Source organism: Perca fluviatilis, chromosome 20, assembly GCF_010015445.1.
Source record: "Perca fluviatilis chromosome 20, GENO_Pfluv_1.0, whole genome shotgun sequence".
In the NCBI taxonomy this organism is placed as follows: Eukaryota; Metazoa; Chordata; class Actinopteri; order Perciformes; family Percidae; genus Perca; species Perca fluviatilis.
The window spans coordinates 12,018,230-12,162,408 of record NC_053131.1 but is presented as its reverse complement, the minus strand read 5'-3'; the positions used below and the strand labels follow the sequence as shown (position 1 = coordinate 12,162,408).

Sequence of the window (144,179 nt, the reverse complement as noted above, 5' to 3'; positions counted from 1 at the left end):
ACGAGGTGTGTTGGTGTGTGTAGGGTGGTGTCCATCGTCGTCATGGAGACCCCTATGTGTGGGAAGCAGTCCAAACATGACGGGGCTGAGTTTACTGACTCAAGGTGACTGGGCTGAGGGCACAACAGCACACAAGGGGGTGGGGAGACAATGGCCGCTCCATTAGTGCTAATGGGGGCACATGTAACAGGATTAGTGTGGAGAACACCTGGGGGACCACATGGGGAGATGGTATACCCGTCCCACCCCCTCAACCCCTCCCTGTCCTGTCCCACTCCATCAAACTTGCACAAAACCACGAGTCTGCTTAGAGGGCCGGGTGGCTGCCCACCATGATGTTTGCCATCATAGCCTGCTGAATGTGTGTGTCGACAACTGCAGCAGGACATTTAAATCACTAGCATTTAATTTTTTGGGGGGGGGGGGTTTTAATGATGAGATGAGACATTTCTGCTTTCGGATTTATGAAACTTCTTCAAAACTGGTTAGTTAAGTTAATGAATAAATAATAAATAAATAAATAAAGTTAATGGAAATCCAGCCCAAAACAAAGTTTTCCCCGCATATATAGTAGTAATGCCATCAGAGTTACTGCAAATAGAAATCAAGAAACATCTGGCCCAGTAACCGTTCTGAAATGAAAATGGGCTGAGTCATTTTTGGAAACAGTTTCTTCAGTTACCCAGAATAAGCAGAATAACTTAAAAGTCATAAAAAAAGAGAAAGTTTCAACTCTTTATAGCAGAACAGCTACATCTCCACAACTCATGCCTTCCTTAGCAGCAATGTAAATCAAACGGAAATAAATCTGCGACAGAGCTCAATGAATCTCCAATGGTGGACTGTGAATCTTCCCCGGGTCGTCCCGCCCCTCCATCCCTCCCAGCTCATCCCTCATCCCCAGTTTTCCGTCTCCCCCTTCTGCAAATTCCTGCACTCTGCCCAAGACGCCCAGTCAATTAATAAGACATTGTCTCCTCCCCTTGGAGCCCGTGCACAAGAGGCCACCCAGGAGCCAGCAGGCCTTCCCTCTAAAGCTGCTTCACTGGTGGCCCCCAGGAATGCCAGTCGCTTTGGGAACAGGCAGAACAGGGTAGGATGGAGGGGGATGCTGGGAAGCTGGATAATAGAAACAGCCCCATCATGCTCATGTGCTGGGGCAGACCAGTCAAAAATTGGAGGGCAACAAAAGGAAATGCGTTCCACTCCCAAGGATCGGAGGCACTTCACCCCTCTACAGTCCTAAACCCCACCCTCTGACACACACACACACACACACACACACAGACACACACACACACACACACACACACACACACACACACACACACTTTGCCATACTTGAGAGAACATCGCATTGGCTTACGTTCACTTCCTGCTGGCTTACCATAAACTTAGCCCCAGTACTAATCTTAACCAGTGAGCCAAAATCCACGATGAGACCTGGTTCAAAACATCTGCACAGGACTAGAGGGGTGTCAAGAGTGAGTCCCGTCAAGTAGCCTATAGCTAAACTAGACCGCCAGACACACACCAGCTCAGAGCTCTAACTCCTCCATCATGTCCTGTCCCATTACGTATTCATCGCTCAGCTCCCCCATTTGAGGAAATGTCCTTTGGGACTGCATGGACAACTTGTTTTCAGCTCATGGAATTCTTTGCACTTCAATGTAGCCTATATTATTGTTTTTAGCTTATCTACATCCATGGTACTTCGTTTAACTTTCTATACTGAATGTTGTCCTGTCTGTCCAGCAATCAATGTCTTGCAAACAGCAAAACTATCTGCCTAGGTACTAGCTAGAGCCCCAAATGAAAAACTTCCATTTTTACTTGTAAAAAGAAGAGGTTATTTCCTCTGTCAGAAGTTACATAAGGTAGTTTTTACAGTATATAAATGTTATTTTAGACAATAGTGTGCTTCCAACTTTGTGGTAATAGTTTGGGGGAGGCTCTTTTTCCTGTTTCAAACTGATAATGCCAAACTATTAAGTGAGTTCCTTAAAGAAATCGTTGTTGGACTTTGGTGTGGAAGAACTGCAGAGAACCATGACTTCAACCCAGGGAAGGGAAGAGTACTAGAATAATTTACTCAAGTGGAAGTAAAATGATTTGTGTAAAAATTAGGGCTGCACAGTTAATCACAATTTTATCGAAATCGCAATATGGACTAGTGCAATATCCAAAAAGCAGAGGGGCACAATATTTGTTAAAGACAAAATATGTGTCAAACCATTCTGAATGAAGTATTGTGGTGCTAGAGAGACGTCCCGGCCTACAAATCCTATCCTACAGACTACAGAAAACATCTCTGTTTGCTACAGATCCTCGCAAAAATCAAACTATAATCATTTTAATTTTTTAAGATTCAATATTAGTCAATGAAAATGAGAATAATGATACAAACATGATCATTCCCTTCAATATCGTGAATCATATTGCAATCGCAATATCAGTCAAAATAATCCCAATTAGATATTTTCCTCATATCATAGCAATATGATGATAATGCTACATGATAGTACTATAGAATTACAAACACATTTAGGCTGCAAAATGAAGTAGTTTAACATGTCAACATACAGTGGAACATCACACCACAGAACCTGTACGTCCAAACCAACAATAACTTCCATTTCTATAGATGGACATTCAACTGATCATCAGCAATAAACAAAACGAGTTCTTTTTAAGCCACATGAATTAAATAACCTGACACTTTAACAGCAGAATAAAACATCACCAGAATAAAACATCACCAAGGCAGACAACACAGAGACGACAATATAGATAATATAAACTCCACAGCAGCTGCAGCCACAAACACACACATTAAAGCAAAAGAGCTGCAAAGTTTGAGTTACACCATCAATGTGTGTTGTAGGTACTCACCTGTCTGTGAGTCTGCAGCCCTCCTCCATCTGCTAGATTCAACTTCTTTTAGAGTTCATTCTCCATGCAAAGTATAACCAGTCCACTCAGCCTCTCTGGTCCCAGTATAACCAGTGACCTCAGCCTCTCTGGTCCCAGTATAACCAGTGACCTCAGCCTCTCTGTCCCAGTATAACCAGTCCACTCAGCCTCTCTGGTCCCAGTATAACCAGTGACCTCAGCCTCTCTGTCCCAGTATAACCAGTCCACTCAGCCTCTCTGGTCCCAGTATAACCAGTGACCTCAGCCTCTCTGTCCCAGTATAACCAGTCCACTCAGCCTCTCTGGTCCCAGTATAACCAGTGACCTCAGCCTCTCTGTCCCAGTATAACCAGTCCACTCAGCCTCTCTGGTTCCAGTATAACCAGTCCACCTCTCTGGTCCCAGTATAACCAGTGACCTCAGCCTCTCTGGTCCCAGTATAACCAGTCCACTCAGCCTTTCTGGTCCCAGTATAACCAGTGACCTTAGCCTCTCTGCTCCCAGTATAACCAGTCCACCTCTCTGGTCCCAGTATAAGCAGTGACCTCAGCCTCTCTGGTCCCAGTATAACCAGTCCACTCAGCTTTTCTGGTCCCAGTATAACCAGTGACCTTAGCCTCTCTGGTCCCAGTATAACCAGTCCACCCAGCCTCTCAGCAGTCACAGCAGGGATTATTGTCACAAACAGCAGAACACCGGCACACACCTCACTGAAGGTAGAAGTTGTTAAGTGGAAGCAGAAGTCTCTGATGGAGGGTCCACCTGTGAGCATTTTAGCAGTTAGCTGGTTTAATGCCAACTTCACGGCCATACAATGGAAAATCAGTGTGGATTTTAGGCCTGAGAGAAGACTTTTAAGGCCTTATTTTTAGAATATTGAATTTAAGACTTGTATGACCCCGCGGGTATTGTTCCTTGAGCACGTGGGTGAGTTTGATTTGGGTCATTTAGCCTGGCCCAGGTGCGACCGCCGTCTCACAGCCCCCGCCCCGCCCCGCACCCATGGCCGCACGTGCGGCCACGAGCCGGACCAAGACCCGCCCTACGAAGCAGCTCGATTGGTTGGGGTTAGGATAGCCGATTGGTCAGGGGATATGACCTGTACAGATGGGGTTACGTTACCTTGCGTAAGCATGGACGCCTGGCCAATAAATGCTATTGAAGGGCGGGTCTTGGCGTGACCATAGTGGGATTCGGATTTTTTCATGTCTCCTTTGTTTCTACTCTAACGGACTGATAATGTTGCGAATAAACAATAGGCTACTTGGGCGCCTGGGTAGCTCTCCTGGTGGAGCAGGCGCCCATAAATAGATTTAGTCCTCAACGCCGCGGCCGCAGGTTCGGCTCCGACCTGCGGCCCTTTGCTGCATGTTATTCCCCCTCTCTCTCCCCTTTCATTTCTTCAGCTGTCGTGTATAAATAAAAGCCTAAAAAATAATCTTTAAAAAACAAACAAAAAAACAAGAGGCTACTTGCGAATCCTTGGCAGCAGCTCGGGTTCGAATCCAATTTCTTATTCAAGTGCTTTAAACAAACAGTTTACAACAATGTACTTCAATACAACTGTAAGGTACTTTTAATTGAGTAGGCCTATTTTCATTTTCTCCTACTTGCCTATTGTACGTTTTACATATCTATTTTTATAGCTTTAGTTACTTTGCATATCCATATTAATTTTACAAAATATTATGAATAATCTATAATATTAGTATTAAAGTGGATAAAGAGGAGACTTTATTGATCCGGTGATGAAATTCACAAGCTAGCTGCCAAGTCAAACTTCTGCTGTTATTTTGGCGAAAGTAACTCAAAAGTAATGCAAAAGTAGTGTAACGCATTACAATTCAGAGACAGTAATATTGTAATATAACTACTCTCAAATGACAGTAACTAGTAATCTATAATGTATTACATTTTGGAAGTAACTTGCCCAACACTGGTTACTTCCATCCCTTTTAGATCCGTCTATGGTATAGGCTATATGTTGATTTGACTGAAGTCATCAGTTGTTTTTGGCTCTTATAACTTATATGAATATGTTTTGGTAGAGGAGTTCCTCTTATTTCCAAGGTTTCTTCTCCATGTTACACTTTTTGAGTGCTGTAATGACAAGTTGGCCACTTCCAGCACCAAATAGGAGGCTATAATAAAATCAACAAACAGAAATTTTACTGACAGATGAGGAGAGTCTTTTGGAAATAAAGGCTAGTTGACAACAATAGGCTACATGTTGACATGAATAAAGGAAAATTGCTTAGGTTGTTTAAAGAGTGCTTTGAAGGTGTACAAAAAGGGTTTTGCATTAATAGCTTAGGCCAAATTATGCAGAATTATGCTTCATAGCACAACAAACAAAGATTCACATTGTCTTGTCTGTCTACTATTATTGCTTGAAAAATTGTTGTCTTCTCTACAAAACTGCATCAGCACTCACTCACAATGTACCAAGTAAAAAATTGAGTCTACTGTGTAATTAGGCACACAAAAGGAAAACAAAATCAACTGACCACATCTTATGCTTATAGGCTTCCTTTCGAGTCTGTGGTAAAGGGGTTTTGAAATGTTGGTCTTTTTGGGTGTATTAGCTGATCATCTCCCTCAAAAAATCTCAATGATGGATTTTAGAGTGCAGACCTTCCATCTGAATACTTGCCCACAGTATACAACACATGTTTAGTAATGGATAGTATTTTAGTGCAGAGAGGTTTCAAAGAAAATAGATGTATACACACACACACACACACACACACACACACACACACACACACACACAGAGGACACACTGTGTAATGAGTTTCTCCTGCTCAACGTCCATATTGACATCCGCATTGCAAAATTAGCCAGGTAAAAGTGCTCTATGAGTGCACCTGTCTGCACGTCTGTATTGTTGCATGTAGTAGCAAGTGGGGTGAAACCGCAATAATTGGATTGAAAGCCATGCATAAAAAAACTGCTTTGCTTTATTTAATATTGTGCAGAAGTACTGTATCAAGCTGATTGTGTCCTGCAGAAGCCACAATACACTTGGAAACATGACCTGCCCACCAACTGTTGAAGTGACATTAGATTTGATGATGGAGAAGCAGAAATAAAACACAGAGAAGGGAAATGCATAACTTAAAACCCTACAAACAAAACATGAATACTCAATACATTCATATATATATATATATATATATATATATATATATATATATATATATATATATATATATAGAGAGAGAGAGAGAGAGAGAGAGAGAGAGAGGCTATTTCTTTGAGCAACTGTGCACACAGATGACCTGTGACCTTTTTAATGCATTGATTGAGACCCTCTATGGTGACAAATTACTGATTTGGTTTGGACTATAATGATTTTGGTAACCCTAGTGGAGTTTCTCTCTTGTGTGTGTGTACACCAAAAACTCAAGGTTCACTTATTGATATGTAACTTTTTCCTTTTGGAGGAGGAGCAGTCCAGCTGATTGAGAGCCAGAGAGCATCCTCTCCTGTCAGTATATGGTAGTACACAACAGCAAAGACTGTGTAGCTTCATTCTCTGTGGAGAAAAGAGCTGCAATTAGTCTATTCATTGATTAGTATATTCACAGAAAAGTAATCAGCAACTACGTTAAAAATCATTGAATCTTTTTTAAATAAATCATTTTCAGCAAAAATGCCAACGATTCACTGGTTTTAGCTTCTCAAATGTGAATATTTGCTGGTTTTCTTTTTTAGTAAAATGAATATCTTTGGGTTTCTGGCAGACAAAACAAGCAATATGAATAAGTCTGTTTTGGCTTTGAGAATATGTGATTCCACAATGTTCTGATATTTTATCGATCAAACAACTAATCAATTAATAACTGATGATGAAAGTAATAAGTTGCAGCCCTAGTGGAGAAGATGTGTAATATTAGATTTTTTTATTGCAACATGTGACAAACAGTTCCATATTTTCTTTTAAGGATTCAAAGACCATAAAGCCCTTAACTTCTCAAATAAACATTTCTTCACAGATATGACACTAAACAGATAATAACACTAAACAGGCAAACTCTGCAAACACAAACAATTCTCATTCATCATTACTTTACACATGATAAACAAGTCCCTTATCATCCATATCAAATCTTTTTTTTAAGTCTCACGCTTTGTCATATAATATCTAATATGGGTGCATCCAGGGTCCATAATTAGCACCATCTACCAGCCAAATGCTGGTAAAATATGCAAGTGGCTGGTAGATTTGCTTCACTCACCAGCCAAAAAAACAATGGTAATCTATTGAGTGGCTGGTAGAATTTGAACATTCACTAGCCATTTGCCTGCTGGACAAAAAAAGTAAATTTTGGACCCTGGGTGCATCTTATAATCACATTTGTGACCGGAAACATTTTGTCAGATCCACTGCATATAACTTTTTTTAAACAGAGCACAAAAATAATATAACTAGACATTTACGGTACTTACAGTTCACTTTGGAACACACAACTCTTAATTTGGTTATAAATATGCATTTAATCGACCTGGTACATAGACATAAATCTCTAGTCCTGCTAGACAACATGAAAAATTATGTTTTAGTTTTGAAGCATATTTAACACAATGTTATATTTGACTCGTCTATGAATAAATTGTAAAGGCTGAATGGAGTTCATGCTGCACAGGAAACTGTTCTCTGAGCGGGACTTATTAAACACTGCCATCTAGAGGCTGCCCGCTGAAATACAGTTCCCATGTCTCCTAACATGCCTTTTAAATTGGATTTCCATTTTTTTAAATATAAAAACGATTTGTACCTAATTTAAGATCAATAAATGAACACAAGTTTGTACATTTATTGTTCTTCTGACAACTAGTACACACAAATCCTGGCATTACAAAATCTCTTCAGTAATACGCTCGAAAATACAATGAAGCTAAAGGTCCTTTTAAAGACTGGTATCAAGTTATTGAATGTACAGATGTATTCAGCCACTAAGTAAAGCATTTATTGAAGCAAATCAAGATTTTTTTCCTCATATCAATGACTTGACTTGAATAATAATGTTCACAGTGCCCTAAAAAAGAAGGTATGCACATGGTGTATCCTTGCAGTAAAAGTACTATTCGGTGTTGAGGTTTATATTATAGTACTGTCTCAGAAATGTTGGCCAAAAGCCAGAAACAGACCAATGAATAAGTTGAACATCTGAACCTGCACAAAATCAAAGAGGACATTTTTTTCTTTTTTTACAATAAAAAAATTGATAAAAATAACATACAAGTGCAAAGTTTGGCCTTTAAAGCTTGATTGCGTGTTTTGAAACAGTTTAATATTGACCAATCTCAAAGGGAATAACTGCTACAGTACTGTTTGTCATGCTTCAGTAACGATATGACAAGGATTTGACAAGAATCAATGAAAACTGAGAAATACTGTCAGGAATCAAGAAGTTGCTCATGCATGATGGTGACAAAGAGGATGATGATGATGATGATGATGATGACAATGCCTAAAGTGGCAAGTTGGCATGAGTACTGATTCACATCTCCTAAAACTTGTGTATGCAAAATGTTTTCTTCATTAGAAAAAACACTAAAACCTTTTCATGTAGCATTAATCTCTGTCAACAATACAGCAACACTGGGCTGAGTAAACCTAATAAATTCAAAAACACATGTTCAGATCCCAGGGTTGCTGCTGAAGGGTCTTTGAGCAAGACAACAGTGCCAGTCTGTAGCTGATCATGTGGAAGGGGTAAGAGAAAAATGATTTCCCCAACATGGATCATTAAAGGATGGATCACCCCTATGTTAAATTCCCATAGAGGCAGCCAGATTTTTATTTTTAAAGGCCAGATATTTCATGGATCCAGGATACTATGCATCCTGATAAAGTTCCCTTGGCCTTTGGAATTAAAATAGCCCCACATCATCACATAGCCTTCACCATACCTAGAGATTGGCATGGGGTACTTTCCATAAAATCATCTCTCAGTGCAAATCAAACCAGCTATTAGGCTAACTGACATAAAACCATGCCAATCTCTAGGTATGGTGAAGGCTATGTGGTGATGTGGGGCTATTTTAATTCCAAAGTCCAAGGGAAATTTATCAGGATGCATAGTATCCATAGTATCCTGGATAACTGGCCTTTACAAATAAAAATCAGCCTGCCTCTATGGGAATCTAACATAGGGGTGTACTGACTTTTGTTGCCAGCGGTTTAGACATTAATGGCTGTGTGTTGACTTATTTTGAGGGGACAGCACATTTACACTGTTCTACAACAAACAAACAAACAAACAAACAAACAAACAATTGTTTGTTTGTTTGTCTGTTTGTTTCTTTCTTTCTTTTGTTTGTAAAGCGTCTTTGAGTTCCATGTAAAGCGCTATATAAAACTTATGTATTATTATTATTATTATTATTACAAGCTGTACACTTAATACTTTACATTGTAGCAAAGTGTCATTTCTTCAGTGTTGTCCCATTAAAAGATATAATGAAATATTTACTAAAATGTGAGGGGTGTACTCACTTTTGTGTATGTATGTATGTATGTATGTATGTATGTATACACACACACACACACACACACACACACACACACACACACACACACACACACACACACACACACACACACACACACACACACACACAGCTCTAAAGGGTCAGTTCCCCTCAAATTATAAAAACAAACAAAACCCCCAAACAATTTCTCTGGGAGAAGGTAGTTTCAATGAAAAATGTTCATAAGAACGCATATACAGGAACACTATTAATTATAGATCATGTGGGTGGCTGTGGCTCACAGGTAGAGTGGGTCGGCCCTTAACCACAAGATTCACGGTGCGATCCCTGGCTCCACCGGCCACATGTCTAAGTGTCCTTAAACAAGAAGACACTGAACCCTAAGTTGCTTCCTGGACGCTGTATGTGGCTGTCGCTTAGGATGGGTTAAACGCAGAAATTGAATTTCACTGTACGGTTGTATGTGACAAAATAATAATAAAGTTTCTTCTAATTTATATCATTTCTGGTCTGGTAAGCTAACTTCTTTCTAACACCACACTGGAGCCATAAAAGACTTAATACCACTTTTTAAATCACATATGCAGTAGTACTCCCTATCCTGTAAACAGACTTTGATATGTACAATCCGTGGGGTTCCCCTTTAAGATTAACCTCATACCAGTTTGTAATCCTACTGGTGCATTTCTTTCTCCTTAGCAATAATTCCTAGTTTTTAAAATGATCCAGGTACCCCCCGGTAAGTACTCCTGGTTGGGAATCACTGCTTTGAAGGATCACATTGTTACGAGTCATTGTGGAAAGCCACTTGTATTTGCAGCACCACCAGAGGTTTGGTCATTTCAGCACCGCAGACAGCTCCATATGATCCCATAATAAAAGCTGACCAAAAAACACTCACACTAGTGACAGCATCTGTCTAAAAAATATCAGTTTCACAGACAATTCATGCACATAAGCACCAAAATGAGAAGCCGTGCTTTCAGTGCAAGACGACACTTCCAGCTTTGGCACCTACATCTGTCTCTTAGCACATACACAACTCCACTGACAGAAGCACACAGGAATATCCAAAGCCCAATCCTTTGACTCCAAAACGCACATTAACAGTCATTGATTTTTTACAAAACACTTCAAACTACCAGCCCTCTAATTAATGTTGCAATAAGGTAAAAAGGTTCTTATCAGAACCTTAACCGAGGGAACACTTTTCCTCCACTTGAGCTATTAATACACCCAAACAAAAGAAAAGAGGCTTAATGAGGCAGCAACGGGGAACTCATGCGAACTAAGTTAGACAAGAGCTTTGTAGTGTTCAGCTTCAAGGATTCCAGCTTTTCATACAGGAAATGCATTCCACTTTGCCATTTCCATTGTGGCTGATGCTCTTAGGGTAAAAGTACAGTAAATGTACATCATGCTACGCCCTTTTTAAGCATTATGTCTGGACCAATTTAGCGAGGTCTCTTTGAAATGGCAAAAGCAACATAACAGCGAAAAGAGATGCATAGTTTTAAGCATGATAATGTGCTGGGTATGAATATTTTAGATCCTATAAAGAATCTCTGAAGAAACACACTGACTGTATGCTGTTACAAAATGATCTGTGATAGAAACATCGAACATATTTCACCAGTTGGACAAAACAATCATAAACCGTGATATATGTGAAGCATTTGTTTGCATATTTGCATGAAAGGAAACATCTCATGCAGCTTAGAGCAGCTAGCTTGAGATTAAAGCTTTGGTTCAGTTCATTAAAATGGAAGAAGATGAGGAATTGTATTTAAATGCACACAGTAGTCCAACTTGGAATTTCTATCCTGATTGAGCAGGAGAAACTGGTTCTAGGCAGCTTCACATATAGTACTGAACACAAATACCCATTACATTTACTTGCCAAACTATCCTGGCTAACACCAGTATTGTAACATTGGGGCAAAACTTCAAAGTCCCGAATTAAATCGGGGATATTGAAATAAGCAAGTAAACAAACTCACAATAAATAAAGTAAGAATCTGCCAAAAAAAAAAAAAGCCCAGAAAACAAAACAAAAAAATAAAGTTTCAGATAACATCATGCACTTAACACTAACCAGATATCTGCCTCAAAGTGAGAGCTGTCACACAGTGCAAAGATCACCATTTCAGTCATGCAGTACAACATGGTAAATAGAGCAAGGGATGGTGTCATAATAGAAGGAGTGTTTGTTTGAGGTCTGTCCTCATGGACTGTTTTCATTAAGGGTAGATGTTTTGCAGTGGTTGTAAGACTTTGGGCAGTGACACAAGGGGCAACTATATTGCCTTAAAATATCCTAATGTCTCACCACCCTTAACTCATAGACTCAAACCTGTCCATTACCTGATTTAATTGCATTTTTTGGCACATAAACCTTTTCATTTTCTTTCATCTGTAAAGGAAGCTACTTGAAGCTGCCCTTTGGCGTCTTGGATCTCAAAAAAACTCAACCTAAATTCCTTGACGCATTCACCTCACACTAAGCTGATTGGAATTTTCCATTAGGGATATTCTGTTCAATCCAATTGGTTGTAGTGATAATGAGGCAATTAAGTCCTATACCACACAAGGCAAATCTGCTGGGCTTATGCTGACATGAATGATCAGACTATGAAGAACAGCAGTGGTCATACTCCCACACTGGAGGCAAAAATAAGTCTAAATATAGCTCTTGTAGGGTCACATCCCCTCGGGCAGCTGTACTCCCCATAGAACAATAAAACCCCAGATTTGGCTGAACATAGTACATCCACATTTGGTTGCTTTTAAAAAAAAAAAAAAATGTTTACACTTTTGCTTCTTTAAACAAGGAAATTACTTTTTTTGACAACTGGACACAGCAGCAGTTCAATCTCAAAATTCACCAGCCACCATAAATTTGACATCCATTAACCAGTAGCGAATGGTGTTAATCTCTTCTTGCCTATAATAGTCTTACAATGTCTACATAACTGTGTCTCTAACCTACTTCAAGCATTCATGTCTAAGATGATTACAAAGATGAATTAACAACCATCTGACTACATGGAAACAGTCTTTAGAGCTGATAGGAAAACACACACATACACAAAATGTCTTTTTTTTTTCTGAAGACTCACTATATTCACTATTTATTTTTAGATCAGTCTGAACCATAAATAAGTTAACAATATAGCTTATCATAAATAAATCTCAGTTGTAAAATTCACATATAAATACCCTGCTCCATCTTGCAGAGACTTCCCAGAAAAGGACCCACGTTACGCAGCAGCCCGTTGCATTTCTGCTCTCCCTTTGACAAAAAAATACAAAGCATCCATGGTGTAAACACTACAACGTTCCCTTTTAAAACCTCTGGAGGCATGGACAGAGACAGGTAAATGGAGCGGACAGAGCGAGAGCTGCGATTCTATGAAGAGACTGAAGATGGCTCTCCATTGTTTGTCTGGACCTGGGGCAGTAGGGCAGCCCTTTTCATTTTGGACACTGGTGACAACTTCTTCCTGGTCCAGTCCCTGATTGACACAGTCCGTCTTTGAAAGTGAAAGAGAAAGAAAAGGGATAGGCTATTGCTAGTGATGATTGATTGATTGATTGATTGATAGATACTGAGGTGACGGTTGCTGCTCCTGCTGCATGCTTGGTTTTGGAGACGTGCGGACGTCCATGCAATCAAGCCAGAGGCAGAGAGCTGCCGGGGACAGAGAGAAGAAGAAGAGAGCGGTCTCCACAATGTTCCAAGCCGTCCTGTGGGTCATGAAGCTGTCTGAATCTCCCTTTTTCCTCTCGCTGTCTCACTGTTCTTCTGAGAAGTGAAAGGCTGGATGCATTGGTTGGTGCTCAGAGTCTGTCCCCAGGGCCGCGGGTGTGTTGGCGGGCACGATGAGAGGGGTGCTGTTAGAGGGCTGCAGCTTGGTGTTGTCCTCTGGAAAAGTCTTCTCCTGAGACTGGGAGGAGGAGGACGAGGAATGGGTGCTCTCACTGGAACTGCTGCGGGTCTCTGTGCTGGTACTTGTCTTTTTCATCTTCCTCCTCTTGGCTAGTGGCGCTTTGTCCACCGTCTGCAGGCGGAAGCCTTCCCGCTTACATTTGTTAAATGCCTGGGACAAAAAAAAGGGGATTGGTGAGCCAGTTGTTTTCTCTGAATGATTATTTTTCCAAGGGATGCACCAATCCTACTCTTCCGGTCTCTCTGTGCTGATTCGGATTCCTCAACTGCTGATATTGAGTACTAATCCTTTTACAGGTGCTTAAATAGAGTCAGCATCAGGGCTGATACCAATTCAGCATATCTGACAGGTTTTGGACTAGTTGCAACAATATTGCTTTATCAAGTGTGGGTTTACCAATGAAAATACATTTTTCATGCATGAAATACAGATCTACAACATCTGTTTAGAATAGGGCTGCAACAACTATTGATTTATCTGCCAATATTTTCTCTTTTAAACCATTTTATCTAAATTTCACAGTAAATTGTGATCCTGTTTTACTTTGGAGAATTAACCTCATAATACACTTAAAATAATGTTAATCTCCATCTTCAGGTCAATTGGTAAGTGTTTAAGAGTGGATTCAGTACAGTTCAAGTGCAGCAGCAGCAGCAGCAGCAGCATGGAAGCAATTGTTCAATACAACCCACATTTTACAACCGGAAGCCCAGAGTTCCTGACCTGACCTACAGAATTCCTGGCCTACATTTAAAATTAGCATGCACTGCTGGTCATTTCTTACATGAAAGGTAGCTTTGACGTAAGTGTGGACAGAGGCAGTAGAGGAGCCAAGAATGTCCGGGGTCATGAGTGGGTTGGAGGACAGCTGGCTGTCGTCCTGGAGCCAGGCATTGTAACGTAGGCCACACATCTTAATCCTCTTGTTTGGGTCCACGGTCAGCAGCTCTGCAAGAACAAGACACAGATTTACCATTAGCGCTCTAAATACACGAGTAAGGAGGTGAGCTACAAAGAGGAAGGGATTTCCTCTTCAGGTAGCTGAGTCACTCTGAGCTACTTTGTGGGTTTAAAGTTCAATCTGTGATTAAATTAAACAAATGGGTAGTCCTGCTAAAAACATCCAATATTTTCAGATATGTTGTCACTTCAAAACTGGGTGACAGGACTTTTAAAACAGATAACAACTCTATATACCACAACTAAATCTAAGTTTGTAACATTTTCTAATGCTGTAAGGATTCGTTCACATCTAAAATTGGAGTAAAAGAGGCCTGTATTTTCAATTATGATTAGCTGAATAAACACAGTCCCATTATTAATCATAAGCTAGCTAATAAGTGAGATAACACCTGTACTTGTATGGTTGTATAATTTAAATAAGGGAGAGGGCATGGGACAATGTTCTTGTGGTCTCATAATTTCTTGCAATTACAGTATTTTAGCCAATTTACATTAAAAGCACACTATAGGGAAACAATTTCCTAATTATTTCACTAATACACTAGGCAGGCATAACAGGCATAACATCTGAGCTTTCACTTTATGAGAATAAACTTCTAGCATACAGTAGTTCACACAAATCATTAGATTGAAGAACAAGCCACAAGTTCCATCCTGACCTTGTATCAGGTCCTTGGCCTGCTGGGACACATTTCTCCAGGCCTCGCCTTCAAAAGAGAAGTCCCCCTGTTTGATTTTCTTCATAATTTCCTCAGCACTGGTGTGAGTCAGGCTCTTCTCCTGACACTGAAAAGGCACCTGGCCAGACAGCATGGTGTACTGCAAACAGAGCAAAACCACAAAATCTGCTGTCAAAACACCATCAATGCAGTTTCGAGGTTTAAATATCTGCACTGTCAATGAAATCTAAACATTTTGTGTGGCACAGGAAATGCTACATGTTTGTTTTTTATATTAATCATGTTGCCTGAAATGAGCTGACAAAGTAACTGGGCATTAATGTTAGAACAAATCTGCTGTTAAAATAACCACTTTAAAAGCGCTCTTGACCGATCACGACTGTCCACATTATTCCATTGTTATGCTGCATGTTGTTGACCGTGGTTGAACCAGCACTAAACAGAAGAGTCTGTGCTTAGCTGAACGTACAGGATACTCTCACCTTGGCCTGCTTACATCTGCCCGCAGATTTCTCATTAAAATGGCAGTAGTTGGGAACAGGCCTTTCGGCAGTGGAGGATTTGTCCTGATCTCTCCCTCTTTCTCCCTCCCTCTCTGTGTCTGCTCACTTTGCTTCCAGGGCATTGTGCACACAGCTTGTCAGTAGCCATTTCATCAGAGCTCCATGAGGCACTCTACTCCCATATCCCCCCAGGGGGCGTCGGTGTGAAACAACACTTGCACAGAGAGCCCAGACTTTGTACGGATGACTGGCCAGGTCTAGAACCCCTCTCCCATGTGCCCTCTCCTTCTCTTCTCTACCTCTCCTTTTAATTTCTCTCCTCTACAAGGAAAAAGGTTGAATTAGGATGACATTTCCGCTACTGGGAAGCAACGTCTCGTTTAAGTGCAGCATTAACCAGCTCTGAGAGCCTGGCTGGTTGCTCTCCATTCCGTGGTGAGAATTAAACTGTGTCAGCTCACCACAGGATGCTGACGGTTGTAGCGCTGAACAAGAGAGGGAGATGAATATCATGCAAATAAGATTAAACAGAACATGCACACACATGCATGCACATGCGCATTCATACACACAAACACCGACCCCCTACACACACAAACACTGACCACACACATACAGTGCCTTGCGAAAGTATTCGGCCCCCTTGAACTTTTCGACCTTTTGCCACATTTCAGGCCTCAAACATAAAGATATAAAACTGTAATTTTTTGTGAAGAATCAACAACAAGTGGGACACAATCATGAAGTGGAACGAAATTCATTGGATATTTCAAACCTTTTAAACAAATAAAAAACTGAAATATTGGGCGTGCAAAATTATTCAGCCCCCTTAAGTTAATACTTTGTAGCGCCACCTTTTGCGCGTGATACAGCTGTAAGTCGCTTGGGGTATGTCTCTATCAGTTTTGCACATCGAGAGACTGACATTTTGCCCATTCCTCCTTGCAAAACAGCTCGAGCTCAGTGAGGTTGGATGGAGAGCGTTTGTGAACAGCAGTTTTCAGTTCTTTCCACAGATTCTCGATTGGATTCAGGTCTGGACTTTGACTTGGCCATTCTAACACCTGGATATGTTTATTTGTGAACCATTCCATTGTAGATTTTGCTTTATGTTTTGGATCATTGTCTTGTTGGAAGACAAATCTCCGTCCCAGTCTCAGGTCTTTTGCAGACTCCATCAGGTTTTCTTCCAGAATGGTCCTGTATTTGGCTCCATCCATCTTCCCATCAATTTTAACCATCTTCCCTGTCCCTGCTGAAGAAAAGCAGGCCCAAACCATGATGCTGCCACCACCATGTTTGACAGTGGGGATGGTGCGCGTTCAGGGTGATGAGCTGTGTTGCTTTTACGCCAAACATAACGTTTTGCATTGTTGCCAAAAGTTCGATTTTGGTTTCAGCTGACCACAGCACCTTCTTCCACATGTTTGGTGTGTCTCCCAGGTGGCTTTTGGCAAACTTTAAACGACACTTTTATGGATATCTTTAAGAAATGGCTTTCTTCTTGCCACTCTTCCATAAAGGCCAGATTTGTGCAGTATACGACTGATTGTTGTCCTATGGACAGAGTCTCCCACCTCAGCTGTAGATCTCTGCAGTTCATCCAGAGTGATCATGGGCCTCTTGACTGCATCTCTGATCAGTCTTCTCATTGTATGAGCTGAAAGTTTAGAGGGACGGCCGGGTCTTCGTAGATTTGTAGTGGTCTGATACTCCTTCCATTTCAATACTATCGCTTGCACAGTGCTCCTTGGGATGTTTAAAGCTTGGGAAATCTTTTTGTATCCAAATCCGGCTTTAAACTTCTCCACAACAGTATCTCGGACCTGCCTGGTGTGTTCCTTGTTCTTCATGATGCTCTCTGCGCTTTAAACGGACCTCTGAGACTATCACAGAGCAGGTGCATTTATACGGAGACTTGATTACACACAGCTGGATTCTATTTATCATCATTAGTCATTTAGGTCAACATTGGATCATTCAGAGATCCTCACTGAACTTCTGGAGAGAGTTTGCTGCACTGAAAGTAAAGGGGCTGAATAATTTTGCACGCCCACTTTTTCAGTTTTTTATTTGTTAAAAAAGTTTGAAATAGCCAATGAATTTCGTTCCACTTCATAATTGGGACCCACTTGTTGTTGATTCTTCACAAAAAATTACAGTTTTATATCTTTATGTTTGAGGCCTGAAATGTGGCAAAAGGTCGAAACGTTCAAGGGGGCCGAATACTTTCGCAAGGCACTGTACATGCGCACGCACGCTGAACGCTTGATTTTGATGTGGAGTATAATTATCCTCAGTAACTTTTAACCTGATCATATCAAATATTAAATATTATAAATTCTAAAATATGAATACCATTCTCTCTGCATACAGTTTTGCAGAATCGTTTGTCAAACAAATCAACATCAGTGACCATTAACCATCATTTGGATTAATGCTGCCACTAATGAATATTTTCTTTTATTGATTAAAGTATTTCTTCCATTAATTGAGTAATCATTACATCAGTTTAAAAAATAAGGCCCATCAGAAATTAGCAGATCCCAAGGGGATCTTCTAAAATTGCTTTCACAATCCGATAAATAGTCGAACAACTCAAAGTTAAGCAAAGAAAATATAAAAATTTTAAAAGCCATAACCAGCAGTTGTTTGGCATTTTCTTCACTTGATAAATAACCTATATTAATCAGTTATCAAAATTGTCAGACAGATTTTGAACTAACCAATTGACCACTTGTTTCAGCACTAAGTTAGATGTTGTATTTTCTTACGTTAGGTTTACAATTTCTGTTCAAATTGCTGTAAAATAAAATACTGCTGAGTGGTGATATGTTTCTTTCCCATCAGGATAATATGGAGTTGAATAATAAATGATTCTCCATCAGTTTAAATTTGGTTTTAACCTGAGCACGTCGTCCCACACCCACTCACCAGAATAACTCCCAGACTCCACAGGTCACAGGACTCGTCGTAGCCGTCATACTTGAGTATCTCTGGTGCTGCGTAGTGCAGGGTGAAGCAGGGAGTCTTCAGGAGCTGATTGTCTGGTGGTTTGAGGCGAGCAAAGCCAAAGTCTATGATTTTGATCTCAGAGTTCTCACTCTCGTCTGTGAAGAGCAGGTTCTACGAAGCAATTGGGAGACACGGACAGCAATAATTTTTTTTCTGCTCAGCAAAACTGTTCCACTTAAGAGCTTACCAAATTGGACATCAAGACTTGTCTGACCAGGTATTTTTGACCCATGTTAGGGTCGAACAATTCTACTCTTGTTTTGTGGAAGACTGCAGATGATAATGCGACAGATCATACAAAGTTCAGAAAAAAATAGTAATTCTGTTTTAAAAGCTTTTGATCCAGTATTTCTGTATTCATTACAAAGACACAAACCATGCTCAGACAGAAAAGAATTCCGAGCTACAGTCCTGCTGTGTATGTCCAATACCTCTGGTTTAAGGTCCCTATGCACCACTCCTACGTCGTGCATGTGACTGACGGCCGACACCAGTTTTCGCATGATGCGGCTGGCCTCGGTTTCGCTGAAATGTTGCTTTCTGCGGATCCTCTCCAGCAGCTCCCCTCCACCAAGAAGCTCCAGAACCAGGTATGTGTGGAGCTACAGAAAACACGCGCACAGAATATATTTACACTTCTCACCGACCTCTGTTACACCCAATTCCAACCTTTATTCTTTGACATGCTCTGGAATAGCACAGCAGGTGCAAAGTGTGCATTTTGTAATGTATTTTCAATCTTGCAATCAGCTCCAACTGCTAGCTGAAAACAGCTGAATCTTAATGTGTGAAATTGTAGATGAGAATGTTTCTGTTGCATAATAAATTTAGCAAAAAAACAGCCCATCCTTGATCCCATGATGTTGAGATCAAACCATAATGGTATTGAGTAAAAGTAAAAAGGGGCCAAACAAAATGGGAAGGGAATAATGTGTCTGGGCAGCAGGGTAGAATTTCTCATTAGTGCTGGGTCTGGGGAACAAAGGCAGGACTGGGTTGAGGCGAGGCGAGGCAGCGCTGCTTTGATCTGGGTCACAGGCCTCTGAGGTACAGTAATAACCCTACTGAGCTCATCAGGACTAAAGTGGTGCTCCTGGGCTTGAAGAGCCGGGACTAATGAACCTGTACACAGCCACACAGACACACCTTCGAAATAACTGAGGTAAGCTACAGTCGGAACACATGCACACTTAGTTTGGTTTGAGTGCACAGCTCAATTATTAACACAAGTAAATCTAGGTTGTTTCAATTCACTGCTATGAAATGGATGTTTGTACAGCTGCAGTTTAAAAATACATTTGGTGTGAAATATTGTGCGCATGGAGAGATGTTATAGGACAATACATTAAGAGATAAAGAAAGACCTTGAGGGCTCCCAGCAACCCCATTAATCTGCCTTGTTCCAGTTCCAGGACTTAATAAGGCTGCAGTCCCCACAGGCTCCACAGAGAGCCATGTAAAACAGAATTTATGGTCGCAAATGTATCCACTGCGAATAACCTTACCTGGTCGTGGTAAATTTCATGTAACTTGACAATGTTAGGGTGGCCATCGCAGAGCTTCAGGGCTGCTACTTCCCGCTGAGTCTGTGCCTCCATCCTACAGCAAACACAAGCAGGAAGCCAGATAACTGTCAGGAAATACAACATAAATACACACACATACACAGCAGAGTGAGAAAGTGACATTTTAGAGGGCAGTTTTTGTATCCTTTAACAGGTTTTCAATTGATATTTTGGTCTAATCTGGGCAATTTTTGTGGAAAAATGCAGTAATTTAGTAACGTTACATTACATATTAGCAAATAATCAAGTCAGTATAATATATCAAGAGAAGACAAGGCAGGGTTTATATGACATTTGTACAATATAACCTTTTGACCGTGGGTTGTATGGGGTTGACATTTTCTTCTGCTTGGTTATTTCACACAATTCACCTATTGTAAGGTAGCTCATATGGTTTGGTTCTCAAATTCTCACATTTTTTTCATCCATTTTTAAGTGCAGTTTGCTCTGCTGATTTTCTTTACCCTGACACAGACAAATTCCAACTAACTCACAGTTAGAAGAAACACGTGTTTGTGTCATGCGGATTGCCCAGTGAGGCTCACTATTATTAGAGCCATAATATTTGGTGCCACACTGTCAATGAAGTGTAGAAGTATAGTGTAGGACTGCAGTCAACACACATGATCAAAGCTTGTTTTGTAGCAGTTGCCAGCAAAAACAAGGGTTTGTAAGCAGATATGTATTTACATTTAGTTAACCCACACAGCGCAACCTTTAACAGAGTAATAGGGCAAATAAAATTAGAGGGCAGTAAGATAACATACTAATTCTGCCAGGGAAAGGAAGGAGGATGGCCGACTGATCACACAGCCAAAAGCATCTGGGTTGACAAACACATCTGAGCAAGCAGGATGTGAGTTTGTACCTCTTGCTGACAATCTTGACTGCGTATTTCTGTCCGGTCTTCTTGTGTGTGCACCGTCTGCAGATGGAAAAGCTACCCTCTCCTAAAGCACTGTCCTTCAGGTCCATCTCATAACTCATATAGAAAGGTGAGTCCTGCAGAGGGGGGACAGTGGACCAAAACAAGTTTTTATAGAGAGGCATCAGTAAAGGGTCTAATAATGACTTAAATTAAAGAATCACCTCAATGTTGTTAGGTCTTCAATAAAAATAGAGGTAAACTGTATTAAATATTTAAATATATTACACTAATTACTTTAGTGTACGTTGATTACAATAAGTAAAGGTTTCATACACTCCTGCTTTCCTGGTGCTAATGTGCAGATCAAATTAATTTGCTATTTATTTGAATATGATCACAGCTCTATGCTTGCTATTCTTTTCTATAGAGTATGCTGTAACTACTGTACATGTCTTCTTTTATGTCTTCTGAAATGGAAGTCTGATCTAGAAGTCTTATATACAGCATTTATATTAAATATACAACCTTTTTTAATAACCACAGCATGAAACCTGAAGTCTCTTAACCGCTCCGTCTTTCCTTTTTTTGTGTTTCAAATATTGCTTCTATGCGATTATAAAATTAAAACTCGTTGTTTTGTGATCATTAAACATTTATTACCACACATAGTGAGTGCAGCAGTCCATGAAAACCATTTTAGTATGAACCCAGCAAACTTCTCTTGTGCATGCAAAAAAGAAACGCAGAAGAGGCAAACAAAATACTGAAGAACACTACTAGACATAACAAGAAACTTCCTTGTTTGTGACAGAAAATGGGGTAAAAACCTGTAGAGCACAGTGAGCTGAGGCTTGGAATTGTGAGTATATTTAAAGCATATTGTTGCCTGACTGCTCGGCTGAAACTTTCCCTTTCAAATGTGTGTAAGCACTAAAAAGGGTAGAATGCTATGACAAGCATACTTGCAAGCCAAAATGCTGATTTTCTTTTTTATGAAAATTCAATCTACTATTCCAGCGTTTTGTTGATTAATTAAACATCGCTAAAAGGTTTTTGGTCTAGAATGAAAATGATTCATTACAATCCCTATCGCAAATATAAAAAATGACAATAAATCTTGGAAACAGCTAGGTTTGCAGCAGGTACCCAGGATGCTGATGAGAAAGCTTGAAACCCAATGATCCAACAAAAGGCAATGCACCGCTCCCTTCTCAAAAAGCATTATGTTATACAGATACACAAGTGCATTCATGAACAAACATTATTAAATAAACAGGCTCATGTCTGAAAACTGAATCGGAGTATAAGTGAGTAAAACAAGTACAGTATGAAAAAAAAGGTTCTTGTGGAATGGAGGAGGGGGGGGGGAAAGCTCATCTGTCTTTTTTGCAGCAGCCATTAGCTTAAGTGTGTTTGTGCAGGAGGATCCAAGTCCATTCATCTTACCTTTATCATGGCGCTGCGGGCCACCGCAGCAGAGCCCGGCCTCTCAGAGCCCCCACACAGCTGGACAGAGTCGTCCATCACCACATTCCTCTTGAACAGGATAGAGGGGGCCATGAAAGAGTAGCCCTGCACACAGAAACACATAAACTCTAGGTATTTACATTTTAAAGTGAGCGTTGGATTATAAGGACAGAGGGAAAGGAAACATCCATTGCTGCAGTTTACAGCCTCAGAAATAGCCTGGACTATCCATCCTCCTGATTACACTTTATTATATATAGTGGAGACATTTATAGACACTTACATATTTCCATATTTATCTGTGAAACTTAAAATTGTTGACATTATTTTTTCAAATTTTTGTACGTCAAGCAAGCCTGTCAGCTCCACAATACACCCAATTCTGTTAATTTGTGAGTGACAGTAGCTGTCCAGCTGTTCTTATTGTTAGACCTGTCACTGTGGAGCGCTGCCTGCTGAATTCCAACTGTGGGGAGCCCAAAGCTTTGAGCTGGCATTAATCTCTCTCTCCCTTTTTCACCGACACACACACACACACACACACACACACACACACACACACACACACACACACACACACACACACACACACACACACACACACACACACACACACACACACACACACACACACACAGCTGTGTGGTATGTAGTGACAGCCATGGATGGACGGAAGGATGGGTGGTGAATGAATGAGATGCCCTAAATTGCTGGGCTTGAATATTTGATTGCTCTGCTGTGAAATTACATTTTGGCGCTCTTAATGCAATTTTAATTTTGCTCTGTGAGGCACCGTGGGGGAGCAAGTGCATGGTTTAAAATTGGGATTGCTGTCGTTATCTCAGAGATTGCTAGGCTCGCAAATTATAAAGACCACAAAATTTCAGACTATGTGAATGGCAGCTGAGAGCGAAAAAAGCCAAGATGAAGTTGGCAATCAAAGACTGAAGGCGTAACCGAGACAGACGTGGTGATGCTCTCAAAGTGTAACCTTTTATTCCATGAGAGAAGCCCGTTAATGGATCTATTGATCTACCGAGCTCAAGGATCCAGAAGGCAATCAAAGTTGAAATTTCATGCAATACATCAGACAGCCATCAGCTGGCACAGAGTTGTGGGCCATATTATGGTTCAAAGCTAGATCAAAAATAGTCATTCACATCTGTTACTTCAATAAGAGCTGCATATGGCAGCAATTGCTTCAATAAAAGACTCTTTAGTCAATTTGAATACCAGTGCACACAGACAGACTCATGTTGACTTACAGCAACCTTTTGATGACATTCAAAACTTCACTTGATTACTTCAATTGCTGTGGAGTATGACAAATATAGTCACAGACAAAAAAAGTGGATAATGTATAATGCAATTTTTCATCCGTGTCAACATTTCACACTGACTGCAACCAAAGTGTTGTCCTATGCAATGACCTGCAAGGAGCACAATGAACGTTCCTGTATGTAAACAACAAAACAATGAGTCAGTCACAAAAAAAAATAAAAATAAAAAATAGTCTGGTTCCTTAACACTCTCCCACCTGGAAGATGCGGTCACAATTCTGAGGCAGAGCTGCCGGAGAGTAGGTGGGGTCCATCTCTGTGAACTCTTCTGCAAAGTTGCTGACATCCAGCTCATCCCGAATCACCGGCTTGAATGGGGCAGGCACCTTCTTAGCTGCCAAGTCCTCCCAGTTTATTTTCTAACATTAGTTTAGAAAAAGAAAAACATTGTGGTTCATCCCCATCCTTATTAACATAGCTTATACAAACACTCCATTTTCCCTAATGCTACTCACTCAAAGCAGCCCCATTATGTGGAGTAACAGTCCACCCTGCCATTTGGTTTTTCTAAATATTGTGAAATATTCAAGACAAGTAATGAGATCCACCTGGTAAAATGGGTGTTTTTTCACATTCTCTGCTCCATTAGGACCTGAGCCCAATCTCTTCTTTGGATCTTTGATGAGGAGTCGCTGGATGAGGTCTTTGGCCAGAGGTCCCATATCTTTGGGGAAAGGAGGATCCTTTTTTGAAATCCTCCTGTGATGCGTGAGACAAATATGGTCAGTGTTGTAGAGTGATTATAACTGAAGGCTAGCTGAAATCTGTGGTGATCTAATGATCAGGGAGAATCCATACTTGGCAATGTCTGTGTGCGAGTTCTCATCTCCATCAACAGTGAAGGGCGATCCGCCAGTCAAAAGCTCGTACATCAACACGCCGAGGCTCCACCAGTCCACCGCCTGGAATGCATGCAAGCAACCACCCGTGACTTTGGCTTAACAGACTAAAAGAAAAATCTCAATGGAGAGCTCATACATACAGGAATATAGAAAGAAGAGTCTGGGCTGCTTGATTTGATCAAACATAAAAACGTAAAACTATAAATTACCTTGTCATGTCCAGACTCTCCTCCTTCCACAATTTCTGGAGCCATATATTCAATGGTGCCACAAACAGAAAACGCCCTTTCCACCTGTTTTAACAAATGCACAAATCAATAGACACATTTTAGATTCCAAATCTAGAATCTTAGCCTTGTCTGTGCCTGTAAGTGGGCAGGACTGTGAGAGAATGGTTCAAGATTAAAGCCCCTAAAACCTTGGTTTCAAATCTTAAAAGGACAATTCCGGCGCAAAATGAACCTAGGGGTTAATAACATATGTGTACCGAGTCGATCGTTCTCTAGGACATGTTTTCATGCTAATCAAAAGGTTTCTCTAGCTTGAAGCAAGCTACCGCAAACCGGTGATTAGCTGCTAACGCTAGCTTTCGGGGCAGAGGGTAAATCACTATTTTATACCACTAAAAAGGCTCAAAATAGCACCACACTTCAACGGTAGCATAATGAGGGTCCCTACATGCAAACCGAAGCATTGAGAACTTTGTAAGTGTACAGACAGTTTATTAAAAAGATACATTATAAAGACAGTAGCGTTCATGTTTACATGCGGGCGCCATCTTGGAAAACAGTCATGACCAGTCGAACTACCAACGCTTAGTTTGAGCTATGTTACTGGTTGCACGGCGTTCGTCATTCGACGTCACTATTTTGAGCCTTGTTAGTGGTATAAAATAGAGATTGACCCTCTGCCCCGAAAGCTAGCATTAGCAGCTAACCACCAGTTTGTGGTAGCTTGTTTCAAGCTAGAGAAACATTTGATTAGCATGAAAACAGATCCCAGAGAACGGTCGACTCGGTACACATATGTTATTAACCCCTAGGTTCATTTTGTGCCGAAATTGTCCTTTAAGTATTTAATATACAAGACAAATTAACGTTGACAATGTATTATGAGGAAGGACATGGATTCATCACGATTGTTAGACCTCAAGGATACAAACAATATGTTTTGTTGAGAAACGCTGAAAATAAACAAGAAAACTCCCCAGGGAACCTTTAACATTTATAACTTAATGAGCAAAAATGTATGTTCAAGTGTGAAAAAAGATCTTTCATTTATTTATTAGGAGTTCATCAGGAGTGAGTGGGTCATCAGTTGAAGGATTGAGAGGTTTGAACACATACTGAGACATACTGTACCTGATCAAATTCTTTACTGAGACCAAAGTCTGTGAGAACTATATGACCACTCGAATCCAGCAGAATATTCTCAAGTTTCAGATCCCGGTAGACAATCCCAAGCTGCAACAAGAAAGTGACAGAGGAGCAAGTTAATGCATGTAAACATCAATAGATAACTTCTGAACAGACAAGAGGCCTTGGTTGCGATGAATCTCAGGGTTACCTCATGTAGATGTTCTAGTGCCAACACAATCTCTCCACTGTACAAGGCGACTTCTTGTTCCTTAAATCGCACCCTCTGCACCAAATGTGTGAAGAGCTCCCCACCATTTACATAATCTATAATTAATAGATATCATGCATGTCATGTTTCATCCAAAATAATATAAGTAGGTTTGTTTTTCAACAGGGAAGGGCAAATATTTTTTTTGCAATTTCTGTTATACTTATTCATTCAGCTGGTGCATTTCTTTCACTGGGTTAAAGAAAATCATTAACCTTTTATTTTTCTTGTATAAACATAAAAGAGAAGGCATTTTGCTATCAAATATCCTAACCGAGAATCAGGTGCAGCTTGGTATCCGTCTGGAAGGCATAGTGAAGTGTGACGAGGAACGGAGACTGGCGGATGTGCTCCAGCACTTGACGCTCTGACCGCGTGTGTTCGGCAGTCTTTGCCTTTTGTACAATAGTGGCCTTCTTCAAAACCTTCATGGCATACAGCTTTCCTGCATCGTGACCACTCACTTTCCTCACCAGGAACACCTTGCCATAAGCTGGTTGTTATTATAAATAAAGACAGAGGGCAAAAGTTCAGTGCAGAGCAAAGGCTTTATCATTCCAAAAACACACAATATCGGATTCCAGACTGGCATGCAAACTGTCATCTAAATATCACAATCTGTTCAACACAGGGAGAGACTAGTTTAAAGGTTCACTCACCTCCTGTGCCCAGCACCTTTAATAGCTCAAAGTTTTCAATGCCCACCCTCTCCACATGGCCCGTCAGGTTGGCTGAAGTCAGAGCAGAAATAAAATATATTACAAGAGAATCAGATAAACGTTCATCTAACAAAAAGTGGCTTGAATGATAAAATACTAAGGAAAAGGAAATAACCAACATCATGTGATCAGTAGAGTAGATGTATTCCAAGTAGGTGAGTCACGATTCTCCAAATCCACGATTCCATTTGACTTTCAATTTTAAGGTCTCGATTCTATTCAATTTTTGATTTGAACATTTTTTTGCCACAATAAGAGCCACTAGATGGCAAAAGGGAACTTGGCAACAACAGTTTGAGTTTCTTTGAGTTTTTTTCAGAGGCGCATGACTGCACCATTAGTTTAACGAGATATACCTGAATACACCATGGAGTCCTCACGGAGCCCACATGCTTAACCTTCATTGTTTGTTTACATAACTCACTCATGAGGAAGGCAACTATGGGCTGAAATATGTGCCACCAGATTTGAATTGCTAAACTTGAATTATTGCATTGAAAAACTTAATTTGAATCATATAATTTGAAATTGTATTGTTTAATTTGAATCATTGCATTGAAAAACTGAATCTGAATAGTATAATTTGAAATTGAATTTATTCGTTTGTAACTGAAGTCCAATAAAATTTGATCATCACTGAAAATTCAACTCTCTATATATCTTCACATTCAGTTCTCACAATTCAGATTCAGTTCTCAAAATTCAATTTCAAGTTACTGTGACAGACATCCGGGTAGTTGGAGGATGAAGGAAGAGCAATCGAGCGCAGATCGATAGGTAGCGTTCAGTGGCGCAGGATTAGCACTAAAGATGCCAGACCGTTGTGCTGTTTATGGATGATGCCGACTACAGGCACAGGTAAGCTAACGTTACCCTGTGTCTTCTGCTGCATGCTACCAGTCGGTAAGCTACGCTGTGTCTGTTGTTGTTTTTTCGGACGTGTACAAGTAGGCAGCTGTGAAGAGAGAAAGAAATACTGCCGAAATCAACGATCCTGCTTCTGGTTTCGAAATCAAAAGCTCATTTCGATAAATTTTCTATTTAAAATCAAAATCGTGACACCCCAATTCCAAGGGTCATTCACTTTCAGAAGATTATGTGTGAGAGTATATTTTGTCCTCTGTATTCTGAACAAAAAACACAATTGTGAGTAGCTAAGAATAGCAAAGAGTATTTTTCTACATTAGGTATTCTTTTACCTGAGGCTTATCTGGAACACGGGAAAAATGTTTATATTCACTTCACTGACAGCCCTGCTGTTTGCAACTGCAATTGCTGTTTGCAGTTGGATTATAAATCTCCCACCTCCGTGATTGGTGCCATATTAAGAATTAGCACCTAAAAGCCATTCACTAATATGTACTAAAAGCAAGACATTAAAGATATGATTATAGTTACAAGTTGTGAACGCAGATTGGAGTATAAAAGTGCAGGGTCTGGTTCAGTAAAAAAACTGTACCATAGCCTAAGTCTTTAGACCACCTTTAATCCCAGTCCTTCTCTACAGTATAGCTCTTTCTGCTCCTAAATGATAAAAAGGTGAAAAGATGCTTAGTTACCAAGGAAAGCTAAAGAGATGAAGTTTCAGTGATAAAATGACCAGCCTTGGGCCAAAAATCAGTGAAGACGTTCTCATTGAATAATATCGAATACTGTTGATACAGCCATTATACATTTCAAACAAATCAGCTGTTTTGCTGTTGCCAAAAGCAGGGACACCAGAAGGCACATTTACATTACTATACAGTCCTGTATACTTTTTGTTTGGTAACTCTTACCCATGTTATAAATAATGTATTCTTGCATTTCATTTTAATACAAAGAGACTCTTAGCCATGATGCTTTGAGGCGAATGAAGTCAAACTCTACTAAGCTAAAAGATTGCAGAAGTGGGCTTTAAATTGGAGGATCAGCGATTTAAAACCCTGGACAAGTTAGGAACGTCTGGGTGGTGGTTAAATGACTGCATTGCATAGCTAACAGAAGCAGACTGGGCTTGTTGCACAGGTGAATGTTTCATTGTAAAAATGTGCAACAGTGCATATTGCAGACAGAAAACCTGCATAATCAGTAAGCTTCCTTCATGTAAACAAATAACTAAAACATAGTATGAGATCATCTGCAGCGCACGGGCTACATTAACAAGCAAAAGGTCACAATCTTCCATCAGGGATCTTCAGTGAATTCAGCACACACCATCAGTGACTCCTCGTGTCTTTCTAAATCACGGTCTCCCAGTACAGCTGACTGAGCATAGCATGCTCTCAGACACGCATGTCCATTGTAGTGAACACATTCCTTCTGTCTGACAATCTAAAAACAGGCTACTGAGCAATTAAAGTGGCTGATTTAATCTTTTCCGCTGCTTTCTTCCGAGTCGCACGAGAAGAAATGCTGCAACTATTAGACACTTCACGTGCATACTGTATCATTTCAACACTGTCCTTCAAGTCTGAGGTCAGGGATTCAGGTTGCATAACACCCTTGTCAAACTCATCTGCCAAGGCCAAGTTTGATTTGACTGCTAAACAAGAGGAAACTTTAGTCTACAGTAGAGAAATGCCAATGTTCCTCAAAATAAAAAGCTTACCTTAATAGTGTATTTTGGTTGGTTTGCTGAGCGATAAGACTTAAAAACTAAATTTCAACAAACCGTTCATTCGGAAAATTAGATATTCTGTCTTTTTATTATGCAAAGAATCAACACAACTATGGCTAAGATTATTAAACTATAGCAATTATGTCCCCTGTAGCACATTTTTACAATTTTCCACACAAAACTTCTTGATTTATAGCAGGAAGATTAAGACAAATGAATGGGCTTAGTACTGTAGGTGTGTATATCCTTTACTTTTGCTATATTGTCTCCACTAGGTCAAATGCTACAGCAGGGGTCCAAAGCAGGGTTAAGTTGATACAGCGGCTAAAATGTGTTAACTTTTATTCACAAAAAAACGAGTGCCAGTGACAACTGGAATGACTGCATATTTAGGGCAGGGCAGTATGGGTGTGCAGCATAGTCATGTTGCAGCCTGAACAGCAGCACTGTCATTAAAAACCAGTTGCAGCTGAATCAGTGTGCAACTTCATTTAGCAGCCCTCTGCATTCAATCAGTAGACATGCCACTCTACTCAAAACAACCACCGTTACCGAAGTCTCAATCTGTTACAATAACTCTAACTGTATTCTTTGTTGATTTGGAGAGTTTTGAGATGCTACTTGTACATGTCACCACTACTTCACTTTGTACTATCATACAGTAACGTTGTCTCAGCAAAAAGACAAAAAGACAAGCCAGTAGGATTCAGCACCACCGTCACAGTTGTATCTTGAGGATGATGTTGATGAACAGTGTAAAGTTAATAAGGGAAGAAGACATTACCGGTGAACCACTATTACACGAACCAACAGCCCTGTATACTGTGCAAAATGAAACCAAGCTGTTTACTCTTGAGACTTGACAGCACTGCAGCTGTGTCTGCTCTTCGTTGGCTAAGGAGAAGTTAGCTGTAAGTGCTAATAACAGACCAGGCAATGACTGGAAAATCAACTCATAGTGATTACCGTTAAGTTAAGGCGGTGACAGTGGCATAAACTTGCTGAAAATCTCTGTCGATGGTCTGATTTAGCGTAGTTACACGTTAACTACTAAGCTAATGGTATTGCCTGGGTTGACCACCGTTATTAAGCAGTTAGCTAACGTTAGTTAAATGGTTAGGTAGCTAACGTTAGTTTGCGTGAGACAGCAGAACGAGTAATAAGGACAGTCAGCTAACGTTAGCCTTCCTCTGCCATTTTTTGACTTGAGTAACGTTAACGGTAGCGCTCACTACATATGCCCATTGACAGTGACAGTTGGCTCTTCCAAGCTAGCCCACTAACTAACTAACGTTACGTATCTCCTAAAGATAAATGAAAAATGAGAAAGACTGCATTAAAAGTGTATCCCAGTTTGCAGCTAACTTACCATTTTTCAGCTCATGTTTCACGGTAAAGAGGTCACCTTCTCTGGAAGATCCCTCCATCGGGGATGGCATCGTAATTTCGTGTTCCAATTATGTTAAAAGATGCTTTTCAGACAAGGTTACGTTCACCTCGCCAGCTAATTTGCAATATTAACATGCAGAAAAAATATTATTAGGCAAGATAGTTTAACGCTTGTTAGTTACGCGCCAAACTTAACAGATATATGGGCAGAACGTTGCTACTAAACGTAGCAGCAAGCAAGCCCAAAGGAAACACTTGCTTCTTCCAGCACACCACACTACCACTACCTTCGCAACCAGACAGTCCCTCTTCACTGATTGGGGTTGCTACGTGAAAATCTGACCTCTGATTGGATCTTTTCTTGTTAGCGATATATGATCCCGCCTTCCTCAAAAGAGTAGTGCTGCCTTCACTCCCTCGTACACGCCATGTCAAAGGTCAGCAATCAATTGCGCATTTAAAGAATATTTCCAAGTCCAAGTTGGGAATTGTCAGTGTAGACATACTAGGATCTTTTACCTAAGTACAAGTGGCAAGACGATAGTGTAAAAATTCTCTGTTACAAGTAGGCTATAAGTCCTGAATTAAAATAGTTTTCATGTAAATATATAGGCATAGCATCAGCATATAAACCTATAGTTCCAAAAAGCAACCGTTTCAATAATATACATTATATCAACGTCACTGGATTATAATTATGAATGCATTAATGTGTACTTGTTTCAGCTGGTAAAGGTCATAATTTATTGGTTGATTTTATATTCTGTATGTATTATTAATTTAAATCTGCAAAGTGACTAACTAAAGGTATCAAATAAATGTAGTGGAGTAAAAGGTACAATGTTGCCTTCAAAATGTGGAGTAGAAGTATAATCCTTAAATACATATACTTAGTTATATTTCACTACTGGGAATATTATTGTAAATATATATATATATATTTTTACTTTTGTAGGTTTTTATTTTTTTCAGGAAAATATGTTGTAATAGCCTACTAGCACAGTAGTGGAGAGTAACTAGTACTTTACTAAAGTACTGTATTTATATATATATATATATATAATGAAGTATTTTGTACTCCATTATATATTATTCTACTCCACAACATGTATCTCAAAGATAGTTAGTTTAAAGAACAGAATTAAACAATCAAAATACTGATGCATTACACAGTACTGTACCAGTAATAATCTGATACTATAACAGTAAAACACTTGCTACTCCTACTTAAGTAAAGGATAACAGTACCTCTACCACCACCATGTTAGCACTATTGTTGTTGTACATGTAAGCACCAATAGCACTATTCAGTTAAGGGGACAACTTGACCATTAACCTGGGGGCACGCGCCTAATAAAATGTAATGACCTTTGTGAAATTTAAATTTTCAAACAGCAATTTACAGCATCGTGTTTTCTTACATGTGAAAAGTTGATAGTGGAAAGAAACAGTAAATTATTGTGCAAGAAACAACATAGGCTATCAGGAAAATGATCAGTTCCTGTTAGTTGAGGTAAAAACATCTGAAGTAGCAGATATTAGGTTGTGATTAAATCCTAAATTAAAGTTATTTTACTTTTATATTTTCATTTTATTGTTTTCGTTTGAGGCCACATTGAGATTTGTTTATTTTACATGGAGTCTTATAAGCTTTAGCTTTGACCTGCTAGAAAATGCAAAATAATGCAAAGTGCTGCTGGTGATGAATCGCGGCATGAATAAAGGGACTGGAGCTTTATCATCTATCTATAATTATCCCGGGCCACCCTAAAATCTGGACTAAACTTCAGGGATATTTAGCATTAAATGAGTCACAGTGCACCCTGTATAAACTAGAACTATTTCTCAAAAAGAGGTCAATGTAATGTAGTTCACCAATTTGTACACAGGGTGTCACCTTTGTGCTGTGATCGGTAAACGATATAGGAAGAAACTTTCATATTTTCCAGACTTTCCTTATGTGTTTTTCTGTTTTTGTGAAATATTAGATTACCTCTTTGCGGCACAAACTGAATTTTAGAGGGGAAATGTCTTTTTGGCAGAACTGCTATCAATTATATCTGAATCGTGAAATGTTCTATTTGAGGTAGGTTCTTTACTCCCAGCAAATGCTAACTTTGTAGACTGGGTGATATAATGATCTTTCAATGTTTTAAAATGTTGTGCAGTCAATCTGCTTGTATTGACATTTGATTGCTTTTGTATGTAAAGGAAATTGCGTTGAATTCAAACTGTGAAGGCTATTGCAAAAATGTGCAGAATTAATATCAATAGTTTTGAGAAACAACTTTCAAGTTAGAACTTAAACAGAATAAATTTGTACAAAATGCCACACAAATTACTTAATAAACGTTTTTCCTTGTGCTTTGTTGTTGAATGTTCAGGAATACAGTAAAAATGTATTAAGAAACAGTTCAACACACCTAGAGGTAAATGCATAGGCTTTTGTTTGAGTAACTTTGATTCGTTTGTGTACACAGTAAATGCCCTGAAGGATAGTAAGGGACATCTTTCTAAAAAAATAGTAGCTAAAGGCTATTTAAACGTTGTTTTGATTTTATTTACAGTTTAAATATTTCTCTAACTGGTTTGTGCCTCCGCCTTGCGGCAGCATGCTGTGATTACTTTCATTTAGTCTAATACATTTTTTTTTTTACATTCCAGGTTTGCCTTATGCTCATATTTGCAACGACTACCTTTTTCATATTTTTCCTAAAAAATATTAAAACATAATTTGAATGACAAAGTTAATTTAAAACAAATAATTTGTAATCATCAGCGTTCAGATGTTTCATTTCAGGCTTGGGAACTGGCAGGGTTAAGAGGCGTTTTGTAGTCCTTGAACATCCAATGAGATGCGAGTTTCACAGAGTCAGCCAATGGCATACGTGTATTTTCACTGAATACCAATCAGCTCCTGATCTGATTCAGTAGGCTATTTACTTTGACAGCGAGCAGCTAACTAGCTTCACTTCATCCCACTGCTGAGCTGACTGACCCCGCTCCCAAGATGGCTTGTGTTCGAGCCTTTGGTGTTCTTTCCAGATTCACATCAAGGAGATACGCTCTCTGCACAGGTAGAAACGGAATGCATTTAGTATTTAAAAGTATAAATTTAAACCAGCGCAGAGACGGATACTAAAACTACGGGACCTGCGATGTGTCGTAAAGTTAGATGGGTAGCTAATCAGCTTGCTAGACTTTAGCTAGCTATTAGCTCCGAAGAATGTTAAGCAGAAATGTGTGGTAACGTTAGTGCTTATACAGCAGGAACGTTTTGTGTTTTCAGCAAACATAAAGTTATATCTCAATGAAAGATTGATCAGAGTTTTTATTCACATTATTTTGTTTAAGCGAGAAAACCTAGTGTAACCTTGCTATGTGTGCTAGCTAGCTGTCTGCTACGGAATCGAGTAAGTTAGCTAGTCTCTGGTTCAAAACTAAAGTTTTAAATCAGACTGTTTGCTTCTACTATTGACTCTAAGACATCCGTGTCGTGGCAGTTCAGGCAGAGATCTTAAGACTTCTGCCATTGATTCTTCTCTGTGTTGGCTACTGTTGCCACTTTCTGTCTGAATGGCAGGGGAAGAATGTAGGTGAAGGGTCATTTCTCCACACAGTACAGCATGGCTGAGACCGGCTGAGGTCATAGCAATATTATGTGAATGTCTCCTATACGGGGGGGGGGGGTAAGAAATATGTAAACAGAATAGGAAATAAGTAAACAAAAATATAAGTAATCAAGTAATATGTATGTAAAAATGAAATAAAGTGTGTGCGTTATACTAAAAGTGATAGGCACATGACTGTAATAAAATGTTTTGCTTACGAATATTTCCCTTTTTACAGGGGGTACTTTTCGCACCTTCTCAGTAGCTCCTGCAATGCTAGGTAATTCCAAAATTTCACATTTATACAATATATGGGTAAATAGGTTACCCTGTCCAGTGACACAATTATTTCTCCCTGTACATTATCTCCCTTCTCTATTTTTAGCCCGAACCCATGTGAACTATGAAGTCAAGGACGATGTTGCTGTCATACGGATCAACGACCCAAACTCCAAGGTATGTGCTCATTACAAATTCATTAGTTTTCATTTCCAAGTTGTGCTGGTGTAGTGTGAACCTAATTATCATTTCTCCCTCCAGGTTAACACACTGTCAATCCAAATGCAAAAGGAGATGGGAGAAGTAATGAATGAAGTGTGGGCCAACGATGCTGTTAAAAGTGCTGTCCTCATCTCTTCAAAGCCGGGATGCTTCATTGCAGGAGCTGATATTAAGTAAGAGAAATCGCATCATTGCTTATCAAAGTTTGAAATCTGTTTGTGGAACTGTAGTTATGCCTACTTATGTCATTAATTGTACAGTATATTGTTGCTGTAACACAACACAAATAAGTATTAAGCATCCTCAGCATTAAGACCTTTCTCTTATTTGAATGAATTGTCAAAGTGGCCATGCCTTGGATTGTCTGGAATTCTTTTGATATACTTCACTATCTGTTACAGTATGATCCAGGCCTGCAACAGTGAAGAAGAGGTCACCAAACTTTCTCAGGATGGGCAAAAGATGTTCGAGCTGATTGAAAAATCTCCTAAACCCATTGTTGCTGCCATCAATGGCTCTTGCTTAGGTGGAGGCTTAGAGGTAAACAAAAACTATTTCAGCAACCAACTATATTGGAAATATTTGACTACTAGGACAATATAATAATATTAATGTGTTCTGTAATGGGCTCCTGTCCATTTCAGTTTGCCATCGCCTGCCAGTACAGAATTGCAACAAAGAGCAAGAAAACAGTTCTTGGCACTCCTGAAGTAATGCTGGGTCTTCTGCCTGGAGCTGGTGGTACCCAGAGACTCCCCAAAATGGTGAGTACTGGAATCATATTCCCTAAATTTCCTGTTTGAATTACTTGACTTTCAGTTAAAAAACAATACAGTATGCAGGATGATGCAGATCATAGTATGTGGAAGTGTCCTATAATACGTAGTTATATCATAGTAAACATGCCAATGTCAGGGCAAGACCTGAAATGGCTAAACTGTAAAGCAAAATAATCAGGTTAATGCTCATAATTGGTTTAAGATGTTTACGTGTCCTTTGGAGATCCTGCCAACAGATTATTCCTCCTGCCCATCATGTCTATTATTCAACTACCCTGTCCTTTTTTAAAAGTCCCGGATTACAATATAACCTCTGTTCATAACATGAGAGTTCACGTGTTCATTTATTACCTGTAGGTTGGTCTACCCAATGCCTTTGACATGATGCTGACAGGAAGAAATATCCGAGCAGATAAAGCCAAGAAGATGGGGCTTGTCAACCAACTTGTAGATCCCCTAGGTAAGCAATCATGACTCCCATATAATTAAAAGAAACATTGCGCTGCTTTAAATGGGTAGTTTAAAAAAAAATTACCACCTGTAGAAATCTTAATATTTGTTATTAATTCAAGAGTAATTCAATTATATATAATTGTACAATAATTGTTAAAATGGATCTTGTCATGATTCTTCTGCTATTTCTGCTGGTATTATAGGACCTGGGCTGAAGAGTCCAGAAGAAAGAACAATAGACTACCTTGAGGAAGTTGCCATTGAATATGCCAAAGGGATCGTCAATAAGAAGATCCCTCTCCACAAAGCGAAAGGAAGGATGGAGAGTAAGTTGTGCTGCAGTTATTGGTCATTTGACTCTTTGTGGTCACTTCAGGTGGTTTCATCATGAGAATAAAAAATACTACATTAAAGAGTTAATGTTCTTTCTCCATAGAAATTCAAGACTACGTTATGAGCTTCGAGTTTGTGCGGAATCAGATTTACAAAACTGTCTACAGTAAAGTTATGAAGCAGAGCAAGGGACTTTATCCAGCACCCCTGAAAATAATCGAAGTAAGTAAAAACTTCTCCTAAGCAGTGACTCTCCACAATATTTTTTTTTTAAAAATCTGGATAGTATTGGGGGAAATTTAAGAAATTAGCCTGTCTTAAAATTCTTGGCCATGCAGAGTAAAAGGAGTTCCAATCGGAGCGAAACTGGATTATTATTATTATTTATTTATTTTTTTTAAATGAGACTACCAGTCTATTTTGCCTTCTCTGCTTTGTTAATCATTGTAGAATATTTTTTAGAAAGTCGGTCTAATATTTAACCTGACTTGATTTTTCCCTTCACAGTGTGCAAAGGCTGGACTAGAACAAGGCCCTGTTGCTGGATACTTAGCTGAGTCTCAGGTAAGGTCTGTTGGCCTCCAACATTGGAAATTTCAGTATTTACAGTAGCACATTGTGTCAGTGAACATCACCAATTTCCATGTTTGTCGTAGAATTTTGGTCAGTTGGCGAGAACCTCAGAATCGGCAGCCCTGATTGGTCTCTACCATGGTCAAGTTGCGTGCAAGAAGAACCGCTTTGGAGTTCCTGAAAGAGAAGTGAAGTAAGTGTATATTACCTTCACATACTGAACTTGTGTGTGATGTGGAACAATTAATGGACACTCAACCGGCATTTGACATTTCAGACCAGTTTGTTGTTGACACATTTACAATGATGGCAAACGGGAGGCTATCCCAAGTCATGCTTTAGTTTAAAAGAAGTACAAGTATCTTCCGATCATCTACTCTCCTCTTTGGCTTTTTTAAGTGGTAGATGCATTGTCTGTTTTTGTTGTTTACCACTAGGACTCTTGCCATCTTGGGAGCAGGTTTGATGGGAGCAGGCATCGCCCAGGTGACTGTGGACAAAGGTGTGCACACAATCCTGAAGGACACCACAGTGCCTGGACTGGCCAGGGGAGAACAGCAGGTTTACAAAGGGTGGGTTTATGATCTTTATTGATGTTTTTTTTTTTTTACATAGCAGTTCAAGTATTTAATTCACATACTGACTGTAACTTTGTGTAGATATAGTTCCAGTCCAATGCCAGAATAACATTTCAAATCAGCCATGAAAAACTGTATATTTGAAAGTAGTTGTACATTTTTATAGCTGGAACCTAAAATGTGTGTCTTATTTTAAACAAGGCTCAATGACAAAACTAGAAAGAGGAACATCACGTCATTTGAGAGAGACTCCATACTGTCCAACTTGACTGGCCAGCTGGATTACAGCGGCTTTGAAAAGGCCGACATGGTTATTGAAGCTGTGTTTGAAGACATTAACATCAAGCATGCAGTCCTGAAAGAAGTGGAGGCTGTAAGTGTGACTGGAAAGAGTCCTCTGTTACAAAAAAAAATGCACTCACTTGGTTGTAAATATCAGTCCATGGTATTTCCATTCTGCGGGATTAAATCCAGGACAATATTGTCGTGACTATTAGTTTAGCTGCGACTTTGAGCTGCAATCTAACAAACCTTTGTCTGCAGGTGGTTTCCCCTCACTGCATATTTGCCAGCAACACATCTGCTCTGCCCATCAAGGATATTGCTGCTGCCAGCAAGAGACCAGACAAGGTTTGGACCTGGAAGCCTTTTAGTTTAAAAGTGCTTCTAAATAAATAAATGGAAAAACTATTTTGCTGAGTATTTTCTATGTATCCTTAGGTGATTGGGATGCACTACTTCTCTCCAGTGGACAAGATGCAGCTCCTGGAGATTATAACCACCGATCAGACGTCAAAGGACACCACAGCCTCCGCTGTGGCAGTCGGCCTGAAGCAGGGCAAAGTCATCATAGTTGTTGGGGTGAGGTTTAGCGTCCTGTTTGTTTCCTATTTCCCTGTGTGTTTACTAACCAATGAATAATTATTAAACTAATAATTAAAGTTTAATAGTTTATTATAAGGGACTTACTGGGGTCCAAAACGACTTTAAATCAGACAATGGTAAAACAGACAATATTGAACATTTCATGACACATGCAGGAAAAGAAACTCAAGTATAAAACAAAATAACAAGGAAACAACCAAAGAGAGAAAAAATTATCTAAAAAACATAATTACATTACGCTATATTACACATTATGATACATGGGGTTTAGAGTCACCATCTAGCTAGCTCACAAAGAAAGAACAAGTATTCATTATAGCAAAAGAAAATAAGATGTAAAACCTCAAGATAAAAAGGTGAAGGTGAGATTTAAGTTTCTTTTTAAAACTTGCCTTTTCTTTGATAAAACGTATATTACTTGGGAGGTTATTCCATTAAAAGTTGTTGAAGGTATGGCCGGGTTGGCTCAGTGGGTAGAGCAGGCGCACATAAACGTAGAGGTTTATGCCTTGATGCAGAGGTCCAGGGTTCAAATCCGACCTGTGACAATTTCCTGCCTGTCTTCCCCCTGTCTCTCCCCTTTCTCACCTAGCCGTCCTATCCATTAAAGGTGGAAAAGCCCCAAAAAAAAAAAAAAAAAAAGGTGGTTGAAGCACTGCACTTCAGTAAAATATTACACACATTTCTTTGCAGGATGGACCTGGGTTCTACACGACTAGGTGTCTGGCTCCCATGTTGGCTGAAGCAGTAAGAGTACTTCAGGTTAGTAGTATTACTACAGTCGAAAATGCAGCTGTAAACATGGTATTCGTTATGTAATGAAGTAGTAAGATTTAGGGCCTAAGATGGACCGAATTAGTTCACTTGAATGAAGCATATTTATTATTTCAGGATAGCAGTTCTACATATGCTTTAATTTATCAATTTGCACTGACAGGAAGGAGTTGACCCCAAAAAGTTAGATGCACTCACCACAGGCTTTGGGTTCCCTGTGGGTGCAGCCACACTGGCTGATGAAGTTGGTATCGACGTTGCCGCGCACGTGGCCGAGGACCTCGGCAAAGCTTTTGGTTCTCGCTTTGGTGGTGGAAATGTGGAGGTTCTGAAGTCCATGGTGGACCTGGGATTCAAGGGTGCGTATGAGTTGTCACATTGAAGGATTGTGCCTGGTTTTAGTTGGATAAAGTACTTGAGTTTGAATTTATGTGTACATGTTTTGTTAAGATGTAATAATCCTTGCTTTTTCTTTTTTTTTTTTTTCTCAAGGCCGCAAATCAGGAAAAGGTTGCTACGTCTACCAGGCTGGACTCAAGACCAAAGAAGTGAACCCAGAAATTGGAGATATCCTTGAGAAATTCAAGATGACACCAAATCCTGCTGTGTAAGTTTGACGCTTGACAACGCTTTTTTGTAAAATTACTATTATCATTGCAAGTATGAAAGTACATGCTGTCGATTTGGACAAATTGTTCCATTTGTTACTTTATAAAATGGACAAAACAAAACATTTTTATTTTTTATTTATAACCACAATATATTACAGTTTAATATCTTGAAAGACTCCGTTCTTACCTGCGACTCTTTCTACAGTTCATCAGACTCTGATGTGCAGTACAGGCTCGTTTCCCGATTCGTCAACGAGGCCGTGCTGTGTTTGCAGGAGGGCATTTTGAACAACCCTTTGGAAGGAGACATCGGGGCTGTGTTTGGGCTGGGATTCCCCCCCTGCCTTGGAGGTGAGAGTTCAACCGTAGTCCTGGTCATCTGAGCCGCTTGTGCTCTGTGGCTGCATCCTCTGTCAATGAAAAGACCATAATGGTTGTCCTTTTATTCTACGTTCATGTGAATTTAAAAGCCCAGGAATTGTAGTGACAAAGCGTTTTAGGATGAAATACATACCAGTTATATTTATAGGTAAGTAACTCGGCCTAGTTTGGGGTGACGCTTGGCCTGAAAACTAAACCAGGCTAATCTGGAAGGATACATTTCCATGGTAATTTTGATCATATTTGTTTAAACCTCCTTTTATTAAAAACAGAAAATAAAACCTTATTTACTTAAATCAGCCTGGTTTAACCAGTAATCTGGCTTTATAAAACACCCCTCTGGTGTTTACAGAATATCTCTTCATAGAGAAATGAAAACAAGCCTAGAGCAATATGCCTTTTATTCCTTTAACGTGTCTCCTGTAATAATATTTGTAACATAATCTCTTGCCACTTTCAGGACCTTTCCGTTTCGTGGACAAATTTGGTGCAGACAAGCTGGTGGAGAAGATGAGGCAATTTGAAGCAGTTTACGGGAATCAGTTCACACCATGCCAGCTGCTTCTAGATCATGCAAAGGATTCTAGCAAGAAATTTCACAAGTGACCGACTCACCGTGTGTGCCAGTAGCTTTCAGTAGACCTGCGGTCTGCCACTAGACTGTGCCTAACATTTATGTCATGAATGGGGGGGGCAAACCTCTGGGAATACGGTCCTGTTGTCAGTTTATTAGGTACACCTAGCTTAAACTAATGCAGTTTAATACTGCAGGCCTAATAAAAAAATTTAGTATTAAGATTTATTACAGGATTGTTGTATTAGTTTTAGCTGGTGCACCTTATAAAGTGGCAACTAAGTGTGTAATGACAGCAAAATCGGATGTTTTTTTTTGTACTTTAACATTGATTAACTTGATGAGGATGTATAGATTGAGGAGCAGATGGAGGCAAATTATTCTCACATTGCAGATGATAAAAAGACTGGAGGCAAAAGAATTAAAATATATTTCCAACTGGCAAATTAATTCTTCATTATTAATGAATGTCTACCAGTATGGTTCAGCGACTGGCTTTTGTTTGTTTTTTGTACATTAAAGACTTTCTGGCCTGGTTTGAACATTGTTGTAAATGTGAAGACTGAATAAAATGCTGTTGTTGAAATCAAACCTGCTTTTTCTTTCGAGGTGCGTTCACATGCTAGTTGGAGAGTAATCTATCACGATAACAGAATGAGAACATCGCTGTGTTCCATGAGAAGATTTGCTTCAATCCAATTCGTTGCGCCGGTCACATGCCTTATTTCCATTGTCCGCAGAGCAGGGTGTGTACGCTGTGTGGGCTGGGCCGGGGCGGCTGGGTGTTTTTCCTCAGCAGCATCCTTTAACATCTTGTGACATCGCTTCTTTTCGGAAAGATGCTCAGGGCGGAGGAGACGCTGCGTTAATCGGAATGATGAAAACATCTCCCATACGGTGTGTCTGAACGCTTAGAGCAAAGAAAATGTAAAGCTACTGCACCTGTACGGAGAAGGAAAACTGTGGACCCCGCCCGAGAAAAAAAGAAATGGCATTTTAACGTGGTGACACTTTTTATTTATTTTTGAACCAAAATGTCTAAAACCAAACATTGCGAGGCGGTCAGGGTGGTGGTCCGCTGCCGGCCATTCAGCAGGAGAGAGGCGACAGTGGGCTGTGAAAACATTCTGCAGATTGATGACAGACTGGGACAGATCACCCTCAAGAACCCGAAGGCACCACCTGATGAGCCAAGGAAAGTATTCACGTTTGATTCTGTGTATGGCTTGGATTCAAAACAAAGAGACATTTATGATGACGCCGTGAGACCTCTCGTGGAGTCCGTGCTCCAAGGCTTCAACGGGACTATATTTGCGTATGGACAAACGGGGACAGGTAAAACACACACCATGCAAGGGGTTTCAAACGACCCAGAGATGAGAGGTGTTATACCAAATTCATTTCAGCACATCTTTACACAAATATCCAGAACTCAGAATCAGAAATACCTGGTGAGGTCATCATACCTGGAGATCTACCAGGAGGAAATCCGAGATCTGCTGTGCAAAGACAACAACAGGAAACTGGAGCTTAAAGAAAACCCTGACTTTGGTGTTTATGTGAAAGATCTGTCCTCCGTGGTCACAAAGAATGCCACTGAGATTGAACATGTGATGAACATAGGCAACCAGTCCAGGGCTGTGGGCTTCACTAACATGAATGAACGCAGCTCTCGGTCTCATGCCATTTTTGTCATAACCGTGGAGTGTAGTGAAGTAGGGCCAGATGGCGAGGACCACATCCGTGTTGGGAAGCTCAACATGGTTGACCTGGCTGGCAGCGAGCGCCAGAGCAAGACGGGCGCGAAAGGAAAGCGACTTAAGGAAGCAGCCAAAATCAACCTGTCCCTCTCAGCACTGGGGAATGTCATCTCAGCTCTGGTGAATGGGAAGAGCACCCACGTCCCTTACAGAGACTCCAAACTGACCCGCTTGCTCCAGGACTCACTGGGTGGCAACGCAAAGACGGTCATGATAGCAACAGTGGGGCCATCGCACAAGAACTTTGAGGAATCCCTGTCCACTCTGAGGTACGCCAGCCGGGCCAAGAACATCAAGAACAAACCTCGGATTAATGAGGATCCTAAAGATGCCCTGCTGAGGGAGTTTCAGGAGGAGATTGCACGCTTGAAAGCCCAGCTAGAGGAGCGAGGGATGCTGGCAAAGGAGAGGAGGAAGAGAAGGAACAGCAAAAGGCTGAGTAAAAGTATGGCTGGCATGGAAGAGGAGATGTTCAGAGAGAGGGATGCAGATGTGTGGAAGGCTTTCGTGGAGGAACCAGAGGTGAGACTTCGTATGAAAGATGGAAGCGATATCCCCAAGGCCCTGACCTGCCAGGGGAGCGGGGAGAAGTTAAAGCACCTGATTGAAAACAGAAAAAGTATACAGGACATGCAGTGGGATCAAGATGCTTTGGAGAAGATAATTGAGAAATATAAGGTACTTGTGAAGATCACAATACAGTACAAGGTGTGATAAATGAGGCACTGGTGGAACAAAAGAAATTTACATAAATAATTCATTGTATGTCTTTGTTCACAGGCTATGGAGAGCAAACTGTTAGTGGGAGGAAAGACTATAATTGATCACACCAATGAACAGCAAAAAATGCTGGAGCTGAAGAGGCAAGAAATTGCAGAGCAGGTATGTAAAAAAACAACAATATACATAATGTTTTCTTCTTTCTCCTTATTAAACATGCATTTGTGTTACAATTTGTGGTAATAGAAGTAGGTAGTTTAATTGTGGGCTGTCTGAACTTACACAAGATATTTTTAAAAAATGACGTTCATTTTTTAAGGGTGCACTGTTTCTATTGATCCTTACCAGAGCTGAATGTTCTGCATGATTTGCAGATAAGACGAGAGAGAGAGATCCAGCAGCAGATGATGTTGCAGGACGAGGAGACCTTAGAAATGAGAGAGACGTTCTCCTCCCTGCAGCAGGAGGTGGAACACAAGACAAAAAAGCTGAAGAGGGTAAGATGACTCACCAGCTGACTCGACCCAATTCTATTATCATGAAAGCAGTTCATCATAATTCAATCAGTTATTTGCAGTTTGAGAATCCTTTTTTCAAGAGAGAAGCCAACAGGAGAGGTAACACTGGTGAGTCCAGGTTTCTCTGCACAGATCTCTTACTTGTTGGTTTTTAGGAATAATTACATTTCTCTATATAGGAATAATTACATTTCTCTTCTCATTCTTTGTTGGTAGATGTTTCTACTTGTCTCCTTATATATTTATATACACTTTTGCATTCAGATTTTTTGCCCATGGGTTTAATGTAAATAGCCTGTCTACTACAGCTTTAGTGACAGCAGTAATAATATAGTCATTTATTTGTTCCTCTTCTGTACAGTTGTATGCCAAACTCCAGTTGGTGAAGGCAGAGATGACAGATGTCATTGATGAACATGTCCTTATCAGACAGGAGCTGGAACAGACACAAACGGAACTCACCAGAGAACTCAAGTACAAGTGAGTAGCCACAATGTCATTGTTGTCTGTTAAATTTTTTCTCCTGTTTTCTTACATCTCAATGTGGCTTTCTATTTTATTTCCATCATCCCCCCAAAAAAATGTTGTGCTGTTAACAAAATGTTTTATTTCAACATGACAAGGTTGCTACAATGCTGTGGACGTGAAAAGTTACAGATTTGAACCATTTAATATAATCAATTCATATTACATAATTAAACATTAAATACTAATAATACATTTGATTTGTAAAGCGCTTTTCTAGACCCAAAGCACCAGACGATTTATACCTGGATGCTATCAGACATTGTATATATTGTTGTAAAATGTTTTCTACAAATAATTTCAGTTATGTACGGAGCATGGATGAAATGCAGTTAAAGCTGTGTTGTGCTGTATTTGCAGAAAGGTGGTTTATTATACATCTAATATTGGAGATATTCATTTAGATGACAGCGAACAACAACTTTTGAATTCTTTGAATATTTTATTTTGCTATTGTGAAATATGGCAATATTCTGCAAATCAAATTCTAAAACTTCAAGGATACAATTTATAGTTACAGCAGTTTAAATTATGCTACATTATTTTGATAGGAGGCGCAAACAACTCATTTCACATGCCTTTGACTTTTCAGGCTATACCTACTGTATATTTAGATATTTTCTATGCTGAAGAGACAAATCAATGGATTTCAGAGCATTTTATTCTAAATTGGATCTTTTTCCTGTTAAATCGGGATATCAAGGGACATAAAGGCTTTTTGTTGCTTGGCAAGCATTCTGTTTAACGGGCAGAGGGATGACTTTTATTTATGTGTACTGTATCTATATAGTCCTATTGGTATACAACTTTTATATATATATATATATATATATATATATATATATATATATATATATATATAAATGGATGGAAATCTTTTTAATTACATTTATTCTAGTAGTGTTTTGTGCTCTGGAAATTAGTTAAAGGAACAGGCCGACTTATTGGGACTTAAGCTTATTCACTGTATCTCCCAGAGTTAGATTAAACCATTCCTCCCATTCTCATCTCTGTGCGTGTCGTAACTCTGTCTGGCGCACCCACCGCTAGCCTAGCTTAGCACAGATCCTGGAGGTAACCGGCTCCATCTAGCCTACTGCTCCCAGTAAGTGACAAAATAACGCCAACATTTTCCTATTTACATGTTGTGATTTGTATAGTCACAGCGTGTACAAAAAACAGCGTAACATGAGACACCGCCATCTTCTAACCGTATACATACTGGGAACTATATTCTCAGAAGGCGAAGCACTGCTACTTCTGCTACTTGGGCGGAGTGATATTACTCCAACTCTGAGCTAACTCCAGGTGAACTCTCTGCTCCTCACCACGGGGCTTCTTAAGTGCTGCGAGCAAATCACTCCGCCCAAGTAGCAGAAGTAGCAGTGCTTCGCCTTCTCAGAATATAGTTCCCAGTTTGTATACAGTTAGAAGATGGCTGTGTCTCATGTGACCTTGTTATTTGTACAGGCTGTGACTATACAAATCACTAAATAGGAAAATGTTGGCGTTATTTTGTCACTTATTGGGAGCAGTAGGCTAGATGGAGCCGGTTACCTCCAGGATCTGGGCTAAGCTAGGCTAGCGATGGGGGCGTCAGACAGAGTTACGACACGCACGGAGATGAGAATGGTATGTGTGGACTTATCTAATTCTGGGGGATACGGTGAATAAGCTAAAGTCCAAATAAGTCGGCGTGTTCCTTTAAACTATTTGATTTTATTATGTTGTTTCAATGGAATGCTTCCTCTGACCTCAGCTGACACACATGTTACTTGCACTTTATATTGCAGATATCTCTTGATTGAGAACTTTATACCTCCAGAGGAAAAGAACAAGATCATGAACAGGCTGCACTTTGACAGTGAGGAGGATCAGTGGAGACTCCAGCCGGTCATTCCATCGGAGAGGTTAGTGAGAGAAAGAAAACTATTCCAAAACAAATTCTAAATGAATCACACAGGGCATTAAAATGACCTACTAAATCAATTACTGATGCAGCAGAGATACCAGTTTCTGCACCATCAGTTACCTACAGTAAATAGACCATAATGCAATGCAGCTGTAAGGTATATTGTGTAAGTTTTTATTGCTACTTCAAAACTCGAACAACTTTAACTTGCTATTTTTGATCTTTTGATCATATATATCCTTCATAAATTACACTGGAATGCATCTGCAGGGCTGTTAGTAAACTTTCTGGGCAATGTAGGAAATCAGTAACAAGTTAGATCAGGCAGACTGAAGGAAAGTAGGCATGGTAAAAGGAAAACAAATGTAAACACAAAGGGCCGCCTTCAATAAAAGTCATAGATTGATGATATAACAGAGTTTACATTTGTTTAATTGGAATTATAGCATCTTTCAAATTATTCTAATAGCCTAAGTTTTTGCATTTGTCAGCCCCAGTGTCTATTTGAGTAAAACCACAAGGGCTTGCCAAAGTCAGACTTTTTCTTGTGATCTACGCAGAAGGGCTGTAAAGCAACCTGACCTTACATACTATAGATAATTCATGCATTCTGCCTTTTCAGAAACAGATGTCATTATATAAAGCGTCTCAAATGCTATGAGTAATAAACTGAATCCAAATCTTTCATATCCCATGTCTTTATCCCAGTGCACCCACTCAGGTCACAAGAAGGCCTCTCTCAGCTGTGGGATACAAGAGGCCAATCAGCCAATACGCACAGATTGCTGTTTCCAAGGCAACTGGGGCCCCATCTAGATACCAGGTCAGTGCTCGGACAGTTGGCAAAAAGTACAGCAGAGAAAGAGATGTGAAATTATGGTCTTACGCACCCTGTCTCCACGTTCACAGCCTCCTTTTTGGAGCTGGAGGATGTGAAGATGGTTTTAGCCATGGAAACCATTACAGCTTTAACAGTTGCATGTTATGCTAGTGAACCATCAATGTAATATCACACAGTAAAACAATACTGTACAAATAAAAGCCAGTACTCCAATAATGGCTGGATTTTAAATAATAGCAAGGGATGCAGTCTTTTGGAACACATAAAGGTAACTGTACTATATTGGTTCACATCCAGTAATAATATTTAATTATAAGACAACTCAATATTATCTGCACTTTAACAGTGTGGCCATGGCTATATTCCACTTTGTTGCTCGGAGGGAGGCTTCTTCTTCTTTCTAAAAAAAATGCATTTATATATGTAATTGTAACCTATATCTCTTCTTACAGGCTGAGAATATAATGCTGTTGGAGTTGGACATGTCTCCACCGACCATGTTCAACTTGTCCCTTAATGGCGCTCACCTGGAGAGAGCCTTTTCTCCCAGGCTGATGCAGGATCTGCTGGTAACTGTCCCCATTAGAGAACGGAGCACTGCATCGTCACGGGTCAGGAGATCCCAATCCTGGTGAGAGAACAGAGGGAAGGCATTCTTACAGATGCTAAAAGTTCCCAATCTTTAGGATAAGACTGAACATTGCATTAGGAAAGTTACGTGAAGAACTGTCATTCATTTGAATGTTGGGTCAATCCTAGTTTTTGAAATACAGTTATACGTATTAGTGGTATCTGTCCTTTTGTATGTATCACAATGCAGAAAGTGGGGTTTAAAGCACTGTACAAGTGTTGTTGCATGTTTGTTCACCCTTTAAGTACATATTGTACTACATTTCTGTTGACCACTTTCCCCAAAAATAGCTAACCCTTTTTTTACACTCAAATCTGATATATTGCTATTGATCAACCTCATCAAATCCTGTATACATTAGTTTTTTTTGCGATATGGGACTGTAAAAATGAAACATATTGCATCTTAAATAATAAGTCATTATTCATGTTTTCATGGTCTACAGGTATCAGGCACCACAAGCAGGATCCATTGCATCATCCTCATCATCCACCACTCTGACATCAGGATCTCAGAGTTTCTCTCCCTCTCAGAGACAAAGACCATCCTCTGCTGCCTATCTTCCACTGGGAGGTCCAATTCAGTCAAGCCCCTGATATGTGTCAACACAACTGTACACAGGGCTGGCCTTAATTCAAGCTGGCACAAAGGACTCCAGATTTGCATCTGGGAGACATGGGGGGAAATCGTATGCCTTGATTTAAAATTGATTTCACACCTTTATTGAACAAAAGAATCACTTTAGTAAGCATGTATTCAGCTTAACAGAAGATAAATGTAATTTTTGCCTACAGTTGCCTAAAAACACTGTAGTACCCAGTCTCAAACAATAGCACAGCCAAAACTAGGGATGCACAATATAGATTTTTCAGCCAACTGATAACCGATAATTACCTGCTTCTCATGGCCGATATCGATAAGATAACCGATAATTCTTTTTTCTTTTTTTATATTTTTAAACATACAGAACATACAAACACAACTGAACAAGAATAACAACCCTCTCCCACCCCCCACCCTCTGCGGTCTCGAGGAAAGAAAACAAACAAACAAACAAACAACAAAAACAGGAATCAGAAATCACACCTTGCTTAGTCCCTCTCCTCTAACTCTTGTGGTGTTGAGGTCATTAGGACTGATACTTGTGCTGCTGCGTTTCTCCATAGGTCTATAGTCGATGACTTGGCTTTCTTAATCCTTGCTGTAGAGAGCTCCAGCATAACTATGTCCAGAAAATACGCCAACCATTGTTTTACACAAAGCGAGTGGGGGGGGGAGCCAGCGCTGAGCTATCATTTTCTTGGTCGCGGTTGAGCCGGCTAGCCAAATTTTCTTCTGCCTCCCAAGCAGATGTAATTTAGAGTCGTCATTAAGTAACAAAACAATCTGTTCAGTAGGAATTCGAAATCCTGTCACATCAGATATTATTGATGTTGTTTTATTCCAGAATGCACCTGTTCACGCTCCCAGACCATGTGCAGGAAAGTTCCCGTTTGTTCAGGTTGACAGAATGTGCAATAGGGAGTAGGAATGCCTTTGGAGACGTATCTTATCTGAGGTGTCCAATATGTCCTATGACATATGTTGAAGTGGATCTGCTGGTGATTTGGGTTCTTGGAACAGTGGGAAATGTTGTCCCAAACTGTCTCCCAATTAATTACGTTCCCCTCCGAGCTCAGCTCTCGCTCCCATTTCTTTACTATTTGGAGTTCTCCTACGGATACTTGCATCAGTTTAGCATAAATCTTGGACACCAATCCTCTTGCAGGAAAATCAACAAGCCATTCAATGATTGGGTGAGTCTCGAGACTGTTTCTCCATGGTACTCCATAACATTTTAGGGCTGACCTTAAGCGAAGATAAAGGAAAAAAGGATGTTCTAGGGATCTCAAAGCTAGTTCTCAGGTCCTCAAAGCTCATCATACCTTCCCTATTGAATAACTGTTCTAGAGTGTAAATACCTCTGTCCTCCATTGGTTATAAACAAAAGGTTTGTTACCAGACATTAAATGCATGTTGTGCCAAATTGGGGTGCTCAAATGCCACTTATTGGTGTAGCGAAGTTGCTCCTCGACCTGTTTAAAGTTGGTCAATGTGTTGGTGATAATAGGGCCATAGGCTAGCGTACGCTTTTTTGGACACACACCTGCAAACGGCGAGGTCTTGCAGTCTTAGACTTCCAATGAGGTTTTGCTCTATTTCTCTCCATGGGACTTTAGATGAGGGGTCTATCCTCACTCTGAGGGCCCATAGCTGAAAGGCTCTATGGTACACTTTTACCCCTTTTCCACCAACAAACACCAGGTGCTGGTTCAGAGCTAGAGCTAGTGCCGGTTCAGAGTTGGTTCGACTGACGAGCCTCCAAAGAACCAGTTTGCTTTTCCACAGGCTAAAGAGCTAGCACAGAGCCAGGTCTTACGTCACTGTATACGTCTCATCTTTCCCAGCAACGTTAGCGCGGCGGCGCCAAACACACCATCAACAATGGCGGACGTTGCTTTGCTATTGATGTTCATGGCTTTGCGGACCTACATCGGCATCCAAACTTGGTGGATCCAATGTGTTCGCACGGCTCACCTTTATAGTGCAAGAAAGCAGCTTGTTTCCTCCTCTGACCACTGCTGGAACACTGTTGTTGTTTAATCGCATCCATCGTGTTTATCTGCTAATTCAAAAATGGTGGTCACAAGTTTCTGTTCGTCTTGTTGGTCACGGTAACCTAACCCTAAGCCGCTGACGTAAGCGGTTCTTACTTCTGGCCCAGCAATGATTTGGTGCTACCTAAGAACCACTTTTACTGGTTAGGAGCTGGTGCTGTGGTGGTCGAAAAACAAAGAACCAACTTGAAACTAGGCTCTGGCTCCGAACCAGCATCAGCTCTGCCTTGGTGGAAAAGGGGTATTTAAGGTTGGGGAGGGCCAGGCCTCCCGTGTCCGTGGTACGTTGCAAGGTAGAGTATTTTAGCCTAGGTTGTTTACTATTCCAAATATACTGCCGGATTACGGCATCAAGTTTCTTCCAGAAATGTAACGGTGGGGGTAAGGGGATCACTGTACTTAGGAAGTTCACACGAGGAACTATGTTCATTTTAACCACAGCAATCCTGGACCGTAGCGATGCCGGCAGCGCAGACCAATTAGTCAGATCCCTTTGAACTTAATATAGTTTCATAGTTGTTCTGGACAACTCGCTGTAGTGATGCATGGATGGTGATGCCCAAATATGTAATTTTGCTTTAGGTTGGTATTGTATCACTAATAGCTGATGTCACCTGTTTGTTGTTCAACAGGAGCAGATTACATTTATTCCAATTGATTTTATAGCCAGAGATTGAGCCAAATATTTAAAGATCTTAAGAATTTTTGGAACAGAGTCCTCAAGGTCAGATATGTACAGTAAAATATCATCTGCAAATAACGATATTGAGTTGTTATTGGATTTAATCTGGACATTACATATTTTATTTTGCCTTATGGCCTGGGCTAACGGTTCAAGAGAGATCGCAAATAGTATGGGAGATAGCGGGCATCCCTGTCTCAAGCCCTGCGGGATGGGGAATGGCTGTGAATGCAGGCCATTGGTCGAGACTATGGCTGTGGGATTCGCATATAGAGTATGTACCATGTCAATGAATTTGGCTCCCAAACCAAGCCTCTCCATTACTTGCCACAGCTAGTTCCATTCTAGGCGGTCAAAAGCCTTTTCCGCATCCAGTGATAAAACTGCTGCCGTTGTTGGGAGGTTTTTGGCTTCTTCTATTACATGGAGTAATCTGCGTATATTGTCTGCAGCTTGACGCTTTGGTATAAACCCTGATTGGTCAGGGTGGTGGACTAGCTTCTCGATAAAGCGTTCTAGGCGTAGTGCCAAGACTTTGGAATAAAGCTTAATATCAGTCCCAATGAGGCTGATGGGCCTGTAATTTGAACACTCCGTAGGATCTTTGCCCTTTTTGTGTAGGCCTATGACCGAAATTAGTGCAGTGTTGGTTTGTTGATGAAAGGTGTCCCTCTTTATGGCCGAGGTTAAAGTTTGTAAAATGATAGGTCCTAGTGTGTCAAAGAACTGTAGTAAGAGTTCCGATGGAATTCCATCCAACCCCGGTGTTTTCCCTTTCTTAGCTGTTTTTAACGCTGATTTGAGTTCCTCTAACGTAATAGGTTGACCCAGTTCTTCTGCCTCCTCTGGGTCAAGAAGAGGCAGGTTTAGCTCTTTTAGGAACTTTACTTTTACAGCTTTGAATAAAAGGATTGGAAAGTGGCAGTGATCTCCTTAGGATTCGTTGAGATACCTCGGTCCATGCGGATGCTATTGATAGTAGCTCTGGACTCGCTTTGTTTTCATTTCAGAGCTAGCAATTTGCTTGGTTTACAGCCGTCGAAAGAGTAATTTTGCCTCACTCTGTGCATTATGAATTCAGCTCTCCTTTTTAGCAAGTCATTTAGCTCTGCTCAATTTGTGACTAAAAGAGTATGGGTAGATTTAGAAAAACAAGTCTTAAGAGATTGCTCTAATGATTTACACCATTCTTCCAACTCCGCAAATCCTTTTTCTTCAAATTTGCTGCAAAGGAAGATTGTGAAATCTCTGATAAATCCTTTAGTGGCTTGCCAGATGTAGGCTACGCCGGGTCCGAAACTGAGCCAGTATTGATTGATATGAACTCTGCTAGTTTGGCTCCAAATTCTGTATTAAAAGCTGTGTTTTGGAGAAGGGAATTATTAAATTGACACCTTCTAGATTTTTCTCCTAACATATCACAACGGAATGTGGTTATCAGCGCATTGTGGTCAGACAGGATTGCTGGTTCCATTGCTATTGTGTGGAACATCGCCTTAAGTTCACTGGAACACAAAAAATAATCAATGCGGGAGTGGGTGACGTATGGAAAAGGTGTAGTCCTTGCTAGTAGGATTGTGCATCTTCCATATATCTGTAAGATCATGGGATTCCATAACTGCATTAAACATGTCCGATATGTGTTTTTGGGCTTTCGTGTGGTTCACCCCTGATCTATCCTGATTTAAGTTTAGTACCGCATTCATGTCTCCCCCTACAATTAGTGAGTATTCGTTGAGAGAAAGCAATTCATTGGTAAGGCGTGGGAAAAAGCCTTTATCATATGTAGCCGGTGCATATACTGAGACAAAGGCTATTTTCCTACTCCTTATTGTAGTACATATATAAGATATCCTGCCTGAAGAGTCTTTACTACTTTTGTCTACGGTAAGTGTGGATTTCTGCGACAGCAGCACGATGGAGCCCTCGGTTTTGGTGTCGTCACTAGATGAAGCAGCAACCTTAAAGTATTTATTTTGTAGACAATTTACATCTCTTTTACGTAAGTGTGACTCTTGTATAAGTGCCACGTCTATGTTTTTCCTTCTTAAATAATCCAGGAATTTAGCTCGTTTGATTGGCCCGTTTAGCCCCCTGATGTTAACTGAAATGATTGAAAGCTCAGCCATCTTCAAAATTGAAACGTATACGTGTCTCGAGTATCCTACCGGATTTTGTTGACAAATCTGTAGCAAAGGTTGAACTGTCAGCTCTGAGCAAGGTGTGACAAAAACCTAAAAAGTAAAATAAATCCCCTAACCCTCTGAGACCGCAGACCCCCTCCCCTATTTGTAAGATGCAGGACCACATCAAACGCAGTTTGCGCAAAACTCCAGCTCAAAACTACACCTCCTGTTTAAGTCACAGGTTAAACAGGTCTGGTGAATTCTTATGTTAAACATGAACAATATTATAAACACCAACAAACAATTTCTGGACTAAGCTGTGTAAAAAACAGACCAATCTAGTTGGAGCAATAAACAGACTATGAGCTTAACAGACTGTATCCCTCATGTTCTTTCAGTCTAGCTTAGCTGTTAACAAACAAACTGTAAACTGTAAAATGCTGGCTGTAAAGACAGCCAGCATTTATCATGCATTTTCAGCCTGGTTAAGTCTCCCTTTAAAGCTCGGCTTCAAAACTTACATACAGTATCCTTAGGATTACCAGCCAGCATTTGTCACGTAGGCTATTTTCAGTCTGGATAAGTGTCCCTTTAAAACTTAGTTACAAAACTTACATAGGATAACCGATAATTTTACATTTTTGTTTTTTTAAAAAGAAGTGCATAACCTGTAGTTTATGCGCACCTAAGGGTGAGCAAGGCTGAGATGTAGTGCAAAAATGGGTGATTTAATATTCCATAGCTCTTCTAACATCTAACATCACTGTTGTTAATACAATAAAAACAAAATAATATATAATAATTTACATTTCCCATTATCAGACGATAATTTAAAGGTACCGAATATATATCGTGCATCCCTAGCCAGAATGTAATCATCTGAAACCAGACATAAATAGTTTGGAGGATCTTTACAGTTCTTGTTTTTTTATTTGATACAGGGGGGATAGCCTGTATGCTTGATAATGAATTGTTGCTTCAATTTCTAGCTGGTGTAATTGTGAGCCAAAAATGTTAAGAAAGCTTGCAATGCTCTCTTGATTAGTTGCCTTATTTTTTCATAGTTGTGAAAGTCCATTTGCTTACACATGAGAATAAACACTAAAATGATCTTAAACTGCCTACTATATTTTCCTATGAGCTGCGGTTATGTCGCTGTCTTTCTGTGACAGGGGCCTTCATTGCGGCTGAGAGCTTTATAAATGTATGTGGGAAACTTTGCTTTGACAGCTTTATACAGTAAGGTGACGTTTCCTTCGGAGTCACATGACTCTTTACAGTAAGTCCAACATGGCAGACGGAGTGGATCTTACGCGGTAACTAAAGCAACATTTCAACTGGAAAAGACTAATTCAACACTACTCTGCAACAAGACATCAGCAATGAGGGAGAGACAGAAGAAAAAGAAGGGGAGGACGTGGGCGGAAGCCGCTAAAACGGTATTCTAGGTGTTTTTATCTGTCGTTTGTTGTGGTTGTTTTCCTTGAACGCTCCCACTTGTACAACTGTGTTTATGAGTTCATGACCTGCTAGTGGAGATGTTGCGTACACCGCGCAAGGCCCGTGTTGACGGTATTTGGAAGACCGCTGTCACTAGCCGTCAAGCTGTCACCGTTGAGCACAACTGCAGCGAGATGACAGTCAGCTGTGTGCACCCAAGCATCTTTCCAAAACACCTCCGTGTGTTGTGCCTACACAGTGTGGGTGACATGTTTGTCACGATTTGAAGTCATAAAGTAACCGTTAAGTAATCGCGTCAGTGTTGCGCGCTAGCAAGGTTAGCACGCTAGCGCCTGCTAACGCAACTCAATCCAACAAGTTTGTTTGATATCAGCTGCAAATAAAACACAGTGAAAAAAACAGTGTCCTGTTAAACTTATTCCCCCTGCGTTGCCTTAACTCCATAATAGATCACCTAGTTAATATATTGCATGCCAACGTTTAGCGGCATATCCGTAACGTTATGTTAATGAATATGGCTAGCATTGTAGCTAGCTAGCTGCCTAGAGTAACGTGCTAATGACTACAAAATACCAAAACTTCCAACAACTATTTTATAATTAAAGCGTTATTCCTTGTGTAGACAGCCACTTTTCATTTATGCATTAGCTTCACTGAGTTATTTACAGTAAGCCACATTTTCTTTTCCTAGGATGGAAAAGGCATGGGAAGCCATGACCCGTCCTACTCTCCCTCTGATTGGCTAGTGGTCGTTGCCTGCTGTGGTTGGATTGGTTAGCTTTAGGCAAGCGTGAGTGGGATTGGTTAGGGTAAGAATGTCAGGGTAGGCGTACATTCCTAAGAAAGAAATACTCACTTACAGTAACTAGCTAGTTTGCTCACATAACGTAGCTTTAACTCTACTTAATTGTAATAACGTTAGTTTTTAAACACCCCCCAAAAGTCCGGTTTTACTGAGATGCATACATATTAAAGCAGTAAGGGGATACAGGAGCAGTCGTTACAAAAACGTACAAGATAGGAGCATAATAAAAGCAACATTGTTTGCTTAACACCAGATGTTTATTTTAAATTATTATTATGGAGTGAACGTTTCTGTACTATTACTGTAATGTTGACATGTTTTGCTGATGGTTAATGTTAAACGTTTTTAAAAGTGGTCTTGCTGCATTCCCTGTTAAAACATATGACATCATATTTGTCATAATTGTCATTGTGCTGTAGGTTTTGGAGAAATACCCTAATACGCCCATGAGCCATAAAGAGATCTTGCAGGTGATCCAAAGAGAAAGGCTTAAGGAAATAAGGTAAATATCTTCCTGGCATCGTAGCTTTCCTATAGCAAATGCCCTTCAGATATAGGAAAAATTTTCATGTGCGAGAGAGTACACAGCTCTTCCCTCTGTTATTGATTGATCATATCATGTACTTCCCTTTTTCTTGTTCACATAGTATTTCACTTAATTAATAATTGTTTCGTTTCTTTTTGTTTCATTGTCACTGTTCTCATCCAGAAGGTAAGGAAAAGCTAGCCCCCACCCCTTATCCTAACAAACTCACTGCGTTTGGTTTTACCTTTTGCATGTTATTAACAATAACATGTTCGGTTGCATAAAGACAGGACTCACACACTCGTATTTTACCTAGACTTGCCATAGTAGCCACCTGTTGCATAAAAACACAATTTCATTTTCAGTATGGTAAATTACTCGATGTTCTAACAAAGTAGAGCATGGATCCTGATGGTGATGTTTTTACTCTATACAGATTGAAAAGTTCAACAAAGTTAAATGAAATTATCCAAATAATTTCATGGGGTGTACATTTAATGAGATAAATGATTGGCTGGCAATATGTGTAAGCCTAACTAGTGTAATTTTTTTTAGTGTAACAAACAGATGTTGCATTTTTTTCAATCTCAATGCATTGTATTACTATATTGCTTAATGCACTTTAAGTTTTATACTGCAAGTTGACAAAAATGCATTTTTGTGTCACTATGTACCTCTGGATACATCTTTTGCATGACTGCCGAGGCATTATTGTGTACTTTTAAATGACTCAAGTTTGCCTTAAAAATGTTTGACTTAACTAGAACAGATTTTTATGCAACAGACAAAGTTATGCCAGATCAGTTCAGTCTTAGAATATCAGGTCCTCCTTATAATGATTAGATTGTCTTGAACCAGTTTTATGCAGCTGATTCTGTATAAAACATTCAGGAAATTTCCCCACAACTACACTGTGAATCTGACCTGAACTCATACATGTCCTCTTGACGCATGATAGCAATTTCTCCCCAGATATCAGACCAGCCTTGACCCTTCTTTCATCTTCCTCCTAGCTGTCTGATTAATTGGGGAACAGATGTATAATTTGCGTTTTTCTCTCATGATCCAGTGGAACCTCGCCACTGGCATGTCTGAACGCAATGCTGCACACAAACTCTCGTGGTGAGGAGGGGATCTTCTACAAAGTTCCAGGCAGAATGGGGGTCTACACATTAAAGGTTAGTTAGACACAAAGCAGCTTTCACTACTGTGCTGCGTGAGGCCAAAAATGGGCTACAATGTCAAGTCTACTTTAGGGACAGGAAAATATAAATCTTGGTTAGCATCGTGATATGATAACCAAAGATAAATATGTTTATACTCTCTTATACTTAAATAATGAACGCTTTGGTTGAATTCTATAAGTATAGCGGTGTGTGTGTGTGTGTGTGTGTGTGTGTGTGTGTGTGTGTGTGTGTGTGTGTGTGTGTGTGTGTGTGTGTGTGTGTGTGTGTGTGTGTGTGTGTGTGTGTGTACCCCACAAGATGTTTTTGAATTACTGCTTGGCTTTTCTTTTTCTGTATCTATAACATAAAGGTAATATACTGAATGTACTTTTTTTTTTTTTTAAATATATGTAGAAGGACTTCTCAGTTGTGGCGAACGAGCTGTCTGAGGATGGCTCTGAGGAGAGCAGTGACAATCTTTCTGACTCCCAAAGCACAGAAAACAGCAGCAGTGCCATCGCAGGAGAGGGCAGGAGAGGAAGGTGGATGCGAAGAGGTACTGTGCACCGCATACAGAATCATTATTAACCATTTATACATTCACTACATCTCTTAAGTCACTTCAAGTAGAGTGTACAGACCGTCATCTCCAAAAGCTTTTTTTAATCATTAAGGAATCACCCATTAACATTTGTAATAGCTTGAATACATGACTATTTATTACAGATGTTACAGAAATTATATTACATTATTTAATTTAAGAATTTGCAAGAAATAAAAAAATGTCACCACTACGTCATAGCTAAACGTTCCTTATGGAAGACTAATTTTGAAAGCTAACTAATTACATTTATTAAATACCCTGAAAATCCAATGCTCAAATTTGTTTTATTTGCAAACTCTATTTTAAGTATTAAATAGTTAAGGCTTCTTTCCTGTCACATACTAGTCGCTTCTGTTAAACGATCATTCAGGTAGAATCAATAGAAAAGAAAGATACTCCATCAACAGCAGCCTCAATAGAAAATAACTGACTGTAGCGCTCAATGGTGTTTTAAGCCCCCAACGTCGACTTCAAGGCAGCGCTGCCTGGAAGGCACTAGGACTAGGCAATGGTTAGGGTTAAGGTTAGGTGCCTTAAAGGGTCGCACGGCGCTGCCTTGAAGTCGACGTTGGGGGCTTAAAACACCATTGAGCTACAGCAGTTATTTTCAGTCAGCCGGCTGTTGATGGGTATCTTCTTTTCCTTTTCTATTAAATTCTACCTGAATGATAAAAAACAATAGTATGTGACAGGAAAGAAGCCTTAACTATGCCTGGAAGACGACGTTGGGGGCTTAAAACACCAAACACCGACTGTAGCTCTGCTCATTAGCTGATTTTCACTGGTTGGTTACCTAGTTATGACTATCAGAGTTGACGCCCCCTCCCAGTTAAAAGTGATTGCGGAAACACAGGAAACCAGCTGCAGTAGCAGTAGAAGAGGCAAACACAAGTTACACCGTCTCCTCACAAAATAATTCCTGGATTACACTGAGCATCGAACATGATGATAGCAAAAGGTGGGTTTTATCTTTTAAACAAACACGCTGTGTCCATAATGTCTTCCGTTAATTGTCAGCAGAGAAGCTGCAGTCTGCACACGGCGGTCACATCATAGCAGTGTTTGCTCTTTCGTGTGTCTGTGGTGTCAAATCATTGTGAATTGCACACCTGATTGCAGCGCAACTTAGGAGGATGAACTTTTCTTCAAGTAGCAATTATTTTTCATTTTCTTCAGGCTGTGCTCTCACTGACTCTCATTATTTCTCTCTGCCACTTGAATATCTTGACTGTTAAAACAGGAAACTGTATTTTCTCAGTACGACCCATGACCGCTTCCTCATTATGCACAAGTTAGAAACTGCCAAGCAAATAACTTAGGTTTATATCTGAGTGGGAGGACTCACATAGTTTTATTTTTGAACTAATCAATGCAAAGAGCTACATTGCAAATTAAGTGGCATCGAAAAAGCAACAAGTGGAAACACTACAGTATGTAGAAAAGTAGTTTACATTTTCTTTTGAAATATAGAACAGAGAGGTTACTGGGAACAAGCTTCCTATTGAGATGTTCAGCCCATTTTTAGTGATATGATATACTAGCAAGGTAATGCAATCTGCTTCTTTGTGCATGGTATTGGTTTCAGTTTCATCAAAACAAAAGCATGATGTGATAAAGTCTGTACACCACCCTCAGGAAGTGTATTTTGTGCTTTTGTATTTGGTAGTTCCCTCCATGCTGCAGTCACAGCCATCCTCTCCGCAGCCACGATGCTCGTCGCCTTCTGTCCCCACTGGTAAACTCATCTCTCCCTCGCAGAAACACAGCAAGAAAGCTTTGAAACAGGTACTGATGGGTTCGTTTTTCTTTATGTTGTATTGTGTAAATTACAGCTACTCAGTGGAGTAAGTACTATTTTCACTATTTGTGCAAACGTGTCTCAGATGGTTACACAAGTTCCTGCAACGCCCTCATACAAACGTACACCTATATACACCCTGCCACCTCACGCTGCAACACACAAATATATTCTGGTTAAGTATATTAATGTTTTCATAGATTTGTTCTTGCATGTATATATATCAAGTGTAGTTTTTTTGTGATTAACAGTTGTTTTTTTTAAGTGTAGAATTTTTAAAAAAAGACAAGTGCTATTAAATCCAAAAACAGTACTAATCTGAATCCAAATCTCACACCTCTGAACTATGTGAAAATACTTACAGTTTTCACCACATTTATCTAAACTTTTCCGCTGACACGTTTTCAGTAAAGATGTACGTAACCCGTGTTGGCTTTTCAGCAGGCGCCAACTATCCTTCCATTCTCTGTCTGTAAAACATCTTGTGCTGGTTATTTAAAAACAATGAGGCGGCAGCTGGTTTTACAGTATTAATGTCCTCATAATCCACCCTGTTTAACATTTTCCTATTGGCTGCTTTGTGCTTTTTGTGTTCTTTTTAATTAGATTTCACTTGATTGCACAGATTGTAATTCACTCCATCTGTGCTGGTTTGGAATTTCCAGCTCTGTAAGACCAATTTATGTTCATTTATTGGGCGTAAGCAACACTAGAAGATGGCGATTTGGCTAAAATATTAGCGCTGGAGACACTTATTGTGTATTTTCCTTCTGTGGTTTCCTTTTTACTTCAATCAGCTAAAACAAAAGAGAGGCACTCGGTGGACTGTCTTGGATTGCTTCTATAATCAGTTGACGTGTTTGGGAGGTGATCAGACTTTGAATTTACTGAATTACCAACACAGAGTTGATTTATGCTTGTGTTATGCAACCTTTGTTTCATTGCTGCACTGTTATTTAGCTGTTTAACCAGGCAAGTGGCCCTGGGGAGTATATGGAGGGAAACAGAGGGTTACACACATTCACACTCTGTGTTTCTCATACTGCTGGCTATTTGCTCCTTCCTTATTCTGCTCGTTTTAGGCCTTGAAGCAGCAGCAACAGAGAAACCAGCGCAGACAGGGGGGGATACCAACCACCTCCAGTCCTAGACTGCTTCTGAAAACCATCAAAGATATGGCTGACAACATTACTACAAAGACTGGTGGGTGGCAGCTATTAAATTGTCAAATACCAAATAAAATGAAATTAGTAGTAGTCATATCTTGGATATTTTATTGATGTACACGGCATGATATTATTATACACAGTTTTGAGGATAAATGACTGATATTGGTGCAGTTCTTAGGTATTGTCCTGTTATCATGCACAAGTTGAAGGAGCTGATGGGATTACATTTCACTGGAATTGTACCTTGTACGATTTCATGTGACAAATACAACTGATTGATTGATTGTTGTTACAGGTTTGCATAACTACACAACAAAAGGCATAGTATTATTATCACTGAAACATGACTCTTATAATTGGCAGCATCAGTGTGGAAACAGTTAGATCTCTGGTTTGCAGTTTCTCAGAGCTTTTCCTTCTACTCCTTTCCCTCTGTCTAACAGACTTATGCCACCCAGTTGTTCCCAGGAAGGCTTCTCAGAGGTCAGGCCGCCTTAATGCAGGTAATTCAGACATCTACTTTATTTATCCGAGTGGTTTGGAAATCTTAAAGGAAAGGGCTGGTGATAACAGATCCCATGAAAAGACTAAAACCAACATTCCTATCCTACTATCAAGTATTGCCTGTGTTGCCAAAGTCTAGTATAGCATATTCCTCTGTTGTCCAAAAAGTATTACAAACCACACCGATGCACTAGGTGGCATGTTCTTTCATTACAGTGAACACAAGACAATGTTCTGGGGCCGTAAATAAATACTCACAAGTGCGCCAAAAATGTTTTAATCCGCTGCCTTAAATAGTCTCCAACAAATGCATTATTTACTTCAGCTTGAGTAGCATTTACTTAAAACTGCCCAGCTGTTTTAGAAAAATTTTTCCTTAAAAAATAGAAGTATATATTTGGGTTTTTAAAGGTAGGAACCAAAGTGCTTGGGGCTTTTTGCCATATACAGGTTAAGGAAGTCGGTCAGTACTGAAAGACGGACACATGCATTGTTGGTTTTGGTCTTTTTATGGGATTTGTTGACTAGCAGAAAAGGAATAACACTAACCTTATCCATTAAAATAGTTAAAATAATCTGACAAATTTATATCTACTTGTTTGGATTTAGGTAGAGTTAACTGAATTATTTCATAAGTAGTTGAGAAACAAGTGAAATGATCCCACATTAACAGAACAAAGAATGTTGGGAAGGAAAACAAATTTCACGACCAGATGGGAGAGTAAATTACTCAAGATGTCAGTTGCAAGATCGGCATGTTTCTGCATTGCTGGATCTGTCTTGGTTTACATCTGTTTCCTGTTTTGTATTGCAGGGCAGCTGAAACGTACCAAGTGTAATATAGATGTGGAAACACCAGACTCCATTTTGGTTAACACTAACTTGCGGGCGATCATCAACAAGCACACCTTCTCGGTCCTGCCCCCAGACTGCCAACAGAGACTGCTCAAACTTCTGCCTGAAGTTGACCGGCAGGTGGCTCTAAAATAATACATACTTTTTATGCTTTTGTTGCATTATCTAGCACTAAATGTAGAGTGTAATATTTTTGCATGTCATTTCCCATCTTTCCTGTCTATCGTTGGATGACTAATAATAATAATAATAATAATAATAATATATATAACTAATAATTATAATTAAAAAAATATAGAAAACCAATCTGCACATATACATATCACACAGCTAACTTCTGTACAGCATAAACTCATGTTCACTGATTCTACACATTTAACTGTACATCGCATAAGTGGATGTACTGATGCAGTGATGGTGACTGTGATGTTAGTCACAACATTGTGCCTCCTCTCCCCAGGCTTGCATGGACGGCCTTCTGAAGGTGACTAGTTCTGCTTTGAACAATGAGTTCTTCACATCAGCAGCTCAGTCTTGGAAGGAGAGACTGTCTGAGGGTCAGTGCAACTGTTTCCAACTGATAATAGCTGCATTCAGTTCATATTCAAAAGAAATATTGCTGTCACCCAAGGTTTAGGGCCACTACACAGAATGAGTCTGACTTTTCTTTCTTTTTTATTACGTAACTTTGTTCTTTACAGGGGAATTCACTCCTGAGTTGCAGCTACGAATGCGCCAAGAAATAGAGAAGGAAAAGAGAGTAGAGCACTGGAAGGAGGCCTTCTTTGAAAACTATTATGGTGAAAAGTAAGTTCTCCTCTATGATATATTATTTATATTCATACACAAATCCAATCCACTTTTTGAGAATATTATTTTCATATTTTCCAAACGCCAAAATAAAAAGCCCTCTACCCATAGGACCTACATGACAGTCTTACTTTTCCTCAGGATTATTTTCTTCACGTCATTATGATTGAATATCTAATATCAGATTTGCATTGTTATTAAATGGTGCCGTGTTTGAAAGGCTTATTTAAGGTTGAATGAAATTCCAAATATGATCCAATCACCACCCTCATCTCCCTCTCACATTACAGGAGTAAGATTTCCGGAACATATAACTACATTATTAGTAGAAGTACAGTGTTTGTTCACAGTATTCATCACATACTGTACTATTGAATTGCTTTGTATCCAACAACATCATATTGCTTCAAGACTAGGCTAAATCAAATTAAATCGACTTGGTTAGCTGCTTAAAAATTTATCTAATTTGGCAGCTCATTGATTGATCAAGATGCCAACCGAAGCATACTCGCCTCTCATACTTCATACTAAGGCCTCTCATCAATCAGGTGCAGAATATGGCTTATTCAATAAAAAATACAGAACTTTATGTAAATTAAGATATCAAAATTAACACAAATTTGGGGAATCTGAGTAACACTCTCACTCTCTCTCTCACTCTCTCTCTCTCTAGTTCTGGGCTCAGCTTTGGGGAATCCAAAGAGCTGACAAAGGCTGATGTGAATCAGGAGTCTGCCAAGCCCCAGTCCCCCCCTCATCAGACAGGACCTGCCGCTCAAGCACCAGAGGATCCCAAGGGCTCCAAGGACAGCAGCCAGACTGATGCTGCGACCGTTGTGAAAGACATGAAGCCAACAAAGGAACTTCTGAACATGCAGCCTGCTCAGAGAGAGCCAGTCTCCACCACAGAGCCCATGAAGACACGGCGCTCACAGTACACTGAGGATCGTAAATTGAACGCAACAGCACAGTCTGGGCCAACACCTGCTGTGAAAACACTAGAGGTTGAGAGGCCGACTGAACGGGCCCCAGTAGGTACACTGCCTGAAAAGGAGCATAAAGAGGAAGTGAAGGAGGAGAAAACTGAACTCCCCCAGTCGCCTGTGAAGAAGAGCGGCCCACAGAAGGATAGTTCAGAGCTAAAAGAGGATCAGCCGGTGTCTGTGGTTAAGCCCACTGAGGAGAGCAAAGAGGTCAACCCTGAGCCCAGTGGCCCCTCAGAGCCGCTGAAAAGGAAATCTCTCAGTGAGATTGGGGATGAATTGACACCAGAGAAAAGGCCCCGTATGTCCTCAGTTTCCTCAGTGTCCTCAGTCTCCTCTGTATCTCCTCCAGCGTCATCCGTATCCAGCCCTGCTACACCAACTTCAACAACAAATCCGAGGGTTCCACCACTCAAGGTAGGAAAAAGGTCTTTGATCTCAGTCTTCATTGATCTGTTTATCCTTTGAGTACACAAATGTTGAAAGGTGACTCTGATAAGTTTGTAGCCTGCTTCTTTGCAGAGGGTGGTAGCTGTATTTAGCTTAGATTCACAGCAGTTTGAGTGGATTCCAATGGCAACCAAGAGTCATGGCAAAAATGTGTCAAAAATGATCAAAATGTCCTTAGAAATTTCTCAAACCCCTCATGCATTTCTCTGCCAGGGTTTTGTAGCAAAGAGGAGGCAATATAAAGGTTTTCTATTTACTTTTATATGCATATCTTGAAATAATTATCTAAGAGCTCCGTTTTTCACTTTGCAGATCCCAGTGTCACGGATTCTTCCCATTCCTCTGTCACCTAGCCAAGTCTCACCCAGGACTCCCCTCCCGTCCCCGCTTAGCAGCCCAGGCCGTACTGGTGCTCGCACTTTGGCTGACATCAAAGCCAAAGCTCAGCTTGCCCGAGCACAGCGAGCAGCCGCTGCCGCAGTATCTTCTGCATCTAAGGGAGCGGTGCCAGGCCCAGGGCCAGGGGGAGGCAGTGGTGAGCAGACACAGCCCTCGCCCAGCCCCAGCCCAACATCCCCACAGGCATCAACCAGGTTACCATCCTCCAGCAGCAGCGGTCAGACCAGTACTCCTCTTTCTTGCCCACTGGACTCTTTTGGCCAGTTAAGCCCAAACCGGTTTCAAACATCTTACTCATGCAAAACTGACGATAAAAACAAAGGTCATTCTGCTGGTACTGTCAGTGCGCCCGGCAGCATTCAAATGCAACCCACTCTGCCATCTGTGCACGCTCTGATGGGACAGGAAAGCCCATCACTTGCTATATCATCAACCAAGACCAGCTCCTGTATCCCTGCAAATAACCCGCTGGTCACTCAGCTTCTGCAGGGTAAAGAGGTTCCATTGGAGCAGATCCTCCCAAAACCGCTATCCAAGGTGGAAGTGAAGATGTCAAACGTACCCTCTGGTAGTAAGGGGACGACACCACACTCTGCTGAGCACAGGTCTGATAAGCAGATGTCCCACCAGTTCAATACAGCAGGACACACAGAAGTTTTCTCAGAATACCCGAGACTTCACAGGGAACTTCCTGATGAGGAGACTCAGGAGCAGATCCTGCAGGCTCTGATGCAGAGGAAAGGCCAGCAGAGCCAGCCTTATGGTGGTATGGGGCCTCAGCACCCTCAGTATAAAGTCTATCAGCTAGTGCATGCAGAAGAGCATCAGGACCAATCAAGGATTTCAGTAGGATTTCTGGGTCGTAAGAGGATGCCCAGGCCTGCCATGACGGGACATTACCTGCTTAATGTGTCCACATATGGCCGAGGACCAGAGAGCAAGAGACTGCACCAGTCTGTCATCCCAAACACGTCTATATCCAATTTAAAAAGGGAAAGCACAGAAGGAGAGGATGCGGCCAAGGAAGAAGAACCAGCCAGCAAATGCTTTTTTCCTGCTTCTGGGGTAAAAACAGAGCAGCATGGATACTCAGTAACCAAGTCTGATGAAGCAGCGAGCATTCAGCATTGCTCCAATGTAAAGACGGAGCCTGGATCGGAGGACAGTGCAGTCGGTGCCGATAACAACAGCAGTAGTGTGACAGCCAAAGAAGACACCAGCCCTTTTTCTCAGTCACAACGAAGGCACCTCGAACTCTGCAATAGTAACCAAGGAAACTCCGAGCCATATCTTACCCAAGTGGACCCCTGTCACCAGCGGCAGTCTGCCTTTCAAACCCAGAGAACACTCGATAATCAGGAAGTCATGGCAGCGTCGTGCTACGGTGGCACTATCAGCATGTCTGTACCTAACACTTTGAACCGCAGCACTGCAGGCATCTGCTCTCCCACAGCCTCATCAGAGGCTGGCGGTGTCCACGGGAGCGTCATGTCTTTCTCGGTGACCGTCACCACCATACCTGCCGGTCACTCGTTAGACCACAGCAACCAGGGCGATCCCTCACCTGAGCAGTCGTTCATCGAAGGCTCCAACATGGAGGACGTCCAGTCTAAATGCTACTGCAGACTGAAGGCGATGATCATGTGCAAAGGATGCGGAGCCTTTTGCCACGATGACTGCATCGGCCCCTCGAAACTCTGCGTGTCATGTTTAGTTGTACGATGATATGAAATGAATAATAATTAGAAGATACAGTATCGTGGTTTGATTTGTACTGAAGCAAGACCCAAAGCAGAAGCAGGTCATTCAGAATCAATACAAAATCACTGCTGGGGTGAAGCACATTAGCCACACTCCAGACAAAACAACCAGCATGTGGTTGCTGTTGGAAAGACAATGATTTACACTGGATGGTCTTTTGTTTCACCAACATCTATGAAAAGTTGTTTCGTGCAATTTTTTGGTAGAAATGTCAATCAGTTGTCAATCAAATCAGTAGTCTGTCAGATGTGTGACAAATATAAAATCTGGCAATGTTTGCACTTGGCTAGGATTAGTGTGATATATTTTTTAAAATATATATATGTGTAGTTTTTAAAAAAGGAGGGAAAATGAATGTTGCTATTTTTGTAGAACATAATGACTGTTGTGTTAAGACTGACACTTTTTATTATTGGGCCTAATCAGTTATGGTTTAAAGGCCAAAAAAAGGGCGCTAATGATAATCATTGGTTGAAGAGTACCTCCTGGCATTTATGCACGCATGGCAGGGAAGTGCAACTCACAGTAACTATTTTATATAAAAACTGTACATTTATTATTGAACACACTCAGATTTAAGAAGTAGAAAGAACATGTATAGTTTTAGAAAGAGGATATAAATGGACTTAAAAAACACCTGGATATATGGTAGTAGTTGTGTACAGCACTTACATCTAAACATAGGGAAAAAGAAGAATCCTTTCTTTTGGCAAGGTCTAGAGTCATTTCCTACTGTGTGAACCTTCATTTTCTCCCCAAAAAAAGCCAGTTTGTAGATATTATCTCCCGTGAGGTGGGTTTTCTCATGCTTGTACATCTCTATAGATGGATCAGAAGTGACAAACGGTGTGTAAAAAAAACAAAAAAAAATAAACACTCAAGGCAAGGGGAGAAAATGAAGATAATTTGTTTTTTCACTGTAAATATTTCCTCATTTACAGTATATGCCTAGATGTAGAAATGTATTTTATTTTATTCGTGCAGCATACATTGCCTGAGCATATCTTGTTTATTACAAAATCATTTTTACCGTGGAAAGAAAATGGAGAACAGTACGTTATGCTAAAACGCTAAATGCTTTATCATAGAATGATTCAGCATAGCATGCTTGAGTTTTACAAAATGATTAAGAGGTACAATATGACAGTGATTAACAGGCGGGTGTAACATTTCACTTTAAAATGGCCTTTTTCCCGAGAATTGAGAGAGTTACCCTCCATTTTAATGTGGTATGAGGTATTGTAAGGACAACATAATACTGGATCATGTTTATATAATGTACAATAATGTATGTGTGTGATGTACAAAGATGAACCAGCACTTTTGTTACCGTGTTGTAACAGCCTTTTAGCTGCATTACGATGATGTTAACACAGTACAGATGCTTACTTTACCACATATTAACGTGCAAAAAGGCCAGTGTCAAGCGTTACCTCAGCAGGTTTTTCAGGTGTTCATGCTGATTACAAATTAAGACGCAACTTTATTTTGAAATCTCCTCGAGGTGAAAAGTAGGCCTGTTTTATAGCAATTATTTCCAAGGTAATATGCCAAAGTCACCTTTTAAAAAAATTGAATAATCACAACTTGTTTTTAATGTCTGACTAGTTAATCAAAGTAATATATTTTAATTAATATATTTTAATATAAAAAAATCTATTTGCTAATTGTTTTTGAAAATCAACAGGGTATTTACTACAATAATATATTGGCTGTCCGTTTTTCCTATAATTTTGTTTAGACTGGACGGACCACCATACAGAGAATAACTTGTCTTTTATAACTCAAATTGCCCAGGTATTAATATTCTGTATGGCCCAGTTTTTCCCCCAATGGATCTGTTGGTCTGTATTTTTCCATAGAGATGTTGTCTAATGTGTGTACCCTTTTAGCTGTCTACATGTGTCATTACCGTATAAATACAAAAAGATATGTTTTTAAAGCACCATTTTTAGGTTAGTGGATTAATCAAAGTCCATTTTAAATGTATTTGTTATTAAATGGGGGGCTATGTCTTGTGGAACATTGGTTTTAAAGATTGTAGGGTTAGAATCAGGACAGTTTTCCACATATGTAGCATAGTCATTTCACTAAAAATGGTGTAACAGTATTTGATGGTTAACACAAATTTAATTTGTCCCCCATACATATTTAGGTCTTATTTGGTTGAATGTGATGTTAGGATGTTTTATTGACTCATGTAGAGTTGGGGACTGGATTGCACTGCAAAAACAATCAATCAACCCAAAAGGCAGCTGAAATCTTTGTTAATAAGGACTGAAACGTGAATCAGGCAGCCATCCCCAGTGTCATTGAAGTTACTTGTGTGTGCATTCAGAAGAGCAGTTCATATAGAATTGGCCGGAAAGTGTCATGGGCAATCACCACCATTTTGAAATGTCTCGTTTAACCTGCGGTGAATTTGTTTAATATGTCTGTGTCATTTTGTCTCCATTTAAACTCCGGGTGAATGTAATATAGTAATCAGCACTTGTAAACAAAGTGTATTTTATCAGAAGTTATAGACCATTATGAATAAATAATGAAAAGAAAAGCTTTTTGTGTGTGTTTACTGGAGCTTGTCTCACACAGAGGCGTGTAACGGCCATTTAAAGTTCATTTTACTGGACACGATGAGTACTAAACGCTCTATGAAAACAGTTGTATAATGTTTTCTGTGGCTCTGGGAGGAGCTTTCCAAAGTTTGAAACATAAATATCTTGGATTGGGCTTGAAACACCTTCTAACTGTGTAAAAAGTCAAGCCTACATAAAAACTTTGGGGCAAATGTAATAACTCACAAGGTGCATTTTTGGCAAGAAACATCCAATCACTGAGCTTAACCCTTGTGTTTACTTTGTTGAGAATTGCTCTCTAAACGAGGGTTAATACAGCACCTTAGTTCTTGTTTGTACAGCATTTTGGTCAGCTTAAACTGTGTTTAAATGTGTTCTAGAAATAAACTTTACTTACTTACTTTACAAGAAACAGCAGGGTTTAGAGAGCAATTCTCAACAAAGTAAAGGGAAGTACATAATCCTTGTGTTGTCCTTCGGGTCACTGGGACCCGAAGGACAACACAAGGGTTAAAACTGCTAACGGGAAAAAGTCCCACACAGATGCTAGTGATCTGCATTACGGGAAATGTCGGAGCCAGTGTTTTTTTGGAGCTTGACTTATAAAGTCAGGCTAGCTCTACTGCTTTGATTTTGTCCATTCTTTTAGAACTCTGCCTCTTTTGAATCCCCCGACTTTAGTAAAGTGTATTACAAAATCACTGGAATATCCCTTTAAATTCCATTTAATCTGTATTTTTGTTTTGTTTTATCTCCACTCTATTATGCTGAGGATCATAATTCAGAGTACAAGTAGCAATAGGCTAGTAGTAGTGCGCCTTTAACCTGCGTGCGTGCGCACATGCGTAAAGTAGGCTATAGTAGGTGGTCGCGCATGGCATCTCAGTGGCTGCTCGCGCTCTGCGGTCCTCTGCCGCTGGGTCGCTGCTGATGCCGAGCGGAGCGGGGGCGCCTGTACACATCGGTGTGCGGCTACAGCCGCAGTTCCCAAGACTGAAGTCGAATGAAACGGGATAGGAGGTTGAAATATGATTATGGATCGGCCGAGCAGCTCCTCATCGCTCGGACAGCTGTAACGTCGGCGGACACGCGTGGATTCATCAAAGGTGAGAGTGCGGCTGTGAATCACGGAGGAGATATATCCTCTTATTCACCCTGGACCACTTGTCCTCCCCATCTGATGCTGGCTGCTGCTGCTGCTGCTGCCGATGATGGTGATGATGGTGATGCTCTAAACGCAACCTGCGTGATTCTCCTCCGGTAAAGGCCAGCTCCCTGCTAATGCCTCTTATTCGGCTGTCGAGACACCAGTGCGAACTGAAAAGATGCAGGATTGCCATTCTTTCTTATCCAGAAATGTTTTATGGGCATCACGACACACCATTCCCATTGCGGAAATAAGGTAAATAGGAAGTTAAATCAGCAATATGGCTGCGTTTTGTGTTCTGCCGTCGCTTCAGACGTGAATTTTAAGTGTTGCAGGACTGCTTACTGTGAGAAATGAGGCTTTAGAAAGCGAGAAGTGGATGATATCAGCGGAAGAGAGGCACTGCAGTAACCGGGTCCTTATGTTGACTCGCGTCAAAAGGATGTTGTCATTACCTCAAAGATGAAGGTGCGGTTACAGTAAAAAATGCACCTTTACGGGCTTATAATCATAACCACACAGTCTTACTGTATCACAAAAGGCTGATATCGTAATTATTATGGCTTTATGATTATTTATGTGCAAATTAGTGAATGCAATTGACTATAAATCCCATGAATTCAACCCTTTATCAGTATCACACTGAGTCTGATCTGTGCCTTTCAATGTGCTCTGGTCTGTGAATTCATTTTGTTCATGAATTATTAGTAACTTCTGTGTTTCCTTATCTGCCATGGAGTGATCAACTACTGCATTAAACTCATTCATTTGCTGTCATGCACTGCTCACATTTTTCCAAACATTGCCTGCCAATGCAAGGCCTGAGTTGCCTACTCATGAATTTCTGCAGTTACTTCATAGGCGGAATATTTACAATGAACCATTGTTATTTTGCTGACATGTGTCTGTTGGGTCTCCCACTGCATCGCAAATGTTTTCTTCCCTTTCCTCCAAAGTACAGCAGCGCTCCTCTGACATATTATCCCTGAAAATACAGTACGTTTCCCCATTTAGGACACCATTTAATATGGAATTATTAATGATTAAGTGTTTTCAAGTGCCATCATTGCCAAAGTGAACCCTTAACCCTGACTGAGTTATTGTCATGATTTCATGAGCAGTCAATTGCTGTTTAAATTTAGCACAAAGTGGTTTGTTGCTGTCTTAGGATGCAGCCATATCAGTCAATTAATTGATCAGTGGCACAACAACAAAATTAATTTGGCAACTATTTTAGTAAGCGATTAATCATTTCAGTCATTTTTCAAGCAAACATTTTCCGGTTTCAGCTTCTCAAAAGTAAGGGTTTTCTGTTTTACTCTTTCTTAATATTTAATTGAATATTTTTGGATTGTTGTCAGAAAAACATAACACTTAACGGTGTCACCTTGATGGGTATGACTGCAACTAACGTCTACTATCACTATCGATTCATCTTCAGATTATTTTGTCGATTAATCAATGAATTGTTTTGTCCATAAAATGTCAGAAAGTAGTGAACAATGCCGTTGTAACTTCCTAGCGCACAAGGCGACGTCTTGTTTTGTCTGAACAACACTCCAAAACCCCAAAATATTCAATTTACTATCATATACGAGGCAGAAAAGCATTCAATTACATTTGTATAGCTGCAACTAGCAAATGTTTGCCATTTCTGCTAAAAAAATTACCAAAATGATTATATAAAGTGTCTCTCGGTCTGTCTGTCTGTCTGTCTAATTGTTGCAACTATGGGCTTTTTTTTTTGACATTTCATACTTTAGATTTTTTAATTTTATTAGGATCCCCATTAGCTGATGCAGAACATCAGCTACTTAATCACTAAAATAATTGTTTGTTGTAACCCTGATAATAATAACATAATACTGAATATGACTGCATTTCAGTGGACGCCGGGGTCCTTTCAAAGACCCTTGCTGGTGCCTGTAACCAGCCATAAGAACCACTCAACACCAGCCAGAGTGGCACGTTAGTGACTGGAAACAGGCCCTGTCATATGAGTAGAGATCACTGTGAGAAGAAGACCGTCTCTAAAACAAACAATGCAACAACAAAAAAATGGAGAACTCCTGCCTGTCAGTAGACTTCCTGAGGGTTGCAGAACCTTGGCTTCTTTGCTCTAGCTCTGCAGTCAGCGAACGCACCCTGTGAACATGCATGTGATCTAGGCATGTTTGGGGCACTTGGTCCGAGGCTGTCCGGGGCAAACCCAGCGATTCTCACTCATTGGCCAGCTGTAATGTGCTCCGTGTCCGTCATCATTAAGTGCTTCCTTTGCGGCTCTCAGTCGGTGTCATTAGCCCACAGGATGCAGTCATTGCTGAGCGGGATGTCATGGAGAATTATCATTTGCACAGACCGCAGGCGCTGGAGTGCTCCCCAGCCAGCTCACCAATATCTCTACAGGAAGATAGAGAGATAGAGAGGGGAAACAAAAGCACAAATTGAGAGCTAATGAAGTCCTTGAAGGAGGGAGAGAGAGGGGAGGTGTTAATTACTTATTCAAAAGTCAACTACATTTAGTCAGCGAGGAATAGCTTATCCCGAGTAGTAATGTTGACATCAGGTCGAAAGACACCCTCACTAACTCTTCCATTATGGCTTTTCTTCACAGGGTCGATGATTAGGGCTTCACTTGTTTGACATTCAGCCAGCGACAGGTAAATATTGAAATCTTAAGTTATATCTAAGACTAAAGTCTAAAAACAAATACTATTTTCCAATACATTATGCCTCAAATGGATGCCACTAATATAATGATACTATTAAATATCTTCATTTCATAAGAACACAAGGTAACATTATTGTGAAAGAAAAACCTCACCTGAAGAAACAGCATTAAAAGCCCTGATGACACTTATTGAAGAAAAGTAGATTGAATGAATGAATGAAAAGGAAACCTGTAGTGTTTCAAAGGGAATTTGTCTTTGACAAGTCTGAGTACTATGTTAAAACCAGAAACAGACACGTAGAATGAATCCTCTTTGAAAACACAACTGAGTCAACTCTGAAGTCAGGCGTCAGAGCAAAATAAATTAAAGTTTAAACTGTATAAAAGAGATGAGTATCCTTTTTGCTCCTCCCTACAGCATCTGATACCTGCACCCTGAAGATTAAAGTCTTGATTCAGTTGATTCAGTCAGTTGATTTTAACGCTAAATACATTTTGTCAACACACTTCAGAGATATTGTTTGACATTTTTTGGAAAGGCAGATTTTGTTACCGTTGAACTGAGCGAGGCTAGCCGTTTCCCCGTTTCCAGTCTTTATGCTAAGCTAAGCTAATCGGCTGCTGGCTATAGCTCGGTTTCAATATCTCTAATATTCTTTGAGCGATTCAAATAGTTAATTAAGTAAAACAAATTGACAGTTCAGTGTCATAATCAGGCTAGCCTTTCAGAGTCTTTCAAAGCAATGAAACTTTCTCAAAAAAAAAATCTGTTACTTTCATCCCTAACGTAACCGGTTACATCATCTCTTAAATAGCCAACCAAAGCCATATCATCTATGTATTTACAGTGAAGTGAATAGCTGGAGTGATGACTAAGACAGTCCTTGATGTACAGGGTGAAGAATAAAGATGAAAAAACATATTGTGTCCTTCTGATATACCAGCGTTCAGGATGTTACATGTGCATTCTAACTGACCACATAACCGAATAATAACCAGATCTTCTATATTTAAAAGATGGTAATTCATGAGCTTCAGGTAATCATTTATGTTAGGTCATATATATAACAAATATAGTAAGTCATAGTCTATAACATTTTCTTCAATTGCAATTCAATTGCACTAATCATCTTCACTTGCTGTGTTATTAACATGCTGCCGACAGTAAGCATTGCACGCTCTGCTGTTTGATGTGCCACAGAATGATCGAGGAAGGCAGTAAACGAGGCAAGGCCATGGTGGAGAAGAGACAGCTCTTCATGGAAATGAGTGAGTGGAGTCGACTGAGAGAAATCTCTTTTCACTATTTACAGTCAGCAGCGGCTCATGAAATTCTCTGACTGGCTCGTAGATATGTGGTCCCTCACACATAAAGTATAATTCCTCCCACACAAAGACAGTGATAGTGTTTAAATGTAGCTTCTGTAAGCCCGATTGTGTTTGGTAATGATTTAGTTTTATTTCATAACTGGACAGACATAGCGTTAATCTAAGAGCCGATTTGTTTTGTCTTTATGCTTTTGTTTTGCAGGAGCTCAAAACTTCGATGTAATCAGACTGTCGACTTACAGGACGGCCTGCAAACTGCGGTTTGTGCAGAAGAGATGCAACCGTAAGAGCATGAAGATTTTTCCTGTGACACTGTGCAACCAATAGAAATGTTTGTTCCAACACGGACACAGATACAGTCACAGTCTGATCACAGTCTGTCTGTTCCCCCCCCACACAGTTCATCTGGTGGATGTCTGGAACATGATTGAAGCCTTTCGTGACAACGGGCTCAACACGTTGGACCACAACGCTGAGATCAATGTGTCGCGGCTGGAGACTATATTGTCTTCCATCTACTACCAGCTCAACAAGCGGCTGCCCACTACCCACCAGATCAATGTGGAGCAGTCCATCGGGCTGCTGCTCAACTTCATGGTGGCCACCTATGACAGGTATGGGGCAGGCGTTCAGGGCAGGGGAGTGCTACATGGGCATAATTTAGATTTGAACAATTCTGATTCCAATTCCGATTCTTCCTTTCGATTCTGGTTCTTATCGATTCTCGATTCCGATTCTTTAAAGGTCCCATGACATGGTGCTCTTTGGATGCTTTTATATAGACCTTAGTGGTCCCCTAATACTGTATCTGTAGTCTCTTTACTGAAATTCAACCTTGGTGCAGAATTACAGCCACTAGAGCCAGTCCCACAATGAGCTTTCCTTAGGATGTGCCATTTCTGTGTCTGTACCTATTGAGGAGGAGAGAAGGGGGGGCAAGGTGGAGGGTGGGGGTGTGGCCTTGACCAACTGCCACTTTGCTCGTTTGAAAGCCATGATGTCTCTCTCTCATGGGTGGGCCAAGTTCTCTGGGCGGGCAAAGCAGAGAAAGGGGAGGTAACCTTGCTCCTTATGACCTCATAAGGAGAAGATTCCAGATCAGCCCATCTGAGCTTTCATTTTCTCAAAGGCAGAGCAGGATACCCAGATAAACCTATCGCCATTTCTAGGGTGGGGCCATAGGCAGGCTGGGGGAACTCATATTAATGTTAAAAAACCTCATAAAGGGAAATGCTCATGCCATGGGACTTTTAAGGGGTGGAGTAGAAATGGGCCACATGCTTATTTCACAGATAAAAGGGAAAACAAATGTTTTATTCAATGATGATATATGTTTTTACTGGGCTTTTTCAATGTAAAATAAGCCACACTTTAGGGCACTGCTTACTGTGTTCCATGGCTGCATAACAACAAGCGCCTGGAAGTACGGGTCGCTATGGAAACCAAAACTTAATTAGTTACTTGTGTTAAATTTGGAACCGATGATTGGATTCTAAACCAAAACAATTCCAATAAACAAACCACTCCATTGGAATCGTAATTTTTTTAAACGATTCCACGTTGGAACTGGTTCCTGATGCCCAATCCTAGTGATAATTGGAATCCCTTTTTCTGTTGTTGTGGTAGCGTTGATGCAGAAGCCACATCAAAGCAAGGGTTGGATGTTAACAACTGTAGAGCAGGGGTTTTCTAATGAAGGTGTGTCTATTTGGGAGCCTTTGTTGCTGGTTGTATATGTCTGCCAATTGTGACTAGTTTAAAATAATATGTAGAGGCCTAAAGAGATAACATTTCTAATACTTCACAGGAAAAAAACTAAAATTAAAAGCAAAACGGAAAGAAAAGAATTTTGTTTAGCAGAATATACAGTATATATATATATATATACAGTGTTGTGCCTGAATGCGTTCATTGAACGATGGTTCATGAACTCGTTCATACACTGTAAAAACGACAACTTGAAATTGCTCATCTTACTTTGATTTTCAATTAAACAGAACAAAAAACACATAATTGCATTATAAACTTTGTTAAAGTAGTTACTTCAACTCACTGTATTAAGTTTATTGTGATAAGTTGGTCTCACTTCAAAATGTATGGTGGCGCCACTTTGAAATTGTAGTTAGACTCAAATTGAGGCCAGGTCAATTACTCTTTTCATGCTCCACGCTAAAACAGGGTTTCCTGGGCAGTTCTGCAGGGGTTTTCAGTTGCCTACCTTTTCGGCCTGCTCTATGCCTTGAACTCCGATTTGCGTACTGCAGTCAGGTGGTTCATTGGCTGGTCAATTCCCATGATGCAAGGCAGTAAATGGTTGTGTCAAACTTTGCTGAAAAGTTTGCAGTTTGTTCGAAAATACAAATGTAACTTTATGAATTCCGTTTATAACGCGTGTCTGCTTAGAATGTAATGTTTTGTTGCCTGGTAATTGTCATTTTTGTGCTGGTTTACATTTGTAACCATGAGGTAAGTGACTGTTACGTTTGATAAGAAGAGCTGGAGTTTTGCAGTGTTAGACTTTGAGCAGTAATAGGCTTCCTTCAGCCAGTATTCTGCGGTGCGTCACTTCACTAGTGGCCCTTTTATGTCAATTGATGCAAGATCAGCAGCTTTAGATGGGCCCCTATTTTGCACGGGGGCTTTTTTAGAAGTCAAATCTTAGTTTTTACACACAAAAGTTAATTATCTGAACAAAAGATAATTAGTTGACATGACTGTTTTTTGAATTATTTAGTATGTGAAACTTAAGATTTTAAGTTTTTATATCTATGAAAGATAAATTATTTAAACAAAACATTATTAGTTGGCACAGCATATGAAAGTTAATTATTTAAACAAAACATTATTAGTTGGCACAGCATATGAAAGTTAATTATTTGAACAAAACATTATTAGTTGGCTGAACTATTTTCAAAACGTAGGAGTTTGAGTTGGCCTCAAAACTCAAAAATCTAGTGCAGTAAGTTGCCTTGAAATTTTGAGTTTTCACAACATTTTCGTTTTTACAGTGTATTTTGGGCGAACGTGAACCGAACGTACTGTATTACTGCCTGATGAATGTTACTGTGAACTCGTTCATTCTGGTGTCTGTGAACAGCACGCTGTCAGTTTAACTTCGTTCAATAGGGTGCCAGATTTCTATAGAGCCTTCCAGGCGAAAACCCGGCTAAAACACACCGTAAACAGACTTTAATATGTAGCGGAAAAAACACCCAATCTGGCAACACCAGCCACCAGTATCGCACCGCCGCATGCGTCATCAAAACAAAAAGCAGCATGGAGGCGACAAAGCAGCAAGGAGGCTTCATATGATCATTTAAACGAGTTTTATGACAAGGTCGGGGAGGATGGGAAAAATCTTACAGTTCTGTGCAAACTTTGCCCGCCGGCTTTCAAAAAGAAAATCCGCACTTCAGTCACATCCACAGCAAACCTGAAACGGCACGTTGAACTGAAGCAACATATGGGAAAAAAGAACTATGAACTAGTTCATTTTTGGAACTGTGAACTTAGTTCAAAATTTTGAAGTATGAACTGAACTAGTTCATTTTAAAATTTGTGAACTGAACTTTGAACTAGTTCATGTAGAAAGTGAACTTTCCCAACACTGTATATATATCTGACTAATCTTGCAAACCCTTGTGGGAGTCTTGACCCCCCAGGTAAAACACACACCTATGCTCAAGTCAGTACACTGAGTTGTTTTGCCACCAAAGCCTAACTTGGTAAAGAGATTCCTAACTTGGACTCTCTTTAGGCCATAGTGGTTGCAGTTCAGAAAAGTTACAACGTCTCGCTTTAGTTTTTACATAATCATGTGATGATGAATATACTGTGGCCGACAGGGCCAAACGCCCTGCAACTTCAGAAAACACACGCAAATAGACAAAACACAAGCAAATTAAGAACATAACTTCATTAATTTGACAACACGTGCAGCATTCAGCAAACGCGCTGCAAATACACACAACCATATACATAAACGCGATGCAAATAAAAAACGATGCAAAAAGAAAAGCACACAAACCCCTAAAAAAGAAGCGATGCAAAAAGAAAAATAACTTCATTAATTTGACAACACATGCGCAGCATTCAGCAAATGCACTGCAAATACACACAACACAACCAAATACATAAACGTGATGCAAATACACACAACACAACCAAATACACAAATGCGCTGCGAATAAAAAACGATGCAACAACGGAAGTTCTCCAGGCCTCTAGAGCGAGCAGCTGGATTTTTGACCCCACGGGGAGAGAGCACTCTGCCTTTTTATTAGAGTGGGGTATTGCATCGTTTTTTATTTGCATCGCGTTTATGTATTTGGATGTGTTGTGTGTATTTTCATCACGTTTATGTATTTGGTTGTGTTGTGTGTATTTGCAGTGCGTTTATGTATTTGGTTGTGTTGTGTGTATTTGCATCACGTTTATGTATTTGGTTATGTTGTGTGTATTTTCATCACGTTTATGTATTTGGTTGTGTTGTGTGTATTTGCAGTGCGTTTATGTATTTGGTTGTGTTGTGTGATTTGCAGTGCCGTTTATGTATTTGGTTGTGTTGTGTGTATTTGCATCACGTTTATGTATTTGGTTGTGTTGTGTGTATTTTCATCACGTTTATGTATTTGGTTGTGTTGTGTGTATTTGCAGTCGTGTTTATGTATTTGGTTGTGTTGTGTATTTGCAGTGCGTTTATGTATTTGGTTGTGTTGTGTGTATTTGCAGTGCGTTTATGTATTTGGTTGTGTTGTGTGTATTTGCAGTGCGTTTATGTATTTGGTTGTGTTGTGTGTATTTGCATCACGTTTATGTATTTGGTTGTGTTGTGTGTATTTGCATCACGTTTATGTATTTGGTTGTGTTGTGTGTATTTGCATCACGTTTATGTATTTGGTTGTGTTGTGTGTATTTGCAGTGCGTTTATGTATTTGGTTGTGTTGTGTGTATTTGCAGTGCGTTTATGTATTTGGTTGTGTTGTGTGTATTTGCATCACGTTTATGTATTTGGTTGTGTTGTGTGTATTTGCATCACGTTTATGTATTTGGTTGTGTTGTGTGTATTTGCATCACGTTTATGTATTTGGTTGTGTTGTGTGTATTTGCAGTGCATTTGCTGAATGCTGCGCATGTGTTGTCAAATTAATGAAGTTATTTTTCTTTTTTAGGGGTTTGTGTGCTTTTTCTTTTTTTAAGTCATTTTCCAAACAAAAATGTTAGAGAAAATCAATGGTTCTTGCTTCTTAAGTGTAAAGATTTACTGCTCTGCTATTTTTGGGTTTGATCAGACAAAACAAGACATCTTAAGACATCACTTTATACTCCATTGTGGGCATTCACTTTTTATGAATGACTTTATGAATTGAATGATTAATACGTAGCCCTACTCTGAATAAAAAACAAAGAACATTCTCATTTTCCCATAATTAATACCAAATTACATAGTTATGTTTTTCCAGGAAACTTTAGAACATAGTAAATTACGGACCTATCATATAGTGTTGCCTAATTGCAGTTTGAAAGCCCTCTCCACACTGCCAGGATTTAAATTCTGGTGAAAAAAATGCTGAATCCTTGTGTAAGTTTGTAACTGTAAAAGGTAAACTCCCCTAAATTCCCAGAACAATTACACACCACATGACTTTAGTCTTCTCAATGGTAGCTCTGGCCCTGACTTCATTGTACAAACCATCCATCCAGACAGGTTTTAGGCCTCAGAAATCATGCCAATAAGCTGACAAATGTTAGAACAAATGCAAATCTGCCTTCTTTCTCTGTCACACAGCAGATGTGTAAAAAAAGTCCCGATCAGCTGAAGTATTCCTGGTGATGTTTTACTCTTTATCCCTCCTCCCTCTGTCTGCTCTGTGCTCAAAGCAGGCATCCTGGAGCACAGAGGTTTGTTATTGACTGTTAAGTTCTTTCTCATTATTGTACCTTGTGTGCTCAAATTGATTGGCTGCTTGCCGCGTCTATTCAATTGGTTTACTTTTATCTGTAAGGCCACTCTGGTCCTGCTCCGTTATTATTCATGCTGCCGTATCTCTGAAAAACTTTGTGGAAATGACTGTTTGTGATCACAGGAAGCAGTTTTGCTATCTGTCCCTGAGGTCCAAACTGAATTAGGCAGAAGAGCTTTCATGTACTCTGTTACCTCTGATCGGAAGCCAGAGCTAAATGAATCTGAAATGAAAGAGCTGGTCTCTCTTGGCAAGTTGAAAAGATTTGAAGGGGTCTTGAGGCAGCCTCATAATGACCTGACTATACCATGTTAATCTGTCATTTAAGGCTTAGCTCGTGAGTTTTGACATTTTACACAGTAATTGATGAACTTCAAAAGTGCACTGATATGTTTCAAATGTAGTTCGGCATATGCACTGTTGTGTAATGTGTTTTTAATGGGGTCAATTTTTCTTTAGGTTTTCTCCTCTTCAAATACTCTCAGCAGAATTCACGGGTTAAATGAAGACTTATAATAATAATAATAATAATAATAATGAATAGAATAATATTCATTTAACCTTTCATTGCAACATTAAAAATTTTCTGTGCAAACATTATATTATCTTTTATCAAAGCGAGCCTACTGTATGGAACTTCATCTGAAGTGAGAATTGTGGGATAACATTATATCCTAAATCACATAGGGCCCTATCTTGCACCCGGCGTGGCGTTGCGCAGTGCAAAGCAAGTGTCTTTGCTATTTTAAGACCGACGTTGTTGTCAATTTCACGTCCAGTGCCCCCATGTTGTTTAAATAGCAAATTAAAGGTCTTTCAGGGAGGTGTGTTCAGGTGCATTATTGGTGTATTGTTATCTTGAGGCAGTGGAAAGTGATTGCGCCATTGACCAACAAAAACCTGGTCTAAAGTCAATAAAACAGCATTTCAGTGTTATTTTAACAGCGCATTAGTAAAATGCGCGCACACACTATGCTTGTTAGACACACACACACACACACACACACACACACACACACACGCACACACACACAGGGACGAGCAGCAGCTAAGAAATAGTATTATGGAGTTTTGGTGGCATAGTGCTCGTGCCATATATGATCTGTAACACAAGTAGAGAAGAGTTCTCTGACATTAGCACCAAACTCTACTGGCCATACCAGACGGCCTCTGTTCCTTAGGGGAGGGGCCTTCAACATTTTTTAGGCCAAGTACCCCTAACCCGAAAGAGCGACGAACAGGGAACCCCTACCACATATATTGTATAAAATTGTTGCAAAATAAACTGGGCCTACAATAGCGTGTAGGGTGGCCTAAAGCATAAATGCATATCTTTTTATGGTGCCCTACATTAATAAGCTATTTAAAAAAATTATTATTTACACATTCATATTTCATGTTTTCATGTCAAACATACATGTGGAAGGCACATTAAGCTTAACTGTATCTGTGGATGGCTATACTGTAGTGGCTATTTTACCTATAGGTCAATAAGCCTATCATCACTGTTGTTGAGGTTGTTGTTTTTTTACAAATCTTTTTCTAACAATATGTTGGATTTATGTTAATGTATATTTTCAGATATATTTTAATCTTTTGGGAAAAACACATTCAAAAAAGTAATAAACAATAATTTGGCGGCTCCCGTGCAGTGACTCTGAGGACCCCCTAGGGGCCGCGGACCCCCTGTTCAAGACCTCTGCCTTAATACAAAAAATACAAAGCAAGTAGTAAGATACCGCCCCAAGAAAGGCTGATGCGTGTATAGAATTTAACAAATGTGCATTTTACTGCTTATGAATGTAACTTCTCACCTTTCTTTCTACTTGCAGTGAAAGCCATGGGAAGCTGACTGTTTTCTCAATGAAATCCATGCTGTCAACAATGTGTGGAGGGAAAATTGTGGACAAACTACGCTGTAAGTACATTTCTAAGCACCCTACATATACCATGTGAGAACATATATATGTGAATGAGCGGCATTTTTGAATTGGCTTGATTTTCTGAAATCTGATGTCATGGCTACCTTCATGTAGTTGCTCAAATCAAACACACAGGGGCACTGTTGGAACATGCATATGCAGAATTAATTTGCTTTAGGGCTTCACTTTGTTTGACATTCAGCCAGCGACAGGTACATATTGAAATCTTAAGTTATATCTAAGACTAAACTCTAAAAACAAATACTATTTTCCAATACATTATGCCTCAAATGGATGCCACTAATATAATGATACTATTACATATCTTCATTTCATAAAAACACAAGGTAACATTATTGTGAAAGAGCAATTGAAGATCTGTTTCTAATTAAAACGTCCGCTGTTTAAGAAAAACCTCACCTGAAGAAACAGCATTAAAAGCCCTGATGACACTTATTGAAGAAAAGTAGATTGAATGAATGAATGAAAGAAAAGGAAACCTGTAGTGTTTCAAAGGGAATTTGTCTTTGACAAGTCTGAGTACTATGTTAAAACCAGAAACAGACACGTAGAATGAATCCTCTTTGAAAACACAACTGAGTCAACTCTGAAGTCAGGCTTCAGAGCACACTGTTCAATAGAGTCTTTGGTATGAAAGAGATGAGTATCCTTTTTGCTCCTCCCTACAGCATCTGATACCTGCACCCTGAAGATTAAAGTCTTTGTGGGAAAGATTAATTTTTAGACGGCAGCATTATGGCATTATAACAATATCATGTTATCATCTTTGTGCAGTTTTTTTTTTTTTTAAGATTATTTTTTTGGGCATTTTCAGCCTTTATTTTGATAGGAATGAACCCGGCCCGCTGCATCGAGGAGTAAACCTCTATATATGGGTGCCTGCTCTACCAACTGAGCTATCCAGGCGCCCGATATTGTTTGACGTTTTTGGAAAGGTAGTTATTTTCTTTTTTCAGGTTAGCCTTGTTTGGCACAACATTGGCCAAGCAATAATCGAGCACAAACCTCCTACGTAAATCCACAACTTGACGTTTTACATTTTTGCTTTTGTAGTTGTAGGCAAATTGTGTTGGTAGGCAAATTTTGTCACCGTTGGAACATGTATGCAGAATGAATTCGCTGTGCATATTTTGACTCTCTTTTGAGAAAACAGGCTGTGGATCAATAATATACATTCACAGACATGTCAAAAGTGCACTTTATTTTTTGCCAGGAATATTAAATCTGACATTTGCTGTCTCTCAGATATTTTCTCACAGATATCTGACTCAAGTGGAATCATGATGTTTGCAAAGTTCGATCAGTTTCTTCGGGAGGTGCTGAAACTCCCCACAGCCGTGTTCGAGGGTCCTTCTTTTGGCTACACGGAGCATTCGGTGCGGACGTGCTTCCCTCAGCAGGTAGGAGAAGGATATATATATTCTCATTCTTCTCGATCTTCTTTTAAATCTCTAATATTGTACATGTCTTGTTTAACAACGTTTGTGTGTGTGTTTGTATCTAGAAGAAGATTATGCTGAACACGTTTTTGGATGTGTTAATGGCAGATCCTCCCCCTCAATGCCTCGTGTGGCTACCGCTCATGCACCGACTTGCTAATGTTGAAAATGGTGAGATTTGGACTCTCAGTTATTTATATTCACACTTTACATCATCATCGGAATTTCAACATTTAACATAAAAGTTCCTCATTTAATTCTCTAAATTTGATCATTTTGACAGTTGACATCATTATTGTGAAATAATGCATGCTTTTACCTCTCTGGGCCTCAGAAGAGTTATTTAAATGGAACCATGTTTAAAGAAGAAATGTCTCTTTGATAGAAAAACTCATAGACATCTGAAAAGTGACAAGGGGGCCCATCTAGATATTGTTTTTCAACTAAATTACTAAATTGTACATAAATACAATTTTGAGCTACTTGAATATTTCACTTTTATGCTACTTCACACTTCAACTCCACTATATCACAGAGGGAAATATTGTACTTTTAACCACATTTTTCTGACAGCTGGAGTTACTACTACAGATTAGGATTTTACAAACATATGATCAATTCATAAAATATGATGCTGTGTTATAGATTAAACTATCCAACACTACATGTATGACTTATATAAAGTAGTTCTAATGTGCTCCACCTCCACCAGTTTTCATTAGTAATAATAATAAGATACATAGATAGATAGATAGATAATCATAAAATGGATGTATTCAGGTAAAGTACAAGTGCCTCAAACGGTCTTAAAACTAAGTCTGCAGAGGTTTTTGTTAGTAGCTCTGTAAATAAAGATGTCTCTGCTCTGACAGAAAATCCATGTCTTTGTTTTTTGTTTTTTGTACTGCTCAGTCTTCCATCCGGTGGAATGTTCATATTGCCGGAGCGAGAGCATGATGGGTTTCCGATATCGGTGCCAACAGTGCCATGGCTACCAGCTCTGCCAGAGCTGCTTCTGGCGTGGCCATGCCAATGGTCCCCATAGCAACCAGCACCAGATGAAGGAACACTCGTCTTGGGTAAGACAAAGCCCTGATCACTCTCAATTTTACATTGTGTTGTTCCCTTTTCAAAACAACCCCAAAGCCAATATCTCTGTCAGAGTGTGAAATGATTTTACAACATGGCAGAGTACTCAGCCGTCCACCTACATTTCCTGTCCTGTCAAAGACGGATTTTATAGGCTTTTACTCATTTTGGCAAATTAAGTTATATTGATTGAATTTGCCGTGTTGCCACATCCCCCAAAAGCTTGATCATTATGTTATAAATTAAAACTAGGGAAGTCATAGGCGCTGGATCCCAAATCCAGTTCCCATCCCACTCGGTTTTTGCACTGAAGGAAATGACTCAGAAATTGAATAACAAGCCTGAGTGAATTAAACACAGTCTGTAATATGAAAAAAAACAACCCTTTTCTGATATTAATCATGAATGGTGGATGGAACGGTTCTGGATGACTTCCTACTTTTCTGACAAATTGGAGTAAATAATGTCTATGAAACACATCTGGGACATTGTTTACCACATATTACTTGGTTTCCAGTGCTGAAAATCACCTGCAATGTTTGGTTTTTGGCAGTTGTGATTAGCTGGCAGTATTACTGGCCAATTCCCTTTGTTGTGGCTGCACATACAGAAGCAAGACCATTGCTGTGTCTGCTAGTGCACTATATGTACTCTCCACCTTTTCTTGTGAGTCTGCATTATAAGAATACATTTCACTATAAAAAGGCAAGGCAATGTTATTCCTTTAATACACTTCTATATTATAAATAAACTCAATGTAATTTACGTTAAACAGTTACTGTTTTCTTCCTAAATGATGGCACATGCTATGCTACACTGATCATGCTGCCTTAAGGAACTGGTATCCCAGCTTACCTAAAATTAATTAAGTAGTTTGTGTTTTAGTTTGTTTTTCACCAGAGTGTTAAATTACAAAACTTTTCAGAGACTTTACTACCCTATCAAGAATGAAATTCTGAAGAGTTTGGTCCCTTTTTGCATGACAACGGGCAGATTTGAAGACATGTGACTTAAAGAGATATTTTGCAGATGTAAAACCAGCTCTGTGTCACGGCAGTGTGGACAGTGTGTGCAGACATGAACAGTGTGTGGCTTCCCTCCATGGCCCAAGCACAAGGAACAAGGAACTCATAGCTGAGCAGAGTAGCAGAGGTCTGCCGAGATCCATCTTAAGGTGTGAAATGCATCACAGACGTGCGCTGAGATCCGCCATATGACGCAAAGCGATGTCCGACTGATCTCGGCTGACATGGCTGCTCTGAGCTCCATTCCGTATAGGTGGCGCCACAAAGGGAAGCCAAACACCATTCATCTAAACATTCTGCCCACACAAAGATGACACAGAGCTGGATTAAAATTGGAAAAGTATCACTTTAAGATAAAATATATACATACATATATAAAAGTAAAGTTACAGTATCATCTATCAAAAACTACTTTATCAATAATGGTAAGGTATGGTTATGCTGCATTTATGTCATATCAAAGTTACCTTAATGGCCACTATTCAACTTGTAAATAGCATTCACGTCAATATCCAAGTTAAAATGTATAAAAATGGAAGTTTATTATTAAACCCAAATTTGATGTAAATGGTGTTTTTAACCATACACATCAAACTCCCATACAATTGTCTTCAGTTATCCATATGACATGAACTCAGATGGACACCTTGCGTTGCAGTTTTGGGACCGTAGGGCAGCCACCAAACCTGCATGTGAAGTAGCAGATACCAGCACTTACTGAATATGCACAAACTACTGCTGATCCACACTTTTGGCACAGGAAACAAACTGTTGACCCAGTTCTGTAAATTACTTTTAAAGCAGCTTAAAATTGTTTCTACTATTCCAACAAGATTATACAACACACAAGGTGACAGATACTTTGTTTGTCCTGCCGTCCTCACAGAAGTCTCCGGCCAAAAAGCTGAGCCACGCAATCAGTAAATCTCTAGGCTGCGTCCCCATCGGTGAGCCGCCACATCCTGTGTTCCCCGAGCAGGCTGAGAGACCACAGGAACTCACCCATACTGTGTAAGTGCCATTCCCAAAGCATTTGTTCCCACTAGTTGTGTTATTAATGAGGGGGAACCCAACTGATTTGTTGATTTACTGCACACCAAGGCCCAGTGTGGCCCAGATCTATAGTGTGTTCTTGTCATGTAACTGCCTCCATCTTTCCATTTCGCTGCCACTACATAACTGATAGAGTGCCATCTTGCTAAGATGTCAAGCCCATGATTATTGGATAACGTGGAAATAGTGATATACTACACAGGTTCAGCCGCTGCTGCCGTTAACAGCACAGTCGTCCTCATCAGTCTGCTGGCAATGAAACAGGGACGATGGTATAAATCTCACACTCCAGGCTTTGAGGCTCCTGGAAATCATTATAGGAAATGCATTATATTCTGCTGCTGTCTAAAACCCTGCATACGATTTTCATAATCATTTCCACCATTGACATACATCCTCAGAAGTCCACGTCGCTAAGGTCACTTCATATTTTTCTCATCATCCTTACGCCAATACTCTGACCCTTTTGGCCTCCACCAAGACAAAATCTAATAATGTTTTCAGATTTTAAAAAGTTTTTTGCTTGTTCATGGCATTAATAGGATCAAAGGAAATCTCTCAACTTACTTTCAACATTTCTCATGGCACATTTCATAACAAAATCCTGCTTCACATTCCAGTCACGACCATGAATCTAAGCTGTCTGTATATGGTTTTGCTTCTGGCAAGTGTCAGTGAGTAATTGATAGTGAGCTACATCATGGGGGAGAAACCAGCTCAGTGAAGGCCAAGAAAAATACATCAACATGATTTCCTGTTTTACTGCGTGATAGATACCATCATCTCAGAATCAGTTCTCATATCCATGCTCTGCCCACTGGCAGGAGCATTTCTCTGCATTGTGCCCAAAACTTATGCATTTAAGAGGAAGTTTACATTTGCATACATTTACAATTCATCACAACGTGGAGAATCAACTGTCGACCTGCATGTTTCCCTCCAACTGAGAGATAAGACGATTGGATTAGCCCGTGCGGTATAGGCTGTGTAGCATGAAATTACATCACACAAGTAGATTAATATTGATTCAAATTAAAGTGTATGGCTAAAACTAGTCTGGATCATGACTCTCCAGTGTCCTTTGCAAGCAGTAATCCATGTCGTTTTTTGTTTTACGATTTTGATTATTTCAGATGATGAAGGCACTGAGAATATTGAGCTCTGCCCAGTTGGAGCTCTTTGTTATATTGGATTGTATAGCACAGAGGCTTTTTATTGTTTTCCTCAGAATGATTTTTCCATGAACTGAAGGGTCTTGTTTGAGTATTTTGTTCTGTTTAAAATTATATAAGTTATTTTCAGTGGTGGAAAGTGACTAAGTACATCAACTCCAATGCTGTATGCAAGTACAATATTGAGTTTTTCCATTTTATAGCATATTTTATATGTTTTATACTACTCCTCTACATTTCAGAAGTAATATATAATATATTACATATGATAATTTTATAAAATACAATGTATTGTAAAAGAGTAAACCAGTGGGTCCCCTACCCTTTTCTCTTGTGCAGTGTCTAGTTTGGGCCCTTTGACACATTTCAGACATCTATGAGTTGTTAGCAGCTCCACCAAAGAGACATTACTCCTTTAAACTTCTCAGAGGGTTTGATTTGACCTATTATTCAACTTATAAATTTTTTTTTATTTGATAGTTTAGGCATGAAAGGGAAGATAGAGGGGGAATGACATGCAGCAAAGGGCCGCAGGTCAGAATTGAACCCGTGACCGGTGCGGCGTGGACTGAGCCTCTGTATATGGAGCGGAGGCTCTACCAGGTGAGCTACCCTGGAGCCCCATTATGTGCTATTTCACATTTACCACACAGTTTAACACAGGTGATTATCTGAGTGAGTACATACCAAAGTTATAGGGCTGAATCCACTGTTTGTATGCACCATCAGTTTGGGTAGCTAATGTAATGTTTGCCCAATGTTTTTTTTTTTTTTAAGATAAATTTTTTGGTAGTGACAGTGGATAGACTGGAAAGGGGGAGAGAGATGGGGGATGACATGCAGCAAAGGGCAGCAGGTCAGATTCGAATCCGCGCCGCTGCAGGACCCAACATGGGTAAAACGCTCTTACTGGGTGAGCTAGTATGAGCTACTAATGTTTGCCCAATTTTACCGCATTGTCCTGCTGCCTTGATGTTTAGTAATCCTCTAAGAAAGATGATTGAGATCCTGAAAGCCTGTTGTTGACCAGGTTCAATCCCCTCCAAATGACACAAACCATGCGAAGAAAAAAAAAGTGTCTTCTCTGACAAGCTAGCCATTTTTTTTCCTGGAGAACCATATCATGTTGAATCTGATTATTTTACCAGTGGTTTGGTTTAACAATATCCCGCGGCTGGTGGGCAACTATGTGTTTCATCTAAGGTTTTTCTTCAGAAGGCAGACTTTCAAATGTATGCTGTAGAAGATAATTCATCAACTCAGAATTATATTAATTTCTAAGTTACTCAGTACTACTAAAAGTCTGGAAGTCTTTGGATAGAAAGTCCATGAACTTCTTGTCCTTATGTTCACCTTTAAGACTTTAATAGACAAAGTGCATTCTCATGCTCTTGCAGATGGCATTTGGCAAGGTTGGTGTGGCACTGTGTGTGTGTGTATGTGTGGTGTGTGTGTGTGTGTGTGTGCATTGACTTTTAAGATAATGGATGTGACTGTTGACCCCTGAGACTTGTTTGTTTGTCTCTCCATCTCTATTGTATTGTCTTGGTCAGGGAAGGTGGGGCTTGCTATTTACCAAAAGTCCCCGTCTTTGATGATGTCAAAATGTCTATTTTTGGTTTCAGTAGCATTTATGTTTTTATCTGTGTGTGGTGATAAAGTAGTGCCTCTCATCAATTGTGCCAAGAAAAGATGTTTTCTAAACCTCATGACCATTCAAATTATGTATTCTTTGGTGACTGCCATTATCAATTTTAGGTCAGATTAAATGCTTCCATATTTAACTGTGCAGGTCTTCTAACTGCAGAACTTATTTTTTTGCGAAATCATCCATCCATCCATCCATCCATCTTCGTCCGCTTATCCGGTGTCGGGTCGCGGGGGGAGCAGCTCCAGCAGGGGACCCCAAACTTCCCTTTCCCGAGCCACATTAACCAGCTCTGACTGGGGGATCCCGAGGCGTTCCCAGGCCAGGTTGGAGATATAATCCCTCCACCTAGTCCTGGGTCTTCCCCGAGGCCTCCTCCCAGCTGGACGTGCCTGGAACACCTCCCTAGGGAGGCGCCCAGGGGGCATCCTTACCAGATGCCCGAACCACCTCAACTGGCTCCTTTCGACGCAAAGGAGCAGCGGCTCTACTCCGAGCTCCTCACGGATGACTGAGCTTCTCACCCTATCTCTAAGGGAGATGCCAGCCACCCTCCTGAGGAAACCCATTTCGGCCGCTTGTACCCTGGATCTCGTTCTTCGGTCATGACCCAGCCTTCATGACCATAGGTGAGGGTAGGAACGAAAACTGACCGGTAGATCGAGAGCTTTGCCTTCTGGCTCAGCTTCTCTTTCGGCCACAACGGTGCGATAGATGGAATGTAATACCGCACCCGCTGCGCGATTCTCCCGACCAATCTCCCGCGCCATTGTCCCCTCACTCGCGAACAAAACCCCAAGGTACTTGAACTCCTTCACTTGGGGTAAGGACTCATTCCCTACCTGGAGAAGGCATTCCATCGGTTTCCTGCTGAGAACCATGGCCTCCGATTTAGAGGTGCTGATCCTCATCCCAACCGCTTCACACTCGGCTGCGAACCGATCCAGTGAGTGCTGAAGGTCGCAGGCCGATGATGCCATCAGGACCACATCATCTGCAAAAAGCAGCAATGAGATCCCCAGCCCACCGAACTGCAACCCCTCCCCACCCCGACTACGCCTCGATATCCTGTCCATAAATATTACAAACAGGATTGGTGACAAAGCGCAGCCCTGGCGGAGGCCAACCCTCACCTGAAACGAGTCCGACTTACTGCCGAGATTATTGGCAAATCATATCCGAAGAAAATGCAATGTGTGTGTTTTATGCACACATGGCTGTAAATATCCAGACCTTATTATTTATTTATATGGCACATAATTGGAGATTATAACGTTTAAATGATTGATACTACTCTATCTGTTGGAAACAGGGGGAAACAGCTAGCCTGGCTCTACCCTAAAGTAACATAATCCACCTACCAGCGCCTCTAAAGCTCACTAATTAAAACGTTATATCTTGTTTGTTTCATTGACAAAAAAGGAGAGTCAACGCACCGTCCAGTTCCAAGAAACAGTCCGACACGTAAACAAAAAAAGTTGAACTATTCCTTTAAATCCAACATTCCAATTGTACTGTGAATCTTATTTGTGCACTCTCTGCAGCCACGAGCCATAAGGAAGAGCTGGCACTAATGGAATAATTCTCGCTTCTTAACAGTCAATATCAGAGAAATTATGGGTGAATACAGTAATTGTCCGCCTATACCATTCCCATGATGACTCCCCTGCTGGCTACAGAAATCTTCTCTCAAACTCATCCCTTAGATAGTTAGTCACAGGAAAACTACAAACTACCACCTCCAATTTTATTCTGAATTGACTTCCTTTTATTGATGATCCATTACAGAGAGAGAAATGTGCTGTTGGTGTTCTATAAATAGTGCATGCAAGTTCTGATGAATGTTGTCTGTAAAGAGGTGTTATTTTATGTTGTGAACCAGGAAACATACATCTCTGTGTGTGTGTGTGTGTGTGTGTGTGTGTGTGTGTGTGTGTGTGTGTGTGTGTGTGTGTGTGTGTGTATGTGAGGCTGACGAAGCGCCTGTGAGTGAGTAATAATGGCAGAATCAGGGTAGAGCGTCAGACTTGATCAAAACTCCTAAACTGAATGGACATGAGTCTCCCAGTTGTCCAACCCCTTGCATCTTTTCCAGACAAAGTGTTTCTATTCTGATACTGTTTTTGAAATATTTACTGGCTTCTGAAAGCTAAGACTAACAGCAAGCTGAGCTGTGAATTTTTCCCTCCACTCAAACTGTCAGCGAGATTCTTGAGGATTTGTGTTTTGGAGAGGAGTTATAGGTTTAGGATGCAGTCTGTCTCAGGAACTTTAAATCTATGATATGGCTTCTTACCTTCAGACTTAGCGCCGCTTCTGCAAAAAGACTTGGAGCATCGAAATAGAGTCGAAAATAGGCACCTTACTGTACTTTGCATTAATGTGGAACACGCACTATAGTCTCAAATTCTCAGTGCCATGTTTAATGTTTAGCAATTTTCCACTCTATATAATCCCCAGAAATCCCTTTACAATTTTAAAATGCCTCCTCTGTTTTTAACATCTTTTTGTATTCTCCGGGTCAATGCAAATTCCATCAATGTCATTAAAATGGAGAGAAGGGGCAAGCAATTCTCTTTTCTGGGAGCGTGATCCATTGGGTTTTTATGGCAGAGGCACTGGGGAATAGGAGCACCTTTGCCAGCAGGAGAGGACGCTTCATGTTTGCATATTATTTCTAGCCGGCAAAGGACTATTGAAGGCAGCCGTGCATCCGTTGTTTGTCAGAAATAAGGTGAATGAATGTGAGTGTATGAAGCTCCAACTTAATATCCCCCTGTACCCCTGCCAACTGCCAAGTACAAGTAAAGGGTGGTACATTGTCATTCACTGCACGGAGGTAGCACGAGGCTTAGCGCATTGCAGACTTTGATCTCTTAGAGCCTAAATGTTGTGTCAACTCACTCCCATTTGACCTCTGAGGCACCGGCTGAATTACTGGACTGTGTGTCTATAATCAGCATTTCTTCAGTCAGTGAAACACAGGGCTGCAGAGTGCAGACACTGATGTGAATGAGTTAGGACGCCTGTTAGAATGAATCCAAATCTTAGAGGAAAATACTTTTACGTAAGAAGCTACTTTTTCTATGCGCCTTAAAGTTCCACAGGAGTTATATTGGTGTACTTGAAAAGGACCGATGATTATTTCTAGAAGGATAGCTGTGAAAAGCTTTGACTTACATAACTCGCTGAAGGTAAGAGGAAGAGTTAAAGGACCAGAGTGTAGGATTTAGGAGGGTATATATATATTATATTTTATATATATATATATATATATATATATATATATATAAAATGTTTTCTCAAAATGAGAACTGTTGTGTTTTTGTTAGCTTAGAATGAGCCCTTCAGGGAGCAGGTCCTCTTCTAGTAGCCCATAACGGACAAACCCAACCCTGACTCTAGAGGGGGCCTGTCACGTTTTCACGTTGAAGTGAAGGCCACCGTAGGTTCTACTACACGCTTGGAAAGGGAGGGGTGAGGGAAGGGGTATTCACTTGGTTGCGATCTGCAACCTCACCGTTAGATGCCACTAAATCCCACACACTTCTCCTTTAAGATATGTAAATTCAATTAAAGTATAACTGCAGAGGCCAGTTTGTTTTCCTGAAGGGATGAGAGTAGATGTGTGCTTTTTTTAAATAAGTTGCAATTGAGGTACTTTCCCTAATTTCCAGTGTGTATTCATGTTAGAGAGGTGACAAGACAGGAGTCAGAGGAAAGAGAGAGAGAGAGAGAGAGAGAGAGAGAGAGAGAGAGAGAGAGAGTGTGTGAGAGACAGAGAGTGAGAGAGAAATCCACATCGTCATGAAGTCATGTGACCACTGAGTTTCCTTGGAGACAGCAGCAGTGTAGTACATTGAGATGCTTGCTCAGTTGAGGGCAGATTAGGCATCTGGCAACAGCAGCAGTTGGATGTATTTTGCCAGCCAGGCAGGTGCTTTCTCTCCTAACAGAGGTAAGTGTGATGCCCCCCGTGCCTCCTCTTCTGTCTGCACCTTCAGGGTGCATTATTGCAATGTAATGAGCGTTAAATGAGATGAGGTAGTATTTGTGCACACAATCTGTCTGTGAAGGAGACTATAAGGCAGCGTGTGCAGGTTTGAGTAGTGACAGTCGCTTTTTTTCTTTTTCCTGTTATTATACTATTGCTTAAAACATAAAAATTGGCAGGATTAAGATATAATATAATTCACACATTACTTATGTAGAACGGTCCATTTGAATCTTTTAGGCTAGTCCTGAGGGAAATTTAAATGTATATGAACCAATAAATAATTGCAATGTGTCTTTAAAAAGAACACGCTGTACCCCTATGAGCACCCCCATTATTGCAGGGAATATGTACTTTGGTTTGTGAACAACTAACAAATTATTTTAATGCAATTAGTGATCCAGAAATTATGCAGTTTCTCTTGCTCTTATTTTTAGTAACACAATAATATACAGAAGACTGTGAGTGCTGTTGAGGCACTTTGTGGCACCGTAGAAAAAACAAGCGCTCTGTGTCTTGTGCTGATAACAGTGTGCACAGAGCACAATGTGGATATAAATAGTTTGATTTTGGCCAAAAATGCTGATTGGACAAATAAGCATAATAGGACACCATGCTGTTCAGTCCTTTGCCTTTTAAGTGATAATGAGTGCTTTAAATAAAACAGTCCATCACAATAGAATCAACTACAGTGAGATACTATGCGCAGATTGAGGAGATGCGACTACAGAGACATGAAAATCAAGTGCTATTTTCTGTGGCGGTTGAAGCGGAGAGCACCTGAGATGTGCAGAGTGATTATGTTGATCCATTAATGAGACTCTGTGGTCCGAGGGTTTGGGCTCCGATGAGCTCCAAGGGCCACCGAATCAGCCGCCAGATGGACCCCATCGCTTTGTTTACTCTCACAAATTACCTCCCACAATGTCACCTTTCCTAGTTTTTCACAGACTTCCAGTTTAATTAGTTTCCTTGTTTGCTGTTGTTGCTCTTGCTCATGTTAATTAGGTTGAAGCTAATAGCCCTAAAAACATTTAAATTGCTGTACCCGGGAAAAGTCAATTATTTCGCTCCAATTTTAACTAAACTGTAACTCAAGTACAACATGTTGCCTATTGTTGTGAACCACACTAAGTATTTTATTAAAATCCCCCCTGCCTCCCTTTCTTACTCTCCTTTGTACAGTTGGATTAAATTGAAGTCAGGATCGCTGATTCATGATTACTAATAAAATGCAAATGCCCTCTACTCCATTCCCTGGTGACAAGCCCCACAGGCCTCTACAGTGTAGCATTAAAGACCTCTAATCTTGTCTTTTAGTCAGCCGAAACCAGTGGCCAACAACATGAACGACACAATGCTCATGTCCTCTGGGGCACCTACTCCTACCAAAAGGTAAGCACCGCCAGGCGTAACGCACCATGTCTTTTTAAAGATATTATTCTAATTATTCCACAGAATTAGCTAATGTATTCTTTAAAGATGAAAAAATTTTACTTTAAGTTACACACATGCAAAAATAAGTTCAATCCCTCAGAATTCACTCTGTGCTCAGAATAGGTGACAGATTCTCTCTGATCAGTGGAAACCACAAGAAAAGCGCAGAAAATCAGACTACAGATGTTATTTTTTCCCTCACATTGACACACATTTTTGCATCCGAGCAGCATGCCCTTGTTAGTGTATTTTTAGAGAAAAACTTGTTACGCTGTCATGAAGGATATGTGAGCACTCCTACTAGAGTGTTGATTTGACAAATAGATTAGGATAGAATTGGAGCCTCACCATGTAAGCAGAAAGCTGGCGAGGGCTCCGTGAAAGCAGCCTAATTGTCTTCTCATTTCAGCCCCTCTCAGTTAAAGGCCACCTCTATTATTATTTGCTCACAGTGGTAATGAACCATTGTGGTTATGAATGATTATGGAGGGCACTCTGAGGCGGCTTTAATGTATCTGCACTACGTCCTGCAAGTCTGTTCTGGGTGAACTTTTCCTTTCCTTTCGTGTACAGTATCTCTCTCCAACATCTTTCCGGCAATTAATGTTTGCAAGATGGGACTGCTCAGGGACTCAGGACTTGCCCACAGCACATTAGAAGAGGGACGAGACATCAGTGTCTGGTGTACAGAAAGAATAGATCAACCCTGATCATGTGTTTGACTAAAATCCAGACTAAATTAAGACTGAGCCGGGCTATCATTCAGTACTACACCAAGGATCCAGGCTGCTGAAGGACAGCATGCACACTGCAAAAAATGTCCATCACAGCAAAACTAAACCTTAAAATGTGTAATAAAGGGTTGAGGTAACACCAATATTCCCTTACTTCTCTCTTTGACATTACAAGTATAATTATCTGACCCTGCTGGAAGATTTCCTATCTATGTTTAGAAAAGTGAGATGTTAACAATCGATACCAGATTAAGTTACCTGCAGAGATGAACATTTTGTGCAGTGCAGTCTTGTCTCTGGGGGCTGACAGTATCAACATCAGAGCGGGATTGAAGGAAGCTGACAAGATAGGGACACCCGAGGCGGTGAACGATGCCTTGCATCCAGACCCGTGGAGGTCAGTGGAAGACATAATGTGTCGCAGCATGTACCAGAGCAAGGCGACGCTCTCCTGAGGTTTATTTCACTGTGGCAGTAATGAAGAAGTCTGATAACCTTTGTCTTGGCATTTTGCTCTGAGTCAGAGCTGCTTTGGGAAGATGTCATGCACCGAGGATGCTGTTACCTCGGGGGCGCATAACAACTACAAAGCTGCCATATTTAGGGCAGAAATTGCGCATTAAGCCACCGCGACGCTTCCAAAATAGGTTGTGTTGAGAGAGTCGGTGTGGATACCGGGAAATAAGGTGTTGAGAGGAGTGCAACCTTCACTTAGGTTTGGTTGCAGAGAACAGAAGGCCAGTTCCTACCAGCCTCTCACTGTGTCACATTTGGTTTGTAAATATTAATCTATTATTATAATTACCCGGCACTGGCCTGCCTGCTTTCACATGAAGGACTTATGAGTCAAAGATGCTACTGCTGAATAATGCAAAGCTCCTTGTGGCTCTGCCTCAGTTCAAGAGCCCCAAACTGAAAAGCGGAACCAGTGCTGTCCTCTGTTTGTTGACCCTTCCAGATTCAGAGGAAACATGCATACATACAAAACACATTCACTAATGTGTGTCTGAATGTACACAATGCAAAGTTGTGGCTGTTGTGCTTCCAGCCTCCATCACAGTCTGCTCTCGGATACTGTCAGCTCTGCTGACATGGCATGTGCTCCCTCCCACCTCACTCTCTCTCTCAGACAATCGCTCACCACTAGCTCGTCCTCCAAGGGCAAATCGCAATTTATTACCCGTTAGTCATGCAGAACCACGGCGGCAGAAGATAAAATAAAAAAAATAAATTAAAAGGCTGTCTTGAGCCTGATGAGTTTTAATTCAGTTAACTGAGAATTGACCAAATGTGAGTCAGTGTGGAAACACAGCAGTTTGTGTTTCTTTTAGGAGTTGTTGTAACGTAGGATTTATGAACTCCTGAAATATTTAATCTAGTGACACATGCTTAACATAAAAGTTTAGATTAAAACATTCCTTAACGTCAAAACAGTATGCTAAATACCTCAAATGGAACTAGTCAGGCTTTGTAATAATTCAATATGATCATGTATTGATTTACAGTGGAATTGTACTGTAATAAAATATGTTGTTATTCTGCAATCACAACTAATTAATCAAAACTAATGACTCCAAGTTGATTTGAATAAAAAATCTAATAAAATTTGTTATAGAATGTTTTGTTTTACATGTGTTAAAGGCCCAATTTGTAGGAATTTCTCCCATCTAGCGTTGAGATCATATATCGCAGTCAACTCTCTCGCGCCACGCAGTTCAAAGTACGTATTACAGCTACGATAGCCTTCACGCTCTTTTCAATATCCTTTTTCTTTTTCTGGGCGAAGAAGAAGACTCCTGTTCCTGAAATTTGGATTTTGAATACGTGTGGTCCTCCAGGTTTCCTTCTTCAAACTTGCCGGGAAGCTACGATACCCATTAGCAGCATAAGCAGCACCTGTGAGTTTATCACGTGACAGCGAAAACGTGAAAGGCGGAGCAGTATGTCCTGTATGTCCCTTACCGGCTAACGTATTTCAAGATGGCGCATGAATATGGAGCGTCTACCCCAGTTCACGCGAATGCAAATGTAAAATTACAAGCCAAAAGGAATACTTGGAATTGATGTTGGAGGTAAATATTCATGAAAAAGGACAAGTTTGTGAACGGGCAACACACTAAACACATTACACTCTGGACCTTTAAGAGTTTTGTCTGAAATAATGCATAACCGTGGAAGAAAATGATTTAATTACTGTAAATGTTATTTTGCCTACATTTGGTAACATTAACTTGAAGTCGCCCTATTTAGCATTTATACACAGGAAAAAAAAAAAAAAAGTTTAATTATGAGTGGAGCTCATAATTAAACATAACATTAGGCCAGGGATTGCTGTGTTAATAAAAGAAAATGAGTCGGTACCATGACTGAATGAATGCAACTACACTAAACTCTACAAAAGAGATGTGAAATTGTCAAGAAATGGCCGATATCCATAGCAGTTTATAAGGTCATTATCACAGGTGAATTGGAAGTGGCAAATCAGATCAGTGAAACCCCTAACCAGTGCAAGCTCTCAAGTTACAAGATTTAAATGTGACAGGAAATGAAAGATTTTGAAATGAGTATGACATTTGTCTTTAGAAACAAAGAAATTGGACATATTATGTATAACATTCTGTAAATATATTGTTATTAATATCAGGATATTGATTCTGACCATCAGTCATATTAACAAGTAAACATCCACCATGAATTCTGCAGGGACAATCAGGAACAATATGCATCATCCCTCCAGACGCTCCTTTAACAGCTTTGATCTTTAGTGATAGTACCATCAGGCCAATCAGAACAAAGTCTTTAAAAAGCGCAATCTCTCATGTTTTCAACCAAAAGAGGACCAGTGGTGTCTGAGATATTGTGTTTGGGTGTGTGTGTGTGTGTGTGTGTGTCTAACAAGCATAGTGTGTGCGCGCATTTTACTAATGCGCTGTTAAAATAAAACTGAAATGCTGTTTTATTGACTTTAGACCAGGTTTTTGTTGGTCAATGGCGCAATCACTTTCCACTGCCTCAAGATAGCAATACACCAATAATGCACCTGAACACACCTCCCTGAAAGACCTTTAATTTGCTATTTAAACAACATGGGGGCACTGGACGTGAAATTGACAACAACGTCGGTCTTAAAATAGCAAAGACACTTGCTTTGCGCTGCGCCACGCCGGGTGCAAGATAGGGCCCTATGTGATTTAAGATATAATGTTATTCCACAATTCTCACTTCAGATGAAGTTCCATACAAATGTGAGACAAAAATAAAAGTATCTGGGAAAGATGCCAGTTCAGGAGGGCTTGAAGGCAGTTCAAGCATCTTTGTCCAAAACCTGGAACAGACCATCAGGTGGTGCCAGGAAACTCCCTGATGGAGCAGCTTCTATACTGACGATAGCCCAAAGATCCAGACATGCAGTGCAGCATAAAAAGACCTCGTTGGGTCATAGCATTCTCTTGAGCCAACCCAAGCAGCTCCCTAATGTTCGTTAATGTATTATTTTAATTTTACAAGAAACCTCAGGCTCTGTCTATGCTTTAGCCTGAGGATAAGACTGTAAATTATTTCGAAAGTGCCCCATTTTACAAGACATTTTCTTGACAGCACGGACCAACTGGATGTTTTTTTTTGAGTAAGATGACGCTATCTTGAAACAAGTCAAACATGTATTTTAAGATATCATCACTGGGCGAAGAAAACCCTTAAAACAAGCGAGGTGGGAGCTGGAGCAGATAAAATTATCTCATCACACTGGCAGCTTTTTTTTAATCTGCTTTGAAGAAAGATAAGATTTTAATACAAATGTGGATTAAAAGGCTGGTTTGCAGTGTGTTTAGGGCCTGGGCAGTCGAAGCTGCAGGGGCCGTGGTTGTTGTTGCAGCGGGTTTGAAGCCAGATTAGGTTTAATGGTCTTAATCATCGCTCACTCTCCAGTCAGTTAGCTGGAGCCCAGCACCATTTCAGCTCTCCTTCACTCTTCATTGCAGACCGCCTGCCATGAAGGGACAGCATATGTCCTGTCATCTGTCCACACCATATGCCACACCCATGATCATTTAAAGTCTCATGCCTTATTTGACATTTCCAGTCAGTGATGAAATGGCCAGAACGGGGATTGGCACTGCCACAACTACATTTGGCATGCTGCATTCTCTCTTAGCCATCTCATTTCATTGTTATGTCCAATTATCTCAGACTGTCTATCAACACAGGAGTCAAAGCCAAGTGTCAGGGCACCTTAACTATAAAAGTTTTACATGATCACTTTGACTCTACAAACTTTCTCTTCTACTTACATAAGATCTTTTCACATTGGAGTGAGTGTTGCTCTATATGTGTTGATGTATTTCTCTGTCTGTGACTTTGGGCAGTGTCTTGGAGAGTCCCAGCCGGCTAGATGAAGAGCACCGCCTCATCGCTCGATACGCTGCCCGCCTGGCAGCCGAGGCGGGCAACTCCACAGTGAGTGTCTCGCAGGACTGCCCGTGGTGGGCTTGAGTCAACCTGCATTTCACATCTAATGCTTTGACAATTTATTGTTAGGCGCCTCATTGTGACTGGAGAACTAAAAAATTTAAGCTGCAGTGTGAAGACTACTCATGCTTACATGTCAGACTCTGTAACTATTAATGAAGTGCTCTGATTTCCCATCAGTTTTACTTGTCCCATAAGTTTTAAATTCAAAATCATCTGCTGTCAATATCTTGTTGTAGAAACATTTTTGGAGATCATGCTCAACGCTAACCACGGTGACAAATACGTTTCCTGTTACTGCTTCACCAGTTAATGTTTAGCAGTGGCACTAGGAAAGGTTTGCACTAGCAGTAACTTATTACACTTTCTGACAGTGAACAGTAAACACAAGGCTGAGGTCAATTAGATGAAACTGTGCTGGATTACATGCATTTTTCCTGTGAATCCCTCACACGTATGTAGGCAATTTGAATCCAGCGCAGGAATGGTGGACTCTGCCACCACCAATTAAAACTACTATATAGACAGATAATTACAGAATGTGAATACATTAATGGCTTTTAAAGATATCAAAAATACAGTTTGAGTTCATAAAAAAAATTATAACTTCAAAGGCCTTACAAACAATATGACTAAATAAACACCATAAAGGGTCTTTGATAAAAAGCAAAAGGTAGAAGCTTGTGTACATAAAAAGTTCAGGACAGAAGTTAACTACAACTCCCAGGAACAGTTCGCTTAAGGCAGAAAAGAATCATGTAGAGTTACTTTGGGTTTATTTGGATTTGTACTTTGCATCCCTTTATATGAAGGGATAAAGGAAAGCTTTGGTGAGATGGAATGGCTCCCTGTTTATGCAGAAACATAATAAGTCTCCAGTTGAGTCATTACTGCTCACCATGGTCAGAAGGTAGCTGTTGCTGTTTGGCTTTTGTTCTCCCACCGTTGTTAATGCCATACTATGCTAATTTTGTTTTTCAGCAACAATGTCCTCCAACAGATCTGGGTTTCAACTTTGATGCCAATAAGCAACAGAGACAGCTGATTGCAGAGCTGGAGAACAAAAACAGGTACAATTTATCATGTAAACACTATGAACAAATCAGTATTGTTTTACTGATTGGTTGGCTGGCTGGTTTGCAGTGGTGGAGTATTGTTAACTAATTAACTTAAGTAGGCCACTGTACTTAAATATAGTTTCTAGGTACCTGTACTTTACTTGAATATTTGTATGCCACTTTTTACTTGTAATCTACTACTTTTTACTCCACTAACATTAATCTGTCAACTATAATTGCTACTGTAGTTACTTTGCAGTTTCAGACTTCAGCTTATAAAACATGATGCATTGCTACAAACAAGAGTTGGATGAGAAGATCAATACCACTCTCATATTTGTCCAGTAAATATATGGCTAATGTGAACAGTCGATTAGCTTAGCATAAAGACTAGAAACAGGGGGAAACAGCTAGCCAGATTTATTGCCAAGAGCAATAAATCCCAATAAAGTCTTGTCACACTGTGAGGTTGACAGACAACCAGGGGAGTGGAGACTAACTCTGAAAAGCATATTTCCCTAGCTCTACCTTAACCAGCTACATTAAAATGCTGCTCACTTGTTAGTGCATCAAAAATAATAATAGTAAAACACTATGAAAGCAGCCATTCTACATGAGTAGCAATTTTCCCTTTGTTAGTGTACATGGAAGCACATTTTGCTAAAAATTAGTTCTGTACTTTTAAATACAATTTTTAAATTGTTGTATTACTTCAATTTCAGTAAAGGATCCAGTATTTCTGCTGTTTACTGACTGACTAACTGATTGACTAACTCATTCAGGGAGATCCTTCAGGAGATCCAGCGGCTGCGTTTGGAGCATGAGCAGGCCTCTCAGCCAACCCCAGAAAAAGCCCAGCAGAACCCCACACTTCTGACTGAACTGCGGCTCCTCAGGTATCATCTCTGCTAACACCACCACAGCGCTTATATAAAGCATCTTCTTCCCAACAACAGGAACAAAGAGCCATACATCCAGGACATCAAGTAGTGCAACCACTTCAGGGCTGTTAATGTAGACTAGACTCATTCTTGAAGTAGAAATAATGTCCAGCTAATTCAGGAAGATGTTTTTGAATTAGCTTCACCACCACCACCACCAGCAGCAGCAGCAGTGTGGGCATTTATCATGCTGGCAGGACGCTGAGACCCTTGGGTTCACTTCTTGGAAGAGACGCGTTACAGCTCTTGTTGCCCTGAATGACTCCTTGTTTGTCTGGTCTGGCCTAAATAATGAATGAGCAGTCAGCTTTATTGTCAGCAGTTGTGACAAAGATTTAAATTTGACATTAATTAAAGATGCAGAAAGGGGGACTGAGAAGTTGTTGATGTTCAAATTTTTTGGCTAAGTCCTGGATCTTCACAATCCTACCTACGGCACCTTTAAATGTTTTATAACATAAATTATTGGCTACCATTCAATGCCAGGTCACTTTAAACATTTATAGCAGAACTAGAAATGAGTTTGAATTATACTTCCTCACTCTTTGGCATGTTAGAGGATTGTTGTACAGGCATCTAATTCTATGTTTTATTTTGAAACGGTAATAAAACTGTGAGATACATTTATTCCACTTATTATTTTTCCCAGTTTAATTCATAGATGTCTAGAAACATTTTTCAGCTCACTGTGCCTGTTTGTGATTCAGGTTTTATACCAGGACATTATCGAGTAGTAGTATTGCATCACAGACTGTGCGCTGTGTTGGGAGCCTGGCTGGACGGCTCTGATGATGCCTTTATACAGCCCGGAGATACAGAACACAGCAGAGGTGTTTACAGTCTGCAGATGTTTCTGAATGATAGGTCGACTCCAAACAGAGACAATTGCAAAATGCAGTTACTCATTGTGAACACCAGAGGGTGATAATAAGCCAGAATCCTCACCTAAAAGATAGCCAGATAATTACTGTCAAACTCAAGTTACCTGCAGGGGCCACTTTGTTCCCTGATACTGGAAATACTGCTCTGCATTGTTAGAGTGGTGATTCTGCTGAGATTGTATTCCTGGAGAATACATGAACATAACGCAATACATAAATAAATAATCAATTGTACTCCTCTCTTGAAACTGTCAGTACTCCAGGTCAACATTTTTGATTCATACAGAGACATTTTAGTGTCAGGTGCACCAAAAACCTGTAAAATAGTTATTTGCGGGCCAGATGTAACAGTGAATTAAACAGGTTGGGGCCTCTATTAAATTGACTTATATACCAGATCTGGGCTCCTGGTAACTTTGAGACCCCTGCTTTAGTACAGTACTGTGGCCTGATGCAAATGAAATATGACTACATACATTCAACATGCAGTGTCTGTGTCTGCAACAGATCTTTGAATTATTGGACCCCAAGGTAAATCTGTAACACACATCTGTAGAAAATCTGGGAAAAATCTACAGAAAATAAAGGTATTTGTGAAATAATTTACAGACATGAATCCTCAAACTGTTCACAAAAAAAGGAAATGGATTCCCCCAACAATCAAGGCCCAATAGCTTTGTTAAAGTACAGAGGTGTTTTTTATGAACAGTATGATGTCTACCTGTGCATTGTGTTTTCTTACTGTCCGATCAAAGCAGAACTTCCCCTCTTATGTATTACTGTATCCCCAAACTCTGTCCTTCTGTTGCAGACACAGGAAGGACGAGCTGGAGAGGCGCATGTCGGCCCTGCAGGAGAGCAGACGGGAGCTGATGGTGCAACTGGAGGGACTCATGAGGCTGCTAAAGGTAAGACGACCGCCTCTTTCAAGAAGAATTAAGTGATAAAAAGGCCTCTGAATCAGTTTTGATATCCTATTGTAGGATGGTGCATAAACATTAAGCCATTGTCCTAAATTAAAATAGCATTTTACAGGTTTTGTCAGCGCTCATATAGTTTACATGATTCGGTTTTAAAGCTTGGTGGCATGTTTGATTAAATGAGACGTTGGCATGCGATCTTAAGTTATGTTAATGTGCCGTATGGTGCATGCAGAAATCCCTTTCTTCTTCTTCTTCTTCCGCTGCTTTAATTCTGTTGCTCTCACTCTTCTTGCTCTCTCTCACTGCTTACCTTTGCTGGCTGATAGGATGAGGAACAGAAGCAGGCTGTAAGTTGCCTTTAATTCAGTTTGCAAGGCTCAATACCTGGCTCTAGTCTCAGCACTTAGTTTAATGTGACTGTGTTCCCCCCTTCACACAGATGTTATTGAAGGAAGTTCTAACAGATTTTAAGAAGGGTGTTAGGAAAGATAATAGGATACCACTCTCTAACTGGGTTACAATGATCTAGTCCTTTTATCCGGGCTACTCCACAACATCCTTGCCAGCACCATTGGGGAGCTAAAACTACAGACTGTGACACAAGCTTTAAAATCTGTTTTCTCAGGTCCATGGTCCAAACAAGTTGAGAGAACTGTGTTTTTCTTAGCCCAAATGTCAGGGACCTGTTCCTTTCATCGGCACTAACAACCTCCCTTCTAATGCGACTGCAGTCTGGCCGGCCATCTGCTGCCTGGCCCCGAGCCATCGACCTGGGCCTGCACCAGTCCCAGAGAGACACAGTGATCCTTTCTCTGGGAGATATATCTCTCATTTCAGCACAGGCCCCAGTCGCTCACCCGCACATGCTTCTCATTACCCTCTCGGTGCAGTAAAGGTGAACTATAGACACACAGCCAGCCAGTATAGGATTTCCAAAAGGTTTCCTTACCTTTAAACCACTGTTTTTGTTTGTTCTCCCTATAAGGATCAAGTTATTTTGGTCACATCTGTGTCTATGTTTGTTTTAATAAAAGTCACCTTAAGAAGCACAAAGGTCATCTCTTCACAAAGCTGCAATCTGTGATTGCAATACGGCATCTTCCATTGAAATGCAGTTGTTCCAGAATTGGCTTTGTTGATGCAGAGATTAATTGGATTTTATCTCTCCATCAGATGCCCAGATTGACTAGCACCTTGTAGGTGGAAGATCCAATATGTCATGAAAATAACCAAATATGCCATGCTGTCTGCTAACTATGCAACAGCAAAAAGATGCCTAGTAACATTGGTCAGCTAGTCTTTTTTGCACCTGTCATGGCCAAACACATAAAGAAATTATGTGTATATCTCAATCTTGATAATATAGTATTTATTTGCTGATGCAAATCAAGATTGCGACCAACTCATCTTTCATCTACTCATCATCGTCTTATGTATTATAAGAAGACTACACTTGAGTTTAAAGGAATAGTTGGCCATTTGGGGAAATATGATTTCTGGCCGAGGGAGAGACCACGCTCATGTCTGTACGGTATATATGTAGCTATGTTGATTAGCATAGCTTATTTAGCATTATATCTCTATGTTTAATCCACAAAAAAACAAGAGTAAAAATGACAAGTTGTGGTTCCAGTGGATCAGAGTGGTATCATTCTAATCGACAGCTCAGCAAGATAGAAAATAAGCGTGTTTCCCAAAATGTCAAACTATTTCTTCAACATCTGTTTCAAGACTAACCGATGTGAAACAAGCCTGTAATGTGAGCTGACAGACTCAACAGTTGATTTGCTTGATGATACTGTAACTATCACGGGTGATTTTATGTTACAGTCCCAATCTGGAAGCTCCCCTCATTCCTCCCCTGGTCACGGTGCAGGTTGCTCCATGCCCATGCCCATTCGTTCCACCTCAGCTGGGTCCACCCCGACTCACACACCACAGGACTGCCTGGCAGGGGTTGGAGGGGACGTGCTTGAGGCCTTTGCTCAGGGTGAGTGTGCACTAACACCCGAAAGTGGCAGTTTTTAAGGTATGGACTAAACGATTTGTAGTGGTATACATAGTATCTAAAACTGACTACACATTAACTAACAACAAGATTAAATGCTCTTATGTATTATTTAGTGATAAAAACAGAATGATATAATATTCTATGATAATATTAGCCTGGTCCTACCAGACTCTCTGGCCACTCTCCATTGACAAGTGTTAACTTCCTTGAAGGCGTGTACTCTGTTGAAGTTTAAAACTATTGGATCTGCCCAGAGTCACTCTGTACTGCCATAACCAATCGCTAACATTTGGTCCCGACGTCGGCTTAGCATCGCTAGCGTTCGCCTTAGCCAACTCCTTCACCACTAACGGAGCGAGCTGGAAAATCAAACTTTTCCCAAACCCTGGGGGGAGGAGGGCCACCAAGATCATGGCCACCAACAAAACTCAGCAAATATTGTTCTTGCTCGGGCTTTCACTTCTGGATATTCGGCAGCGTTGCCACAACGGACCGAATGGCTTCGCTCGCATCTTTCTCCGCCGCCATTACGGAACTACAACTCAAACTAGTGCACAACCTCAACGTCATCGTTCTCAGCCACTCCCTCTGTTCGCTGATTGGACCGGTAAAGATTGGCCGGAGAAAACTCAAGAATATACCGCAAAGCCAGACGACGTAATGAAGGAAAATGAAAATTGAGCGGAAGTACATAGGAGGGCGGAGCCAGGCTATGATAATATAACACTGTGAAAGGAGCCACACTGCATAATAAGTACTTTTGATACTTTAGGTACATTTTGCTGATAATATTTCTGTACTTTTAAGTAACATTTTAAATTCAGGACTTGTACTGAAATATTTTTAGGCTTTGGCTTTTCTACTTTGACTTAAGTAAAGGATCTGACTACTTATTCCACACCTGCCACCAGGATATGCACTTCAAGTGCTTTTCCCATTTTACACTTTCACATTACACTGCAAGACTAGAAGCTCCATGTGTTTTTGATTTGATAATGTCTCTATGTTCTAGGTGTACCTAGAAATCTTCGGAATGATCTATTAGTTGCTGCTGACTCAATCACAAACACCATGTCATCACTGGTGAAAGAGCTCCACTCAGGTAAGTCTATAACACGTTTCATGGTTTGAGTCTGTTTTATCATATGGATTATGATTTTGTTTGCTGGAATTTAACATGTCATTACTGAGATATCTTTCTCTGCATGTTTGTCATTCTCACACCTGCTTCTGATTTGTTTCCCTTGATATTTTTTTAGTTTTTACATAGTGACCAAAAACATTGGGCCTCATTCACCAATATCTTGCTAAGCTTTTTCTTAAATTTGTTCTTAAGAACGTTTGGTGAATGAGGCCCATTGTCACTAAAATCTCTGTTTGTTTTTGTTTTTTTACAGTTGATGACGTGGGAGTGGAAGAGGAGACCAACATGAGAAACGGTGGGGACAGAGGTAAGTCTACCAACGTGCTAATAGTTTCCTACTTTAACCTCTCAGAGCCAGTCATACTATTAAGAGTATGCCACTCAAAAACAGAATTGTGTATATCATAAAAATTGGCCAAAACATAAACATGCAGTATTTCCCTCCTTTTTTCTTTTTTTTTTTTAGCTGAAAAAGTAGGAATTATAACTAATTAGTATTATATTGTGCATATATAATGTAGTAGGTAAGCCTAGAACATCCATGGTTGTAATCATTTTATTTCATTCTCAAGATCAAAAGTTACTTATCCTGATATTAAAATTGCTTTCGCATGATAATGGGTTAATTATCGAGAAAACAAGCTGTACCGAAGATACAACTGCAGGTTGTTTTCTCTAGTTAACAGGATAAATACCTTGTTTTCAAAATAAAATTAAAGGCCATTTCGTTACGTCGAGATAACGAGATAATTAACCCATCATCACGAGTAAAAACAACCTGCTGTTATAGTTGGGAAACAACAGCTTGTTTTCTTGAGATAACAAGATAATTAACCCACCATCACGAGAAAATAACTCTGATATACTGAGATAAGAGGATAATTAACTCATGATCTCGAGATAAGGGGATGAAATAAAATGATTGCAACCACAATCATTCTTGTCTTCCGTATATAATAAGGAACAAGTTGCTTGAAGTACATTTTCTGCAACTGGACAAAAAGTAGTTGGTGCTAATTATGACGGCATTTGTTGGCTTGGAAGAATTGGCTGCACCTTTATCGCACCTTTATTAGCCAATAAAATACGTGTTTGGCTCCTTATCATGAGGGTCTGTTACAACCCTCCATCCAAAGTAGCAAGGCACTATGGCACATTGCCACAGAGTCATTTATACTCTTTTACAAATTAATTCAGACTATGCAGGCTGTCAGCACCACTAAATGTGCTCTTCTGTGTGTGTATCCAGGCACATTGAGAGTACAGAAGCACTGAAGACAAGAGAACACCATTCCAACCTGTAAGGACATACAGTCATCAACTGGGAAGAATCAGTTACAACAACAACAACAACAACCCCTGGCATTAGCACGTAGAGTAATGCATGCTGTAATCTAACAAGATTTCACTATGTGAAAAAAACGTCTCTTCACACCTTGCAGGTAGCAAGATGTGTCTAATTAGCGAGTGTGTATGTTGTCCTGTAAACAAAAACTGCTGTAATTACCCAATGATTTCCCTCATGACTGCTAAGGAATGGCTTGCTGTGCCCCAACTGTTCCATTGCAGCAGAACATTCTGTATATAAAATACTGCAAACACATGACCACGGGAACGCCCCGACATGAAGGTGACAACATGTTCCCTGTTGTTGCTTTTGTATGATTAGCGCTAGTATTTTTTCTTTTATCCTTTTTTATAATTTCTGCATGAAGTTGCACTCAAGTCTGGATTTAGGTACTGTACCACGATATGCCAGCTCTCTGTGGGATTTATGATGACAGCTGGGGTGTCAGAAGTGTCTTGCCTCAGAATTCACGCCGAGTGTGTTTACTCGCACAATCATATTCTGAAGTTTGTTAAAAACAAAGCAGAATTCTGGATATGCTACGGTGTCAATTAATAATAGTTTGACATTTTGGGAAATACGCTACAATTCGCCTACTGGCTAAGAGTTGGATGAGATCGATGGCATTCTCATATTTGTACATCAAATGTGAAGCTGGAGCCAGAAGATTAGAAGGAGGAGGTTAGCTTAACTTAGCATAAATACTGGAATTGTGGAAACAACTAGCCTGGCTCTGTCGAAATGTAAAAAAAGTGAGCCCTGCAGTCACAGTTAGGGTGCCTGATAACCAGCGAAGTTTCACTCACCCAGCTTGTTTGCTTTCTTAGTAAGAGTTAGATAATATCTGTACGCTGAATATGAAGCTTCCACCAGCAGCCTGTTAGCTTAGCTTAGCATAAAGGCTGAAAACAGCTAGCTTTACTCTGCACAGAGGTAACAAAATCCACCTACTAGCGCCTCTAAAGCTCACTAGTTAACATGTTATATCTTGTTTATTTAATCCGTACAAAAACCAAAGTGTAAAAACAACAAGTTGTGGTGTTACATGATGTCACATGCTGGACTATGTCTTGGCCGAGCACTGGAGTCATGTTGTTAAAGTGAGGCTGACAGGCAAAACCACAACTTGTCGTTATTACCCTTTGTTTTTATACAGATTAAACAAAAGGAGATATAGCCAGGCAGGCTCTTTTCCCTGTTCCCAGTCTTTATGCTAAGCTAAGCTATCTGCTTGCTATTTCTTTACATTTACTTACAGACATGGGAGTAGTATTGACGTTCTCATCTAACACTCGACAAAAGAGTAAATAACGCTTTTTCACAAAATGTTGAACTATTCATTTAATCATTTAAAAAGAGTAGTTGCACCTCTCTCTAGGAGACAGTTGTGTTTCCATTATAATATTCTTTCTATGAATGTGTGCAGAGATATCTGTTATTACAGTATAAAGATGCACATAGGCAACTTATCTCCATGCAGACCTTAAACAGGAATAATAGGCGGCATCCAGAATACTGCATGCATGTAAACACACTCAGTGAGTGACATACTGTACTGCTGCTACTGTGCTCTCGTCGAGCCACCCTTCCAAATAAGAGGGCTGTGCGATTAAAGGAACCCAAGGGGCCACTACAAACACAATGTGCCCAGTGGTTGTTTCCTGCCTGTGAAAACCTAACTGAACACACCTGACTAGCTGGCAGCCTCAGTATTTATTGTTTTAAAGTGTAGGGAAGCACCTCAGGATGTTTAAATAGTAATGAATTAGGCATTGAGATTTAGTTGTGAGTTACAAAATGAGCAATTACACAGTATGTAAGGATGTAAGGTCGTAGTAAGCAAAGTAGGAAATGCTTTGATAGCTTTATCTAGTTAATAAAGTGATATTGAATGTGTATGTGCAATGAAGGTTGGTGCTCAGGGACTGCAGCTACTCTAGTTAAAATATGGTGGTATTGTCCTTTGACTGCTAGATGTTATTGGCCACAGACGGAGAGATTAAAGGTCAATGATGATTAAAAATGGAGTTTCATTCCAAAACACAACCACTGTTGTTCACAAATAAAACTTGCTTGTGGTCCCTGCTGTAAGATTTAGTTGAAACTTCCTAATGTAGTTCATTTTATGCTAATTTCACCAGTCAATTTGTGAATTGGAATTGGAATGAAACTCTTTAAATGAATAGAGGAAAACAACAGCAAGTGATTAAATGCTAGTTAAAGAATGGGGATCATTAAGAGAGGTTTTTCTTAAGTGCTATTTGGTGAAGCATGTTGTTGGATATAGTTTTGTCTGTGTGTGAATTTGTGTCTTTCACGGGAAAGCAAAGAGATCTGTTTGTTACAGAGGTAGCTGTCAACCAGAGAGGATGTTTATTAGAGTAAGGTCTAAGTCACCTTTACATTTTTGTCTTCTGGTTCAATGTTTTTTGTCCTTCAGGGTAGCCATTTGTCTCAGAAAAATGAGCAATGTTTGGTTTTTAGTGAATGCAATGTGATGAAGGTCTGGGAGCAGTTTTGGAGTAAAATGTTCAGCTCTCTAAGGAAGTTAAACCTGACTGAATCAAACTAAAAAGCATGAACGGTTTGTTGTGAGATCTGTACAGTAAGCCTATCCTCTAAGCTATAAGTATAAGGTTTCAACAACCTGTTACACTGTGTCAAGACAAAGAACAAAAAGAGGCTCCTTTATTACATTTGAAATGTGATGTTTTTATTCAGTTCTCTGTTCTGCTCTATATTATCATTATTGTTTAGTATTAGTGGAGTATAGTCAATGTAATGAGTTTGTCAAAAGGGAGAATCATGTGCACACTCGTGCTTGCATTGTCACCCAAGATCTAAATAATATGAAGAAAGCAGTAACACTGAAGGACCATAATCTAAAATTTCTGTGACCACTGCTGTCAAAAACGTTCGATGGAAAAAGGTCCAGAAATGAATCAAATTCAGAGGTAAAAATGTAAAGATTTACCGTCTTCCCCTTCATTCTGGCCACACATTTGAATTCAAGTTTCTTTTCATTCTTTCAGTTTGTGCCTGTAGCTGTTCTGTAAAAGTGCTGTATAAAGTAACCATTCAGCAAATCATCTGATCTATCAGCCTTTAGGTCTGTGACTTTGTAGAGATTTTATTTATTTATTTAATGTGTTCTGGGGGAATCTCAAGCTCAGCCTTTACATTTGTGCCAAACTGTTTGCAGACATTGTGTGTCATACAAATGACAGCTATACTGTATATCAAAGTATATCTGTATTAGTATGGTGTTGTTGCCCATAGTTTATTCACAGAATGCCTGGAGATGTTCACAGTTAATGGTTTCCACTGCTGGGAAAAAAAACCCATTTAATAATTAATAAAGACAAACAACACATTCCAAATCTACTGATAGACTCACTCATAGCCAACATGGAGGCAGTATACCCAGTCAGAACAACTCGGTGTAACAGAGGTGCATACATTGTGATCCTTTTATTGTTTGCAGAGAGGCAATGTGCAAAGAGGAACAACCTTGACGGCAACGCTCCCCTGATGTTATTTATCTATGTATGTGTTCTGTACGGTTATGCTTCTGGTACACATTTGTTTCTCGTGTTGATTTTACAAAACATAGTTTTATGTCACAAAGCCACTGTCTTTTGTAAATAAATCAAATGTGAGATATATTAAAAAGATTTAAAATATGGCTTTGACTGCTCATGTCATGATTGTTGATGATAAAGGTTTTATCATTATCAAAGAATTTTTTTGTGTTGGAAATAACAGTACATTTTTACAGTAAGTGTCATTTTGTAAGTACTTATACTCGATATTTTCCTTTTCTTAACTTCTACTTCACTTCTTTTCAGCTGGAAATATTGGACTTTTTTAGTCTATGTCCTGGTAGCTAAACTATGGAATAGTGTATTATATATACATATATTTATATAACAAAATCAAACAATACATAATTAAGTTGCATTGTTATTGATTAAACTATCCAGAAATATATACAGTACAGTAAAGTAGCTAAATTTACAAAAAATGAGACACAGCCGTTTTCTAACCGTAAACAAACCGGGAACTATATTCTCAGGCGGAAGAATATAGTACTTGGGTGGAGTGATATGCTCGCAGCAAGCCTGTCTGAGAATATAGTTCCCAGTTTGTTTACTGTTAGAAGATGGCTGTGTCTCATGTTACGTTGTTTTTTGTACACGCTGTGACTCTACAAATCACAACATGTAAACAGGAACATGTTGGTGTTATTTTGTCACAATTCGGAGCAGTAGGCTAGTTGGAACCAGTTACCTGCAGGATCTGTGCTGGGCTAAGCTAATGCTGGAGCCGTCAGACAGCGTTACAGCACGCACAGAGATGAGAAGGGTATGCATCAACTTGTCTTACGGTGAATAAGCTAAATTCCCAATAAGTTGGCGTGTTCCTTTAAATCACACTGTGCCTCTTATCCCCGACTTGTCCTTCACAAGCTTCCTCTTTATCAGCTTCTATTAAACACAAAATGTGTAAACACTTCCTCCCAACAGGTCAGACATAAAAGGATACCCTTTCCTGCTTCACCTACAAACCTAAATCAAAACCTGGCCTCTTTTCTGTTGCTTCAGGCAACTGCAATGACAAAACTATACAGGTGAAATGAGGTTGAGACACTTTAAGTGTCACTATCAGCATCCTCCTCTGTGGGTTTCTAGGAGACTGAGATTTTTCACCAGCCAGTAGCAGACGGTGCTGCTGCTGAGCCTGCTGACCTCAGATGAACCACTCGGTGCCACTGACTCTATTAGAAAGAGGAGACGCCGCAGCTTCCAAATCAGTGAACCACATCCGCCTGCTGCACACACATTTCCTAACTCTCTCTTGTTGCCCTTAAAGAGCGCTCAATCTGCCTTACACGGAAGTGTTCTTTGAGCCTTTAACCCTCCTGCATTTGCAACAGTTACCTCACTGGGTCTCCGACTAGTGGGTGTGTAAAGGATGAGTGTTAAGTGCAGCGGTAGGCTGCAATAGGGTTAATGGAATGAATGCGATAAGAGATCTGATATCTTGTTCTAGCTGCAATCTAAGAAATGAAATGAAGATGTGCTAGATTCTGATCCTGCTCAGAGGATAAATTCTGTGAGACTGCACGACATGAGCTACATGCTCCTACATCTGTTTTGATATACAGATTTTTTTTTTAGTAGCACAGTGTCATTATGTTGTTACACAGCAGAATTGGACAAAATCACCACTATGACAGTATTTGCATCCCTCACTTTTATATACTATACTTTTATTTGTCCCCTTGGAGAAATTATTTTTCTAATTTTGTTACTTTTCTTCATTAACACATGCATCAAATGTAGAGAGATAATAATGAGTCACTGGAGCACAGCGCCCCGGCCAGTTAGAGGTTCGGTGCCTTGCTCAATGGCACCTCGGCAGTTATCAACAGCTGCATAATTGCCATTTTAGTTTTGTGAGAGGAGACAACTCTTGGACAGGACAGAATAGTAGTTCCCAAACTTCTTTTGTCATCATACCTCTTTTGGAAGCTGAACTAAGTTGAATTTGACATAGCATGATTCAAGGCATAAACTGTCTCTTCATGCATGTTTGAAAAATTCAAGTTAAACTTGCATCACAATTTCAACAACATTTCCTGCTATACTGACAGTAACATTATTTTGTATTTGGCTAACATGTTTACTTGATGAGCAGCATCACCAAAGTACAAGTCTTTCCATCTTGTACTATTGTTTTGTTCTCATATTGTTTTACTTTCTGAATAAGTGTTGCTCGCTTTAATCTTGATCGGAGCACTCTTTATCGTTTCTAAATTAATCCGATTTATCAAACACTGCAGACATTTTTACTTGTCATGGCAGGAAAAGCACAGGTGTTGCTAATAACATTAATGATGGTTCCGTTCCAGCAATTCATGCAACGCAACAATAAACAATGTTATTAGTTACAGCTGCGTTTAACAAGTAAAAATGTCTGCTGAGAAAACCATCAATTCAACCCGAGATAGGATAAGAGGACACTGTACTTTATCCCTGAACATATATCAGGTGTCATGGCAGCCAAAGAGTACATAGAACAATGTAGAAATATCTGAAAAGCAAACAAATTTGAATGACAAAGGTTTGTCAAGAGTGTACAAATGTAAGCGACGTGGTGCAAAAGTAAGAGCTTTGTGCAAATGTCAGCGACATAAAGCCCTTAACGACTCTGTATGAACTCAAACATCTGTGCCTACACAACAGTACATAAACTGAGTACTAACACAGTAATCGTGTACTGTGGAAGAGACATTAGATTAAAAGTTGACATTAATGTCAAAAAGTAAATATGCAATGTAGTATTATGAGAACAATAACCGTAGAAAGCACATGTTTAGCTTCAATAGGCCTCAAAGCTGGCCTGAGGCATCAGCTAATTACATGGCTGCTTAGGGCCCCACAGCCACCAGGGGGCCCATAAATGCAGCAAATTAAAAATGGTAAAGTCTCCTCAAGTTTCCGGTGTTCATTTTGTCAACATTTAAATAAAATGACTTTGTGTGTGTTGAACTTGTATAATTTATGCACAGATTAAAGCTGCTCTGTGTATTAAAACTTGCCTTTCAGTTATTCTAGTTGTAGTTAATTGTATATTAATTATTACTGTACATGCGCACATATGCACCATGCAAAGATAATTTTAGAAACATAAAAATTGTAAACTAGTTTAGTTTTTAGTTTACACAATTCCCTCTTAGATTTACACATAGCTGACGTGGACTGTTGTTTGACAATGAAATACACATGTATGAAGGGGGGGGGGTCAAATTTTATCCCATGCCCCAAATAGGCCGGGGTTGGCGCTGCTTAGCCTCTATATTGGCAAGAAAGAATAAAATCAACATGAACCAAATCTCTCTAAGGTGAAGGGGTGAACATGAGAAAAGGGCAATTGTCTTTGCACACAGGTCTAGCATTTATTTTTGCCTTGAGGTCACATCAGAGGGGCCAGAGTGGTACTTGGGGGGCTCCTGGGCCACTGTCTGGTGTAAGAAGTTTAAACTTTAGGCATGTAAGTGGCACTATGCTAAGCTGAACGCAAAAGGGAGAAAGTTGCCGATTTCCAACCCTTCTGAAGCGAGTCATCTACTGGGGATTTACCGGCGGGTAACAGGGACCTCCGAGTACTTCCACCATTCATCTGCATGTACAGCAGTAAAGAAAATCTGCAAACTTTCCCTTATATTTCCCTAGGCAGTAGCCACCTAGCTTGACTGGCAGAACACTGAACAAGATTGAAAATTTTTAGGTGACCAAATGTTCCAATTAACTTTGATGAGTGAAAACACACAGTGAGAGGGTCTAAGTTTAAGACAAAAACACCCCAAAACAAGTTCAGGTCTATTTTAATGTACACAGTGCCATGGACAAGGATTGCTAAGCCTCTGTCCTGATTGACAGGTCAGCATGTAGCCACGCCCTAAAGCACCCCTTGCTTTATTGTCAATTTAAAAATGAATAGGACCATCATTTTACAAAATGCTGTATTGAAGAAGACTTAAAACTAGCGATTTAGGCCATTAACCCATTAGGAAAATGTTTATTAAGGTAATAAATCAAGTGAGTAGTAGGATTTTCCATAGACTTCTATAGAAACTGACTTCTTTTTGCAACCAGTGGAATCACCCTCTGCTGGCTAAACTTTTCAGGCCCGCAAACATTTTTTTTTTTACAGTCTATGCTTTGGACCTTTGTTTTATCATGCATTTACTGTCTGTATCACTTTTGTCATATGTCAAATAAATATGACATTGGCCCCAAAAATTAAGAAAAAATAATAAATAAATACAGTTTTTTATGGCATTTCAGCAGTGCCACTGGGTTTCTGAGAGGAAGTTATCAATAAGAAATCTAGATGTGTGTATTAGGGGGGTCAACACCACCTTTGCCCCCTCTGCACACTATAGTAGAGGCAGTCTTTAGGACCCTGTGGCAGCCAACAGACAGTCTGCAGGCCCCTGCAGTGAGAGCGGTACAACTGCAAGAGAGCTGGCCGGCTGGGGAGGTGGAGGACGGGGAGAGAAGAGGAAGGAGGCTCCGGGAGCAAGCGAGACAAAAAGGGTCAGGCCTGGGACTGGGAAAATCGGGTAACGAACACACAGCGATTCACGCATTTAAATCCGTTTAACCCGGCACTACTAACCGCGCAGGAAGGGTAACCTTTACTGTATGTGAACAAAAACGTGAAAGCCCCGAGAGCGGAAGGCGCTCGATGGAAATGGGGGAAATAGCGATTTAGGGTTTGCTTTTTGCAGATGTGCTGATTGGACATCGCGATGTGCACTTGAACTTGACCGAATTTAGGCTACAGCACAGAACCGGGACCGTGGCTCCTGAAAACATTGGCCTCATTAAAAAAATATAACGGGGATTTATAATTGAGTGGCCGTGGCCTGTAAAAGAGCCACAATCCCGTGGGTCATATTGCAGACTTCCCCTGCTGTAAAGACGTCTAAAACTTTGCAATTTTAACGCATAGGCACATTGAATGATACATGTAAGTCAGCCGATCGCAGTAATGTAAAACGTACGACCTGGTTGTGGCTTCATGTGCGTGGAAATGCGGTGACATTAAACGCCTGTGTGGCCCAACAATAAATTATTTTTTTAAGATAACACGTTCTGGTTGTTGCCTGCAATTATTTTTTAGATGCGAAGATTTCCAACAGTCTATTAGACCTTTTAAATTAATCAGAACAGGCTGTCATTAATCTTGACTTAGAGGAAATGAAAGACATCCTATATAGGCTAGATATTAAGGGTTATGATTTTTTTTTTGGTAGGTACATTTCCACGAGTGCAACAGTGTAACTCAGTGCGCATGGCTGACTGCTAGATTAACTTTAACCCAGACACTTAAGGTGAAATGAAATATTAATAATAATTAAAAAAAAGATAATCATCCTGGATTTGTTTAGCAGCGTTATTGAGGTTATTTGGCGCACAGTAGCAGTATAACCATGTAATGTCAACAACTGTACACCCATACATGCATGTGGTGTTACACAAAAAAAGTGGTCTATAGGCCCTATAGGCGATAGTAGCTATACAGTATCCATAGAAGCCTGTGAGGTTCCTAAACATGACGTGCACTCAACAAAGGAAAGCTGATGCTCAAAAAGAGCTTCGTTATGACAGAAAGATAAATTTAACCAAACCGATTTAAGTAAATATGCACAAAAGGTGTCACTGCAGCATGAAACTCTGCTTACCGGCATCACAACACTAATGCTAAGCTAAAGTGTATCTAATGAACAAGTTGATTGTCACTTTTCTTTCTTTATCTTCCAGGAGAGCGGAAAGAAGAAGGATCATCTCTTTTTTTGTACCTTTGAGTTTATTTTCACCTCATCTACATCGCCCCCGTTATTAGATATCACCCATAGACTCTCGATGATGCCGTCCAACACTGTCACCAACACCACTGCATTTAAAGGCTCAGGCTACACTGATTCACCTGGAAACAGAATGGTAAGAAACACGTGTGAAATATAAAAGTGTGCCTCAGGAATCTCACTTCAGGTATTTATGAGACTCCTCTGAAGCTTGGTATGTTGCTGAATGACTCGGGATTTCTCAACTTTATAGCCAGTGGGTTCAAAGAGTTCATTCAGTCATGTTTTGGCTATTTGAATCCCTTGAGCTAAGCTGTTGATTAATTTGAGTCTCCATCACTTCAAAATGCATTTTTTTTTGAAAGCCCTCAAACTCACCAGATTTAAAAAGGAGATTAGTCACTCCTGGGCATAAGCACCAATGATGTATTACAGTGTGCCTTTTAGTATTTAGTATATATATAATATGGATGGATTTAGCCCTGAAATAAGAGCAATGAGGTTTGTACAGTCACTTCAGGTCAAAGCCCATTAAAACCGTTCCCAATTTTTTGAATGAATAAAATAATCAATCTGTCAAGCCTTACTGATCTCTGCAATCTTACGACTTACTGAAGTTGCATCAATTCCTCCTGTTTATTAAAGAATAAACAGTACTTTAATTTAGAATCTAACAGCATGTGGAGTGCCATGTCACCTTTCATGATGCAGACAGACTCATTATTACAGTCTGTGCGTAACTGCAGCATCACTGATGCTCACACAGAGGCAGCGATAGCAGCATCACTGAGGTGGCTGTGGCGAGATGCAGCTGAATTATGTGACATTCACTGTTGTAATGGTGGTTGGTGACGTGGGCGTTGGCTGGTGTAGGTTGAGCTGGAGCTGGAATGGCTCTCCAGCTTTTTTACTAGGGGGGATCTGTCCTCTTCCTCTACTTTCCCATTACACAGTACTGCCCTTAGTCTTGTTGCCTGGCAACAGACGTTGCCTTAAATAACCGGCTACCCAGATGGAAATAGTGCAGAGAATATTGACAATGTAGGGTTCACTCGAGGCAACAACAAATCATATTTCAGGCTTTTCTGTTTTTGTTTTTTTTGTACAGAAAATATGAGGGTGAAGTGTGTGTGAAAATGGCGTGTTATTTCCATTCAGTGTGCCTAAGCATTTGGGCTGGGAATTGGATGAACGGCGTGGTGTATGTAGGCTGTTCCTGCAGAGATAGCCAGGCACCACTGAATTGTGTCATCCATATAAGTGGTTCCCAAATGAGCCTGCACACCAGGCTGCACTCAAAACGTGCTATTATCTATGCAAATTCTGTAAGGAAAAGACCGAAGCACCAGGCTCTCTATTAGTAATCACACAATAAACCCGGCACCGTCTGCAAAACACATTCTCTCACAAAAGCATCAATAACTACATTTAAAATAACCTTTCTAAAGATTCGGTGGTAACCTCAGTATCTTTATGCAAAGATTCATTGATGAATAAGATTTCAGCGATATTCATCAATTATAACCCTGTGCCCATTAATCACAGCATCAGTTACTCTGATCACATCTATCTCTTTATGCAAATCCGCTTATCTGGGACACTAATGGTTGATGGATTTATCCCAACACTCTCAGGACGTAACATGGCCTGACCTTTGAAATTTCTGCCTATGTTTATTAACCTCCTCTATCTTTTAAATGATTTAAAAGGGTAGGTCTGTAAGCTCTGCAGCTTCAGTCCAGTGTTTTAAGAATGTTTTTTTATGGTATTTTTGCCTTCAGTGGACAGAGAAAGGAAGGTGATGGGATGTCACAAGAATCAGAATGATGTTTATTACCAAGTAAGTTTCACATACAAGGAATTTGCCTTTGTGTTTGGTGCATACAATAAACACATTAAGAGGCAATACAAAAATAAAAGCAAAGTACTACAACAGTCAAGAACATAAATATAGACAGAAAAACGTACAATAAAAATATGAAAAAGATATTAAAATACTATAACCAAACATGTAAAGTATAACTGTTGAGAGTTGGAAAGCTGCACAGTATTGTGCAGGACTTGCAAAAATATTTATCAGGGGATGTGCACAGGTTCACAGAAAGGTCCCTGGCTGGTGTTACAATGTATACTTTGACCCGTCAGATTGTGTGATCAGGAATTTTGGTTGTGTGTTTACCATGTCAAAATATTTTTATTGCTCTTACCAAAAGAAGTGACTCTAGTTAGTTAGTTAGTTGTGTTATTTATTGTGTTGTGCACATACAAGTGATCAACCTACATGGACCAAAATACTAATAATTACAATAATACTAATAATGTACTGTTGCAGTTGTAAAAAAATAATTGTCAGACATTGTAGTTAGACATTGTATTTAGTATTTAGATATGTTTAGTTACACATTTTGATAGCAGTTACAGATGCTAACATCATAATATTTACATAGGGTGGTACATCTTAATAGCACAGATACATTATTTCAACCTGTCAATATTTGATCTTTTTTTTTTTTTATTGTTGACCCATTCGCGTCACAGAATCTGACGGATCACAGATCTCAGTGTGACACCGGAATCTCACATTTATCTGAGCAATTTACGGACTTCTCCTCCATGTTGGTTTAAAACATGAGGTTCAAATTCATTTTGACCTTAGAAACAGCAGCATTGGTTTTGTATTGTATTTAATTGCAATTTAGACTTGTTTGCAGATAGTTTAAGATAATGTTCTACAGCAGAAAGACGATACCTTCTTATTGGAGGAATTAAAGGTGTTGCACCTGTCCTTGAGCTCCCCTATTTTTTTTCTCTGTCATTAAGTCGTTACTGAATTAGCTTGCTGTATTTAACACTATCCATTATGCAAGGACAAAGTCAATTTACAGTAATCTTCTATCATGTTATCCCACAGTACCTAACATTAAAATAAAAGTACTTAATGACAAGTCAGCAGAGGAACTCGGTTGCAGGATGCCTTACAGTGTAGAGAACTTATTTATCTTTGAGGGAATCTCACATTCAATGAAGGAATTTAATAAGGACCCAGCCCTCCACCCCCCACTGTAGCTGTCAGAAATGGCCTTGCAATCTCATTTGCATTCAGACCTGGTGCTGGTGGTCCTATTCAGTCAATAATAAAACTCAAAGCATCTACATTAGGATCATCTTTTCTCTCATCAACCCCAGGGGTACTTGGTGGTGGCGCACATGGGGCTTTGTTCATGGGGGTAGACAGTTTTATTAATCAAAGGGAAATTGCAGCAGGGGAGGGTGGGGGCCGTTCGACGTCTTTGTAACGGTGTCAAGAGGGGGATTGTCTGTGGAAGGTCAGCGCTGTGTCTGTGGAGCTTTCACTTCAGTATGGTTCAAAGGAGCGTGCCATTCAATTTCTATCTGTCTCATTGTCCACTCAGCCAAAGACACTCAAGGACCCGCTGCAAGTCCCCTCCAAATTTTCAAGTGTTTCAGTGTGGTGCAGTTGTGTGTGTGTCCTGCAGATCTAGTGTAACAGCTGCTGCATCTTTGGTTGAGGTGAAACTGCCACTTAGTTCACTGTAAGCACAAATACAGGCTTTGATAACCTGGAAAGATGCTTATGTGCAACCAGGCCTGAAATGTAAATTCGACATTCCCACAGATAATGGCTGTGATTATTATAGTATTCTGAGTCTAAATCATGATGCGTTGCTTTTTGTTGACAGGGTGAAAGCACACTACTGGACATGGACCTGATGACAGAGGAGAAGTCGGCTAAAAGTAGTGCCTCTTGTAAAGTTGGCAAGCCTGGAAGAAAGCGCAAGCAGTTTCCAGTGAGTGGTGATCTGACATTTTACAACTACATCCATCCATGCATATTTGTTACAGTGATCAGTTTTCCAATATATTGGAATATATTGCTCATTGTCAAGATTAGATATCAGCTTGTTCCTGAGCACAGCAACATAAACTGAATAAACCTGCACTGCAATTTCTTTAGCCTGGGTCTTAGTAAAGGGTATTAGTGTCCCATGCTGGTCTAAATGGGTTAAGGCTGGGGCGTGCTTGATAAGAATTATTTCATATGTTTCATTCATGTCAAATGAAAGGCAAAGAATCACATATTTTCAGACAATTTTGACTGGAAAGCATTCATCGTGTCACATGCATAAATTAAACATGAAAGGTGACTGAAATAGATGAAAAAAGACAGCTTTAGAGAGAAGTTCAAACCTTAATTACCTCCACACAGCTGGCCAATCACTGCATGAAAAGAAACTGAATGTCGGATTGCAGAAAACATGGGAGAAAACATGGGAGGGTGTTTCAGAGGCCGTTTGACCAATCCGATACGCACTTTGGTTGGAGTAAAACTGCCCTCAGTATCCTTCAAAGTGCTTGTCAGATCAACCTTTCCGACAGGAATTGCAGAGTCTGCGTTTGTAACTTTTTAAAAGCGACATACGGATATTCACACCCACTTCATGCAGTGATAGGCTGGGTGTTTCGAGGTGAGTCAGTATGCATGGCTTGAATTTCTCTCTCAAGCTCTCCTTTTTTCATTCTTCTTCGAAACAAGTTTAGTGCCTTTCAGAAGAGACTGTCACAAAGTGTACATTTAGAACGATTATCGCGTCTCGCCCCTCTCTATGACAGCACAGTTTTCACCACCACCATCAAGTGAGGCTTTTTGGAACAACTATAAACATAAACATATGACATGTAGGGTTGGGTATCGTTTGGGTGTTTTCCGATACCGGTGCTAAAACGATACTTTTAAAACGGTGCCAGTGCCTAAACCGATAATTTTAAAAAGATTTAAAAAAAAAAATGTATTTATGGAATCCCACGCAACTTCTTCACACACCACTATTGGCCAGGCGTCCATGCTTCCCAAGGTAACGTAACCTGATTTGTTCAGGTCTTATCCCCTGACCAATCGACTATCCTAACCTTAACCACTCAAGGTAAATGCCTAACTCCAACCAATCGAACTGCTTCTTAGGACGGGACTTTCCTAGAAGTTACACAGGATCCATAATAACGCTTCACTACTCCAACACCATTTGTATTCGGTCTGTGATGTCTTTTGCAGTCAAAGGGATATTTCACCGCTGGAAAGATGAATATATCTTTAAATTGGGTCACTTATGTAGTAGAAATTTTTAGAATTTGGTGCCTTCTAGGCCGAGAAAAGCCAGAAAATGTGTTTTTGGCTCATGTGGATGAAAGACACCAAATCCCAGAATGCACTTGCTTCGCTTCACTACGAGGCCACCCCAAGCCACGCCTACCGCTTACAGAGAGGCAGTCAGCGGAGTCAAGTCTATTGTGTTTTATTGTCATTTCAACCATATACACGAAACAACATTTCACCGTGGCTCAAGTGGTGTTACACATTTAAAATATATAAAAACAACATTATATAAAAACGACATACAAAACTAACGCTACATTTAGTGCACACACAGTATAGGCTCCGTAAAGTTCAGCTAACACATGCTAGCATTAGCGCTTGGCGGGCTGTAAACACCAAGTATAAACACAGCCATTGAATTTGCATGGAATGTAGCTAGAAAGGTCTGCATTTAACAGTTACAAACTCCACCAGCAGTTAGCAGTTAGTTGGATACAAGCACCCCATTCCTGCACCAGTCCGTGTTAACACAGCCCACCTTTACAAGTTTTATCCGGCGACACAGCAGGGCTAGCAGGCCTGGTAGATGGATAGTCCGGTACACTGTTATTCAGCAATGTTTCCACAACAACAAAAACACAGCAGTCTCTGAACTCACGTTGGGAGTTTCGTTGAAGTTGGATGTAGTCCAGTTTGTTGTCTAATGAGCGGACACTTGCAAGCAGGATTGATTGAACGGGTGGCCGGATAGCGTTAGCTTTCCACCGAACCGCTGTCGAGGTCCCTTTCCCCGGCTAGCGCCATCGGGCGACACCAAAGGCTGAGGTGCTGGTCTCCGTAGCAGGCGAAGCTCACGTAGTGTGTGGAGTATTCCGTCTGTAATAAAGTGTCTTGCATATTCTCCGATCTATACCAATGTATCACGGTGGTACACATGTGCGGTAGTTTAAATGCACATAATTGTTGTAAAAGTTTTCTGCTAAAAAGACAGAGCTTGTTTAGCGGAGCTTCAAGATGGCTGACGCTCGTTTTGCTTCGGCAATGTTCAGATAAAGACGACCCTATGGGCGGGTTGAAAACATGTGGAAGTAGCTCCTACTACTGGCTGTAGTCCATTGCCTCTGGGCAGAAATGTCTCCGATGATGGAAAACAACGATTTTTGCATCATCAGAGGCTTTTTTCCAGACCCACAATACTCGTCTCAGGGGGACATGAGGGAGAGAAACACGGTCATTCGAAAATACTACCAGGTTTCTACTGACTCAATGCTAAATCAGTCAAGTATCCCTTTAAAAGCCCTGATTATAATGATAATGATTAATGACTCTTGGGCCAACATGTATCTGGGTATTTTTTCCCTTGAGAGGTTATCATTTGCATAAACCTGTGCTTTTAAAATCATGTTAATTAATTCTCACAGTGTGAGTCAACAAAACAGATATTGTATGGCAGGGAGGGACATGCAGGTTTGTGTCAGTGTGTAAACTTTAAAGCAGCTGAGTGGTACTACCAGTAGCTATACTCAGAATCAGGGTGGCTTAGCAATCGTTTTTACAGCTGTGGGGGATTGACCACATGTGTCAAACACTCCAGTCACATAGGTATTTCGTTGTTGTCGTTATTTTTGTCTGAATAAGTGAAAATGTACTTGCAGATCTGATATACTGGCTATAGGGCATTTGTTTTCAATTATTAAAATTAACAGGTAATGCTGGTAAATAGCTGTTTATGGTGTTATATCAATAGCCTCAAGCCCATTAAGTACACAGACATCAGGACAGGTTCAAGTAGGTCCTCATAGAAAATGTTGAATGACAATGACAACCAAAGTAAAGCATTTATTCATTCAACTCAGTTTACACGGTTTTATATTTTACATATTAACTGACCTTGCTGCTCTTTGCTATCGTGGATCCAGGCTGTAAGATTCAGGGCCTCCTGCTTGTCTGAAGGAGGTTAAAAAATGCTCAGCTGGTTACATGTTTTAAGCACTGAATCTGCACTCAATTCATAACATAATATTGAGACCTAATTCCCTGTGGGATCAATAAAGTAATGCAAAACCAAAACAATGACCTGAAAGAAGCCAAAATGGTCTGTAGAGTTGAGGGAACTTAATAGTTGGATGATAATTATCTGTGGAATTGTCAATACAAGTGATGTTTTCACATTATACATTTGTATAATATCATCATCAATATCATTTGATCTATTGTTAATATGGAAATATTGATTAGTGTAGCTTTAACGGCTTATTAAACATATTAGGCATTAAACCAATTAGGTGTAAGTTGTAATGCTGCAGCAGTAAGTTGGATTTGATAGCCAGTGTTTTATTTTGTCTGCCTGTCTGCCTGATTTACTGACTGTGACCTCTGACCTCTGGCAGGGGCCACATGTAGTTCACTGGGTCACTAATATGTTGCATAATTCTTTCAGCATCAGATGTGTGTATTGTGTGTGTGTGTGTGTGTGTGTGTGAGCATATTGCCTGAGTTTTTGCACGTGTTTGACTTTCTGTTTGTGTCTGTCTGCCTAAACTCACACGCGCCGCAACCTTTTTCCAGTTATGAATTAAGTGAGAATATTAATAATGCCTCAGCTGTTGATTTGTTGTTTTCATTCATCGTGTCAAACAGATTTACTGGAGCGCCGCAGTTTGAATGAGTGCAACTGTTTAACATTTACAGTTAATTTGTTCTCAGTTACTACAATGATGAAGTCATTTAGAGTTTTGTGGCTTGCCAGGAATGCTTAAAAACCAACATTGGCTCAATGTAGCTCTGTTTTACAATACGGTACAACTTTATTTTTTGTAGGTTTATTTTGCATCTCTGTACTGCATAATTTGCGTTGCATTCATTACACACGTTTTAATGTATTTGGGTCACATCAAAGCTAGTCTATTCAATCTGCAATAATGAGATTACATTTGACCTCTTAGCTTCTAGGACAGGATCTTGTGTTTGTTAAATACCGTCTGCTGAAAGACACATGCCTCCTGAGGCGTTGCTATTGTCTGCCTTAAATGCGAACTGCTGTACCTACATCTACAGTAGATGAAAGCTTCAGCGCTGCTCTCATCAGTGTTGACAGTCTGATCTCACAAGACCTGCTCCACTTTCTGCTCTCAGTAACCCAGTAATGGGATTGTCTGAGAAAGTAATTTTATGGCTATTTTTAGGCAAGAGCAGAGACACTATCACATTTCCTCAAATGTGTGTAGTTGAAACAAATCTTTTCTTGATCTTCTAAGGTCTGCTTTTTTTAGGTACGGTGTAAAAACTGAATGCCTGCCACTGTAACTCAAACTGCAGTTTAAGATAGGTCAGCTCTCTTTGAATTCACTCCTCTGCATAGAATGAAATAGTTTAACTGGGCGTTCCAAACTGGACGGAGTGAAAAACTTTGTTGTCAAACAGCCAACATTCTTGACATATTTCCATGCTGCTGTAATCATGAATGCACTACTAGAGGAAGCGCAAAAGTGTACCTGATGAACTTTAATGTAATCCCTTCCTCTCTTGCAAGTTAATGGCTGTACAGCAGATTTACTGGCACAACTCTGAAGTTTACAACTGTAGTTTTACAGAGCTAAATGGGAAATGCCATACTTCACTGAGTAATAAGTGTAGAAGTTGAGCCACATGTTTGATTCTGTCAAGATAGAGCAGAGGAGGCTTCAGGGATGAAATTAAGCGTATCTAATATGAAATTGATGAACACTTCCATTCTCATTTTTTGTCAAATAGCCCATTTAGCCAACAGAGACTAAATAGTGTTTATCTTCAGTCTAATAATGCCAGCTGTTTTATTGTTGCTAGCTGTGGTGACCTTTTCTCAAGCCTGCTGGATGATTTGCTGTATTTCCTGAAAGCCTTTGTTTATTGCGCTGCCAGCTACAGTATATCCAGTGATATGTCATAACTGCTGACAGGATCAACACTGTTGTACACCTTCAGAACATCAAACTGTAACATACTGCTACAGCAATAACAACCTGCAAAGCTAATAGATTGCCAGGATGTTAACATTTCAACCGCCTCTTCCCCTGCCTGCAGGTCGATAGCTGTGGCTCTCTCAAAGCCAGTGTGGGCGTGGGCAACATCTACACTGGGGTGGGTAGGCCGTCCATGGCCCAGGTCCACAATGGTGACGTGGGCGGGCACAGAGACAGGACGTCTGACGCCTGCTTCCCAAAACAGGAGAAGAGGGAAGTGGAGAACGGGATCCCCAGAGATCCTTCCTCTTGCCGGGCAGAGGACAGCTCCCAGGGTCAGAGCCTGAGCCCGTCCCCAGAGAACGGATTCCTGCCTAGCCGGGAAGACCAGGACTCGGAGAAAGACAAGGACGACAGCCTGACAACGCCGCACAAGAAACGAGGGAGGCGGAAACTGGAGCGCCCAACGAAATGTGAGTTTTTGGCTCCTGCTTGTTCGGCTCGGCTATCTTTTGATCTGCTCTCTGTGGATCCAGCAGGGAAAGTCATGTGCCTAGTGTGACTAGAACAAGATGTTGAGTAATGAACTGTAAATGGATGTTGGACTGAGTGGGTCTGTGCAGCTCAAGACAGTGAGCATGGCCCTGCCACCGCCAGGATTAGTAACACTGAGGCTAAAAGAGTTGCATTCATGCACAACCAATTGATATTTTAATGTGCAGCGTGCACCATATGACCAAAATACGATTTATGATGAAGAAACAGGCAGCTGCACTGAAAAAGAGAGAAAAATGCTAAATAAACTACCTTTGAAATACTGCAGCAAAAAAGGAAGGTGGACCCCCCCCAAAACCTCTAATTGTGGAAACATTGTTTCAGCTACTAAAAGTCCATCACAATGTGTCATTTGAATAGAACAAAATACAAATTAATTGCGTACACACACACACACACACACACACACACACAAATTATTTATTTATGTGTAGTGCTGAAACAACCAGCTGATTAATTGATTACCGTTTTCACTATTTTCTTATATTTTATAGACCAAACGATTAATCACGACAATAAAACGGCAGATTAATCAATTATAAAAACACTTATTTAATGCCTATATATATATGATCTTTGTAACGAAGATAACAGGAATGAAAGCATGACTAGTTTACTACCCAAAAAGATAATTATAAAAAAGACATTACTTGACTTTCGTAAAATAATGTTAAATGCAAAATGTACACATTTTTTTATCATAAGGAATCATTTTACTGTAAATTGAGTTTTGGTCCTACAGAACTGAATCTGCCTCAGTGCAGCAGCAGACAACCGTAGCATATAAAGATAAAATAAATCAGGGGGGCATTGTTTGGAAAAAGTGGTGCTGACAGGTAGTTTTTAGTCCAAGATGGAGATTACCAATATCAATTAGCCGCCCCCCTCACTTTCTGCTTTTTAGTCCCATCTCTCTCTCTCTCTCTCTCTCTCTCTCTCTCTCTCTCTCTGAGCCACGTGTCTCTCTTGCTCCTCTCTCGGCCTCAGAGACACCGGCTATGACCTTGATGAGGAGTGCAGTCAATAAAGCCAGGGGCGGAGTCACTCGTCTCCTGGCAACAAGCCTCTGTTGGGAGCTGGCAGGTCTCTGTTGTGGCCGCCTCACCCGTCGGGGGCTCTGCCAGGTGGATGGCGTTGTGCCCGGAACTCTTTACAAACTGAGTCTGCACTCTGTATTCACCTGGCTGATCTGTCCATCTAGGATCTGTTACTCCCCTTTGAAGCAGAAATCTGGGATGACTCTGTTAGCTTGGTGTAAATGACTCAAAACTGGTTTTCCGAACCAGGTCTGCAACTCTGCTCCCTAATCTGTGTTTGGGTCCAATGCTGCTCAGCTTTAGTATGATACAGTGGTCAACACAGAGGGCATGACAACAATCTAAATGTGCATTCAAAGTCTGCTTTATATGATCTGCATAAAGATCATGCTTTTAATAAGATGAGTTTGCTAATAGCTTAGTTAATAAGAGGGGACAGATCACAAACAGTGTTAAAGGGGCACTTCATCACACTACCACCTGAGGATTTTTCTATTAGAGGGAGCATTGGTCGGCCTGTGAAAACTTCTACAAAGTCTGAGAGGGTCAAGTCCGAGAGGGTCTAATGCAAATATGCTATTGAGTTGCATTATGGGAAGTGTTAAAGTTTTGGAGTATGTAGTATCTCTCCCTCTGTTTTTAAAATTTTGACCATAGGTTTAACATTAAATCGCTGGTAAGATTCACACCTATAGTTCATTTGCTCTGGTCCGAATCAGTTGATGAGTTTGTAAACTTGGAGCATTTTCTCTCTTGGTTCGGTTTTGCTTCAAAACGGAGAAAAATCCAAGCGTACCAAAATGCATCACTACAAGTGCTTATTGATCAGATGTGTCTGGAGCAAGAAAGTAAATACAGGAATAAGGTCCTCTGTTCAGTTCTAGGACATATTTCATTACATATAAGAGGCTCATTTTATTTAAATACTTTTTCAAACATTGTTCCGTGAGCGGCATTACTACGTCTGTTTGACTTCGCTCTGCTCTGCCGGCGTCTGTCTCCAACTTTAGCCGCGCTGGTTTGACCACGGAAATGTGAGTGAAGGCGAGCTTGACAGGATCCATTTAGCTCAGACTTGTGGAGTGCATATAGTTGGGGTGGTTCGAGGTAGGATCCCATTCTCATTACAAATGAACCACTCCAGAGTTAGTTTGAAAGCGTACCGAGACAGACCACCTCATCAGACCAACCCGAGCGTGATTGCTGGATTCACACCTGTCCAAATGAACGCTAGTGCGATTCAACCAAACTAAATGAGGCAGATGTGAAAGCCCCCTTCGTTAGTAATGGGGTCCAGAACTTCACTATAAACATAAATTGCACTACTTTTAATCACAAAGAAACTTTAACATACTATAGAGTATGGCGACCTGGCCAAGAAAAGCATAAGCGTGCAGGACAACATACAGTTTCACGTTCAATACAATACACGAATACAGAATACAAAAGGCTACATAAAGTGCAGATAAAGTAGGCATTACAAAGCCGGTGCAAAGTGAGGTGTAAGTAAGACGATGGATATGCGAAAGTGATATGGTAATAACACAATATACATTAATAGACAGTTTATAACACTGCTAAGATGTAGTTAGTGCAAATTAGGATCTAGTTAGTGGTGTTGAATCAGTTATAACGCAATATACATGAATAGGCAGTCTATGTAAATGCTGAGCTGTCACCCAGTTTGTTACAATATGCTGTTTTAAAGTGTCAGAACTTTTGTTGAGATGCAGGAAGTGTCTTTTAATTTTTAACAGAAGCAGCAAACAGCAGAAAGAGGGAACGAAATTGTCAGCAGTTTCAGCCACAACACCAAAGAAAAGGTCTGCGCGGGGTCCGCAGGTCCCTCAAGATCTGCAGTAGTGACATGTATTCATTTTTTCTTTCAAGGCTGCGGGCAGGCAGTGGCAGTCATGTTGCAACGTGTGAACATAGTGCAGGCTGGATAGTTCGTTGCTTGCAAACTGCGCACACACATTTGACAGTTTGTGAGTACTAATTGATGCCTATGACACATTGAAAAAACATTTTGAAACTAAGGGATTTCTTTCAAACAGGGCATCAAAAAGTAAAAGGCAGACTGTACACATTACAGATTAGTGAGCAGGCTTGGGTACAAAGGATTTTGGAAGCAGGTGACTGTGGATCAAAAAGCAGCAGGAGGGAGTATGTGCAATCTCTAAAACACAGACTTTTAATTCAGATTACGTCATTGAGAAGTACTGCCCAGAGTTTAATTGCAAAAAACACCACACACTGTTGGACCTGCATGATGTCTTGATTTACCTTAAATGCACTAAACAGTTACATTATACATGCCGGGAGACATTAATCCTGTTACTTGACAAGTTTGAATAGAGGGAGCGTTGATATATTCATCATAAGGAGGAAAGTCCTTGGTGGGGGGCAGTGTGGTGGATCGATAGTCCACTAAACAGGGTTTCTGTTATCCATCTGAAGGGCACAGGAAGGATTTGAGCTCCGGCTGGAGTGGAACTGAGCTCTAGCAATACGAGAGCTGGATCCCGCTCAAACTGGCAAGGTATACTCTCTGTGGGCAACATTAGCCAGCTCCCCTCACAAACCCAATGACCTTGGCAGTGTGCACCGCCTCACCGATTTGTTATATAGTCACTTATTCCCGATGAGGACCAGGAGACCAGGAGAGGGGTGGAAAAAAAGAGCAAGGGGGAGGGAGGAGCAGAAGACTCAGCTACACATGGAACCAACTTGAAGAGGCTGCTAAGAGAGCGGACTATTGTTTGGACAGGTCTGTAGGGTACTTCACTGACAAGCCCGTGTTGGCTGTGCAGACAACATGCCATTAAAAGTTGTCCTTAGCCTCTCAGGGCTCAAGTGTTATGATAGTGTTTGGGCTTCGACTCAGCCGATAATCATGTTTAGTCAGGCTGTGCCATCATGCTAATTTAAGGCACAACTGCTTAAATGATGTGTATATACTCTGCTGGTGTCACATTACCAGAGTCTGGGCACTTTTAGAAATGCTCGCTGACATTGAAATTTAACATTGTAAAAGTAATACCAGAGGTGTTGCTTTGAGCTTCTGTGATGAAGCTGATTTTGGCCTCCGCAGCGCCGCGTGTTATATATACAAGCGAACATGCTCGCCGGGAAGTTCTCATGGTGTTCTGATACTGTCAAGATAAACCTCGTTAGAGCGTATTGTGATGCTTTTTACACCACCCTCTTGCGGGTCAAGTTTAAAAAGGCAAGCTTCAATAAGCTACAGGTTGCTTATAATGATTGTTTGCGCATACTACTCAGAAAACCAAGGTGGTGTAGTGCAAGTGAATTGTTTTGTCAAGCTGGAGTCAATACATTATCTGCTTTACTGAGGAATCTAATAATATCTAAATCTAATTCTTCTTGGAACTCTGTTATTTTACAACTGATTGACCCTAGGTTCGGTGCTCATGGGAATACTGGCTGTTTTTTTTTTTATTTGTGTCTGTTCTTTTGTATCTGTCCTTCTTAATTGTGTTGTATGTTTGTTTTTTTGTTTTTCTAAATGGACCTTGAGTCTAATAATAAAAAGCTATCTATCTCAGAAATAATGGAGCAATACCAAATTTATAACGTCTTGAGCGAACAGTATGAGCAGCTGACACGACAGCGAGTGAAGGAGAGGGCGAGCCCTGATGAGAGAGAGATAAGGATGTGTTGTCACACAGATGAAAAGCGATGTATGATCATAATAGGTTACGGATTTGGAGATTATCATCCCTTAAATCATATATAAGTCTGTAAATTGTGTGCACGGTTAAAATAGCAGGCTAGTAAATGCGTTGTTAGTTGTTTCCTATAGGTAGTTACTTCCTTTATTTGGGTCGGATTGTATTCTCACCTAAAGTAAACCGAACTCTAGTGCACTTAGAAGCAACCGAGACGGATCAGTTAAGATCAATTTGCGAAATTAATCAATCTATTTTGATAATCGATTAGTCGGTTTGAGTAATTTTTTAAGACAAAAGTACAAATTTTTTGATTCCAGCTTCTTAAATGTGAATATTTTCTAGTTTCTTCTCTCCTCTGTGACAGTAAACTGAATATCTTTTAGTTGTGGACAAAACAAAACATTTGAGGACGTCATCTTGGGCTTTTGGGAAACACTGATCCACATTTTTCACAATTTTCTGACATTTTAGAGACCAAACAAGTAATCGATTAATCGAGAAAAAAATCAACAGATTAATCGACTATGAAAATAATCGTTAGTTGCAGCCCTACAGACCAGAGTTCGGTTGTATGGTCCGCACCAAAGTCAGAATGAGCTTTCACACCACCCCAAACAAACCGGACTATCTGACAAAACGCTCCAGGTTTCGGTTAAAACAGACCAAACTGCTCAGGTGTGAAAGCAACTTTGGTGTTTCAGTTGGATGGTATCCATGCTCCCTGGCTAACCCCTCACTGCTCTGCTAAACACAGGAAAACATTGCTGTTACAGAATGAATAACATGGCCTTGTTGTTGTGGACCTCCGCATCTTAAATCATGACCAAGTTAATAGGAAATCCCAACTGGAGCTTTTATTGTGTTCAAGACATTTTTATTAGACTGCGGTTTCAGAGCACCTTTCACCAAATATTTTCTGTGCTATTTTTGATGATCTTTACCCTGCTGCTGCTGCACCTCTCGCTTCTGGTTTTGCAACTTCCTCTGTATAGCCTATATGGACATTTTCTTTCCTGTGGAAAATATTAAGTCTTTCTATGAAACTGCTGATAGTATTCAAGAGTTCTGAATCCTTACAATACATCAGCATTGGAAGAAGTATTTAGTCCTTTACCTAATTAAAAGTAGAAATACTTAAATTCAAAAATATTCCATTACAAGTAAAAGTACTTACCATTAGAGCGGAATCGATTAGGGACCGCACCGTATATACTACTAGATTATTATTATTTACATGAATGGAACATTTAAACACTGTAACTGGTAGTGGTGAAGCTAATTTTAACTACTTTTTTATGCTGTTGGGTAGTTAAACCTATAACATTACATATTTTCTACAGACTAAATGGACCTTAAGGTGAGATTGTCTTATTGGCAAATTGTGTAGGCTCTACCACCATTTTTATGGAGACATTCAGCTTCTACATCTCTACACCATCCAGTTGTACTTAACTTAACTGCAGCAAGAATAGATAAGATAAAAAGTTATGTATCCCGAGGAAAATTGCTGTGCAGCAGTTGCAATACAAAGCTGGATGTCTAAGCTGTCCTATCAAATAAAGGCCTAAAAATGCCACCAAAAAAAATCGTAAAAATAAATAAAATGTCTAACATAGCAATCATAATAAGGTGCAAATCCAAAATAGATACAATATATACAATGCCAAAATCAGGTTAACAGTATGAATCATAAGAATGTGAACAGGTTAGGGGTCATAAAGATGGGGAGGGATCACTGTAGTTGGGTTTTCATATATCTACAGTATTTACAGTGTCAGATCTGAAGTATAGGTAGTGTAAGACTGTATGGTTAACACAGAATGTCCATGATTATGCCCATGATATTGGACTTAATGTCCCATTATTGCACTAGAGACTCTTGTTTTGTCATGTTGAGGCTTTGGAGATTGGCAGGGAGATTATACAGTATACGGCCCCAGAGTCACAGTCAAGTGAAGCAGCACATTGTTGCCTTTACGGCTCTGTGTCAGCGGTGTGAGAGGGACCATGCTAATAGCAACCAGCTGTGTGTCTCATGAAGGGGGGATATAAGGTCAGAAGTGTGACATTTGCCAAAGTAAACCTGGCCTGTTGCATCAACCCCACACATGGCACCTGAGCGCACAAGCTCCTAGACGATTTTAAACTCTGAGTACGCATAAGGAGTTTTCCCGAGCCAGTATCTCTCGGCAGTTTTATTAATTTGACTTTAATTTGATCAAACACGTAGTTAATGGGAAGATGTGGAGGGCAAGCCTAACAATTTCGGTTAATAAATGTGTCATGCGGGTTCTTGATGAATGCAAGGCCACTTCAGTTTAACGCAGACACAAGGATAACCAATGTGGTCAATTTCCACTCTGCTATGAATGATTTAGGCCATCCATTGTGTCGCTGTCTTCTCTCTAGATGTGGAGCAAAAGGAGGAGGACGGGCGTGATGCAGTCAAGACCGAGGTAAGATTTCTGCTCTGTTCAGTCTTTTTTTTCTCTGGCTGGTGTAACCCTCAATGTGTCTTTCACACAGCTTCCTTTTTAGAGGTAAATTACCTTTCCTGTCACACTCTGTGAATCCTCTGCTTGCCAGCATGATAGATGGCCGTGGTGCAGCTTGAACAGAAACAAACGTGCTTTTCTTGACATGAGAAAGGACAGTTCTTGTAGCAGAAATACTAAATATAACTGGATTCTCCACCTGATGTTATCATACTGGTATGTTATAAATACATCAACCTATCCAGCAATTTTGGTCTTTTGTCTTATGACTTACTCTTGATTTTGGGACAGGTTGTATGCTTGATGAGAGGAGGTTTACGTGTCATCTTGCATGACTATAGCTGGGCAGGAATTGTTCGACATTTTGGGAAATACATTGATTTGTTGTTTTTTTTGCCAAGAGTTAGATGACAAGAGTTAGCTTAGCTTAGCATAAAGACTGGAAACAGGGGGGAAAAAGCTAGCCTGGCTTTGTCCAAAGATAGTCCGGTACATTTGTTCCCTTTAATGAAACAGTTCGACATTTTTTGCGAAATACAGTATTTGCTTTCTTGCCGAGAGTTAGATGAGAAGATTGATGCCACTCTCATTTGGTGTCCTCTAAATATGAAGTTGGAGCCTGTTGGCTTAGCTTAACATAAAGACTGGAAACAGGAGTTCAGCTGGCTCTGTCTGACAAAGACCAAGTCAATGTGTGTGTGTGTGTGTGTGTGTGTACATATATTGCTTGTTTAATCTGTACAAAAGCCAAAGTGTAAAAACAATTCTTCTCATGTTACTCTCAGCAAGAAATGTATTATTACAAGCGTATTCCTAAAAACTTTTTGCCACCTAATCTCCCAAAAATATTTGACAGAAGATTGCACTGGAAGTAGACTGTATCTGCACCATTGCTAGAATTGAAGCCTTGCATAGTCACCTATCTTTAAGGTCCAGAACAACTGAGTAGTTCTCTTGCGTCTGGACTTGTGAAAGAAATGGTACCTAGTGGTGTATTGATTTGAAATATCAAATACACTTGGGAGCTTGTTGTATCAGTTGGTATTGGTGACCTTGAGACTGTTGCCAGGGAGTTGTGCTTCGACACTGTGGCATCACTTCTTGCTGCCTGACCAATCACAAGCTGATGGCACCATACAGCACATCAACATGTGAGTCATCATCTGTTTAGGAACTCCTTCACCTCAACCGCAATTTACTCACTTGTTAAGTCTGTCTCACAGGCTCTAGTGACTAATTGGATGCACAGATTTACTACAAATCTGGATGCTTCCTTATGAGAGAAATAGAAAGACTCAAAAACAGGTAGCTAACTTTTTTTTTAACACCTTAAACAGGGAGGTCGAGGCAGGAGGGGAGTTGGTTGGGAGATCAGCCTTCGTCAGAGGCCCATGCCCAGAATAACCTTCCAGGCTGGTGACCCTTATTACATTAGCAAGCGGACCAGAGAGGAGTGGCTGGCCAAGTGGAAGATGGAGGTGAGTACCCCAGCTCTGTCCCAGCCACAGTAGATTACAGGGTCAGGCGTGTACTAAAGCTGCCAGGGCCAAAGATAGGGCTTGTGGTGCATGAACAGCCAAGTGTATTTGATGGGTCATTTGATATCTCATGAAGGTACCATTTATTTCAATGGATTTCCAGGGCCTTTGTCTCAGTTAGCTCCTGCATTTCCTGACTTTGTTCTTGTCTATTGTATTAGCAGAGGAAAATGCCTTGATGTGATTCATAGCTCCCGGATGAAAATGTTGCAGTAAATTTAGATTTGCACCATTCGGACTGCTTTTTTCCCCCCAATTTCATTGGGAATATTTCTTTGATGGAAAATAGCTCCAATTAAACTTTCCACATACTGTAAATGTAGAGCAATGTAGAACAATACAAAGTTAATTCTCAAACTTGGAAACAGTAGTTGACAAAACAATTTCACCACAACTTTTATTTAGTAGCTATTTTTGGGAGGTTTCAGTTGTATCACATGATCATCCTCAAGATTTAGAACAGCTACTATAAATGGACCTTTTGATAAGATTTTTTTGTCAACTTTCCAAGATCAATAACATGAGAAGTCCTTTAGGTATTCAGAGAAATTGAAATTTGAACATTTACAACTCTGTGACAACTGAGCAAACTTTATCTACTCAGGAAGATCTTGTGATTCGATGGAAAGCTACTGAATTTTGGACATTGTCGATTACATTGTCAACAAACTGGTATATTTTACTACATTCAGAATGATCACACAGCACAGTGGTAACTTATCCAAGCTCTGAATTCCTTTTGGACTGTTAATAGAAGCTCCTAATGCAGCATGAAGGTAAATCTTATAAATATGAAGTTTCCCACATTGCTCATTACTTAAGTCATGTTAAATACAACTCCTGTAAGTAATGTGATGTAGTGCAACTTCATCTGTTACATAATGAGGAGTCTTCATAGTGTCAACATGGGGTCTTCCATTTCTTCTGCCTCCCTGCCCCCTCTCTGCTCTACTCTGGAGAGGGCTCAGAGAGCGGCCATAAAAATGTCTCCAGGGAGGAAATATTGCCAAATTAGCAGGACATGCTGGGGTCCTACAAGTGAAATGTCGTAAAATATGAGGCAAGTAGGCAGTTCACGTTTACCAAACAGGAGGATTTTCTTGAACAAGGAGCTCTACAAGGCTGACATTTAAAATGGATTTGCAAGATGCAAATTCTGAGTATGCCTGTTTTTTCCCCTTTTTTCATCTGGCGTATTGCTAGCTTTGATCTAATTTGCACAATTTGTTTTGGCAGCAAAGCCCTTTCCTGAGGAGTTATATGATGCATAGCATTTAGTTTTAGTTCTGCTCTTGACACAGAGCTTTGCTGTTGCATGTTTCTGCAGCAGGGAGGACACGGTGGCTGAAAGGGTTACTGCCGTCTTGCACTTTCTCCAGAATCGCTCTTTTTTTCCTTGTGCCTTGTGTTACAGTGGACTTCTCCCGTCTCTCCCTCTCCGTTTCCCTCCCCCATTCTTCTCCTGACCCCTCCCCCAGCTATGGAAATGAACTCTGTGCTATGGATATGAGGGTGAAGATGAGGTTTGCAGCAAATTTCCAGCCCTGCTTGCAAGACAGCCTCTTGGCTCTCTGCCAACATTTTGCAAGTCCTCTCTAGCCAACCAGAATTCCTGTCGGCAATCACCTGACCCTGAATTCCCAGACAAAGAAATGTTCATGCTTTCTTTTTTTAAGCGATCTCTTCTACCCTGAGAGTGGGGGTGAAAAAAACTCAAGCCCCACACTGGATTATGAGGGTTGCGCGCTGGTGTGTATGGGTATGTGCACTGCATTGTTTGTTTGATAACATGAAGGAATAGCGTGCATGTCTGATTAGCCTGCTTACAGCGAGGGGAATATGCTGACTTCAGGTATTTCCACGAGAGTTGTCGTGGACCATCTGCTCTGCACGGCTTAAAGGGAAACCGTCTCTTTAAAAAAGGAAGAGTGAGCAGGCTTTAGCCGTGTTTGGGAAAAAGTTGCTTGCGTGAAAAAAAAGTTTTTCCCGTGGGGTGAATATGTGCTGAAACTATTTCCGGTTTCATTGCAGCACCTAGAAATGTCAGAGTAGCATCATTTTCTTTTAGGTCAGATATATTTACCATAAAAATATTGCTGCTTTGTGAGAGCCACCATGATTTCACCTTACATAACATTTAGGTGGGAAAAAGGTGAAATTGTTGTGTAGGCCGGAAATCCCTTTCCTTCCTTTCATTGTGTACTTTGTTCTGTTTGACTCAGGTCAACGATTTACTATAGGAAGAGTTACACGATAACTTGAAAATATTTAAAAGGGCTTTGGAGGAAGCCAATCAGCATCCTCAGGGGGCTTTTTTTTTTTAACAACTCCACTTGTGGATTCATGGGGAATTCTGTTTATGTATTCATGGCTGACTCTGTAATATTCCTAATTATCTCTTAAAAGGACGCAATACAATGAGAACCAGATGGCCTATTTGGGTGTGACCCCCCCAAGGCCACTCGTGAAATACACAGCCTTTGTAGGGATCTGTGCTAAAATCAGGCTAATGAATGCAGTGGCCACATCGCTGCACAACAGAACCTGCCACTTGTGCATTTTCAGACAGTATTTCCACTGTAAATGCAGCCTTTTTTCAAGGTTTTAGGATCAGCTTTTGCAGCGTTCTTGGTCTGATGCATCTTTAGCTACACCTGTCGTGAATTAAGGACGTTTGTATTATTTGTTCGCAGTCCTGACAAGCAGATAAGCTTAGGTCTTTGCACTGAAGACATATGTCACTGTATAATCCATCAAACAATTACACAAAACAGTCCCCGCTGTGTCTCTCCTGCCTGTTGCACATGAGAGACTACTGCATTCAAAGGTCAAACTCTTTTGTGTTGCTTCAAAGGCTGGCTGTCACGTTGTGTGAGGAAATAATGTTCAGTGACAGTTTATTTCATCTAACTTTTACCTTTAATCAGAGTTTGCAGATTTCTTGTTTGTTTTGATTCCATGGCACCTTTGACATCTTTTTTCCCCCTCTAATGTCTAATTAGTTTGACGCTTGTTGTCTTCATCTCTGTATTACATGAGTTTTCAGTGCTTAAGCAAAATGGTGTTTCATCTAAACAACTGCACTTTTGACTCTTTGAGACGAAGACATGTTCCTCGTAATGTTAACAGCCTTATACTAGGGAGTTGTTGTCTTATAAATAACTGAAACTGTGCTGTAAACGTGACCTTTTTGTTAACAAGTATAGCCCAGAATGGACACTTAAGTATCATCTGCACACCCGAGAGACCAATATTTCTTCTCTTTTTTTCTGCCTCCAAGTGCACTCCGTCACCCCTTGAGCCCCCAGGGCAGTGTGCAAAATACAGGGGGCTCGGCTCCCCTTAATAAGACATGGGCTCCCCTGAAAACATGATTTGTGAAATTTGGGGGGGGGGGTCTCTAAAAATATTGACAATGTGTCATTTTGATGTGCAATTTCAGTTTTGTGTAATGTCATCATCGTGGATTATTATGTGTAAAATTGCAAAAATATTCATTCATGCATGACGGCGATTTAAACCTAATTCCCTTCAATGAAGATAACTATACATGCTATTCTTGTCATGAGCATCAAGGCGTGGCGGCGCTGCGCTGCAAATTCAACTCATGTTTAGTACATGTTAACTCAAAGATTCGTAGAAAAAATATAAACGTTTGAGGCCATTAATCGGCGTGCAAAGTCCTTGAAATCCATTCTGTAGTTAGCATCATATAGCCATGGTATAAAGAAAACAAGGCAGTTTAATTCATTTTGGTTTTACTAAGAAATTGTGTAGCGATGACGTTAATGGCACGACCGATTCACCTGCTGCAAGCCCTGTTGGCACATCTCCCGCCGGGGTGATAACGCAAGAAGAAGCTGAAAAAGTAATGTCCTCTCTGGCTGAAGATGGTGGTGGTAACAGCTCTTCAGAGGCCGGTCACCAGCCTAACTCCTCTCGCTCCTCTCTCCTGTTAAACTGGAAGAGCCGATATACATGGCTGTTTGTTAAGGATAGAAGCTTGGGGTGCATCGCTTAGGCCTAATTGAACGGAGGAATTAAGGTATTCTTCGGTAGCCTGAGTAACTTTAACGGTCATGTGAAATCTCAAAGACAGCCTGATGCTTTGTTTATAGACTATTTGTTGAAAAAAGGGCTCCCCCCAAATAGGGCTGGGTACCGAACATCGATACTTTTATGGCACCGAAAAAAATCTGTCCTCTCTGCATATTGTCGAATGCGGTCGCGGTGCTGTTGACGTTACACTTCTTCGTAGACATGCAGGCACAACAGTGGTTTCCCTGCCCTGAAGACTGACTGACAGGCTGAGCTTGCAAGGCAAGACACTTTTAATAATGTTACTCTGAGTGAGCAGTTTTACCAGAATTTTTTAATTTTTGGTAACTGTTTTGATTAACAATTAAGGTGGAAAATAAAAGCTTTGTGTTTAATGTATTTTTGTTGACGTTGAAATGGATTTTAAAACATATGGTATCGAAAAATGTATCGTTAGGAACCGGCATCGAGACTGAGGTATCGAAATTGGCACCGGATCGAAAGATTTCGAACGATACCCAGCCCTACCCCCAAAGGCCACATTATAGTTCGAACACTGCCCCAGGGTATCATCCTGTCGAGACCTCTAAGTCAGATTATCCCTTAGTGTGCACCCAACATGTCTCTACACCCTGCCAAAGTCCTGTAGAGCTTCTGCTTTCACTCTATCCATAACAAAATCCCTGATTACGTCAGCACAGTAACTTAGGTTTTCCATTGTGTTCATATAGTTTTTCCAAAGGGAAAAAGTGTAAATGTTTTTACTGTGAGGTTGTTTAAACACATTTGCTCTGCTGTGTTTATACATCTATAGTATGTCTGCTATCATATTTGGTATTTGTCTTCAGCGTGCCGTGACAGCGGATATAAGTGGTGGTATTTCTGTGCTGTCAGTGACAGGCAGGCGTGCGTAAATGATAAAGACTGCATTGTGTCTCTGCTACCTCCTTTCCTATTTTCCCCTTTAGACTCTGAGGGCCTGTCTTACTGGTGGAGCTGCACACACTGTGAGGCCCCAAAAGGGGGGCATTTACAACTGGGAAGAAGTCCAGAGACAAATATCTGGTTCTTATAGCCACTGTACTTTCATTCCTCCCCCCAACTGGCATTTCCAGTGTCACTTTCTCATTGGCTCTAAGGAGAAGGAACCCTGGAGACAGCCTGACCCTAAACACACCTAAATACGCTCAGTAACTTTAGCTCAGCCACTTTAGCTCAGCCACTTTATTGCCATTTACAGATCTCCTGGTATACCTCCGATTACTGGTCACCAGATATGAAGTAGCTTACTCTGGAGTAAATCCATAAAATCACGCTTTGAAGTTATTCTCTGTCAGCCCAGCAACAGCTCTCCTCAATTGCCAACATGATTACAGATTGTTTCTCCCCATACACATAGCGCATTTAGCAGTTAAATTGACATTTGTTAGTTTTTGCAGTTTACCATCTGGAACCACACATCCAAGCAGGCTGTCGAACACTAACTCCAATGTGCTTGCGCTGGAGCCAAGAAGCCTAACACATATGGCCAAGGGCTTTGAACCATCCATCCAGCGCTACAGTACAGATATTTATAAACCACAGCAGAGCCTCTTGATTGAAGAGCACATGTTTCTACTCTTCTGCGCCGAAACCCCTCCCCATGCAGTCTAAGCACCACCTACCCTTAAAGGCACTATTGTTTACGAGTCACACTGGGAGAGAGGACGGAGGATTGTGCTATACTCTCTCTCCTCTCTTGCCTTTTTTCTCCACTTCCCACACCCAGTCCACCTCTGGACATTTACAGTGTGTGAGACATGAGAATTTGAGAAAGACTTGGGGAAAGTAAGCACAGCTGTGCAGCACTGCTCTCACGTGGAGCCTATAGTATGACTAACACGTGTTTACATATGGCACTGCAGATATATATTCTATACTGCAAGTGTGTGCGGGTATTTTTTTTTAAAGAGTGAGGAGGAGAAGAAAGTTAACATGTGTGTGCATGTGAGTCCTACCGTGTGTGTGTTTGAGAGAGACATCAGAATGAGTGCAGCTGTTTTTACGGATTTACTGTGAGAGGCTTAAATCCCGGCTGTGTCTCGTCCTCTCTGATCGACCTAGCGGTTCAGTGTCAGGTACCACAAACCCAGTGAACTTTCCGCTGCAGCTCTGGACACTATAGAGTTACTGTATACCGTGCCATTGATGAATGGGCCTTACAGTCTGACATTAAGAGTTTTGTTTGTGTTTTCTAAGGTTAGGATTTGGGTTTGTTATGTCTGCCTTTTGTTATGGCCTTATTTGTTCTATTCTTTTAATTTTTCACTTTCAAGGGTCTTTTAGGCAAACTAGTGGGAGAGGATTTTCCCCCAAACTGCCCGTTTTGTAGAAGATTTGTAGTAGCTAGAGTTTAAAATTGTTCCTTTGTAATAAAATCACTTCTTTTTTATTTTACTGCACACTACGTTTTTGTTCAGCACTCTTGTACAGCTAGTTGTATTAGCAATTGCATTTGTTAGATTGGAAGAGTATTTTTTTATTGCATGTTAAAGAAGCTCACTCAGTTGACATTTTTAAATCTAGATTGAAAACCCACCTCTAGTCATTATACTATAGCCAACCATAACACACCATCCTTTCTGCTTCCTTTAGAAATAAACCTTTTCACTTAGTGTCTTATGTTGCTGGTTTTGTATTGTTTATTATGACTGCTTTAAAGGTCCAATGTGTAGGAATTTCTCCCATCCAGCGTTGAGATCATATATCGCAATCAACTCTCTCGCGCCACGCAGTTCAAAGTATGTATTACAGCTACGGTGGCCTTCACGCTTCAAAAAGCAGGTCACTTGCTCTTTTCAATATCCTTTTTCTTTTTCTGGGCGAAGAAGAAGACTCCTGTTCCTGAAATTTGGATTTTGAATACGTGTGGTCCTCCATGTTTCCTTCTTCAAACTTGCCGGGGCCGGGAAGCTACGATACCCATTAGCAGCATTAGCAGCACCTGTGAGTTTATCATGGGAGCGAAAGGCGGAGCAGTATGTTGGTGATAGACGGGGCCAAATCAAGCAATCAGATCAAACTCTTGCCGAAACCAGTCGGGAGAAGAGCAAAAACATCTTTTCCTCCGAGAAAAGCCTCCAGTGCCGTTTTTTGCTCTTCTTTCAATGAAGGAATACTTTCTAATTTGGATAAAACTTGCGCGATAGCTACGCTTATCTCATCCGTGGAAGCTGCCATGTTGTTTAGACTGAACAGTCGCTTTTCGTTGCGTCACACCTAAACCCACCTCAAAACCAACGCTGATTGGTCGGTCGTTTGGCAAACGGCTCCAAATTTTCTCTATCTCAAGATGCCAGACTGATCTGCGAGTAGAAAACGGGAGCTCGCGAGATCAGGACGGTCTCACGAGGCTATGAATATGTAGCGTCTACCCCGGTTCATGCGAATGCAAATGTAAAATTTCAAGCCAAAAGGAATACTTGGAATTGATGGTGGAGGTAAATATTCATGAAAAATGACAAGTTTGTGAACGGGCAACACAGATTTTGATAATGAACAACTAAACACGTTACACTCTGGGCCTTTAATGCTGTTCCATTGTTTTGTTGCTGACTGCTATGTTTGTGTTGCTTTAATTGTAAAGTGCACTGAGACCATGTCTAATGGTGATTTTACACTTTAAATACATTTGATTGATTGATTGATTGACATACTTAGCCTCAAACACTGGACACGTCATATAAGAAAGACCTGATCT

At 40.3% G+C, this 144,179-nt stretch overlaps 6 protein-coding genes across 16 annotated transcripts in view; 5 read left to right on the top strand and 1 right to left on the bottom strand.

Moving 5' to 3' along the window:
* Positions 1-11,171: 11,171 nt before the first annotated feature.
* Positions 11,172-31,210, bottom strand: rps6ka5 (ribosomal protein S6 kinase, polypeptide 5). Of its 2 annotated transcripts, XM_039786549.1 has the most exons (17): positions 30,921-31,210; positions 26,893-26,964; positions 26,508-26,726; positions 26,174-26,289; positions 25,969-26,070; positions 24,817-24,900; positions 24,564-24,667; positions 24,314-24,464; positions 23,963-24,124; positions 22,405-22,530; positions 20,959-21,092; positions 20,031-20,124; positions 18,957-19,127; positions 18,445-18,636; positions 14,987-15,146; positions 14,149-14,312; positions 11,172-13,514 (listed from the first exon to the last, which is right to left on the bottom strand). In XM_039786549.1, the coding sequence occupies exons 1-17, from the start codon at positions 30,988-30,990 to the stop codon at positions 13,209-13,211; spliced, it is 2,427 nt and encodes an 808-aa protein (XP_039642483.1). In that variant the 5' UTR covers positions 30,991-31,210; the 3' UTR covers positions 11,172-13,208. The 2 variants fall into 2 exon arrangements, with proteins under 2 accessions (XP_039642483.1, XP_039642484.1); XM_039786550.1 differs by lacking the exons at positions 11,172-13,514; positions 14,149-14,312; positions 14,987-15,146 and adding an exon at positions 15,153-15,995.
* A 2,667-nt stretch (positions 31,211-33,877) lies between these two features.
* Positions 33,878-41,584, top strand: hadhab (hydroxyacyl-CoA dehydrogenase trifunctional multienzyme complex subunit alpha b). Its single transcript, XM_039786584.1, has 20 exons — positions 33,878-34,017; positions 34,790-34,831; positions 34,937-35,007; positions 35,092-35,225; positions 35,454-35,592; positions 35,697-35,816; positions 36,189-36,291; positions 36,488-36,610; positions 36,721-36,839; positions 37,125-37,181; positions 37,274-37,383; positions 37,628-37,762; positions 37,970-38,141; positions 38,312-38,398; positions 38,489-38,629; positions 39,347-39,415; positions 39,591-39,786; positions 39,920-40,034; positions 40,244-40,389; positions 40,880-41,584. Exons 1-20 carry the CDS (start codon positions 33,951-33,953, stop codon positions 41,023-41,025), a joined length of 2,292 nt encoding a protein of 763 aa, XP_039642518.1. The 5' UTR covers positions 33,878-33,950; the 3' UTR covers positions 41,026-41,584.
* Positions 41,585-41,762: 178 nt separating this feature from the next.
* On the top strand, positions 41,763-49,136 carry LOC120549572 (kinesin-like protein KIF3B). The gene is made up of 8 exons (XM_039786583.1): positions 41,763-43,431; positions 43,534-43,635; positions 43,848-43,970; positions 44,353-44,471; positions 46,310-46,426; positions 47,137-47,251; positions 47,722-47,900; positions 48,346-49,136. The coding sequence occupies exons 1-8, from the start codon at positions 42,028-42,030 to the stop codon at positions 48,494-48,496; spliced, it is 2,310 nt and encodes a 769-aa protein (XP_039642517.1). The 5' UTR covers positions 41,763-42,027; the 3' UTR covers positions 48,497-49,136.
* Positions 49,137-51,062: 1,926 nt separating this feature from the next.
* On the top strand, positions 51,063-69,210 carry asxl2 (ASXL transcriptional regulator 2). 5 transcript variants are annotated; one of them, XM_039785831.1, is made up of 13 exons: positions 51,064-54,804; positions 56,051-56,133; positions 56,341-56,343; positions 57,227-57,335; positions 57,738-57,879; positions 59,594-59,712; positions 60,808-60,928; positions 61,338-61,397; positions 62,213-62,373; positions 62,714-62,810; positions 62,955-63,060; positions 63,537-63,611; positions 63,737-63,876. In XM_039785831.1, the coding sequence occupies exons 1-12, from the start codon at positions 54,748-54,750 to the stop codon at positions 63,592-63,594; spliced, it is 1,116 nt and encodes a 371-aa protein (XP_039641765.1). In that variant the 5' UTR covers positions 51,064-54,747; the 3' UTR covers positions 63,595-63,611; positions 63,737-63,876. The 5 variants fall into 5 exon arrangements, 4 of the variants coding, with proteins under 4 accessions (XP_039641765.1, XP_039641762.1, XP_039641763.1 ...); XM_039785828.1 differs by lacking the exon at positions 63,537-63,611 and adding an exon at positions 64,809-69,210 and having other exon boundaries at positions 54,520-54,804; positions 63,737-64,463; XM_039785829.1 differs by lacking the exons at positions 56,341-56,343; positions 63,537-63,611 and adding an exon at positions 64,809-69,210 and having other exon boundaries at positions 54,520-54,804; positions 63,737-64,463.
* Positions 69,211-70,093: 883 nt separating this feature from the next.
* dtnbb (dystrobrevin, beta b) lies at positions 70,094-108,852 on the top strand. Of its 6 annotated transcripts, none has more exons than XM_039785335.1 (20): positions 70,095-70,338; positions 72,994-73,039; positions 74,252-74,319; positions 74,582-74,662; positions 74,780-74,993; positions 82,175-82,260; positions 83,531-83,685; positions 83,793-83,895; positions 84,637-84,803; positions 86,725-86,849; positions 95,026-95,100; positions 100,241-100,331; positions 101,325-101,413; positions 102,184-102,297; positions 104,035-104,131; positions 104,473-104,493; positions 105,977-106,136; positions 107,170-107,259; positions 107,555-107,608; positions 108,551-108,852. In XM_039785335.1, the coding sequence occupies exons 3-20, from the start codon at positions 74,253-74,255 to the stop codon at positions 108,574-108,576; spliced, it is 1,815 nt and encodes a 604-aa protein (XP_039641269.1). In that variant the 5' UTR covers positions 70,095-70,338; positions 72,994-73,039; position 74,252; the 3' UTR covers positions 108,577-108,852. The 6 variants fall into 6 exon arrangements, with proteins under 6 accessions (XP_039641270.1, XP_039641269.1, XP_039641267.1 ...); XM_039785333.1 differs by having other exon boundaries at positions 83,790-83,895; XM_039785334.1 differs by lacking the exon at positions 70,095-70,338 and adding an exon at positions 70,353-70,634 and having other exon boundaries at positions 83,790-83,895.
* Positions 108,853-116,646: 7,794 nt separating this feature from the next.
* LOC120548829 (DNA (cytosine-5)-methyltransferase 3A-like) overlaps positions 116,647-144,179 on the top strand; it is a 42,703-nt gene continuing 15,170 nt past the window's right edge. Inside the window, 6 exon segments of the mRNA XM_039785332.1 lie at positions 116,647-116,780; positions 117,985-118,164; positions 121,730-121,837; positions 127,204-127,555; positions 134,779-134,825; positions 136,202-136,342. Of these exon segments, the coding sequence (XP_039641266.1) occupies positions 118,087-118,164; positions 121,730-121,837; positions 127,204-127,555; positions 134,779-134,825; positions 136,202-136,342 (726 nt within the window). The 5' untranslated portion in view covers positions 116,647-116,780; positions 117,985-118,086.

What these genes read in the sequence shown, in the direction of transcription:
- rps6ka5 (XM_039786549.1), bottom strand. Translation starts at nt 30,990, where the DNA reads ATGCCATCCCCGATGGAGGGATCTTCCAGAGAAGGTGACCTCTTTACC. An exon ending in ATTGTGACCGCATCTTCCAG is followed by an intron (nt 22,531 to 23,962) that starts GTGGGAGAGTGT and finishes TTCTGTGTGCAG; the next exon opens with GGCTACTCTTTCATGGCCCC. An exon ending in GTCAAGATTGTCAGCAAGAG is followed by an intron (nt 20,125 to 20,958) that starts GTACAAACTCAC and finishes TGTTTGCTGTAG; the next exon opens with GATGGAGGCACAGACTCAGC.
- hadhab (XM_039786584.1), top strand. Translation starts at nt 33,951, where the DNA reads ATGGCTTGTGTTCGAGCCTTTGGTGTTCTTTCCAGATTCACATCAAGG. An exon ending in CCAACTTGTAGATCCCCTAG is followed by an intron (nt 36,292 to 36,487) that starts GTAAGCAATCAT and finishes CTGGTATTATAG; the next exon opens with GACCTGGGCTGAAGAGTCCA. An exon ending in GGTGGACCTGGGATTCAAGG is followed by an intron (nt 39,787 to 39,919) that starts GTGCGTATGAGT and finishes TTTTTTCTCAAG; the next exon opens with GCCGCAAATCAGGAAAAGGT.
- LOC120549572 (XM_039786583.1), top strand. Translation starts at nt 42,028, where the DNA reads ATGTCTAAAACCAAACATTGCGAGGCGGTCAGGGTGGTGGTCCGCTGC. An exon ending in AGACAAAAAAGCTGAAGAGG is followed by an intron (nt 43,971 to 44,352) that starts GTAAGATGACTC and finishes TCTTCTGTACAG; the next exon opens with TTGTATGCCAAACTCCAGTT. An exon ending in ACCAGAGAACTCAAGTACAA is followed by an intron (nt 44,472 to 46,309) that starts GTGAGTAGCCAC and finishes TTTATATTGCAG; the next exon opens with ATATCTCTTGATTGAGAACT.
- asxl2 (XM_039785828.1), top strand. Translation starts at nt 54,748, where the DNA reads ATGAGGGAGAGACAGAAGAAAAAGAAGGGGAGGACGTGGGCGGAAGCC. An exon ending in GCAAGAAAGCTTTGAAACAG is followed by an intron (nt 59,713 to 60,807) that starts GTACTGATGGGT and finishes TGCTCGTTTTAG; the next exon opens with GCCTTGAAGCAGCAGCAACA. An exon ending in TGCCTGAAGTTGACCGGCAG is followed by an intron (nt 62,374 to 62,713) that starts GTGGCTCTAAAA and finishes TCCTCTCCCCAG; the next exon opens with GCTTGCATGGACGGCCTTCT.
- dtnbb (XM_039785333.1), top strand. Translation starts at nt 74,253, where the DNA reads ATGATCGAGGAAGGCAGTAAACGAGGCAAGGCCATGGTGGAGAAGAGA. An exon ending in ACTTGCTAATGTTGAAAATG is followed by an intron (nt 83,896 to 84,636) that starts GTGAGATTTGGA and finishes TGTACTGCTCAG; the next exon opens with TCTTCCATCCGGTGGAATGT. An exon ending in GAGCTGGAGAACAAAAACAG is followed by an intron (nt 101,414 to 102,183) that starts GTACAATTTATC and finishes TAACTCATTCAG; the next exon opens with GGAGATCCTTCAGGAGATCC.